Raw genomic sequence first — 144,179 nt, 5'->3', positions numbered from 1 at the left:
CAGATGAACGCTTGCCATGCTGCAGGTAAGAAGATGCTAACTATGCAGCTTTACCTTCTGTAAGTAATATGGCTTCAGGCCGGGTCATATCCCCGCTTCACAAAGGAAAAGACCAGACCACCCTGATCCCTCCAGAGACGATCGGTCCATATTTGTAATAATAAATTATTTTCTAAATGTAAGAGTTTTACTGGACTGGTTTATCTTCTCAGAATGGGATAATGTAGTAATTGAGTTTTGTAATTTTAATATAAAATGTTACATTTCAGTATACTATGCATATAGACCATTTACTAACAGACATTGTAACCTGAACAGGTAGTCAATTGACTGTCTAGACAACGTTTTATACCACCTATTAGTTGGTTTACTTTGTGCCACAATGTTATACTACATTTTGGCACAATCGTAGTATGCATTGATGTGTCTTATACCCTTCTCAGCTAAGCCATGTGAGACCAGAGATCAACAATTTCTGCAAAATATCTAGCAGTGCCATACATATATATATCTATCCTATCTATCCTATATCCTATTAATATTATAAAGGTGAAAGTTTGTGAGTTTGGATGTTTGTGGGTTTGTGTGTTTGGATGTTTGTTCCTCAATCACGCAAAACCCGCTCCACCGATTTGGCTGACATTTTCCACAAACATAGTTACTACACTGGATTGCGCAATAGGCTACTTTTCATCACAATAGTGCACATACGTTTTTCCCAGGACCCCCACAAAACCCAAACTCACATCACTATCTCTGCAATCTCACACACTTTGGACCATAGCAAGCCACAAAATTCATATTACCCTCTACAGCAGAGGTCAGCAACCCCTGGCACACGTGCCAAGAGTGACACTCCTGCCATATTTCACTGGCACGCCAGCAGCACAGGACCTGCAAGAGTTAAATGAAGTCCGAACGTCCCTTCAGTGCTCTGCTAGAGCTGAGGCATAAGGACACTCCCCTTCTCTCACTGCCCTCCAATGAGAGTGGTGCAGGAAACCCAGGGGGTGGAGCTTAATCACTCAGGTCTCTGCCTGCTATAGTGATAGCTCCTGCCGTCTGCATCCTGCAAAGGTTCCCCGAGGAGGAGAGGAAGCTGCTAGCAAAGTGAAAGTAAGAAACACACAGCTCCCTTCCTTTAGTTCCTATTCTGATTAATGTCAGGCATTTGGGGTTATTTGTCCACAGGAATAAAAAATTGAAGATCCAGCGTATCCGTAAAAAATCTTTTTCTTACTTTATTAAATGGTTCGTAGCCACATTAAAATTGGGTCACAGACATGGATGGTATAGGCAAGATGGAAACAGCATTAAGTCTGACTAAATGCTGTTTCCATCTTGCCTATACCATCCATGTCTGTGACCCAATTTTAATGTGGCTACGAACCATTTAATAAAGTAAGAAAAAGATTTTTTACGGATACGCTGGATCTTCAATTTTTTATTCCTGTGGACGTGTATGAATGCTTCTGACCGGAGGAGCGGAGAAGTCCGTGCGCATATTCCGTGTCTGGGACTACAGATAGATGGGTCAGTAATCCAATCTTATGAATTTTGGAATTTGATATCGATATATTATTCTAAGAACAAATATTGAGCGGGAGGCTGTGTATCTTCCTTTTTTTTCCCTCTCCCTGCATGCAAACTATTTGGGGTTATTAGTTTAGTGTTAGTAACTCCATGTGCCTCACATTAATAGGAATAAACCCCATCATGTCTGTCACATTAACCCCTGTGTGCCCCATATAAAGGTTACTAATATGTGAGACATATGGCGGTACTAATAAAAGACCTCAATAATGAAGATACTTAATTATTACCTCCAAGTCTCTCACATATCAGTAACTCTTACACAAGGGTTAATGTGAGGGACATGATGGGGTTAATTGCTATTAATAAGAGGCACATGGAGTTACTAAACTGTCATGCACATGGCCAGACTTTTTATCTACAATTGGTCCTGTACATTTCAATGGGCCCATACACATAGATCCTGTTTTTGTGGCTGTGTGTCCGGGACAAATTCAGCTGTAAAATATAGAGCAGGTCCTATATATGTCCTATACTTTTCCTACACCTGTCCGTATTTGCAGCCCTGTCAATTTATTTTTAATCTATAGGTCAGTGAATACCATATCCGTGCCATTTCTGTGCAGGAGGCCTGAGGCTGAAGCACCACGTTGCGTTAACACAGCGCTTTGGTTGCAAATTTTGCTGCGGTTTTATGAGCCAAAGTCACTGATGTACTGTTTCAACACACCACAAACACGTAACGGTCGATAATAATATCACCAATCTGCCTTACTGCCCACCTTAGAATTACCCGGCGTCCCTTCACATAAACTAGAACTCAAGATTGGCGTCCCTGTTCTACTCATGCGTGTAGAGGCTACGTGTCACACAACTAGGAACAAATATCATTGAAGCCACTATTCTTACAGGAGCAGCTACAGGTGACAGTGTGTTAACCCCACGCATTCCAATTATACCAAATCATTTCCCATTTCAATTCAAACGACTACAATTTCCCCTTAAGTTGGCTTTTACAATGACCATTAATAAATCCCAGGGACAAACGCTGAAAGTAGCAGGAATACATTTGGCCACACCAGGCTTCTCACATGGACAACTTTATGTGGCTTGCTCAAGAGTATCCTGTGCCCAAAACTTACATGTACTGGCGGAAAATAAAAAAATCATACAATGTTGTATATCCAAGTATATTCACTTGAAATACCTCTGTCCCAAAGACACTATGTACAGTTTATAACAACACTGTATAGCAGCTGAACTACAAATTACATCCAACACAAAAGTCTCGTGCTCTCAGAATTACAGCAAAAACAAGATACAAAGTTACATTTTATATCCCATACCTTATACACAATACGAAAACCTTACCCGCGCCTGTATGTACCCACTTCTACAATCACCGCAGACGAAGTCGAGGGTACTAGCTAGTATATATATAGTATAACAAATAGAAGTTACATTAGTGCAGGAGTTGCAGGACAAAACATATTTTTGGTGACACAAAGTGAGTCGCGGCTAAAATCTCTGTAACCCAGTCAAATTGTTCCTGTTGGTCAGGGGTAAATTCAGGGATGTTAAACATAACAAATTAATTTTTATGGGGCAACTCAACACCTACTGCCGGAAAACAAAGGACGGGGCAGGATGGATTTTAATATGCGTAAGGACTTTTGGGAAACAGTCAGCGAGTGGGCCGTAGTACCCAGGCTGAACTGGGTATAGGAGTCACTACATCAGAGTCTATTAAGATACAGTGACCTCCCAAACAGCCCGATAGCTACAGTAATGGATTAATAGCGCTATGTCACTTCATTACTGTAGTGATCGGACTGTTCGGGAGCCGACTACATTATATCTGACTGTGATGCACTGACTCCTATGTACATGGCAGAGTTTAGTCCCGGTCCTACCACCCACTCGCAGACTGTATGCTCATGAGATCAGTGTGCATGTATATGGTGGAATCCTGATAGATGTTACAGAACAAGTTCCTGTGTTCGTATTGCTAGCTGTACAGTCTATTTGCAGAAAGTGTACATCTACTGCTAAATAAGAAACCCTGGCCTGGGAAATCTGGATTTTAATCTCTCAAGATGGGAAAAACTCCTGTCCTTTGGACTTCATATGCAGCCTGTGCATGAACAACAAGTCAGATCATTATCATAATTTCCAGCAACAAATAGGAAGCCTTCTTCCAGGGGTGCAGGTGAGAGAATACCCATAGCAAAGACAATTGCAGACTAACCTGTGTTATCAATTCAACAACTGCTGGACATGCATCCAAGCTAGCTGTTGGCTAAAGATAACTATTTCCCCCAGTCTGCCTATACACAGTCATGCTTGGCTCAGTTGAGAGTTCATATTCATTTCATTAAGGCAAGGGAGACACTCATATACTTATTATTTTACCTAGGATAGGTCATAATATATAACATCAGTTGGAGGCTGACACTAGGCACTCGACCAATCATCTCATATGAGGAGTTGCCAGTGCTGGAACAATACAGTGGTCGAAACTGGGAGCAAATGGCTCGACCCACTGTTTAGTGGCTGTTCCTGTCTACTGGAGCTCAGTTCCCATTCAAATGAATAAGAGCTGATATGCATTAACTAGCATTGCCACTGCACAGTGGACAGAGCCGTTTAGTTTAAGCTGTCTCCAATGTATAGTTTCTGAGCTGAGGCTCTCCATATCAGTTGGGGCAAATGGCTCCATCCACTGTTTAGTGACAGTTCTTGCTAACTGTAAGCTAGCTTTGATTCAAGTGAATAGGACCTGATATTCAGTAACTAGCACTGCCACTGAACTGAGGATGGAGCCATTTGCTACCAGCTCTGTCCACTGTATAGTTCTTGCACTGGTGGCTTCCCATATCAGCTGATCAGTGGGGGCTTCAGATTTTGGACCCCCATCTATGTGATATTGGCAACCTATTCTAAGGATAGATCATTAATATGAAAATACCCAATTACTCCTTTAATTGTGTTATATACAATGGCTTTGCACAATATGGATATGAGCCCCATCATAAATGAAGGTCTATTTACAAGAATTTAAAGTATAATAGGGATTTTTGATGCTGCCAAGCCAGAACTTATAAATGTTACCATAGTACATGAAGTGAAACAAGCTTTAGGCTAAAGCCTCATGTTGCAGAAACACAGCTTTTTTGTTGCAGATTTTGTTGCATTTTTTTTAAGACAAAGCCAGCAAAAGGGAGAAGTATAAGAACTTCCTATATACTGTATTTCCCATCCCTTTTGTAGCCATTCTTGGCTTTGGCTCAAAAAACCGGAACAAAATCTGCAAGAAAAAAAGCTGCATTCCCACTACGTGGGGCCTTGGCCTCAGGCTTAGGCCCCATGGGCCGGAACCGCCGTGCTAAAGCGCTGCAGGAACTACCACAGTGTGAACGCATTACGGTTCTTCCCACAGCGCTTTGAACAGAAAGTTCACAGATTTTTGCTCCATGGACTTTCTGTTACAATTATATCTATGGGAAATTCACTGGCGTTTCCGTAGATATAATTGACATGCTGCGATTTTCAAAACCGCAACGGTTTTGGAAATTGCAGAGTGTCTGCGCTGTGATTTTTTCCACAAAGTGGGCATGGGATTCACATGAATCTCATCCACTTTGCAAGTACTGTACAACGCTGCGATTTCTCCCGTGTCATGTCTGCCGCGGCCAAATCGCGCAATTTCCATTTTGCTGCTGTTTTTGTTGCAGAGTTTGCTAGTTTTCAGAGCCAAAGCTAAGAGGGAAAGGGAAATGCATTATTTCTTTTTTTTACATAGTCTTAACCTTGATCTAAGCAAATTTTGATCTAAAATACCTATTAAAGGGGCTCTATCAGCAAAATCATGCAAGGCTATTCAGGCATCGGTAATGTTATATTAAACTACCCCCCCGTTTTAAAATAATAACCTAAAAAAGAATGTGCTCTACTTACGGATCGTGCACGCTGGGCGGGCATTCTGGGTGTGTCTTCATCTTCTTCCACGACTCTTCTTCCTCCGATGTCCTCCGGTCCCGTCTTCCTCCAGCGCTCGCGAATGGACAGTGATAGCCTGGGCGCATGCGCAGTAGCTGTAGTAGAAGCCGCATGCGCCCAGGCCGTTTTTTTATATCAGTGTCCGCGAGCGAGCGCCGGAGGAGGACAGGACCGGAGGACATCAGAGGAAGAAGAGGCGTGGAGGAAGATGAAGACACACCCTGAATGCCCGCCCAGCGTGTACGATCCGTAAGTAGAGCACATTCTTTTTTAGGTTATTATTTTAAAACGGGGGGTAGTTTAATATAACATTTACGGTGCCTGAATAGCCTTTTTAAAGTCTATTCACGCATATGTGGGGCTTTATCAGCATGATTTTGCTGATAGAGCCCCTTTAAAAACCTTTCTCAATGCTATTTTTACATCTGCATTTCGAAACTGTAAATGACTGGGTTTATTGTGGGAATGACCACTGTGTAGAAAACTGAGATTAGTTTATCATTCATTTGCAAATGTTCTGAAGGAGGTTTGAGATATGTCAACATCAGGGTGCTGTAGAATATAGAGACACAGAGCAGGTGAGATGTACAAGTGGAAAGGGCTTTACTTCTTCCTTTTGAGGAATTAATCCCTAAAATAGTTAGCAGAATATTTGTGTAGGAGTATATAATGGTGAACAGACAAATGACAGAAGTCAGTCCTCCAAATAGTAAGATGACCACCCAGTTTAGAAATGTATCAGAACATGTTAATTTGAAGAGCGGTGGAATATCACAGTAGAAATGGTCAATGACATTGGCTTTCCAATATTTTAATGAAAAGATAAAACTGATATGGATAAAAGAGTTCACAAATCCTGCAAAATAGGCACTGAGCACCAATAACCTACATACTGCATTAGACATAGTGCTTACGTACAGCAAAGGATGGCTTATCGCTACCAACCGATCATACGCCATGGCTGCTAATAAGTAACTCTCCGTGGTCACCGAACCACCGAATAGAAATAACTGTGTGGCACATCCACTGATGGATATGGATTTAATACTCCGCGTGAGGTTTGCCAGCATGTTTGGAGTTATAATAGAAGTATAGAAAAGATCAAGCATCGCCAATTGACTGATGAAAAAATACATTGAACTCCGTGTTTGCTGTATGAATACCGCAATTATTCATTTGGGTGCTGCAAATAGTAAAATATAATTTTTATAATGAGATTAGGAATAAAATAAGACATAACATGACCTTGACAGCTGACAATCTTCAAGAATACTCCACTTCAGCAATAATTCAAAGTAGATCAGCCTTAGGCTGCATGTACACAACCTTGTGCATGTGCCGGGTCAGTGGCAGACACATAACTTTGCTTCAAGGAGCTTGGGCTGCAAAACGGACTGGACATGAGTTTTGCTGTGGGCTTATGGTTCCGAAAATACAAGTGTGTATAGGGCCATTACAATGTAATGGGTCAGTGTGCTAGCCATGGAAAACCTGGCAATGCACACATTCATGTGCATGAAGCCTTACGCTGTATGTTGAAGACCTTATACCTTTCTTTTTGTCACCCATTTGGTTAAATATAAAATACATATAAATATTGTATAAATGTTTTTAATGTTTTTTTTGGTTAAGATCTGACTTTCAGATCCCTTGCCATTGATGATAAATAACCTTCATTGTCTATACAGTCAGAGTGAATGGGGCTGAGCTGCAGTACAAGGCACATCCCTAACCATATGTATTGGGCTAGAGCGCAACAGCTACTTCATTCTACTGACTGGAGTTGCATGCTGAGATCCTACTAATATTATAAATGTGAAAGTTTGGATGTTTGTGTGTATGTTAGTCAATCACGCAAAAATGGCTGAACGGATTTGAATGAAATTTGGCACATAGATTGTAACCTCGATTAAAATATAGGCTACGTTTTATTCCGGTAAATGACATGGCTTCACGACTGTTATGAATTTATGTTCAGATACTATATTACGCTAGGTTCACACCTGCGTTCACGGTCTCCGTTCTATGGTTCTGCATGCCAGAAGACGGAAACCATAGACCGGGTCCGGCCGTGAGCGTTTTAGGCTCTCCGCCGCGAAACCGGATTTTTTTTTATCCGGACACAGAGTACTGCATGTCTGACTCTGTGTCCGGATTATAAAACCCGGTTTCGCGGCGGAGAGCCTAAAACGCTCACCGCCGCTCACGGCCGGAAAGCTTTCTCACCCATTCAAATGAATGGGTGAGAAAGTCTCCTGCAGGTTTCCGTCTCCTGCCTCTGTTTTAGGCAGGAAACGGAAACCTCAAGTATGGAGTACCGGGCGCAGATGTGAACGAGCCCTTACACTGCTCCTGAAGCAGCCTTATCTCTGGTCCCAGGTCTGTTATCTATCTATGTAAATACACGCTAACCCTCACTGGATTCTGTACACACATTTAAATATTACAGTCCTATGAAAAAGTTTGGGCACCCCTATTAATCTTAATCATTTTTAGTTCTAAATATTTTGGTGTTTGCAACAGCCATTTGTTTGATATATCTAATAACTGATGGACACAGTAATATTTCAGGATTGAAATTAGGTTTATTGTACTAATAGAAAATGTGCAATATGCATTAAACCAAAATTTGACTGGTGCAAAAATTTTGGTACCCTTATCATTTTATTGATTTGAATACTCCTAAATACTTTTTACTGACTTACTGAAGCACAAAATTGGTTTTGTAACCTCACTGAGCTTTGAACTTCATAGCCAGGTGTATCCAATCATGAGAAAAGGTATTTAAGGTGGCCAATTGCAAGTTGTTGTCCTATTTGAATCTCCTCTGAAGAGTGGCATCATGGGCTACTCAAAACAACTCTCAAATGATCATTTGTGTAAAGTACAATAGACGTTACATTATATATAACTGGTATCTTTTTTTTTTTTTAGTTTTTACCTTTTTTCATTAGACGTATACTATTGACACATAATCACAAATCCATTTGTGAGGTGTGTGCAAGGTACAAGTCGCAGGATGACAATACAGACAGAATGTAAAGCAAAAAAGATTTAGGTCAGGGCCCCAAGTGGCAAAACCGGGGTAAAAAATGCTGCGTATTACACAGTCCAGTCATATTAATGTGACCACCGCCTACTTTTGACGTTACCGTCAAATAAATAATCGCAGAAGGCACGTGTCATCACCCATATGGGTGCACTCATCATTGTGGAAGGCACGATGCATCAACACAAGTATGCATATATCCTTGCGGACCATGTTCACCCCTACATGCAAATTGTTTTTCCTCAGGATGAAGGCATATACCAGCAGAAGAATGGAATGTGTCATAAAGCTCGCAGTGTACGTGCGTGGTTTGATGAGTACCAGGATGAGTTTACCATACTTCCTTGGCCAACAAATTCCCTGGACTTTAACCCGATTGAGAATCTGTGGGACCACCTCGATCAGGTTGTTCTCCAGACTTCCATCTACAGCGGTATAAGAGGGTTCCTACATGCCTCGCTCCACGATCCTAACCGTGAAAAGGGTACCTCAATCCTCTTCGTTACTGGGAGCACCCCTTTCTGGTACCATGACAAGGTACACAATTTGTGTTCTCTTCGAAGCAAGGAAGAGAAAGGAAGATATGGCCTGTGTCTTCCATTCCTGGTGTGGAGAGAAGATGCTAGTGAAAACGGAATAGAACACTAAAGGAACATACAATGGGCTATGTATGCATTTTAGTGGAAAACACCTAGGCTGTGCCCTGTGATGGACAGTAGGAGTGTGACAAATGCACACTAGACTCCAAGAGCAGAAAACACTCTGCCCACTAAGAGAATAAAGACATTTTGGACTATCTTCACCAAACTTCCATCTACAGGGGGACACAGATGCAACAGAAGGGATCGCTTTGCCTACCTGCAAACAATCCCACACTCCACAAGGTTGCACAGTCCGGCATGGAAGCGGTGTCAGAGGGTTCCTAAATGCCTCGCTCCACGATCCTAACCTTGAAATGGATGCCTCGATCCTCTTCGTTACTGGGAGCGCCTCTTTCTGGTACCATGACAAGGTACACAATTTATCTTCTCTTCGAAGCAATCTATTATTTGCCCACAGAATGAGCAAGGATATGGGACACAAAAGCAATACAAAACGACATCACAACGTACAGCAAACGTGTAAATATGCTGAACCATCAGGTTGAGTTAAAGATTTTCAACATGTTTGTAGCCCTTAAGGCTTCCACACATGCTGTTAAAAAAGCCAGCCTCCTCCATAATCCCCTCATAGCTGGACCTAACCATCTCCAGAATTGGTGGTTTACTCACACCAATTTTTGCCATCATCTAAGGAAAGTGATAGCAATACACCTGATGGCCCAGAAAGTCCGAAGGTTCGAAACGTTCAAAATAATATCCTGTTTTTCACAAACATCAATTTAAACTCTGTCACGAGAAAGGAAGATATGGCCTGTGTCTTCCATTCCCGGTGTGCAGAGAAGAGGCTAGTGAAAAAGGAATAAAACACTAAAGGAACATACAACGCGCTATGTATGCATTTTAGTGGAAAACACCTATGCTGTGCCCCGTGATGGACAGTAGGGGTGTGACAAATGCACACTAGACTCCAAGAGCAGAAAACACTCTGCCCACTAAGAGAATAAAGACATTTTGGACTGTCTTCACCAAACTTCCATCTACAGGGGGACACAGATGCAACAGAAGGGATCGCTTTGCCTACCTGCAAACAATCCCACACTCCACAAGGTTGGACAGTCTGGCATGGAAGCAGTGTCAGAGGGTTCCTAAATGCCTCGCTCCACGATCCTAACCTTGAAAAGGATGCCTCGATCCTCTTCGTTACTGGGAGCGCCTCTTTCTGGTACCATGACAAGGTACACAATTTATCTTCTCTTCGAAGCAATCTATTATTTGCCCACAGAATGAGCAAGGATATGGGACACAAAGGCAATACAAAACGACATCGCAAAGTACAACAAACGAGTAAATATTCTGAACCATCAGGTTGAGTTAAAGATTTTCAACAACATGTTTGTAGCCCTTAAGGCTTCTACACATGCTGTTAAAAAAGCCAGCCTCCTCCATAATCCCCTCATAGCTGGACCTAACCATCTCCAGAATTGGTGGTTTACTCACACCAATTTTTGCCATCATCTAAGGAAAGTGATAGCAATACACCTGATGGTCCAGAAAGTCCGAAGGTTCGAAACATTCAAAATAATATCCTGTTTTTCACAAACATCAATTTAAACTCTGTCACGAGAAAGGAAGATATGTCCTGTGTCTTCCATTCCCGGTGTGCAGAGAAGATGCTAGTGAAAAAGGAATAGAACAATAAAGGAACATACAACGGGCTATGTATGCATTTTAGTGGAAAACACCTATGCTGTGCCCTGTGATGGACAGTAGGAGTGTGACAAATGCACACTAGACTCCAAGAGCAGAAAAAACTCTGCCCACTAAGAGAATAAAGACATTTTGGACTGTCTTCACCAAACTTCCATCTACAGGGGGAGACAGATGCAACAGAAGGGATCGCTTTGACTACCTGCAAACAATCCCACACTCCACAAGGTTGGACAGTCCGGCATGGAAGCAGTGTCAGAGGGTTCCTAAATGCCTCGCTCCACGATCCTAACCTTGAAAAGGATGCCTCGATCCTCTTCGTTACTGGGAGCGCCTCTTTCTGGTACCATGACAAGGTACACAATTTATCTTCTCTTGGAAGCAATCTATTATTTGCCCTCAGAATGAGCAAGGATATGGGACACAAAAGCAATACAAAACGACATCACAACGTACAGCAAACGTGTAAATATTCTGAACCATCAGGTTGAGTTAAAGATTTTCAACATGTTTGTAGCCCTTAAGGCTTCCACACATGCTGTTAAAAAAGCCAGCCTCCTCCATAATCCCCTCATAGCTGGACCTAACCATCTCCAGAATTGGTGGTTTACTCACACCAATTTTTGCCATCATCTAAGGAAAGTGATAGCAATACACCTGATGGCCCAGAAAGTCCGAAGGTTCGAAACGTTCAAAATAATATCCTGTTTTTCACAAACATCAATTTAAACTCTGTCACGAGAAAGGAAGATATGGCCTGTGTCTTCCATTCCCGGTGTGCAGAGAAGATGCTAGTGAAAAAAGGAATAGAACACTAAAGGAACATACAACGCGCTATGTATGCATTTTAGTGGAAAACACCTATGCTGTGCCCTGTGATGGACAGTAGGGGTGTGACAAATGCACACTAGACTCCAAGAGCAGAAAACACTCTGCCCACTAAGAGAATAAAGACATTTTGGACTGTCTTCACCAAACTTCCATCTACAGGGCACACAGATGCAACAGAAGGGATTGCTTTGCCTACCTGCAAACAATCCCACACTCCACAAGGTTTCACAGTCCGGCATGGAAGCGGTGTCAGAGGGTTCCTAAATGCCTCACTCCACGATCCTAACCTTGAAAAGGAGGCCTCGATCCTCTTCGTTACTGGGAGCGCCTCTTTCTGGTACCATGACATGGTACACAATTTATCTTCTCTTCGAAGCAATCTATTATTTGCCCACAGAATGAGCAAGGATATGGGACACAAAGGCAATACAAAACGACATCGCAAAGTACAACAAACGAGTAAATATTCTGAACCATCAGGTTGAGTTAAAGATTTTCAACAACATGTTTGTAGCCCTTAAGGCTTCTACACATGCTGTTAAAAAAGCCAGCCTCCTCCATAATCCCCTCATAGCTGGACCTAACCATCTCCAGAATTGGTGGTTTACTCACACCAATTTTTGCCATCATCTAAGGAAAGTGATAGCAATACACCTGATGGTCCAGAAAGTCCGAAGGTTCGAAACATTCAAAATAATATCCTGTTTTTCACAAACATCAATTTAAACTCTGTCACGAGAAAGGAAGATATGTCCTGTGTCTTCCATTCCCGGTGTGCAGAGAAGATGCTAGTGAAAAAGGAATAGAACAATAAAGGAACATACAACGGGCTATGTATGCATTTTAGTGGAAAACACCTATGCTGTGCCCTGTGATGGACAGTAGGAGTGTGACAAATGCACACTAGACTCCAAGAGCAGAAAAAACTCTGCCCACTAAGAGAATAAAGACATTTTGGACTGTCTTCACCAAACTTCCATCTACAGGGGGAGACAGATGCAACAGAAGGGATCGCTTTGACTACCTGCAAACAATCCCACACTCCACAAGGTTGGACAGTCCGGCATGGAAGCAGTGTCAGAGGGTTCCTAAATGCCTCGCTCCACGATCCTAACCTTGAAAAGGATGCCTCGATCCTCTTCGTTACTGGGAGCGCCTCTTTCTGGTACCATGACAAGGTACACAATTTATCTTCTCTTGGAAGCAATCTATTATTTGCCCTCAGAATGAGCAAGGATATGGGACACAAAAGCAATACAAAACGACATCACAACGTACAGCAAACGTGTAAATATTCTGAACCATCAGGTTGAGTTAAAGATTTTCAACATGTTTGTAGCCCTTAAGGCTTCCACACATGCTGTTAAAAAAGCCAGCCTCCTCCATAATCCCCTCATAGCTGGACCTAACCATCTCCAGAATTGGTGGTTTACTCACACCAATTTTTGCCATCATCTAAGGAAAGTGATAGCAATACACCTGATGGCCCAGAAAGTCCGAAGGTTCGAAACGTTCAAAATAATATCCTGTTTTTCACAAACATCAATTTAAACTCTGTCACGAGAAAGGAAGATATGGCCTGTGTCTTCCATTCCCGGTGTGCAGAGAAGATGCTAGTGAAAAAGGAATAGAACACTAAAGGAACATACAACGCGCTATGTATGCATTTTAGTGGAAAACACCTATGCTGTGCCCTGTGATGGACAGTAGGGGTGTGACAAATGCACACTAGACTCCAAGAGCAGAAAACACTGTGCCCACTAAGGGAATAAAGACATTCCCCATACGTCCAACACAGCAGCACAACAGATGGGGTATTCCTGCCCCTGCGTGCAATCAGGACAGGTGGAACTTTTACTCAATCAAAGAACCTCCCCTATAAGAGGTCACCAGACCTCCCCCTCCTCGTGTTTTTTTCTGTCCTGCGGACAGGGACAGGTGGTGAGTAGGCCTGTGGCCTCCTCCGGGATCTGAAGAAGGTGGCTGTTAGCTCCTTCTTCTTTCCCTTTCTTTCCTTCTCTTTCTTTCCTTCTGAGAGAAAGATTTAGGTTTTGTCTTACCTGCTTTGCAGGATGTCTGATGGTTCAGCTGTGCACAGCTCATTCACTGCCCAATAAGGTAAGCTGAGTCCTAGCTTTCCTCTGTGTTTTCTGAAAACTAAAAGCACTGATACTTTTTGCTATGGGCACTCTATTATGTCGATTGTATGTCTATTGCAATGGCCTGTATGTACCTGTCTGTGTTACAGTCAGGCATGGAATTTTTGTGGGAGCCTTGCTTCCCTTCATGCTTAGTGCATAGTGTGAGCACTTATTTCTATTGCAATGGCCTGTCTGTGTTACAGTCAGGCATGGAATTTGTGTGGAGCCTTGCTTCCCTTCATGCTTAGTGCATAGTGTAGCACTTATGTCTATTGCAGTAGCCTGTATTTACCTGTCTGTGTTACAGTCTGGCATGGAATTTGTGTGGGAGCCTTGCTTCCCTTCATGCTTAGTGCATAGTGTGAGCACTCATTTCTATTGCAATGGCCTGTCTGTGTTACAGTCAGGCATGGAATTTGGGTGGAGCCTTTGCTCCCTTCATGCTTAGTGCATAGTGTGAGCACTTATGTCTATTACTGTGGCCTGTAGGTGCCTGGCTGTGTTACAGTTCACAGGCATGGAATTTGTGTGTCAGCTTCTGCTCCCTTTATGCTTAGTGCATAGTTGTGCATGTCTATTGCGATGCCCTGTGCGATTGTTATGGCTTTACCGCACCTATCTGGCCGGGTCTTCCCGCTGCCCTAAAGCGCAGCTAATGGGAACTGCAGCCTATGAGATGGCAGTGAGTTATCCAGCAACTCCCACAGCTCTGGTGAGGTAAGCTAAGGTGCACCAAGACTACTTTTGTGAGTGAACAAGTCCCTTTAAAAAAAAAAAAAAAGGGGGAGTTTTTTTTTCGTGTTGCTGTCTGTAAGGAAACAGACTTTTATGTTAAGTGCACCGGGTCTAGAGTTCTATACTGTTCGTACTCTACCCGAAGGCTAGATCTGCCTTCTCCATCTGTGCCATCTGCCTGTGGGCTGCCTGACTAACGCCTACTGTGTCGGCGTCACTACAAATTTGATCATTGGGGTCGTCCCCCAGGAGTCGATATGGCTGTCTCTAAATTATCGAGGCGCACGTTAGTGCCATCAGAAGATGGCTCAAATCTCCAGGAGGCGATATACAGGCGTGCAGAGGGTTCCCTGCACCGAATTTATACTGCAGCATCTGCGCAGGCCTCCGTGGGAGTTCAACAGGAGAAGTCGTTCAGTTCCTGCGAGGTAATAGATCTACTCTGTGTAGAGATATCTATACAGGTGTTCCCTGTGATGATCTTCTGGCGTTTCTATCCTCCACCTCCGTAGCAGTGGATTATTTGGCAGAAGCAGGTTTGTATCAAGTGAAGATTGCGGCGAAGGCTATCTCATTAGCCATGGCCGCAAAACACCCCCTGTGGATGAAGCCCTGGAGGGCAGATAGTACTTCCAAATACAACTTGTGCGCACTTCCGTTTGAGCCGGGCAGGCTCTTTTGGAAAGAGCTGGATACCATTATGGAGGTATAAATTGACACACCATCCGAGAGCCTGAGAAGGAGAAACTACCTTCTGACGTCTACTCCCCCCTCCCCTTGTATCCGCTTTGCCAGTGGAAGGTCGACTTTCCCACTTCTCGGCGGCATGGAGCCATCACATTCAGGACCCATGGGGCCTCCAGCTCGTGTATTCGAGCTACAAAATAAAGTTCACATCTCATCCACCCGACAAATTTGTGTAAACCCGCGTTTTGTGTTCAAAAGCAGATCCTTCTGGAGAACGCTGTTCAGGGATACCTGGACAAAGGCGCTCTAGAGCCAGTGCCTGGCAGAGCAATCGACCGGATTTTACTCTCCAGTGTTTTTGGGACCCAAAACATCGGGAGTCAGAGAATGGTGGTCGATTTAAGATTTCTCAACCAATACGTCCTCAAGACCCGTTTCCGGAAGGGAACTATCAGGTCAGTGACACCTTTTCTGCACCGAGGAGACAGGTTTGTCACCCTAGATTTAAGGGACGCATATTTACACGTCCCGATATTTCCGCCACACAGAAGGTTCTTGAGGATCGGGGTTGTGCTGAACGGTACTCTGTGTCATCTGCAGTTCACAGCTCTTCCGTTCGGAATATCCTCGCCCCCCCCACACCTTTACAAAGGTCGTGGCCCCAGTCGTTGCAGCTCTTCGGCTCCAAGGTATATTCATCATACCGTACCTAGACGATTGGCTGTTAAAGGCCCACTCAACAGAGGTTCTCGCGGCCCACCTAAGGATCACTATCGCCTTCCTAGAAGAGTTAGGCGGGCTGATCAATGGTCAAAACTCGGCAGTCGTCCCCACCACCAGAATCCAGTTCTTGGGTTCATTGTGGACTCTCAGAGGATGGAGATATCTCTCCCTCACAGTCAGAAGGAGTAGATTTGTCGGGCGTTGCAACATCTGGCGGATACGCGGGAGGTTCGGGTAAGAACCTCAATGAAGGTCCTAGGTTTAATGTCAGTAGCTGCAGATGCAGTTCCATGGGCACTAGAGCATATGCGTCCACTACAGAGCGAGATCCTCAAGGTTTGGAGCCGCAGCCCCTCAGGGCTGAAGAAGCCTATCCAGTTGTCCATCAGTACCCGTCGATCACTGCAATGGTGGTCCCTATTGAAGGACGGGATGTCCACGGTCCAGCCCGACTGGACCCTGTTGACAACGGATGCCTCCTTCCATGGCTGGGGAGCGCATCGGGGGGAGACCCTGGCACAAGGGACATGGAGCCGACTGGAGACTGCTCAGTCATCGAATTGGCGCGAGTCTGCGCAGTGTATTGAACCCTGCTATACTTCACCCAGGATCTACGCGGCAAGGCGGTCAGAGTCAGGACGGACAACGTCACGGTGGTCCTCTACCTGAACAAGCAGGGAGGGATGAGGTCCCCTCCCTCTTCAAGCTAACAGATCAGATTTTTTTCCTGGGCTGAGGAAAATCTAAGCCACCTCAGTGCGGTGCACATAAGGGGACATCTGAATGTGCTGGCAGACCAGCTCAGCAGGGGAGAAGCAGTGTCGGGCGAGTGGTCCCTCAACCAGGAGGTCTTTCGTCAGTTGACTCGGATGAGGGGTCTCCCCGAGGTGGATCTGATGGCCACCCAGTACAATGCCAAGGTGGAGAGGGTCTGTTCCCTCTACCAGGAGGACAACCCCTTGGCAGTAGATGCCCTATCAATACCTTGGAGGTTCAGGCTGGCATACATCTTCCCTCCACTTCCCATGGCTTCGAAGGTATTGGCCAAGATCAGTCAAGACCAGGTATGGGTGATTGCCATCATACCGTTCTGGCCAAAAAGGGCATGATTTACCCACCTCATACAGATGAGTCGAGGGAATTACTGGAGGCTTCCACTTCTTCACAACCTGGTAACCCGAAACAAGTGGCTATGCCAGGACCTGAAGAGGTTCAACCTGACAGCCTGGAGGTTGACCGCACCCTATACGGACATGGGGGATTGTCACAGGCCATGCGGACAACACTGGCCTGCTCAAGGGCAGATTCTATGAATAGAAGCTACATGAGGATTGGCAGAATTTACCAGCAATGGTGCACAGAGAATCAACGTGCAATACCAGTTATGGAGACGGTATTGGAGTTTTGGTAAAGCGGGCTGGAGAAAGCCCTCACCCCGGTGACATTAAAAGTGCATGTAGCTGCCCTTTCAGCCGTATTAGGGATAAGATTGTCTCAAGATTCGTTGGTAAGTTAATCCTTAAGAGGGGCCGGTGGCTCCGACCCGCAATCCAAGTCCTAATCCCCCAATGGGATTTAGCTATGGTACTGCAGGGGCTCTGTGGGCCCCCCTTTGAACCACTACAAGACATAGGACTAAAGTTCCTCTTCTGCAAAGTGGAATTCCTCTTAGCCGTCACATCAGCTAAGCGTACTGGAGAACTGCAGGCTTTAGCAGCCTCTGAGCCGTATTTACTATTCTTCCAGACAGGGTACAATTAAGATATCTCCCGGGATTTATTCCAAAAAGTCCCGTCGACCCAGAAAACCTTTCTGGTAAGTCTTTTCAGAAAATACAAGGGGTGTAGAGCCTTGAAGGCAACATTGGCGAGATGGATCAAGGAGGCCATCTCTCAAGCATTCAGTACTCAGGGCCTACTTCCGCCTGAGTTTTAAGGGCACATTCTAGTTGTGCAGTTGCCACGACATGTGGGGAGAGATATTCCATCTCCCTGGACCAGATTTGTGCGGCAGCGACCTGGAGTTCTCACTTAACTTTTGTGAGACATGATAGGTTGGACGATTTTAGCGCGGAGGCGGCTGCCTTCGGTCGCTCGGTATTGACATCAGTTTGTCAGGGAGTCCCACCCTAGGGGGGGATTTCTTGCTACCTCCCCATCTGTTGTGCTGCTGTGTTGGACGTATGGGGAATGGAGGATTATGTAGATAATCTGTTTTCCCATAGTCCAAACAGCAGCACAAAGCTCCCTCCCTGTATGTTTGGCTTGTTAATTTTCTGAAGGGTTTGGAAATCTCTACTTTAGAACTAACACGAGGAGGGGGAGGTCTGGTGACCTCTTATAGGGGAGATTCTTTGATTGAGTAAAAGTTCCACCTGTCCTGATTGCACGCAGGGGCAGGAATACCCCATCTGTTGTGCTGCTGTTTGGACTATGGGAAAACAGATTATCTACATAATCCTCCATTTTGGACTGTCTTCACCAAACTTCCATCTACAGGGGGACACAGATGCAACAGAAGGGATCGCTTTGCCTACCTGCAAACAATCCCACACTCCACAAGGTTGCACAGTCCGGCATGGAAGCAGTGTCAGAGGGTTCCTAAATGCCTCGCTCCACGATCCTAACCTTGAAAAGGATGCCTCGATCCTCTTCGTTACTGGGAGCGCCTCTTTCTGGTACCATGACAAGGTACACAATTTATCTTCTCTTCGAAGCAATCTATTATTTGCCCTCAGAATGAGCAAGGATATGGGACACAAAAGCAATACAAAACGACATCACAACGTACAGCAAACGTGTAAATATTCTGAACCATCAGGTTGAGTTAAAGATTTTCAACATGTTTGTAGCCCTTAAGGCTTCCACACATGCTGTTAAAAAAGCCAGCCTCCTCCATAATCCCCTCATAGCTGGACCTGACCATCTCCAGAATTGGTGGTTTACTCACACCAATTTTTGCCATCATCTAAGGAAAGTGATAGCAATACACCTGATGGCCCAGAAAGTCCGAAGGTTCGAAACGTTCAAAATAATATCCTGTTTTTCACAAACATCAATTTAAACTCTGTCACGAGAAAGGAAGATATGGCCTGTGTCTTCCATTCCCGGTGTGCAGAGAAGATGCTAGTGAAAAAGGAATAGAACACTAAAGGAACATACAACGGGCTTTGTATGCATTTTAGTGGAAAACACCTATGCTGTGCCCTGTGATGGACAGTAGGGGTGTGACAAATACACACTAGACTCCAAAAGCAGAAAACACTCTGCCCACTAAGAGAATAAAGACATTTTGGACTGTCTTCACCAAACTTCCATCTACAGGGGGAAACAGATGCAACAGAAGGGATTGCTTTGCCTACCTGCAAACAATCCCACACTCCACAAGGTTGGACAGTCCGGCATGGAAGCAGTGTCAGAGGGTTCCTAAATGCCTCGCTCCACGATCCTAACCTTGAAAAGGAGGCCTCGATCCTCTTCGTTACTGGGAGCGCCTCTTTCTGGTACCATGACAAGGTACACAATTTATTTTCTCTTCGAAGCAATCTATTATTTGCCCACAGAATGAGCAAGGATATGGGACACAAAAGCAATACAAAACGACATCGCAAAGTACAACAAACGAGTAAATATTCTGAACCATCAGGTTGAGTTAAAGATTTTCAACAACATGTTCATAGCCCTTAAGGCTTCCACACATGCTGTTAAAAAAGCCAGCCTCCTCCATAATCCCCTGATAGCTGGACCTAACCATCTCCAGAATTGGTGGTTTACTCACACCAATTTTTGCCATCATCTAAGGAAAGTGATAGCAATACACCTGATGGCCCAGAAAGTCCGAAGGTTCGAAACGTTCAAAATAATATCCTGTTTTTCACAAACATCAATTTAAACTCTGTCACGAGAAAGGAAGATATGGCCTGTGTCTTCCATTCCCGGTGTGCAGAGAAGATGCTAGTGAAAAAGGAATAGAACACTAAAGGAACATACAACGGGCTATGTATGCATTTTAGTGGAAAACACCTATGCTGTGCCCTGTGATGGACAGTAGGGGTGTGACAAATGCACACTAGACTCCAAGAGCAGAAAAAACTCTGCCCACTAAGAGAATAAAGACATTTTGGACTGTCTTCACCAAACTTCCATCTACAGGGGGACACAGATGCAACAGAAGGGATCGCTTTGCCTACCTGCAAACAATCCCACACTCCACAAGGTTGGACAGTCCGGCATGGAAGCGGTGTCAGAGGGTTCCTAAATGCCTCGCTCCACGATCCTAACCTTGAAATGGATGCCTTGATCCTCTTCGTTACTGGGAGCGCCTCTTTCTGGTACCATGACAAGGTACACAATTTATTTTCTCTTCGAAGCAATCTATTATTTGCCCACAGAATGAGCAAGGATATGGGACACAAAAGCAATACAAAACGACATCGCAAAGTACAACAAACGAGTAAATATTCTGAACCATCAGGTTGAGTTAAAGATTTTCAACAACATGTTCATAGCCCTTAAGGCTTCCACACATGCTGTTAAAAAAGCCAGCCTCCTCCATAATCCCCTGATAGCTGGACCTAACCATCTCCAGAATTGGTGGTTTACTCACACCAATTTTTGCCATCATCTAAGGAAAGTGATAGCAATACACCTGATGGCCCAGAAAGTCCGAAGGTTCGAAACGTTCAAAATAATATCCTGTTTTTCACAAACATCAATTTAAACTCTGTCACGAGAAAGGAAGATATGGCCTGTGTCTTCCATTCCCGGTGTGCAGAGAAGATGCTAGTGAAAAAGCAATAGAACACTAAAGGAACATACAACGGGCTATGTATGCATTTTAGTGGAAAACATCTATGCTGTGCCCTGTGATGGACAGTAGGGGTGTGACAAATACACACTAGACACCAAGAGCAGAAAACACTCTGCCCACTAAGAGAATAAAGACATTTTGGACTGTCTTCACCAAACTTCCATCTACAGGGGCACACAGATGCAACACAAGGGATCGCTTTGCCTACCTGCAAACAATCCCACACTCCACAAGGTTGCACAGTCCGGCATGGAAGCGGTTTCAGAGGGTTCCTAAATGCCTCGCTCCACGATCCTAACCTTGAAAAGGAGGCCTCGATCCTCTTCGTTACTGGGAGCGCCTCTTTCTGGTACCATGACAAGGTACACAATTTATCTTCTCTTCGAAGCAATCTATTATTTGCCCACAGAATGAGCAAGGATATGGGACACAAAAGCACAACAAAACGACATCGCAAAGTACAACAAACGAGTAAATATTCTGAACCATCAGGTTGAGTTAAAGATTTTCAACAACATGTTTGTAGCCCTTAAGGCTTCTACACATGCTGTTAAAAAAGCCAGCCTCCTCCATAATCCCCTCATAGCTGGACCTGACCATCTCCAGAATTGGTGGTTTACTCACACCAATTTTTGCCATCATCTAAGGAAAGTGATAGCAATACACCTGATGGCCCAGAAAGTCCCAAGGTTCGAAACGTTCAAAATAATATCCTGTTTTTCACAAACATCAATTTAAACTCTGTCACGAGAAAGGAAGATATGGCCTGTGTCTTCCATTCCCGGTGTGCAGAGAAGATGCTAGTGAAAAAGGAATAGAACACTAAAGGAACATACAACGGGCTTTGTATGCATTTTAGTGGAAAACACCTATGCTGTGCCCTGTGATGGACAGTAGGGGTGTGACAAATACACACTAGACTCCAAAAGCAGAAAACACTCTGCCCACTAAGAGAATAAAGACATTTTGGACTGTCTTCACCAAACTTCCATCTACAGGGGGAAACAGATGCAACAGAAGGGATTGCTTTGCCTACCTGCAAACAATCCCACACTCCACAAGGTTGGACAGTCCGGCATGGAAGCAGTGTCAGAGGGTTCCTAAATGCCTCGCTCCACGATCCTAACCTTGAAAAGGAGGCCTCGATCCTCTTCGTTACTGGGAGCGCCTCTTTCTGGTACCATGACAAGGTACACAATTTATTTTCTCTTCGAAGCAATCTATTATTTGCCCACAGAATGAGCAAGGATATGGGACACAAAAGCAATACAAAACGACATCGCAAAGTACAACAAACGAGTAAATATTCTGAACCATCAGGTTGAGTTAAAGATTTTCAACAACATGTTCATAGCCCTTAAGGCTTCCACACATGCTATTAAAAAAGCCAGCCTCCTCCATAATCCCCTGATAGCTGGACCTAACCATCTCCAGAATTGGTGGTTTACTCACACCAATTTTTGCCATCATCTAAGGAAAGTGATAGCAATACACCTGATGGCCCAGAAAGTCCGAAGGTTCGAAACGTTCAAAATAATATCCTGTTTTTCACAAACATCAATTTAAACTCTGTCACGAGAAAGGAAGATATGGCCTGTGTCTTCCATTCCCGGTGTGCAGAGAAGATGCTAGTGAAAAAGGAATAGAACACTAAAGGAACATACAACGGGCTATGTATGCATTTTAGTGGAAAACACCTATGCTGTGCCCTGTGATGGACAGTAGGGGTGTGACAAATGCACACTAGACTCCAAGAGCAGAAAAAACTCTGCCCACTAAGAGAATAAAGACATTTTGGACTGTCTTCACCAAACTTCCATCTACAGGGGGACACAGATGCAACAGAAGGGATCGCTTTGCCTACCTGCAAACAATCCCACACTCCACAAGGTTGGACAGTCCGGCATGGAAGCGGTGTCAGAGGGTTCCTAAATGCCTCGCTCCACGATCCTAACCTTGAAATGGATGCCTTGATCCTCTTCGTTACTGGGAGCGCCTCTTTCTGGTACCATGACAAGGTACACAATTTATTTTCTCTTCGAAGCAATCTATTATTTGCCCACAGAATGAGCAAGGATATGGGACACAAAAGCAATACAAAACGACATCGCAAAGTACAACAAACGAGTAAATATTCTGAACCATCAGGTTGAGTTAAAGATTTTCAACAACATGTTCATAGCCCTTAAGGCTTCCACACATGCTGTTAAAAAAGCCAGCCTCCTCCATAATCCCCTGATAGCTGGACCTAACCATCTCCAGAATTGGTGGTTTACTCACACCAATTTTTGCCATCATCTAAGGAAAGTGATAGCAATACACCTGATGGCCCAGAAAGTCCGAAGGTTCGAAACGTTCAAAATAATATCCTGTTTTTCACAAACATCAATTTAAACTCTGTCACGAGAAAGGAAGATATGGCCTGTGTCTTCCATTCCCGGTGTGCAGAGAAGATGCTAGTGAAAAAGCAATAGAACACTAAAGGAACATACAACGGGCTATGTATGCATTTTAGTGGAAAACATCTATGCTGTGCCCTGTGATGGACAGTAGGGGTGTGACAAATACACACTAGACACCAAGAGCAGAAAACACTCTGCCTACTAAGAGAATAAAGACATTTTGGACTGTCTTCACCAAACTTCCATCTACAGGGGCACACAGATGCAACACAAGGGATCGCTTTGCCTACCTGCAAACAATCCCACACTCCACAAGGTTGCACAGTCCGGCATGGAAGCGGTTTCAGAGGGTTCCTAAATGCCTCGCTCCACGATCCTAACCTTGAAAAGGAGGCCTCGATCCTCTTCGTTACTGGGAGCGCCTCTTTCTGGTACCATGACAAGGTACACAATTTATCTTCTCTTCGAAGCAATCTATTATTTGCCCACAGAATGAGCAAGGATATGGGACACAAAAGCACAACAAAACGACATCGCAAAGTACAACAAACGAGTAAATATTCTGAACCATCAGGTTGAGTTAAAGATTTTCAACAACATGTTTGTAGCCCTTAAGGCTTCTACACATGCTGTTAAAAAAGCCAGCCTCCTCCATAATCCCCTCATAGCTGGACCTGACCATCTCCAGAATTGGTGGTTTACTCACACCAATTTTTGCCATCATCTAAGGAAAGTGATAGCAATACACCTGATGGCCCAGAAAGTCCCAAGGTTCGAAACGTTCAAAATAATATCCTGTTTTTCACAAACATCAATTTAAACTCTGTCACGAGAAAGGAAGATATGGCCTGTGTCTTCCATTCCCGGTGTGCAGAGAAGATGCTAGTGAAAAAGGAATAGAACACTAAAGGAACATACAACGGGCTATGTATGCATTTTAGTGGAAAACACCTATGCTGTGCCCTGTGATGGACAGTAGGGGTGTGACAAATACACACTAGACTCCAAGAGCAGAAAAAACTCTGCCCACTAAGAGAATAAAGACATTTTGGACTGTCTTCACCAAACTTCCATCTACAGGGGGACACAGATGCAACAGAAGGGATCGCTTTGCCTACCTGCAAACAATCCCACACTCCACAAGGTTGGACAGTCCGGCATGGAAGCAGTGTCAGAGGGTTCCTAAATGCCTCGCTCCACGATCCTAACCTTTAAAAGGATGCCTCGATCCTCTTCGTTACTGGGAGCGCCTATTTCTGGTACCATGACAAGGTACACAATTTATCTTCTCTTCGAAGCAATCTATTATTTGCCCACAGAATGAGCAAGGATATGGGACACAAAAGCAATACAAAACGACATCGCAAAGTACAACAAACGAGTAAATATTCTGAACCATCAGGTTGAGTTAAAGATTTTCAACAACATGTTTGTAGCCCTTAAGGCTTCCACACATGCTGTTAAAAAAGCCAGCCTCCTCCATAATCCCCTCATAGCTGGACCTGCCCATCTCCAGAATTGGTGGTTTACTCACACCAATTTTTGCCATCATCTAAGGAAAGTGATAGCAATACACCTGATTGCCCAGAAAGTCCGAAGGTTCGAAACATTCAAAATAATATCCCGTTTTTCACAAACATCAATTTAAACTCTGTCACGAGAAAGGAAGATATGGCCTGTGTCTTCCATTCCCGGTGTGCAGAGAAGATGCTAGTGAAAAAGGAATAGAACATTAAAGGAACATACAACGGGCTATGTATGCATTTTAGTGGAAAACACCTATGCTGTGCCCTGTGATGGACAGTAGGGGTGTGACAAATGCACACTAGACACCAAGAGCAGAAAACACTCTGCCCACTAAGAGAATAAAGACATTTTGGACTGTCTGCACCAAACTTCCATCTACAGGGGGACACAGATGCAACAGAAGGGATCGCTTTGCCTACCTGCAAACAATCCCACACTCCACAAGGTTGGACAGTCCGGCATGGAAGCGGTGTCAGAGGGTTCCTAAATGCCTCGCTCCACGATCCTAACCTTGAAAAGGATGCCTTGATCCTCTTCGTTACTGGGAGCGCCTCTTTCTGGTACCATGACAAGGTACACAATTTATCTTCTCTTCGAAGCAATCTATTATTTGCCCACAGAATGAGCAAGGATATGGGACACAAAAGCAATACAAAACGACATCGCAAAGTACAACAAACGAGTAAATATTCTGAACCATCAGGTTGAGTTAAAGATTTTCAACAACATGTTTGTAGCCCTTAAGGCTTCCACACATGCTGTTAAAAAAGCCAGCCTCCTCCATAATCCCCTCATAGCTGGACCTAACCATCTCCAGAATTGGTGGTTTACTCACACCAATTTTTGCCATCATCTAAGGAAAGTGATAGTAATACACCTGATGGCCCAGAAAGTCCCAAGGTTCGAAACATTCAAAATAATATCCTGTTTTTCACAAACATCAATTTAAACTCTGTCACGAGAAAGGAAGATATGGCCTGTGTCTTCCATTCCCGGTGTGCAGAGAAGATGCTAGTGAAAAAGCAATAGAACACTAAAGGAACATACAACGCGCTATGTATGCATTTTAGTGGAAAACACCTATGCTGTGCCCCGTGATGGACAGTAGGGGTGTGACAAATACACACTAGACACCAAGAGCAGAAAACACTCTGCCTACTAAGAGAATAAAGACATTTTGGACTGTCTTCACCAAACTTCCATCTACAGGGGCACACAGATGCAACACAAGGGATCGCTTTGCCTACCTGCAAACAATCCCACACTCCACAAGGTTGCACAGTCCGGCATGGAAGCGGTTTCAGAGGGTTCCTAAATGCCTCGCTCCACGATCCTAACCTTGAAAAGGAGGCCTCGATCCTCTTCGTTACTGGGAGCGCCTCTTTCTGGTACCATGACAAGGTACACAATTTATCTTCTCTTCGAAGCAATCTATTATTTGCCCACAGAATGAGCAAGGATATGGGACACAAAAGCAATACAAAACGACATCGCAAAGTACAACAAACGAGTAAATATTCTGAACCATCAGGTTGAGTTAAAGATTTTCAACAACATGTTTGTAGCCCTTAAGGCTTCCACACATGCTGTTAAAAAAGCCAGCCTCCTCCATAATCCCCTCATAGCTGGACCTAACCATCTCCAGAATTGGTGGTTTACTCACACCAATTTTTGCCATCATCTAAGGAAAGTGATAGCAATACACCTGATGGCCCAGAAAGTCCGAAGGTTCGAAACGTTCAAAATAATATCCTGTTTTTCACAAACATCAATTTAAACTCTGTCACGAGAAAGGAAGATATGGCCTGTGTCTTCCATTCCCGGTGTGCAGAGAAGATGCTAGTGAAAAAGGAATAGAACACAAAAGGAACATACAACGGGCTATGTATGCATTTTAGTGGAAAACACCTATGCTGTGCCCTGTGATGGACAGTAGGGGTGTGACAAATACACACTAGACTCCAAGAGCAGAAAAAACTCTGCCCACTAAGAGAATAAAGACATTTTGGACTGTCTTCACCAAACTTCCATCTACAGGGGGACACAGATGCAACAGAAGGGATCGCTTTGCCTACCTGCAAACAATCCCACACTCCACAAGGTTGGACAGTCCGGCATGGAAGCAGTGTCAGAGGGTTCCTAAATGCCTCGCTCCACGATCCTAACCTTTAAAAGGAGGCCTTGATCCTCTTCGTTACTGGGAGCGCCTATTTCTGGTACCATGACAAGGTACACAATTTATCTTTTCTTCGAAGCAATCTATTATTTGCCCACAGAATGAGCAAGGATATGGGACACAAAAGCAATACAAAACGACATCGCAAAGTACAACAAACGAGTAAATATTCTGAACCATTAGGTTGAGTTAAAGATTTTCAACAACATGTTCGTAGCCCTTAAGGCCTCCACACATGCTGTTAAAAAAGCCAGCCTCCTCCATAATCCCCTCATAGCTGGACCTAACCATCTCCAGAATTGGTGGTTTACTCACACCAATTTTTGCCATCATCTAAGGAAAGTGATAGCAATACACCTGATGGCCCAGAAAGTCCGAAGGTTCGAAACATTCAAAATAATATCCTGTTTTTCACAAACATCAATTTAAACTCTGTCACGAGAAAGGAAGATATGGCCTGTGTCTTCCATTCCCGGTGTGCAGAGAAGATGCTAGTGAAAAAGCAATAGAACACTAAAGGAACATACAACAGGCTATGTATGCATTTTAGTGGAAAACACCTATGCTGTGCCCTGTGATGGACAGTAGGGGTGTGACAAATACACACTAGACACCAAGAGCAGAAAACACTCTGCCTACTAAGAGAATAAAGACATTTTGGACTGTCTTCACCAAACTTCCATCTACAGGGGCACACAGATGCAACACAAGGGATCGCTTTGCCTACCTGCAAACAATCCCACACTCCACAAGGTTGCACAGTCCGGCATGGAAGCGGTGTCAGAGGGTTCCTAAATGCCTCGCTCCACGATCCTAACCTTGAAAAGGATGCCTCGATCCTCTTCGTTACTGGGAGCGCCTCTTTCTGGTACCATGACAAGGTACACAATTTATCTTCTCTTCGAAGCAATCTATTATTTGCCCACAGAATGAGCAAGGATATGGGACACAAAAGCACAACAAAACGACATCGCAAAGTACAACAAACGAGTAAATATTCTGAACCATCAGGTTGAGTTAAAGATTTTCAACAACATGTTTGTAGCCCTTAAGGCTTCCACACATGCTGTTAAAAAAGCCAGCCTCCTCCATAATCCCCTCATAGCTGGACCTGACCATCTCCAGAATTGGTGGTTTACTCACACCAATTTTTGCCATCATCTAAGGAAAGTGATAGCAATACACCTGATGGCCCAGAAAGTCCGAAGGTTCGAAACGTTCAAAATAATATCCTGTTTTTCACAAACATCAATTTAAACTCTGTCACGAGAAAGGAAGATATGGCCTGTGTCTTCCATTCCCGGTGTGCAGAGAAGATGCTAGTGAAAAAGGAATAGAACACTAAAGGAACATACAACGGGCTATGTATGCATTTTAGTGGAAAACACCTATGCTGTGCCCCGTGATGGTCAGTAGGGGTGTGACAAATGCACACTAGACTCCAAGAGCAGAAAACACTCTGCCCACTAAGAGAATAAAGACATTTTGGACTGTCTTCACCAAACTTCCATCTACAGGGGGAAACAGATGCAACAGAAGGGATCGCTTTGCCTACCTGCAAACAATCCCACACTCCACAAGTTTGGACAGTCCGGCATGGAAGCAGTGTCAGAGGGTTCCTAAATGCCTCGCTCCACGATCCTAACCTTGAAAAGGATGCCTCGATCCTCTTCGTTACTGGGAGCGCCTCTTTCTGGTACCATGACAAGGTACACAATTTATCTTCTCTTCGAAGCAATCTATTATTTGCCCACAGAATGAGCAAGGATATGGGACACAAAAGCAATACAAAACGACATCGCAAAGTACAACAAACGAGTAAATATTCTGAACCATCAGGTTGAGTTAAAGATTTTCAACATGTTTGTAGCCCTTAAGGCTTCCACACATGCTGTTAACCGGTTAAGGACCAGGCCCAAAAGTATGTTAAAGACCAGGCCTCTTTTTTCAAAACTGACATGTGTCACTTTAAATGGCAATAACTTTGAGACGCTTTAACTTACACAAATGAATTTGAGATTGTTTTCTTGTAACACATTATACTTCATGTTAGTGGTAAACACTAATCAATATTTTTGCATTTATTTATAAAAAAAACTAGGAAATTTGATGGAAATTTGAAAAAAATTGCAATTTTCAAAATGTGAAATTATCTGCTTTTCAGGCAGATAGTCATACCATCCAAATACATGAATAAATATTATCTCCCATATCTCTGCTTTATATTGGCATCATATTTTGATTGTCTTTTAATTTATTTTGGACGTCACAAGGCTTACAAGTGTAACAGCAATTTTCCAGATTTACAAGAAAATTCTCCAAACCAATTTTTTAGGGACCACTTCAGTTCTGAAAGTAATTATAAAGGCCTGTATAATAGAAACCCCCATAAATTACCCCATTTTCAAAACTGCACCCCTCAAATTATTCAAAACAGCATTTGGGATGTTTGTTAACCCTTTAAGCATTTCATAAGAATAAAAATAATATGGCAGTAAAATTTAGACATTTCATTTTTTTTCACTAATACATTCATTTAGACCCAAAATTAACACATTCACAAAGGGTTAAAGGAGAAAATGCATCTGACAGTTTATTGTGCAATTTCTCCCGTGCACAGAAATACCCCACATGTGGGTGTAAACTGATTTTTGGGCACACGGCAGTGCATGGAAGGGAAGGAGCGACACTGGGTGTTTGAACAGCAGATTTTGCTGGAATAATTTTCAGCGCCATGCCTTATTTGCAGAGACCCTAGAGTACCAAAACAATGGAAACCCCCCCAAAAGTGACCCCATTTTAGAATCCACACCCCTCACAGAATTCATCAAGGGGTATAGTCAGCATTTAGACCCTACAGTTGTTTCACAGATTTTACTAACATTGGGATGTGTAAATGAAAAATTACTAAAATGTCACTTTATCTCCAAAGTTTTCATTTTCACAAGGGGTTAAAGGAGTAAAAGCCCCCCACAGTTTGTTAAACAATTTCTCCTGAACACGGCAATACCCCATATGTGGCTATAATCTGCTGTATGGGAACATGGCGGGGCTCAGAATGGAAGGAGCGCTATTTTGCTTTTGGATGGCAGATTTTGCTGGAATTATTTTTAGGTGCCATGTCGCATTAGCAGAGCCCCTAGAGAACCAATACAGTGGAAACCCCCTAAAAGTGACCCCATTTGGGAAACTACACCCCCCACAGAACATATTAAAGGGTAGAGTGAGCATTTTGACCCTACAGCTGTTTCACAGATTTTATTAACATTGGGCCATGAAAATGAAAAATTACTTTTTTTCCAACAAACTGTCAATTTAGCCCCAAATTTTTAATTTTCACAAGAGGATAAAGGAGAAAAAGCTCCCTAAAGTTCGTTACACAAATTCTCCTGAACACAGAAATGCCCCATATGTGGTCATAATCTGCTGTATGGGAACATGGCGGGGTTCAGAATGGAAAGAGGGCTATTTGGCTTTTGGAGGGCAGATTTTGCTGGAATATTTTTCAGGTCCCATGTTGCATTTGCAGAGCCCCTAAAGTACCAATACAGTGGAAACCCCCTATAAGTGACCCCATTTTGGAAACTACACCCCTCATAGAATTTGTCTAGGGGTAGAGTGAGTATTTTGGCCTCACAGGTGTTTCACAGATTTTATTAACATTGGGACGTGAAAATGAAAAATTACTTTTTTTCCCAATAAATCGTCCATTTAGCGCCATAGTTTTAATTTTGCAAATAGTTTAAGAATTAAAAGCCCCCCACAGTTTGTTACACAATTTCTTCTGAACACGGCAATACCCCATATGTGGCCATAATCTGCTGTATGGGTACATGGTGGGGCTCAGAATGGAAAGAGCGCTATTTGGATTTTGGAGGGCAGATGTTGCTGGAATAGTTTTCAGGGGCCATGTCGCATTTGCAGAGCCCCTAAAGTATCAATACAATGGAAACCCCTCAAAAGTGACCCCATTTTAGAAACTACACCTGTCAAGGAATGTATCAAGAGGTATTATCATTTTGAGCCTAAAATGCTTCCCAAAAATTTAATGTACAAAATGAAAATTGAAATTTTTAAAAATATGCCATTTCGGTGCCCAATACGTTGCACCCACTTTGTGTTGTCAGAGACCTGCACTCCTAAAACTATTAAGGGGCCATCCCGGGGGTCAAAAAATTATATATGTGGGTGTAAACTGCTGCTTGGGCACACAGCAGGGCTCAGAAGGGAAGGACCACTGTGCGTTTTAGCTTTTGGGGTACAGATTTAGAGGGACTTTCTGGGTGCCATGTTGTTTTTGCAGAGCCCTGGAGGTGCCAGTAAACTGGAATTCACCAAGAAGTGACCCCATTTTGTAGGGGCAATTTTAGGGTCTCTGCAAATGTGACATGGTGTCCAAAAACGAAGAATCTAAATCTGCACTCCAAAAGCACATATTGCTCCTTCACATCTGCGCCCTGCTGGGTACCCAAATAGCAGTGTATGCCCACATGTATGACACTGGTGTACCCCGGATAACGGACTTAATACCAATATGTGGGTAGAATCGGCTGTTTGGGCACAGCCGGGGACAGAAGGGAAGGAGCGCTATTTTGGTTTTTGGAGAACAGTTTGGTTTTTGGACGTCATGCCACTTTTGCAAAGCCCCTGAATTGCCAATAAAGTGGAATCCGCAGACATGTCACCCTATTTTGGACACTACCCCACTGATGGGATTTATCAAGTGGTGTAGCGAGAATTTTTAACCCTTGAGTGTTGCATTTATTTAGTTTCCAGAAATGAAATCGCAACTGATAGAGAAGTTAAAAATGAAAATTTTACAGATTTGCCATTTCAGCGTGCAACATGTTGTGCCCGACTTATGTCAGCAGAGACACTCCAAAAACTGTTAAACGGGTATCCCAGGCACAACAGCTTTTAGAGCGTTCATCTCTGATACAAGGTGGACACAACATATTACGCACTGAAAGGACGTATTCCTGGAAAAATGGTCATTTTCACCTCTCACAATCCGCTTCGTATTCATTTATGGATAATAAGTTATAGCAACACTTGGGGGTTAAAAATGCTCTCTGTACCCCTGGAGAAATCCTTCAGGGGTGTAGTTTCCAAAATAAGGTCTCATATCAGGGGATTCCACTTTACTAGCGTTTCAGCTCTACAAAAGTGTCATGGCATCCAAAAACCAAACCGTCTGTGCTCCAAAAACCAAATGACCCTTCTTCCCTTCTGTGTCCGGCTGTGCCCTAATATCAGTTTATACCCACATATGACATTACGTGCATTATCCGGGGTACACCAGTATCATACATGTGTCATACATGTGTCATAAACTGCAGTTTGGACGTACAGCAGGGCGCAGAAGGGAAGGAGCGCTATGCGGCTTTTGGAGTACAGATTCAGATGTTTGGTATCTGGACGCCATGTCATGTTTGTAGAGCCTGTAAGGTACCAGAAAAGTGGATTCCATGGGGTACCAGGAGTGACCCCATTTTGAAAACTGCACCCCTCAAAGAATTTATCAGGGGGTGTAGTGAGTATTAGTATCCCGGACGTGACTGCACAGCGGATGGCGAAGAGGGAATATATAAGCTCTGCGGAGGACATTGCAAACACCAAATTCCCTACTATGTCCCAGTAGCTCCTATGATTGGGGGAGTCACTCTGGGGGTCACTTCTGGTGTCTGTTCCCTCATAAGCTGTAAATCTGGGGTGTCCCCTGATATTCGCTTGCACAGCTTATATATTCCCTTCCTGACGCCGCCAGTTGTATTCTAATAATTTGGCGATTTTTGAGGGTTTTTGTCTTCACATTGTGAGATGCTATATTTTCTTTATTTTTCTGGTGACGTGGCCATATAAGGGCTTATTCTTTGCGGGATGAGATGCATTTCGTAATGACACCATTTTTGGGTGTCTACATCTTTATGAATACATTTTATTAACCCTTTTTTGCTGGATTTAAAAAAAAAAAATCAATCCTGGCATTGAGTTTTACTTTTTTAATTTTGCGCCATGCAGCGTACAGTATAAGTAACATGTTCCCTTTATTCTGCGGGTCGGTACGGTTACGGCGATACCTCATTTATATTATTTTTTTATGTGTTACTAGTTCTGCAGAGGAAAAACACATTTGGGGACATAAATCAATGTTTTTTGCATCGCATCTTCTAAGAGGCGTAACATTTTTATTTTTCGGTTGACAGTGTTGGTTGAGGGCTTATTTTTTGCGGGACAACCTGTGCTTTTTATTGGTACTGTTGTCGGATGCATATGACTTTTTGATCACTTTTTATAGCATATTTTGTATGGTGAGATGGCGAAAAATCATTACTTCTGGCGAGTTTTTTCCGTTTTTTTTCCCGACGTTCACCGTGTACATTAAATATTATTTCAGTTTTATTGTACAGGTTGTTACGGACGCGGCGATACCAAATATGCATTGCTTTTTTTAATTTTTAGTGCTTTTTTTTATATAATTCATTTTGTATAGAAAAAAGGGATTTTTGGACTTTAGAACTTTATTACTTTTTTCATACACTTTTTTTTTTTTTAAACTTTTTTTTTTACTTTTTCATGTGTCCCTTTAGGACACTTGAATCAGTTGATGCTTTGATGAAAGCATCAGCTGATTCAGCACAGTAGCAGACAGGACACGAGCAGGACATGAGCCTGCTCGTGTCCTGTAAGCTGCAGAGGAAGTGAGACACATCGCTCACTTCCTCCACCGCCTGGCAGGATCACCAGGTATGTGGGGGCTCCGGTAGTCTGGGGTCACTGGCCAGACCCCAGACTACCTTCTACTGACATCGGCACCCCCCGATCTCGCCGCGGGGGGTGCCGATCACTTTCAAATATCGGCGGATCCCTTTCGATCGCGCCGTGATGTTTGACGGCGCGATCGAAAGGGTTAACACGTCCAGTCGGACTCAGTTCCGACTAGACGTTATGGAGGAAGGGGTTAGGTGTTAGTAACACCTAACCCCTGTCCCCCCCGCACCCCTCCCCCCGCCAGAAAGGTACCTAAAGGCCGGACGTATTTCGGCAATAGTCCGGTCTTTAGGTACCAGCACATGAGGCCGTAAATTTACGTACGGCGGTCCTCATGTGGTTAAAAAAGCCAGCCTCCTCCATAATCCCCTCATAGCTGGACCTAACCATCTCCAGAATTGGTGGTTTACTCACACCAATTTTTGCCATCATCTAAGGAAAGTGATAGCAATACACCTGATGGCCCAGAAAGTCCCAAGGTTCGAAACGTTCAAAATAATATCCTGTTTTTCACAAACATCAATTTAAACTCTGTCACGAGAAAGGAAGATATGGCCTGTGTCTTCCATTCCCGGTGTGCAGAGAAGATGCTAGTGAAAAAGGAATAGAACACTAAAGGAACATACAACGGGCTATGTATACATTTTAGTGGAAAACACCTATGCTGTGCCCTGTGATGGTCAGTAGGAGTGTGATAAATGCACACTAGACTCTCCTCCATAATCCCCTCATAGCTGGACCAAGTCATCTCCAGAACTGGTGGATTATTCACACCAATTTTTTATATCTCCTAAGGAAAGTGATAGCAATACACCTGATGGTCCCTTGAATTCCCTGCAATGAGATTGTGGGATCCAAGGTATTTACATGGATGAGCAACATAAAATGTACAGAAACACAGACATTAATACAGGACCAATTGCCTGTATCTTTTTTCCATCTTTTTTATTGTAAGAAAAGGAAACAGTCAGCATGCAACATTTACTGTAAATCAGGAGATTTTCCCATTATGTATGTTTGGTTCAGAAACGCAACAACTAACCATTGAGCCGCAGTAGGGCTAGCCCTAGGATTCTTTGGGCCCGTAGGCAACAGAGCCTCAATTGACCCATCTTGGACAAACTGATGTGCACTGCATTAACAAGCAACCAAAATTAGATTTATTTTGCTGAGGCAGACCTACTGAAGTATAATGTAATACAATCCATTCTGTTGGGAATGTTTTATTTTATATCATATAAGTATAAGACGGTGCAGAGCATTGCAGCGTTCCACTCATGATTAGGCCTCAATGAATGGGTATAATCAGTGGGGAGAGTTAAGCCATGGCCTTCGAATCATCTGCAGAATCCATGGAAAAATGGAGAACGAAGCTTTTTTTTTTCCGCATCGTTCATCTTCAATTGTTTTCAATGGGAGGCAGAATGAGGGATTTGAAGGCAAAATCGTTGCAAAATCAGTACTAGATTACGACATGTGAACAGGCCTTTATACTGGTAGCAGTGAAGGTGCATAACAAGCAAAGACTGGGCCTCATATCAAACCTTTCACTTGGTTTCCCCCTACGGTGTCACTGAAGATGCCCGAAGATGGCAGGGAGTCACGCCAGAGCCCAGGAGAGGTAAGTAACATTGTTTTTTTTTCGTATGACACCTCCCCCAGACCTCCAATTATTATTGTCTGGGATGAGACTCTGGAAGAAACTCCACAGTATAATAATAGTAGTTCAGTCCACCAGGTGATCCTTGTGAGACGAATCTTGCTATGTTCGCCCAAAAAATACTCTTGCCACAGGCCCATGGTCTTACTTACTGAGTCCTGCTCCCGACCACAGCTGCCTTAGCGTCTACTTTAGCCCTCCCGGGAGCCCTGTGTTGCATATTACATCACTGCCATCAAAGTCCTGACGCTGTTCAGCGTCAGCAACATGATATGAGCCTGTAGGGGTCACCATAGGAAAAAGAACTGTGTGAAGGGGCCACTGTAGGACTTTATAATGTGTGGAGTGGCCTCTCTGGGACATTATATTTTATGCAGGGACCACAATAGGACATTATACTTTATGCAAGGACCACAGTGGAACATTATACTGTGTGCAGGAACTGCTGTGGGACATTTTGCTGTATGCAAGGGCCGCCATGGGACATTATACAGTGGGCAGGGGTTGCTATTAGACATTATACTGTGTGGAAGGGTCCCTATTGGACATTGTACTGTGTGCTGGGGGTTTTATGGAACATTATATTGTGTGAGGGGGCGCTATGGGACATTATACTACATGGAGGCCACTATCGGACATTATACTGTATGGGGGTGGTATGGAACATTAAACTTTGTGGAGATGCCACTGTGGGATGTTAAAGGGATCCTATAATTCAGAAGCAATTTTTTTGTCCCTAACACGTCGGAATAGCCTTAAGAAAGGCTATTTATTTTTTTTTTTTATTAAATGTAGATTGTGAGACCCATATAGAGATCACAATGTACAATTTTTTTCCCTATCAGTATGTCTGTTTGGAATATGGGATGGAGATCCATGCATACATGGGGAGAACATACAAACTCCTTGCAGATAGGTTTTTGCCCTTGGTGGGATTTGAACACCAGGACTCCAGCGCTGCAAGGCTGCAGTGCTAACCACTGAGCCACCGTGTGGCCCCAGAAAGGCTATTCGTCTCTTACCTTTAGATGTGTTCTCCGCTGCGCCATTACGTAGAAATCCCGTTTTTTGTCGGTATGCAAATGAGTTCTCTTGCAGCACTGGGGGCGGGCCCCAGCACTCAAACAGCACTGGAGGCGTCCCCAGTGCTGCCAGAGAACTCTCCAGTGCCACCTCCATCTTCTTCTGGAACATCATCTTCCTGTTTCTTATTCCGGTGCAGGCTTTGAAACTTGTAGGCCTCAGGCTTTGAGCAGAGCCTTCTGCGGATGCCCGCAGCCATAAGAAAAATGGCCGCTTACACAAGGGACAGAGTAGTATGCTTTTTTTTTTTCACTGTCCCCAGCTTATATAAACGTTAAAATGGTTGACCATTTTTGGCTGGACAACCCCTTTAATATCAGAAGGATATTGGCCTCCATCACCAACTCCCACCCACAATATAATGGCTTCATCAATCGTCACCATACAGTATGGGGAACCAGTGTATGCGGGGGAATAGTTAAAGGACCACTGTATGGAGGATGAGGCACGTGAGTTAGCCACTATATGGAGGGAATAGAGAAGAGGCTAATGTATCAGCCATACAGTGTCCCCCTTCACTATCCCCCCATATAGTGGCCAACTGTATGAGGGAACCAGTGTATGGGGGAAAATAATGAAGGGACCACAGTATGGAGGACAGGTGAATTGGCCACTTTATGGGGGGAATGGTGAACGGGCCACCGTATGGCTAATACAGTAGCCCCTTCACTGCTCCTTCATTTCAGCAGTAGGTCAGTACTTAAAAAAACTGAAGAGAACCTGGTGGCATCCCTTACCCCTCCCGCTCCTGCGTGCGGCCTCTCCTCTTCCTACGTCAGCCTGGGCCCTGTGTGCAGCACATTATGTCGTGATGAAGTAATGCGCAGCGTACAGGGCCCCCCCTGCACAGGAGCAGGGGAGAGGAAAGTGGATAGGGGCCTTACCGCACCTCCACTGCCTATTAAAAAAAGTAGGTCCAGTAAGGCCCTATAAAGGTACAGAGCCCATCGCGGGATTCACCAGTCCCCCGGCGGACCAGTCTGACCCTGGTGGAAGGTATAAAAGTGGTTCATAAACTGTGTGGGGGCCATAAATAAGGGGATCATATACTGGGGGGAGGGAAGGGGTCATATAATAAAGTGAGACATAAAAAGGGGTCAGATAATACACAATAATTAGCTGCCGATGAGGGTCACACAAAATGTCTTGGCGTGTCACCTGTACACACCTGGCCACGGCTCACAATCATTATTTACACTATGTTCAGCATTTCCATTGAGAATTTCAGGTTTTATTTTTATTGCATAAAATAACAGGACACAAGTTGCAATAATCTAAAGAAGCAAATAAAATCTGCTATGGTTTGTATTTTCTAACAATGTTTCTTTTCCATGGATGTGTATGACCAACATAAGTAGTGTCATGTTACTGTCAGGAGTGTCTGTCACTGGTGGGGGGAGGGGACCAGAAGGGGGAAACTGACAAAAACCCAATGGGGACAATTTTAAAAAACGTATCAATGAGGAAGTGTCTTTGTTGCCATAGCAAGTGATCATAGCACTTGTTATACTTCACATTTTACTGCTGAAACATGAAGCTTCCTTTGGTCAACAGCGTTCATAAATCTACTGGAGCAAAACTACAACTCTCCCCTATGCCCACTAGGTGGCGCTGCTGCCTATGAGTATTTTATACTGGCCGTGGACTGCTCCTATCTGCTCCTGCCCGCTCACCTTGTAGCTGTAGCTCCTCCTCTATTGGGAGGGACTTCTGGCTGTAGCTCCTCCTCCTGCTCTCCCTCCTTCAGCTATTCGGCTGCAGGGGGCGCTCCGCTTCTCCTCTGTGGCTTCTCACCTGTTGGAATTACTGGCACCCGCACTTTCCGTTGGCTCAGGGTATCACGTGTCTGGTCACGTGACCTCCGCAGCTCCTCCCCGCGCGGGGCTGACAGGACAGCAGTGTGCAGAGCTCAGCCGGCAGGGAGAGGAGCTGCTCTCTACTCCTGTCTGTGCTGTGTGTTGTGTCATATCCGCAGCTTGTCACCAATAGAACTGTCCTCTAGTCCTGACCTGGGCAGAGGGATTGTGAATGCAGATACAGGAGACTGCCTGCCCCAACACACCCATCATATAAGGTACTGGATGTGTATTAATGGCTGTGCATGTGGATAGCTTTACTAGCTGTGTGTATATATGTAATGTAGGTGTATATAGACATGTAACATGTAAGTATTGTGTATAATATGTGAGGTATGTACTGTGTATAATGACATGTGTGTTTATGTACATGTATACAGTATACACACACAGAAATATATACACACATACCTACCAACCAACTTTCCAAGGACAGAGAGAGGGACACAATGTGTGGTCTGCTATGCCTGCCACAGCAAATTTAGCTCCCCGCACTTCTATGTTGACTCCGCCCATTCTCACCCATTTTTTTGTACCCACGCACTGTATGATGCTCCTAGAGTCACCCTAACATTATATGAACAAGCAATGGATTAGGGAATACCAAAAATTAGTGAATACCTATTTATTAACCCTATGTTAAACTTGCTGCTCTACTATAGCTTCTCTTCCCCTGTTTTAGACCACCAACACCATACCTGTACTAATCACATCTGCATTGGTATTCCTTTCGGGGGAGTCTTCATGGGGACCCCCTGAACAGACTACCAAACGCATTTGCAAACGGTGTGCAGTGAAAGCATACGGACCTCATAGACTATAATGGAGTCCGTGTGCTTGCCGCCAGATCTCCACATGAGTCATGCGGAGAGGAAAGTAGATTGTGAAGTACTTTCCTCTCCGCATGTTACCTATGGAGATCTCGCAGTAAGCACACAGACCCCATTATAGTTAATGGGTTCTGTGTGTTTTTAATGCACAGCGCTTGCAAATGCGTTCAGTAGTCCATAAGATGGGGGTCCCCATGAAGACTCCCCGAAAGGATTACCAAACGCAGATGTGAACGAGGGGATAGAACTCTTCAAATACATTAGATTACTTAGGTTAATCAGCTTTATGTAATATTTATTGTATTTTAGCCATTTTAAGATGATACTCAAAGGTAAAACCTGAATGCTGTATCTATATTCATGTGGCTAGTGGACCTATACACTGTGCTATTAGTATATTTGTGCAGTGTAAGGTTTTATCAGTAAATCCCCTTATTGATGCTAAGTAACCTCAGGACTTTCTTTGTCATCTCCTATAAAGCGGTGAGGTCTTCAATGCCAGATTTTTATGAGAAAATGAAGAACAGATTACGCACAGAAGAACAGGGCGCAGACACTGTGTTGTGGCTGTCTGTCTCTCCTGCAGTAACAAAGCATACGAGTGGCCTCTTCTTCCAAGGTACGTCTTTTGTGTAGAACTGGGGGTTTGGTGGGTGCAGAGCCCAATGGAAAAAAGTTCAGAGCCAAAATTTCTTTTTTAATTTATGGTCACTATCAATTACTCCATAGTCTGTAGCTTTTATGTATCGATCTATGTGCAGATGGTTTATTGGGTTGTTGTTTTGTTATTGACCACACCCACTTTCATACTCACCGGTCCCCCGATGCTCCGGTGTCGTCCCAGTGTGTTCCGGTCCTTCTGATGAACGGGTCTCTCAGAATTCCACTGAAACTGTTGAGGCCAATCAACGAATGGCAGGCGATGTTACTACCTGTGACATCATGGGTCTCTTCCTGAGGCTGCTGATTGGCCAATTAGTGGCTTCAGCAGAACTCCAGAAGAGTCCCATTCAGCAGAAGGACCAGACTGCGCCAAATGAACACTGGAACATTGGAGACAGGCAAGTATGCATTTTTATTTCTTTCACTTCCCCCTGCTGCTTTAAAAGTTAAAGGATTTGTCCAATTTTGCATGGATAATCCCTTTAATGCGCACAAACTAAAAATAAATAAAAAGAGGTGAGCACGCCTTTCAGCACATTTACCATGTGGTTTAGGTCATTATGCACATCACCCATTGTGTTGCAGTTTAGCAGGAAAGGCGCATAGCTCAATGTGCACCAATATTTTTACACAAAGTATGTCAATTGTGTTTCTGCACTATTGTTACTGACTGTAAAGCTTATAACCATCTCAATATCTTTTCTTCTTCTAGATCGGAAACCTGTGTCTACACACCTCCCTCTGGCGAGTACACACTCCTCTGATGGAGATGAAGAGAAACTCCTTCAAACCTTACAGGAGATGTCTCAAAAATTTGCCACCGCTTCCTGTAAATTATAGCCCAGATGCCGGGTACAGCTGTATCTACTATAATTGGATAAATGGCTGTATTTAACCCCATGTGCTAGTCTCTCTAATAGAAGACCACATGTAGTATTAGTAGATAACAGCTATACAGAACACCACTGTACCTTCAGATTTACATAGAGCTAGCGCTTGTCAGCTACTCACTACCTCTGTATAGACAGGCAGATGAACGCTTGCCATGCTGCAGGTAAGAAGATGCTAACTATGCAGCTTTACCTTCTGTAAGTAATATGGCTTCAGGCCGGGTCATATCCCCGCTTCACAAAGGAAAAGACCAGACCACCTTGATCCCTCCAGAGACGATCGGTCCATATTTGTAATAATAAATTATTTTCTAAATGTAAGAGTTTTACTGGACTGGTTTATCTTCTCAGAATGGGATAATGTAGTAATTGAGTTTTGTAATTTTAATATAAAATGTTACATTTCAGTATACTATGCATATAGACCATTTACTAACAGACATTGTAACCTGAACAGGTAGTCAATTGACTGTCTAGACAACGTTTTATACCACCTATTAGTTGGTTTACTTTGTGCCACAATGTTATACTACATTTTGGCACAATCGTAGTATGCATTGATGTGTCTTATACCCTTCTCAGCTAAGCCATGTGAGACCAGAGGTCAACAATTTCTGCAAAATATCTAGTAGTGCTATACATACATACATATATATATATATATATATATATATATATATATATATATACATTAGTGCAGGAGTTGCAGGACAAAACATATTTTTGGTGACACAAAGTGAGTCGCGGCTAAAATCTCTGTAACCCAGTCAAATTGTTCCTGTTGGTCAGGGGTAAATTCAGGGATGTTAAACATAACAAATTAATTTTTATGGGGCAACTCAACACCTACTGCTGGAAAACAAAGGACGGGGCAGGATGGATTTTAATATGCAAAAGGACTTTTGGGAAACAGTCAGCGAGTGGGCCGTAGTACCCAGGCTGAACTGGGTATAGGAGTCACTACATCAGAGTCTATTAAGATACAGTGACCTCCCAAACAGCCCGATAGCTACAGTAATGGATTAATAGCGCTATGTCACTTCATTACTGTAGTGATCGGACTGTTCGGGAGCCGACTACATTATAACTGACTGTGATGCACTGACTCCTATGTACATTTGGTATAAGGAAAATGTTTGTTTTTGTACCATGTTAGCCAGTGGTTATGAAATATAAAAAACAAAAAACTTGCAAGTCTTCAGTAGGTGATACCTTTTTTAATGGCTAACTCATAATGATGACAGAATATGACGTTTCGAAGCTTCCTCTGAGCTCCTTCTTCAGATATATCTAAAAGCACTTTCTGCAGGCTGTATATATATATATATTGCAATTATTATATGGGTTGTTACAGCTACATATACAGTCCTATGAAAAAGTTTGGGCACCCCTATTAATCTTAATCATTTTTAGTTCTAAATATTTTGGTGTTTGCAACAGCCATTTCAGTTTGATATATCTAATAACTGATGGACACAGTAATATTTCAGGATTGAAATGAGGTTTATTGTACTAACAGAAAATGTGCACTATGCAATAAACCAAAATTTGACCAGTGCAAAAGTATGGGCACCTCAACAGAAAAGTGACATTAATATTTAGTAGATCTTCCTTTTGCAAAGATAACAGCCTCTAGTCGCTTCCTGTAGCTTTTAATCAATTCCTGGATCCTGGATGAAGGTATTTTGGACCATTCCTCTTTACAAAACAATTCAAGTTCCGTTAAGTTTGATGGTCGCCGAGCATGGACAGCCCGCTTCAAATCATCCCACAGATGTTCAATGATATTCAGGTCTGGGGACTGGGGTGGCCATTCCAGAACATTGTAATTGTTCCTCTGCATGAATGCCTGAGTCGATTGGAGCGGTGTTTTGGATTATTGTCTTGCTGAAATATCCATCTCCGGCGTAACTTCAACTTCGTCACTGATTCTTGAACATTATTCTCAAGAATCTGCTGATACTGAGTGGAATCCATGCGACCCTCAACTTTAACAAGATTCCCGATGCCGGCATTGGCCACACAGCCCCAAAGCATGATGGAACCTCCACCAAATTTTACAGTGGGTAGCAAGTGTTTTTCTTGGAATGCTGTTTTTTTGGACACCATGCATGACACCTTTTTGTATGACCAAACAACTCAATCTTTGTTTCATCAGTCCACAGGACCTTCTTCCAAAATGAAGCTGACTTGTCCAAATGTGCTTTTGCATACCTCAGGTGACTCTGTTTGTGGCGTGCTTGCAGAAACAGCTTCTTTCTCATCACTCTCCCATACAGCTTCTCCTTGTGCAAAGTGCGCTGTATTGTTGGCCGATGCACAGTGACACCATCTGCAGCAAGATGATGCTGCAGCTCTTTGGAGGTGGTCTGTGGATTGTCCTTGACTGTTCTCACCATTCTTCTTCTCTGCCTTTCTGATATTTTTCTTGGCCTGCCACTTCTGGGCTTAACAAGAACTGTCCCTGTGGTCTTCCATTTCCTTACTATGTTCCTCACAGTGAAAACTGACAGGTTAAATCTCTGAGACAACTTTTTGTATCCTTCCCCTGAACAACTATGTTGAACAATCTTTGTTTTCAAATCATTTGAGAGTTGTTTTAAGTAGCCCATGATGCCACTCTTCAGAGGAGATTCAAATAGGACAACAACTTGCAATTGGCCACCTTAAATACCTTTTCTCATGATTGGATAGATCTGGCTATGAAGTTCAAAGCTCAGTGAGGTTACAAAAACAATATTGTGCTTCAGTAAGTCAGTAAAAAGTAGTTAGGAGTATTCAAATCAATAAAATGATAATGGTGCCCATACTTTTGCACCGGTCAAATTTTGGTTTAATGCATGTTGCACATTTTCTGTTAGTACAATAAACCTCATTTCAATCCTGAAATATTACTGTGTCCATCAGTTATTAGATATATCAAACTGAAATGGCTGTTGCAAACACCAAAATATTTAGAACTAAAAATGATTAAGATTAATAGGGGTGCCCAAACTTTTTCATAGGACTGTATATCTGGATACAGGGATAGGATTTCAGGAGGGAGGGGGGAAGAGGCTTATTACTATATACATATAAAAACAAATAATCAATCCCCAGTTCCCAGAGTCTTTATCTTTATGGCTGTCTTAGTTCAAAGATTTGTATAAAAAGACATAAATCCACGTGATGTATTCAAACCACTATCCAGAGACTTGAATAGGGTTATGCACTTGTACTAATAAATCAGTCGCTGTTTTCTTGATTTAAAGTTCCCTCTTAAAATCTAAATTTTCATGTCACTGGTGATATTATGATCTTCCTGGCAGAAATGTTTTGGCACGGGAAGGTCTATCCTCTGTTGTTTAATTGTATGTCGATGGGAATTGATACTCATTCTGAGTTTCTGTCCGGTTGGAGACATCCACAGCGCCCTGCCCGTTTAAAGCTGACATAAAGCCATACCTACCAACTTTTGAAGAATCGAAAGAGGGACAAAATGTGCGGCGCGCGTAATTTAGGGCAAATTTAGCCACGCCCACTTTTGTGTTCACTCCGCCCATTCTCATTAATTTTTCATGTGCCTGCACACAGTATAATCCTCCTACAGTCACCCGTAAATTATATGTCCCCCCTCTATCTCTCCCCCAGTTTCATATACACCCTTCATCTGCCCCCAGTTTCATGTCCCCCCCTCCATCTCTGCCCCCAGTTTCATGTCCCCTCCATCTCTGTCCCCAGATTCATGTCCCCCATCTCTTCCCCCAGATTCATGTCCTCTCCATCTCTGCCCCCAGATTCATGTCCCCTCCATCTCTGCCCCCAGATTCATGTCCCCTCCATCTCTGCCCCCAGATTCATGTCCCCCCATCTCTGCCCCCGGATTCATGTCCCCCCATCTCTTCCCCCAGACTCATGCCCCCCATCTCTGCCCCCAGATTCATGTCCTCTCCATCTCTGCCCCCAGATTCATGTCCCTCCATCTCTGCCCCCAGATTCATGTACCCCATCTCTGCCCCCAGATTCATGTCCCCCCCATCTCTGCCCCCAGATTCATGTCCCCCATCTCTGCCCCCAGATTCATGTCCTCCATCTCTGCTCCCAGATTCATGTCCCCCATCTCTGCCCCCAGATTAATGTCCTCCCATCTCTGCCCCAGATTCATGACCCCCCATCTCTGCCCCCAGATTCATGTCCCCTCCATCTCTGCCCCCAGATTCATGTCCCCCCATCTCTGCCCCCAGATTCATGTCCCCCCATCTCTGCCCCCGGATTCATGTCCTCTCCATCTCTGCCCCCAGATTCATGTCCGTACATCTCTGCCCCCAGTGTCATTCCGTCCTCTCCTTCATCTGCCCCCAGTTTCACGTTCCACCTCCACATTACACTTACCTTCTCCTCGTTCCCCCGCTGCTCTCTGCGCGCCTCTGTCTCTCTCGCGCGTGCACAGTTGTAGATGCGATGTGACGTCATCACGATCGCGTCTACAAGCCAGTAGGCGGCGTACAGCGGTGAAGGTGCTGAACTGTGACAGCTCCTTGCTTCAGCCGCGTATGTGTTCAACTCAGATCTGTGTCCTCTGGACGCAGATCTGAGTTGAAATCGGGACATACCTCCTTCCAACCGGGACCGCGGGACACGTCATCAGAATCGTGAATGTCCCGCGGAAATCGGGACGATTGGGAGGTATGCTCACCTATGTTCAAAAACTTCTCATACCCTAATCTGGCGTCTTCAAGCACCGCAGGGTCACCCCATCGATAAGACCTTGCACATGGTATTGGAAGCACCGGAATATCCAGCTGCCGATGCAGCAAGCAGTTAGTGGGGACCGGGTGACCGCTGAGTTGCTCTATTACAGAGTGCTTATGCCCGCAGGGGGTACGACTAGTGTGGCGTACAAACTGAAGACCCCCTGCACCTGAAAGAAAATAAAACATATAAACGATGTAAGACAAAAAGACCTGAGTCAGGTCGTGACTGCCTTCTAAGACACTAAGTAGGTTAAAAACTTCCTTAGTGCACTCTCTGTGAGAAGGTATAGGCTGAGTAGGCCGAGCCGACAGCTTTCATTATCCTAGTGTCTGCCTCCTAGTGGCCAGGTCTATACCCAAGGTGTTGTGTCCCCCAGTGAAATATGCGAGAAAAATGCCTTATGTGAATTTGACCTTAAAGAACATCTGCCACTAAACAACATAAAACATGGCATTACCTACTACATGACCCATCATTCTTCTGCTCCCTGGTGTGAGGACTAATCTGATGTTTAATACTAGACCTAAGCAGGCTATGCTGATGGTTTTCTTACATGTCCAGTAGGGGGCAATAATCACCACTAATATAATCTGTGATTTTGTCAAATGCACTCAGAATTGACCCTCTAAATGGTAGATGACAAAATGGCCACTCTTGTATATTTATTAAACCTGTCCCCCGCCCATTGCTCTTAGACTACATCATTTAGGTACTTCCTCTACTTGCCAATATTGGACATGTACATGTGCAATAATGAATGGACATTTTTTCCTTCTAAAAGCTCCACCCCATGGACTTCTTTGGGAATGGCTGCACCCTTTAGTCTTGTTCCATTCCCAATCATAATATGGGTCACATTTTGTTTTGTTTTTTAGCCCCACTTTTTCTCCCTTCCTTTCCCCCTCCGAATATATAAAATAAAAAAAAGATTTTAAAACACTGACAGATTTTTTATTTTTTAGAAATTTGTGCTCATGCATCCAGATTTCCCTTACTTACTGTTCATCCATGATGGACTATCACACACGTACTTCAAACTCAAACCCCATGAAGGGAATCGTGGACCTCATGGAGCTGCATTTTCCACAAACTGCGTTTCCACATTTTCTGCAGCGCTAACCACTGAGCCATATTATAACACCAGTGCGGGGACAGGGGAGGTTACTTTAACCATCGGGAGATACTATTGCTACTTCTTTAGCGTTATGGCTGGCATGAAGGCGATGTCACTGTGTTAGTACTGATCGTCAGGTCTCTGCTGATGAATTAGGGTTACTGTTGTGTTATAGCTATTTTTTGTAGCTGATCTGAAATAATAATGAAATGATAGGAGCTGCCATAGTGTCCAAAAGATCACAATGGTGGGATCACAATTCTTTTATTGTGTAAACACCAGGGCTATGGAGTTGGGAAGATAAACCAAAAACTCCTACTCCTCTGTTTTCCCACAGTCCAACTCCTTAAGAAAAGGCAGACAGCCATGGTCAGACAGAAGCAATAAAGATCCTCTTATTCATTAAAAATCCAGAGAGTGAATTCCTATGAAAGTAAATATGTTAGGCTAGGTTCACACTAGCGCTCGCTCTATGTTCAGGGATTCCGTGCCCCATTCCGCTTGAAAAATGCGGAGAGAAGCAAGCAGGAGTTTTCCCTTACATGCATCTTCAAAACAGGCACTGACCTTACAATTGGGAGTAGTAAGAAAGACGGAGCCGCACGGTGCTTCATATGAGGACTTCTCTCTACTGCTCAAATTCTTTAAAAAAAATCAATTCTCATCTCTTCAAAACATTTGTGGGTGAAACACGCGTCGGGTGTTCCTGATACTGCAATTGTTGTCAGTATATTTGTGTACATTTGTATGTTACCTTTTTAGTGTAAATTAATAAAGTATTACTATATTTTATTATTCTATATGTGTGGTCGGATTGTTCTTTTTGGCTCTATATGGAATTCCCACACTAAAGTGTCAATATAATTATTGGTTGTATTCAGTTTATAAAGTAGCTCACATGCTGGAAAAGTGTGAGCACCCCTGCTATAGGTGAACAGCTTTTGGGCAGGTCTGCTAGATGTGGACCATACTGCATGGAGTTTGACTGGCTTGTAAAAAATCAGAATAGTGAGAACTGTTTGCGCTTAGAGGGAGTTAGGTATCATGTATTTGTTCTGTCTGAACCATGTAGGAAGGATTTACTGTCCTCATCCACTTGCATCTGTGCCATCTAACTAAAGCAAGTTGAAGTATCATTGTTGATTTTGGCATTTCTGGAGCGTGTTTTCAGCTAACCCACATAGGTCAGAGTGGTCTTGGCAATGTGCCTCTGGATTCTGAAAGAGGCAATATCACATCAGTTAGGACTAGAGATGAGTGAACAGTAAAATGTTGGAGGTTCGATATTCGTTTCGAGTAGCCCCTCAGTATTCGACTACTCGAATTGAATATCGAACCCTATTATAGTCTACGGGGGGAAAATGCTCGTTTCAGGGGTAGGCAACATTCGATCAAATTATACTTACCAAGTCCATGAGTGAGGGTCGGGCTGGATCCTCTGAGAAGTCTTCTCCGTGCAGCGTCCCTGTGGCGTCTTCCGGCTCTGAATTCACTCTGCCAGGCATCGGGCCTGGGCAGAGCCGACTGTGCATGTCCACACTACAAGCGGACATGCGCAGTCGGCTCTTCCCAGGCCCGATGCCTGGCAGAGTGAATGAAGAGCCGAAAGACGCCGCGGGGAAGCTGCACGGAGAAGACTTCTAATGGTAGGAGAAGAACCAGCGTTGATTGGCTGACTGTATAGCATTCGGCCAATCAATGCTGGTTCTGCATCGAACTTTTACATTCGAACAGCGAGTGGTACTTGATCGAGTACGAGTATTTTGAATACCATAGTATTCGATTGAATACGTACTCGAACGAGTACTACTCGCTTATCTCTAGTTAGGACCCCTTTAACCTACCTGCTGATTGCAACAAACAGGATTTATTCAAATGGCAAAGGCCATTTCAGTTTCCAAGGTTTCCTGTTCATCCATCAGTTTAACTGCAGGGAGAGCAATTAAACTGATATGTTTCCCAGCAGTTTCTTCTGTCTAGGTTAAGGCTATTCAGACACCGCTAAAGTTATAATAAACTACCCCCCTCGTTTTAAAATAAAACACTAAAACAGAATATGTTAATCTTATCTATCGCGCACGGTGAGTGGGCATTCAGGGTCCGACGTCATCTTCAGCCACGCCTCCTCTTCCAGCGATGTCCTCGGGTCCCGTCTTCCTCTGGCGCTTGTGAACTGCCATTGATATAAAATGGTGCGGGTGCATGCGCAGTAGCATGTTGCTACTACTACTACTATTACTGCTACTGCGCATGCACCCGCACCATTTTGTATCAATGGCATTTCGCAAGCGTCGGAGGAAGACGGGACCCGAGGACATCGCTGGAAGAGGAGGTGGGGCTGAAGATGACGTTGGACCCTGAATTCCCGCCCACCGTGCGCGATAGATAAGATTAACATATTCTTTTTTACAGTTTTATTTTAAAACGGGGGGGGGGTAGTTTAATATAACTTTAGCTGTGCCTGAATAGCCTTTTGAAAGGCTATTCACGCATAGGTGGGGCTTGATCAGCATAATTTTGCTGATAGAGCCCCTTTAATTCATAATAGGTGTCTTTAGGGGTCTGTCCGGTGCAGATCAGTTATAAATCCATGGATGAAAAAATCATGCAAACCCGACTAATTCATCTGGAGAGATCAGTTACAAAGGATGGACATCCGACAGACACCATGATAGCCAGTAGGGTCTCTCGGGCTCTATTTATGTTCACTATTTTTGTGGTCTGTTTGTCTGTTCTTCTGGCTCTCCGATCAACGAACAGAACAAACATCCGGCGTAGATGTGGAATAAGCGTAAAATGATTAAAGTAAAACGTGTCTGCTCGTATTGTCTACATCGAGTAACAGCATAAGTAAAACATGTAAGTAAATAATGAAAAAAAAAAAAAAGTAATAAAGTTGCACCATTTTCTTTTATATATAAAACATTATATCAATTACATGTTAGTAAACACATGAGTTCTTGTAACATTGCAAGCTAGCCACCTGATGATGTTAGAAAAGTCTCCTGTGAGCAGCGATTTGCTCCGGCCAATAAATGGGCTCTTCATGGTCTGGTGCTCAGAATTAAAGCTGGCCATAAAATGGTTAATACTGTGATGTCATGGAACAATTTAGTATAATTAAAAAAAAAAAACAAGTAAATTATACAACCATAATGCTTGGGAAATGTAAACATACAGTTTCGTCACATGCTCTATATGTAGATATTTCTTAAAGGTGTACATTTGTGGCTGGTTGCATTTGAAGGGATTGTTCTGGGCCCTGAACATTTTTCATACTTATGACTTATCCAATGGATAGGCCATCAGTATCTAATCTGTTGGGGTTCAACACCCAGTGCCCACACTATGCGATGCTCCGGCTTACTCTTAGTATCGGAAGCTATACAGGGGACAGTGCAGGAAGCAGATGGCACCGGCCACCATACAGTTGTGATGTTGGGATACCTCAGACATGATTGCCTAATATTGTTACCCATGACCCCATACACTGTAAATAGAACTCACTTATCCTACTGGAGTCGATGTAACTCTATGCCATTGTTGCAATGGAAGAAGTTTGAGGATTTTTTGAATAAATACATAATTTTTTCACTACAAACAAGGCTGCCTTCTATAGAAGCAAAACTATTTTATAAAGGCATTGGTTTGGCTAATATATATATAAATAAAAAAAAATCAAAAAGGGCAGTATATACTGGTAGAGAGATACTGTATATGTCATGGACACGTCTTAAAGGGGTTGGCCAGTTGTATTTAAATCATTCTCAATCATAAGCAAGAAGTCACACAGCAAGTAAATATTACCTGTAAGGGTTAACTTAAAGGGAACCTGCCACATTGAAAACACAGTGAAAACTGAAGGCAGCAAGAGGAGCTGAGCAAATTCACATGTAGTTTTATGGGAAATTTTCCAGTAAAACTTGCAGTTTATTCTCTGATATAAATTTCTTTCTGTGTTCCTAAGCCTTTCCTATATGATTGTATATACATATCCATCAATCATTGATAGGACCACCCACTCAAATGCAAAGTCCAGAATGTAAAGTTTATACAAAATTATATTGAATTGTTTTCTATAAATCTGTATAGTCAATCTGCGCCGCTCCTCCTGCTGTACAACATGCTTCTGGTAGATTAGACTATGTTGTCAGTGTGACAGGTCTGCTTTCAGTCTATGAGCATACCAGCGCATGCACCGTACTGTTACTGCACATGCTGGATTGTTTTGTTCTCAGGACCGAATCTGCCACCAGAGGTGTCTGGCCATAGCTTACTCCCCTCTCCACATTCACAATGCATGCACATTACACTGAGCCAAGGATGCATGTGTATGCTGCTATCAGGAGAGATAACTATTGTTAAAATGAGTGTTCAGCAGAGATCAACCTAAAACGCATGATTAGTTTTAAGGGGCCTTCACACTACCATTGATAGTGTCCGTTACTAGCATCCGTTACAAATTGTTAAAAATGGATACTAACAGATCCATTATAAATCTGTTAAAAAATCCCATTAATGTCAATCTGTCGTCCGTTAGTGCCCGTTTTCATCAAATCCATCACATGTCCATCGCAGTCAGAACAGACATCCAACTGTAGTGTGAATGCCCCCTTATCCATAGCACATACCAACAGCGTAAGTTAATGCATTCATGTGAAAGCAGTCAGGCGTAAAGGGATATAACATTTTTAGCAAATGCTTTGCCCAAATTACTATTAGGGTCCATTCCTAGGGTCCATGGAATTTCAGTGCTGAAAGAAAAGCCTCCCATTGACTTCAATGGGTTCATTTTCCTGCTATCATATTCTCCTAGAAGAAAAAGGAACCCATTGAAGTCAATGGGAGGCTTTTCTTCAGCACTGAAATTCCACACCAAATTCTCACCATTTTCCTTACAGACAAATTCAGACCTTGGTGAAGGTTCCTAATGACCTGAGACATGTCACTTACAGCATCGAATAACAAGTCCTCTTTGCTGATACTTGCTGGAGTTCTGTCCATTTCCTTTTACTATTACTGAAGGGTTTATGAGTTGGACCCTGGACATGGAAACCCTCTATTGTCGAAGAAACGGTGCTGATTTGGGCTTCATTTTTTTGGTGTTAGTGGGCAAGCACGCTATACTGCATACACAGTAACATACATCTGTGGCATAATGTGGCAGCATTATGTACAACGTACATACAACTCCTGACCAACCCCATCACGGTGAATATACTGCAGGAATCTAAATAAATACATAGAAGTAAAGATAAAAGAAAATGATTGAAATGCTCTGACATCCAAAGCAAGTAAAACAATGAAATAGAGGTTTGTGATTGTTGGTTAGAGTCCTAGGAACTCAGATCCGGAATATACATACAAAGAGATGAACGTGGCACTCCACATAATCACACATCAGCAACAATTATGGGTTAAGTCTGTGAAAGAAGTCCAGAATTATAGTCCCTCCATAGAGGGGATGTATCTGGCCCAATGGTTACACAGGGGACTCGTGTGTAACTAGGCCACCAGATAGATTGGGCTGTCATAGCCTTTACCACACTAGGCTACTGTCATATAAAAACATCAGGCAAGGGCAATAGAAGGAACAGATGGCCATAGTATGGATAAAGCGTATATACAGCCACAAAAGTGCTTTACAGATGAACGTCAGAGGGCTCCACCACTACCGTATGTGGTAAGGACGAAGTGCTGGCAACATGGTGGTGGTAAAGGGCTTGTTTCATCCCCTCTAGGGAATCTGAAAGACGTTTAGCTTGCTGGTGTTTTTGAGAGTCTGGCGCCTGTTACAAAACCATACCCTCACCACTTCACGGTCATAGTTCAATTCCTTCGCGATATCTGTGATCTCCTGACCAGTGGGTAGGGCATTCTTCTCAAAGTAAGTGTTTAGGGCCTCCACAGCTTGAGGAGTAAATGAAGTGCGCCTTTTCCGCTTCTTTGATGGCTCTCCACCTACAAATTCCATCAGATTTTGTTGTCCCTCCTGGTTCCTCATTTCTGCTTCATTTAACCATTTTTCCAAGACTGGTTTCAGCTTCTGAGCGCTCTTCGGTGTTATGTCAAGCTTTTCAAACCTGTTAAAGAAGAAGAAAAAAAAAAGAACTAAAAAAATCTAAGTTTAAGATAAATCAATTTTACGAAATATATCTGGCAATTGTCTATACAGCAATTGTGGAATATACTAGTATACTAGTATACTCTTTAAGATACAGCCAAATTTGGTAAAATATTTCATACTAGCTGGTACCCGCGACTTCGTCTGCGGTGATTGTAGAAGTGGGTATATACAGGTGCGGGTAAGGTTTTCGTACTGTGTATAAGGTATGGGATATGAAATGTAACTTTGTATCTTGTTTTTGCTGTAATTCAGAGAATACGTGAGACTTTTGTGTTGCAGTTACTTTGTATTAGAGCTGCTATATATACGGTGTTGTGAGAAACGTGACATAGTGACTTTGGGACAGAAGTATTTGAAGTCAACCCTTTCCCGCCGATGGCATTTTTTGATTTTCGTTTTTGACTCCCCTTCTTCTAAACCCCATAACTTTTTTATTTCTCCGCTCCCAGAGCCATATGAGGTCTTAATTTTTCCTGGGACAAATTTTTCTTCATGATGCCACCATTATTTATTCTATATAATGTACTGGGAAGCAGGGAAAAAATTCAGAATGGGGTGGATTTGAAGAAAAAATGCATTTCTGTGACCTTCTTACGGGCTTTGGTTTTACGGCGTTCACTGTGCAACCAAAATGACATGTCCCCTGTATTCTGTGTTTCGTTACGATTCCGGAGATACCAAATTTATATGGTTTTATTTAGATTTTGACCCCTTAAAAAAAATCCAAAACTGTGTTAAGAAATTATTTTTTGAAAAGTCGCCATATTCCGACAGCCGTAACTTTTTTATACGTGCGGGTACGGGGATGTATAGGGCGTCTTTTTTGCGGGACCGGGTGTACTTTGTAGTTCTACCATTTTCGGGAAATGTTATTGCTTTGATCACTTTTTATTCAAATTTTTATCAGAATCAGAACAGTGAAAAAATGGCTTTTTGGCACTTTTGACCATTTTTCCCGCTACATCGTTTACCGAACAGGAAAAATATTTGTATAACTTTGTAGAGCGGGCGATTTCGGACGTGGGGATACCTAACATGTATGTGTTTTACAGTTTTTAACTACTTTTATATGTGTTCTAGGGAAAGGGGGGTGATTTGAATTTTTAATCCTTTTTATTTTGTTTTTATATTTTTTTTTTTTACTTTTTTTAAACTTTTTTTTTTGCATTTATTAGACCACCTAGGGGTATTGACATGGGTGGGCGGTGTCACGGATTGTCAGATCGGTGGGGGTCGGCAAACATGGCAATATGAATTTTGTGGCTTGCTATGGTCCAAAGTGTGTGAGATTGCAGAGATGGTGGTGTGAGTTTGGGTTTTGTGGGGGTCCTGGCACAAACGTATGTGCGCTATTGTGACGAAAAGTAGCCTATTGTTTAATCGGGTGTATTAACTATGTTTGTGGAAAATTTCAGCCAAATCGGTGGAGCGGTTTTTCCGTGATTGAGGAACAAACATCCGAACATGCAAACATCCAAACACACAAACCCACAAACTTTCACATTTATAATATTAATAGGATGTGTACTACATACAGTAAGTGCCTGCACTGCCTCTAGTGGTAGGAGACACCCAGAACATTATAGTGCCTGCACTGCCTCTAGTGGTAGGTGACACCCAGAACATTATAGTGCCTGCACTGCCTCCTAGTGGTAGGTGACACCCAGAACATTATAGTGCCTGCACTGCCTCTAGTGGTAGGTGACACCCAGAACATTATGCTTTACACAAGTCAAGAGAAAATGGGTTTCAAGAGTGGATGTTCACTTTGAAAGTGGTTGTCCAGGAATTTCACAACACAGAGAGGAGGATGGGAAAGGTGAAACAAAAAAAAAAAAAAAAAATCATACTCTCCAGCCCCCGGTCATACTCCAGTATCTGCCGCTGCTGTGTGTTCCGTTTCGAGACTTGTGCCACATGTGCCAACTGAGTCCACAGATAAGGAACCAGAGATGTATGTGAGTGACGTCACCAGTTCCTTTTCTCTGGCCACTGAGAGACATGGGGCTTCCACAGGCAAAGACACAGCGTAAGCTGCACTAGACACTAGGGGTGCACATTTGCGCGCCCGGGGACCGGCATATGTATATATTATTCCTGTTTTTAACTAGTAATATTTCCATTGTAATTACAGTTAAAGCCGCAGTCTAGACAGCATATGATAGCTCTCATCTCAGCTTTCGTGTGATACCAGAATTTGTCTAGGTGGTATAATACCGGAGAGACATCCCCCTATGGCAAATACTACAACTCTAAATACTGCATTGAGAACAAGTGTACGTCACAGAGTCTCCAGGGCAATGTTTAGACTAGCGGGAACTTTCCTGTTTTCCATTAAATATATTATATTACAAAAATGTTCACCAAATACCATAAAGCACATCAGCATTTTTTTTACACTTTAAAAGGACAGAAAATATGAATTTCATTTACTTTTAAATATGTTATTGTAATTTACGCTCAAGAATTTTGTTTGGCCTCTGGCAGTCACTATAAATAAAAAATGGCTTCCTCCCTTTACAGAAACTTTAGATACCACATTTATCTTTAAGGCATGAAAGGGTTTGGGTCAATTGTATACAATTTCATCCATTAAGGTATGTCCACATGAGATAGATAAGCTGGAGATTTTCTGCCACTAAAATTCTCCTGGAAATCTGTAGTGATAAAAAGTACACTAAGTAATTTTTTCATGGACTTTGTTGCATAATTGTTACACATTTACCCATAATTTAAATTCACCCTATGTCTTTTAAAGGAAGAAATCCATAGTATAATACCACAATAAGTGGATTTACAATCTCTACTGCAGCTCAGTTTCTGGTGTAGATTCTGTAATGATTTTTTTAAGTAGAATGTGGAAGAGATTTGGTAAAAATCTGATACACTTTACTTCCACGCTCAGGACTGCTCATGTGAATTTCCAAAACCAAAATTCAGTGGTAGGTGGTGGCTTATAAACAGGGGCAAGGCATGTAATAAGGGGAGCATCCTTACATAATCATTCATTAATCTTGATTGAGGTAAAAATGTTCAGCTAATCGTGATTTTGGTTATAATCGCCCACCCATACTCTAAATACTGTGAATTTTACGGCTGTAATTCCATGACAGAAAATGACCAGCACATAAAGGATGATGGCTGAACATTACAGTTTACCAACCTAAAGGGTAATTGAATGGAGATAAATAATATACTATCACTGTGCCATACATGTTGGAAGTGCATTAATGAGATTATCCAGCCAATAAACTAAGGAATGATGTAAAATAATGAACTAAGTCGCACTCACCTCTACGATCCCTCGCCCATCTAACAGTCATTTCCAGTGTTGAAATGGAGCAGTAAATAGAGACCATAGAGGACCAAGGTGGTAGGGACTCATTGAAGTGTACAAAGCACAACAACAACATGACACGGCTACTCAATAATATAGTAATATCAACAGAACTAATAATTAAGCCTACAATAAAGAATCCCACCGACAAACAATGGATCTTTTGCGTGATTGCTTTTAATGTTTGAAGATTTGTACACGGCTTGGTGAAAACAAAATAAACGTTTTCGGCCGGGATGGCCTTCTTCAGACTCTACAAATGAGCAAAGTGTAAGACAAAACAAGAGTGAGTATTCCACCAAAGCATCTCATGTGTTAATATACAAAGAGATTACTTGACAATAAACCGACTATACCAAATATACAAAATGTACAAAATATACAAAATCATCACTTGAGTGTATATACTATAGAAAACCAGAAGGTCAAGTCGATATAACAGGAGATTTAACCCGTGACATACAGATAACATAGAATGTAGCTCGCCGTTTTTTTAAGCTGTTGAGGTCCTTGGTCATTCGTGAGGAGAGTATGAGCCAAAGAATTAGACCAAAGTTAGTGTCCCTTTTGGACTAGAAAGAGTGAAGTGATCTCTTGAATATCAAGGCATCCCTGTGGCAAGAAGAAAGGGATAGTCATTAAGTACAGATCTATTATAAGACATACCGTTTCAGGTTTAGTTGAAGGTATAGGAAATTGGGAAATGCCCAGATAAGAGGTATAGGCCTAGAAGAAAGATTTAGTAAAATGAAAATATGACCTGAAGTAGTATACGTATAGCGTGTTATCTAATGGATAAGATGCTCACCCTTCAAAGTAGTATTTCAAAGGGGAACACCAGGTAATGGCATAGGTAGAGTGTGGAGGTTCCAACCAGTCTATCAAAGGAACCTATGCGCTAATAGTTAGTGTAATCCAAACTAGTGGTATGTTTAATTTGACAAAGATAGTGTGGGATTACAGCTGAAGAATTTCAAAACGGGTTCATGCCCTGCTATAAGCGCCCCCGCAATATACGTGATACCGTAGTGAAGGCGGACCTTGGCTCTAACCTGAAAGTTCCCAGACAGACATTCCTGGACACGCCTAGAAGAGGCACCTTTCCATGTTTAGGTTGTTTGCAATGCTCAAACATTCTTAAGGGGGACAAAATTTATCACCCCCTATCTGGACGCGTTTTTCCATCACAGGGTTTCTTCACCTGTGAATCTACACATGTAGTATATCTGATTAAGTGCCCATGCGGTCTCGCATACGTTGGGGAGACCACCCAGCATGTGCGGGACCGCATACGACAGCATAAATCGAATATTCGATGCCGACTGCTACACTTGCCGATTCCGGCTCACTTTTATCAACCAGAATCACAACATTGCACAGCTAAGGTTCCAGGTACTCGAACAGGTTGAGGCACCAAGGAGGGGGGGAGATAGGGTTCGCCTCCTAAAACGTAGAGAAGCATTCTGGATATATACCCTCCAGACAATGGAACCCCTGGGGTTAAATAGAGAATATGACATTGCTGCTTTCCTGTGAATCTGGACCTGATGTACTAATATATGTTTCCTGTTTTCCAGAATCGCTGTTAGATACTTCAGTGACATCATCTAAGAGGTATCCTTGGTCAATTCTCTGGCAACACTGACTGTATGTTCTATCATCTTTTATCTTTTTTCTTATTTTCCACTACTGGTTTTGCTTTCCTCAGTCAATCTAGCTCTCCTGTCACATCCCATATTCCACAGCTTGACATACAGTGACCCATTAAGACATCTAGTTATAGTTGTAAGTGCAGGGCTGCTGTAATCCGAGCTCTGCCCCTGGAGCCAGTCTCTGCCCTGAGGCAGAGACGCGCTGTGACTCCGATGCTGTGTGCCTGGGTTACCATGGTCACGGGGAAACACCTTCCCACGTGACTGTCCAGCCGCACGGCCGCGCTCCCATAGACTAACATGGGACGTGCGCCTTGCCTCACGTCATGACGCACGGCGCGCATGCGCCGTGCCGACAGGGCGGGCCGGCTCAGCACGCGATAAAGCGCTGACCGCCCGCAGTGTCTACCACACCACCAATGATAGAGGACAGCTCGTATCGCCCACCAGAGGTAAGGAGCAACATGGGGCTTCTCCCCTATATGTCATTGGCCACTTTACTGGGCAGATGATCAGCTCTATATTTATATCCCTTAGGACACACTGCACCACCAATGCTAGCTCCTCCAGGGGGATACTGAGCCACGCTTCACAGGTAAAACCTTTCCCCACACCAGCCATAGATACAAATATATGTGTATATGTATACAACTACTGGTTGAGCCTGAACATTAGCTTTTTCTCTGGTTCCAGCGGACCTTGCATCCTACACTATACAGGCATCCTGACTAGTATACCACATCCGGTCTGATAAGGGTAAGCTGTAATCCCACACTATCTTTGTCAAATTAAACATACCACTAGTTTGGATTACACTAACTATTAGCGCATAGGTTCCTTTGATAGACTGGTTGGAACCTCCACACTCTACCTATGCCATTACCTGGTGTTCCCCTTTGAAATACTACTTTGAAGGGTGAGCATCTTATCCATTAGATAACACGCTATACGTATACTACTTCAGGTCATATTTTCATTTTACTAAATCTTTCTTCTAGGCCTATACCTCTTATCTGGGCATTTCCCAATTTCCTATACCTTCAACTAAACCTGAAACGGTATGTCTTATAATAGATCTGTACTTAATGACTATCCCTTTCTTCTTGCCACAGGGATGCCTTGATATTCAAGAGATCACTTCACTCTTTGTAGTCCAAAAGGGACACTAACTTTGGTCTAATTCTTTGGCTCATACTCTCCTCACGAATGACCAAGGACCTCAACAGCTTAAAAAAACGGCGAGCTACATTCTATGTTATCTGTATGTCACGGGTTAAATCTCCTGTTATATCGACTTGACCTTCTGGTTTTCTATAGTATATACACTCAAGTGATGATTTTGTATATTTTGTACATTTTGTATATTTGGTATAGTCGGTTTATTGTCAAGTCATCTCTTTGTATATTAACACATGAGATGCTTTGGTGGAATACTCACTCTTGTTTTGTCTTACACTTTGCTCATTTGTAGAGTCTGAAGAAGGCCATCCCGGCCGAAAACGCTTATTTTGTTTTCACCAAGCCGTGTACAAATCTTCAAACATTAAAAGCAATCACGCAAAAGATCCATTGTTTGTCAGTGGGATTCTTTATTGTATTACATACGGATTGGGACCCTATCCCACCATCCATCCAGCAACATCCATCACACCCTTCTATAATAATTAAGCCTGTCAGTACCCCCATTTAACGCGTATAGGTCTCTCCATATGAAATGACAAGAATTGCGGAAAAAAAGACTAGCGGTCGAAACGCACATCGGGTGTTCCACCCCGTGGACATTGGATACTTGGTCACACTACACCATCTCATTATGGGTGAGCAGTCAGTATTTACTTACCAGAATAGTTTATATACTCTCATTGCTTGAATATTAGTCTTTGCTCTGCTTGGGGTTTAATTGATATGTTTCGCTCTATATATACATTAGTAGTTATTAGGCACATGCCGTTATGCTTCGGTTTTAGCTACATGTACACCAATGAGTGATTATGTCAATATGATAATTAGATATTGGTATATATACATTTTTGAAAAGACATATACATATCCCTAAGTAGTAAAATTCCTTTTGGGCAATGATATATTTTACATCTATATAACTCTGCGTGACATTAACGCCACTTAGTGGCAAACTCTTGTAACTACATTGACTATTCAAACATCCTATTATTATTAATATTATAAATGTGAAAGTTTGTGAGTTTGGATGTTTGTGGGTTTGTGTGTTTGGATGTTTGTTCCTCAATCACGCAAAACCCGTTCGACCGATTTGGCTGAAAGTTTCCACAAACATAGTCACTACACTGGATAGCGCAATAGGCTACTTTTCGTCACAATAGCGCACATATGTTTGTGCCAGGACCCCCACAAAACCCAAACTCACACCACCATCTCTGCAATCTCACACAGTTTGGACCATAGCAAGCCACAAAATTCATATTGCCCTCTACAGCCTCGCCCCTAACCCCACACAATCACATATACATAGACTTTACCACTTTGCCCCTCACCTTAACGATACTCCAGGAGGCGCTCTATAACGCTCCGGAGCAGCCATGTTTGCCGACCCCCACCGCTCTGACAATCCGCGACACCGCCCACCCATGTCAATACCCCTAGGCGGTCTAATAAATGCAAAAACAAAAGTTTAAAAAAAAGTAAAAAAAAATATAAAAACAAATAAAAAGGATTAAAAATTCAAATCACCCCCCTTTCCCTAGAACACATATAAAAGTAGTTAAAAACTGTGAAACACATACATGTTAGGTATCCCTGTGTCCGAAATCGCCCGCTCTACAAAGCTATACAAATATTTTTCCTGTTCGGTAAACGCCGTAGCGGTAAAAATTGTCAAAAGTGCCAAACCGCCGTTTTTTCACTGTTTTGATTCTGATAAAAATTTGAATAAAAAGTGATCAAAGCAATAACATTTCCCGAAAATGGTAGAACTACAAAGTACACCCAGTTCCGCAAAAAAAGACGCCCTATACATCCCCGTACACGCACGTAAAAAAAAGTTACGGCTGTCGGAATATGACGACTTTTCAAAAAACAAATGTTTTAACACAGTTTTGGATTTTTTTAAGGGGTCAAAATGTAAATAAAACCAAATAAATTTGGTATCCCCGGAATCATAACGAAACACATAATACAGGGGACATGTCATTTTGGTTGCACAGTGAACGCCGTAAAACCAAAGCCCCTAAGAAAGTCGCAGAAATGCATTTTTTTGTCAAATCCACCCCATTCAGAATTTTTTCCCTGCTTCCCAGTACATTATATAGAATAAATAATGGCAGCATCAGGAAGAAAAATTTGTCCCAAAAAAAATTAAGACCTCATATGACTCTGGGAGCGGAGAAATAAAAAAGTTATGGGGTTTAGAAGGAGGGGAGTCAAAAATGAAAAACCAAAATCAAAAAATGCCATCGACGGGAAAGGGTTAACTTCAAATACCTCTGTCCCAAAGTCACTATGTAAAGTTTCTCACAACACCGTATATATAGCAGCTCTAATACAAAGTAACTGCAACACAAAAGTCTCACGTATTCTCTGAATTACAGCAAACACAAGATACAAAGTTACATTTCATATCCCATACCTTATACACACTACGAAAACCTTACCCGCGCCTGTATATACCCACTTCTACAATCACCGCAGACGAAGTCGCGGGTACCAGCTAGTATCTATTATTTGTTGATTTACAATACCTCAATTTTTTAGTTTGTTACCTTACAAGTACCAGTATCCACTGGTTGCTGGTTTGTTGGGATAAAACCCCCCTTTGTATTTTTGTCTTGTCAGTTTTTAATGATGTTTAATAAAAATTGGTTTTATTTTTCATACATTATTCTGAGTATTGTGTTTTTCTCCTTTTTTTCCGCAACTCATTGAAGTGTGTATGGCCTATTTTTATTACTTCACACTATCCCTAGCATTTTTTAGGAAAGGAATATGCAAATAAGTCCCCCATGGGGGAAAAGGTGAATTTGGTCTAACACTACCTTTTGGCCCCCTATAGATCAATGCCTGTTTTTTTTTTTAAACCTAAGAGCATGATGTGGGAATTAATGTATAGTGAGTTACCTTCCAAAAGTTCTCACCAGAGGAAATAATTATTTGCATATTCCTTTCCCAGAATATTTAGCAGGGCATGCACGGTCTGATAATTCCCTGTACACCTTCCCATTTTTCAAAACCTTTAGTTGGCTGGAAAACCCCTATAAGTCGAGTTGTAAATTATAAAATGACTACTGACAGGACAGAAATGTGACTTTCAGTAATCTCCAGCAGGCTGTTGGCTGACATTGTAGATGCCAAGTGGAATACAGACTATGTATTACTATGTCAAGTAGTCTACATCAGGAAAACTTACGGCATTTTTAATATCTTTGGCAGCCCTGTTCTATCTTCAGATTGCTCTTATTGTGACCATTATTAACACTTGTGTTCACAACTGTTTTGTTCACTTAGGGTAAGTTCACACGGGGTTTTTTGGTCAGGATTTTGAGGCCGTATCCATTGATATCAATGGCAGCCGGTCAGTTCTTTTTTCCGGGAGCCGTTTGTTCCAGCTCCCGGAAAAAGAAGCGAGATGCTCATTCTTCAGGCCGTTTCGCCTCATGATTTGGCCTGAAGACAACTCCCTCCTCCTGACTAGGCCCATTCATTGGGCATAATCCGGAGCGGAGTGTGCGAATGGATGCTGATGCAGTACACCGGCATTCGTTTTTGGGCCCGAACCTGAGGTGGCCTTCGCCTCAGGTTCCGGACCAAAAAACCTTGTGTGAACTTACCCTTAGTATTTCTGTCCTGTCATTGGAGCAGTATAAACACCTATTGAGTTCAATGGGTTTTATTTAACCCCATCAGTTGTCACCAGTCTGCATCAGTTCCCTCATTCACTTCAATCTAAAACTAATAAATCCATCCATTTCCATCAGTTTTCATTTTTTTGGAATGCAAAAAAGTCCGCAGACCTGCTATTTCTGAAGGAGCTGATGCAGACTGAAAACAATTGAGGTTTTTAAACACTCATTTTGATTCAACATGTTTTTAAAGGGATCGGTTTCTCAGTTTTTTTGTTCCTCTTATGGAGTACAAAGCAGATGTGAATCTTATTTTGAAGTCCCTTGATGTTTTATATAAAGTGCCACAAAGCCAGAGGAAAGCGTACATGTTACCATTAAAAACCGGAATATTACCAGTCCCACTACTGTAACATAACAATACTCAGCTTTATTATGTGCTGGGAATTGTAGACATAGACCAGTCTACGTGGGAGCAATTATACGTAATGCCATCTACATATCAGAAAGAAAATGAGCTAACAAATGAATATTGTGATAACCTAGTAACTGTTCAGACATTTGCTACCAGCGTGGCATTTCAACTCATAGGCTGAGAGGATTACAGTACTTGGGTACAAGTCACTTCGTGGTATTAAAGGAGTTCTAAACTAGCTTTCTAGTGCATGGAATAGTAGGCCTCAAAACAGCCATGTTACCCACAGCAACCAAAGGCCTAGCTTTCATTTTTAAAGGGCTTGTCAAAAACTTTCTATGTTTTACTTTAGGGGTGTAGAAGGCACAGGTAGACTAGTCAGAGACAAAAAACCTGTACAGAGGACATTTTCCTCCACAGGTTTGAGCTTAAAAATGACAAACACCCAAAGGACCAATTCTATAATTATATCCTATTAATATTATAAATGTGAAAGTTTGTGAGTTTGGATGTTTGTGGGTTTGTGTGTTTGGATGTTTGTTCCTCAATCACACACAACCCGCTCCACCGATTTGGCTGAAATTTTCCACAAACATAGTTACTACACAGGATTGCGCAATAGGCTACTGTTCGTCACAATAGCGCACATACGTTTTTCCCAGGACCCCCACAAAACCCAAACTCACATCACCATCTCTGCAATCTCACACACTTTGGACCATAGCAAGCCACAAAATTCATATTACCCTCTACAGCCTCGCCCCTAACCCCACACAATCACATTTACATATACTTTACCACTTTCACCCTCACGTTAACGTTTGCTGACCCCCATCGCTCTGACGATCCGCGACACCGCCCACCCAGCCACTCCACTCTGTTGCCAGGAGCATGCGCATCTTAGCCAACTACAGAACGTGTTTCCAGCACGCCACCATTTTGCGCCTCCACCGTCGGCCGCAGCACCCGAACTACTCTCTCCAGCCCGCCACACTCCCCAACAGCACTCTCACCTCACTGCTGTTTTGTCTTCACAATCCATCCACAACAGTGTGCAATGAGTGGCATACACAGACCATGAAGCGGCAAAATGTTTTTACATGGTCTGTGTATGCCACTCATTGCACACTGTTGCACAAGAGAAAGCACATTTAAACATTAGATCATCAGCATCCTGTGGATCTGACGAAGGGGTATATCCCCGAAACGCGTTATCCATCCGAACCAATAAAATTTCTACATTTGTTGTTGCATCCTAAGGTGTGCGCCATCAGGCCTCTTCTCTTAAATAGGCGTATAAGGCTGAGGCCCCACATTGCAGAAACGCAGCTTTTTGTGATGCAGATTTTGTTGTGTTTTTTTGACCCAAAGCCAAAAATGCTACAAAAGGAATGGGAAATATATAGGAAGCTCTTATGCATCTTCCTTTTGCTGAATCTACTCCTGGCTTTGGCTCAAAAAACCGCAACAAAATCTGCAAGAAAAAAAGCTGTATTTCCGCAACGTGAGGCCTCAACGTGGGGCCTGGTCTAAAGTAACTGCCAAGCTACATGGTGTATAAGATCAAATGCTCATTCTATAGAACCGTTCTGTAGTCAATGGGGTCCGGCGGGCTCCGTGTTTAACAGTTGTTTTAGCAATCCTCCTCTCCATTGATTGGGTTCACCAATGGACCCAAACAATGGAATGACAGCGCCAGCCTGAACCTAGTGTAACCATACCACGAGTTGCTTGACACAGTGTGACATAATCAACACTATGGAAAAGATCAAAACTAGTACAATCATATCACTGAATCTATACTGTATCATATATGAGAAACTTTACCAACTGACCCATCAATGTTACCTGCAGATGGCTGACTGACTGTATGCTGGTCCTTCTGTGGCTGTCAGTGCTTGTCCCACTTGAGTCTGTGTCAGACCAAGGGATAAACGGCGAATCTTGAAATCCTTGGCAAATTCACGAATTTCCTCCAAGTTTATTCCATCATCATCATAGGTTCCAGAGTGTGGCTCTAAACATACAAAATGATGTTATAGCTACAGTGCGGATGTAAAAACAGTGTTCACAGTAGTCAACCGGATCAGGGTTTTCTCCTATCCAAGGGGCTGGGGGGGATGAGAGTCAGTTAATAACATAACATATCTACAGACGCCTGTTTGCATCAGCCTTTACAGGAATTGATGCCTGCTGCTTTGAGCACAGATGTCAAACACATGACCTATTGACGCTAGGTTCACACCTGCGTTCAGGGTCTCCGTTCTATGGTTCTATGGCATGCAGAAGACGGAAACCATAGACCGGGTCCGGCCGTGTGCGGCGGTGAGCGTTTTATGCTCTCCGCCGCGAAACCAGATTTTTTAATCCGGACACAGAGTACTGCATGTCTGACTCTGTGTCCGGATTATAAAACCCGGTTTCGCGGCAGAGAGCGCAAAACGCTCACCGCCGCTCACGGCCGGACAGCTTTCTCACCCATTCAAATGAATGGGTGAGAGAGACTCCTGCAGGTTTCCGTCTCCTGCCTCTGTTTTAGGCAGGAAACGGAAACCTCAAGTACGGAGTGCCGGCGCAGATGTGAACGAGTTATGTGGCTCGTGGTGGAATGGCCGCATCTGCCACGAGGCAACCTGAAGCAATAGAATCAAGCAGTGCCTTATGGCATAAACCAGGGGTAGCAATCTTTTTATAATCGGCCTCTACCAACTGGATTATTGCAATGGGGAGCGACTAATAATTTACTCACCTATCCGCGTTTTGTCAAGGCTGGCCTCCGCCACCAACTCTATGTGGCGCTGAACATTATGTTACGAGAGGACAACCGAATATGCTGCAGAATATGTTGGTGCTATATAAATAAAGCTATTATTATTATTGTTAAGGGTTTCTGTAATTGATGGTTTGGATGAGTTATCAGCCGGTGTGAAAGGGCACTGATCACAGTTTGCAGATGATCATATGGGCGGAAGTGCTGTGACCATGTGATGAAAATGTACCGCACTAAGTGTTATGGCACAGCTGTCAGCACCTCACATGCACAGCACAGCACGGTAAGAAGCTAAATACGTAACGGTGTAATAAATAATAAAATAAGTAGAATGCACTTTGGTGGATAATGTGGTGTACTTACTTGATACAAGTTGGCCCACAGTTGGGGGCTCTGGACAGCTGACATGGACTTGAGTAGAAGTAGACGTGTTGGCTGGAGAAGGATTTGTGACCACCACTGATGGTTGTGTTATAGTAGGAGCAGGTTGGATTTGCTGAACAGGCTAGATTTGAAATAAAGAAGGAAAATGAGGTCCTGATCACTCAATAGTTTTTTATCTCTTCCATGTCTAATAACATTCTTTATACTGAGTTTATACAGTTTCTAATGAACTAAGGCCCTATTCACATCTGCATTCGGGAACCTATCCGCATAAAACAGCAGTTACCTAAGGAGACCCGCAGACCCCATAGACTATAATGAGGTCCATGTGGTTTCCGCACAAAACATGCGGAGAGAAAAGTGCTGCTTGCTGATTTTTCTCTCCACATATTTCATGCCAATAGGCAAACGTAATGGCCCGAATGCAGATGTGAACCAGGCCTTAGGGTTTAAAGGGGTTGTCCAGGATAAAATTCTATTTATTAATTAAGCCAGGGGAGGTGAAAAACAAAACAAAACAAACAACAAAAAAGCAACATTACCCACCGCTTGTGACCACTGAGGCCAATTAGTGACCTCAGGAAGGGAACCAGTGACATCAAAGACAGTGAGAAATTCCACAGCAAGAAGGCAGCCAAACTGCAGGATCGGACCGCCCTGGGAGGACACCGGAGCACCAGGAACAGGTGAGTATGTTTTGGGTTTTTTTCACCTCAGTCGGGCTAATTAGAAAATGATGTTTAGCTTGGACAACCTCTTTAATATATCACCATTTTAACCACTTTAGTACCGGGTGTGAAGAGGTAAACTATTTTGTGTTATGTTTCCATGTGATTTCTTCTTTGTAACCTTAGTGGTGGTACATAAGACCCCAGATCTGGTAATATCTCTGTGTGAATGTTCTATTACTGCTTCTTATTTCTTTCTTTCCTCATTAGGCTGGCCACCTAATGCTCTATTTTCCTACTATTTCTTGTCTTACCATCTGGGAACCATATACTAACACTAAGGAACTGTTCACATTAACATGGATTTATAAAGTGTTTTTGCATATTTACCTGCAGTAGTGGAGTTGCACTGGGTGTGTCCGCCCTGATCTTATAAGAGGCAAGTCTGCAGCAACTCCAGGGTTTTATAGGGAAAACTGCAGAGGATTATGGGAAATGTCTAAGGTATAAAATGATTCCAATTCCCAGAAAGCTGGGTATGGGTGTGTGTTGGTGAAGTTCACATGATGAATTGTTTGTGAGACTACAGCAGCCTGAGGTACAAGGTGTTTGTTGTATGCATTATGGAAATTTTCTGAAGAATTATTTTTTTTGTTAAAACTGGACTTCCTGAAATAAACTCCTTGGATTCTTTTCATCATTCAAGACCTGATTGTTTTTTTGAAAAATCCCATGCTTCACACCGGGCCAATATGTGGTCCAGGACCAGTACCAGTAATTTTTGCGTCTTTTATCGGGGACACATAGGGCTTTATTTTTATGTTGTTTTCATTTTCGAATGTGTTTTAATTTTTTTGTATCCAGGAAAATATAAACAAAATAGGAGGGAAATTGAGTCTGGTTTTCAATTTTATTTATTTATTTTTTTTATTTAACAACACAGAGTGCCACTGAAAAACTCTATAAAATAGTTTTTCCTCTCCGTTATTGTAATTTTTATTTTGTATGGCGTCGTCAGGGATGGGGCTATAACCTTTAATAACGGAGTTTTATTGGCGTATTATTTTATTTATTTATTTATCTTAATAATGTTATTTACATTTTTTAAAACTTTCTTTTATTAATTTTTTATTTTTTTTTCAGATTGTGTCCCCATAAGGTCATAAGAGAGCCTTGGAGACAAAATAGCGCCGCGTATACGGTACCGGCTCCCATTGAAAACAATGGGAGCGTATACGGCCCACAAAACCTCCCGCGGCGTCTACGTACCAAATCACGAGCCAGAATACTCCGTGTGAACCCGGCCTTATAGTCTATGGTGTCCGTGTGGTTTCTTAGCTAACCACTTTTTAATGCATATAAGTTTCCATTCGGGGGTATCCAAGCGGACTTCCGAATGGAATACAGAACACAAATGTGAACCAGGCCTCAGCTTTATATATAATATTACCTGATGCTCTGTCTTAGCTGGTACGTCTTGGGAGGGTTGTTTCCGTATAGCTGCTGGCTGGATGGCATTGCTAGCCAGAGTGGCTATTATCTGTCCTTGGGCGTTTAATAGCAGCTGGGGTGTTACGGCCTGCACAAGATTTGGAGCTGACACAGCAGCTGCCGCAGCACCCGCAGTGATCCCTGGTGTGTTCAACAACCATGGAAGAGCGCCAATAACCTGGTAGACAAATGAAAAAAATATTTTACATGTGACATTTAAAGAGGACCTTTCATGGGTTTGGGCACAGGCAGTTCCATGTACTGCTGGAAAGCCGACAGCGCGCTGAATGCAGCGCACTGCCAGATTTCCTGATCTGTGCCCTGGGTGAAGAGCTATCTTTACTGGTACCATAGCTCTTCACAGTCAGATGGGCGTTCATGGCAGTCAGTTAGGTACGTCCTTCTTCACAACAGCGCCTGAGTTCAGCGCGCTGTCGGCTTTCCAGCAGTATATAAAACTGCCTGTGCCCAAACCCATGAAAGGTCCTCTTTAATGTGTTTTTCACAGACAACGAAACATAGGTAAGTAGAGGCACCTGCCATAATGCCACAAACATTAAACATTTTACAAGTAATTTCACACAAAGTGAATCCGTAAAGTAAAGTACTTGCCTGGCCCTGAGCATTGGTTATAATCTGACTCGTAATGCCCTGTACTCCAGGAATAGCATTAGCAATAATAGGAGCAGCAGCCAAGGAATTCAGCAACTGGGTTTGACCTCCTAAGGACGCTGCACTAATCTGGAAAAGCGAAACATAATAGTAACAATAAGCAGAATAATAGAGTAAACAGCGATTCATATGTGATTAACATATCTCTCACCTTGGAAAGCGGACATAGTCTAAGACATATTAGGAAATTGAAGCTACAAAATTCTACAGAAAAAAAAGCAGTGTCTTTCACTGAGTTTTTTCTCCAGTTTTTTTCCTACCCTATTCAATATATAGGGAAACACTTGTGAATCTGCAGCTAAAATTAACATGCTGCTTTTCTGCAACGTGTGGATGAGATTAATGGAAACTCTCATTGCCTTGCTGGTACTGTGTTGCCAAATCAGTCAAAAACATGGCTTTGTTGCATTGTGGGGCCTTAGCCTTACAGAGGTTTTACTAGGAACAACACTTATCCCCTACCTACAGGACAGGAAATAAGGGTCTGACCACTGTGACCCTCAGCAATGAAGAGAAGAAGAGATTGTGCTCAGGTTCTCTGTATGAATGAAGCTTGCACAATTATGTTCCATTCATTTCTATTGAAATGTGTGGACTGTGGTCATACAGAGACAGTACTACTATTTACCCAGTCAACACCCATGACTGGGAGGGGTCACAGTGGATGGACCACCAGCAATCAGACACTGGTAAGTATTGTTCATGGGACAACCTTTTTAATGAGGTTATTGGCTTGTTGATTTGACTTATATATACATATCAAATACATTAATTCTGTCAATGCTCCTTTTTGCTATGTGTTCCCTCAAGGCTATATTAAAGGGGTTGTCCCATTGAAGACACTTATCTACAGGATAGGGAATAAGTTTTACATCACTAGGTGTCTGCCCACCGGAGCCCCCAGCAATTAGGAGATTGACCCCTCCATGTAAATAAAGTACCAGTGGATAGGGGATAAGTGTCTTTAATCGGACCACCCCTTTGAAGCCGGCTTTACACATGGAGCATATTATGTATGTAATATTCTATGCAGTTCTGGACACCAGTCCTAGCAAAGTTGGAACAGGCATTTCTGTAAAATTAAAATGACCGTAGTAGAAACCCATGCATACTTACAATAGCTGGATTGAAAGTGAAGCTTGCTGGCTGTACAGTAAGATGTGTTGGAGGTTCTGCTTTGGCTACATTACTGGACACCATGGCAGTCTGGGTCTGTAGAGTTGTTGGGACTTGCAGTGCAGCCTGTGGCTGGACAGCGGCCTGTAGCGCAGCTTGGGCCTGAACTGCTGGCTGCGCCTGGTAAACAGTCTGGATGGCGGAAGCTGCCTGAACAGGGGTTTGTAGGGCAGTATTCAAGACTGATGCTGCTGTAAAGTCATTTAAAATAAAAAAGAAAGAATGATATACCTTTTACCATAATGGAAAAAGACTTCAGCATTCCTAAAGTGCTTTTCCAGGCACAATCACCTGCCCAGGTGTGGAGAGATGCAACTGCAAACTTAAATGTTAAAAACACATGTATCCTGGACCAACATCAAAAAAATTCTACTAGGGAAGACATGGCATTGCCTAAAGCACCAATGTCTATATTATATTTTGCAGTTCAGACTAGAAAATGAAAGGGTCAGGGGACACTCGTCCACATCAGGGAGAGTGTGTGCCTACATAGGCAGTACGGAGACTTACAAGTCATTCCTGCTCCGCTAGGGATTATGGGTAAAAAATATGCAAATCTATTCTCCTGGATGGAATTAGGAGAACAGAGTGCACTCTGTACACCACCCTATAGAGGGCAGCATCCTTAACATAATGAACGACTCAGTTATAAAGTCTTTTAATCATGATGTGGATTTAATTGCCAAATCAGTATTTCTGTCCCAAAAGGAACAGATTCCCAGCTATGGGAATCCTAATTCCATCCAGGAGAATAGATTTGCATATTTTTTACCCATAATCCCTAGCGGAGCAGGAATGACTTGTAAGTCTCCGTACTGCCTATGTAGGCACACACTCTCCCTGATGTGGACTAGTGTCCCCTGACCCTGGTCTATAGTTTCTCACTCTGCCAAATCAGTATCCCTACGCTATGCTGAGGATGGCCCAATAGGCCGAAACAGCGCTGTCCATAGCTGGGAATCTGTTCCTTTTGGGACAGAAATACTGATTTGGCAATTAAATCCACATCATGATTAAAAGACTTTATAACTGAGTCGTTCATTATGTTAAGGATGCTGCCCTTTATAGGGTGGTGTACAGAGTGCACTCTGTTCTCCTAATTCCATCCAGGAGAATAGATTTGCATATTTTTTACCTATAGAAAATGAAAGGTGAATTTAAAGGGGCTCTATCATTGGGAAAAGTCATTTTTAACTGAGCACATACTTGCATAGCCTTTAGAAAGGCTATTCCACACCTACCTTTAGTATTTAAATTGCCTTGGTACTTTTTGAATGTCTGCTTTTATTCATATGCTAATTAGCCTTCTCCGTGCACCCCTGAAGCGTCTGTGTGCACTGTCTGCTCTATCTGTATGAGAGCCGAGAGGCTGCTGTGCTGATGACTCATCTCCCTGCTCTCATACACATAGAGCAGACAGTGCACACAAACGCTTCAGGGGTGCACGGAGAAGGCTAATTAGCATATGAATAAAAGCAAACTTATTCAAAAAGTACCAAGGCAATTTAAATACTAAAGGTAGGTGTGGAATAGCCTTTCTAAAGACTGTGGATTCCCTAAGACAAGTTTAAGAAACATATGAGGTCTAACACTTAAAGCAAACAGAATTATTTTATACAGTGTTATGAGACCACAATGAATTATGTGAAAATGTTAGGACAGGGTTGGAGGGGTTCCCTTAGAAGTGAATTCAGCCTGACCACAGCCAGGCTGAATGTAAGAATGCCTGTACAGGACAGGATGTATCTGCACTCCCATTCACTTCAATGGGAGCACTGGGGATTGATGACGTGTAGAATGGCTGTGGCCTCTTCATCACTTACCAGGAACAGTTCCATTCACTTTGTATCATATGTACTAGGAAATGCAGTTTACTGCAGCTTAGCCCCATACAAGTGAAGCTAAGCTATAGGCAGTACCAGATATGGCTGCTATGTGATGTATGGAGCTCTACTTGGAGACTACAGCGCTTCCCTGAGTGCAATGGACTCTTCAATCAGCTGATTGTTGGGGTGCCTGGAGTTGAGCCCACACTGATCTAATATCAATGACATGGCCTAAGTATAGGCCATCAATTGTAAATTCACATAAAAGACCTCTGATTTATCCAGTCAATATGAAAGGACATTTTCAAACCAAAATACACTATAGCTCAGCACAATTGGGAACATAATAAGCATTAAATAGATTGGAGCAATATTTCCCTGACCAGTGAGCAGGTCTTTCCTAGGTCTGGAACTTTGGTAATTATAAGATGAACTCTATGGGAGATTAGATCTTATTTAAAGAAATCTTATGTGTATTAATACCTTTTAGCTTAAAATTGACTTTAAAAAGGGTTATCCAGCTTTTCAGAAGTAATGGTCTCTCATTTAAGGGGTCTGACTTTAGGGACCCCTGTGGATCAGCTATTCTGTGCAGGTTCTGGGATTATTTACATGACAGATGTGGAGCTGCTCACTCACTGCACTGCTTACAGCCGTGGTTATAGGTAGTTCAACAGTGTCCCATAGACTTGCATGGGGCATCACTGCAGTACCCGAAACTACCTGGGAAATGGCTGATCTGTGGGGGGTCCTGACAGACAGATCACCGCTGATCTAGAAATTGATGGCCAACCTTAAGGAGAGGTAATTTATTTTGAAATGGTGTATATCCCCTTTACTAAAGAATCATTATTGTTGTTATTATTATAATACACATAATTATACCAACCTTTACAAAGACTTTTTAGGCTTTTACAAAATACAAACACTATAAGGCCAGGTTCACACGGAGTATTCTGGCTCGTCATTTGGTACATAGACGCCGCGGGAGGATTTGCGGGCCGTATACGCTCCCATTGTTTTCAATGGGAGCCGGTACCGTACACGCGGCGCTATTTTGCAGCCGTGATTCTGTGGCGGCCGCAAAATAGCGCCGCATGTACGGTACCGGCTCCCATTGAAAACAATGGGAGAGTATACGGCCCGCAAATCCTCCCGCGGCGTCTACGTACCAAATGACGAGCCAGAATACTCCATGTGAACCCGGCCTAAGGAACACTCGGTTTCACAGTCTTCTTACCTTGCAGATTTGCTAGAGGCAGTTTGAACACTCCACCAGCAGGAGGAGTAGTTGCTAATCCAGGAATAGTGGCAAGAGTTGCAGTGGGGAAGTTCCAGACAGCTAGACCCTGTTGGCCCGCCACTTGACCAGGAATAGTGATGGGGATAAGAACCGGTTGACTAACTGCCCCTGTGGGCATTACCCCTGTGACAAGTGTTGCTAAGTTTTCCTGAGTCAAGACCTTAAAAGAAAAAATTAGTTTTAATACACTGTATTAATAATCCTTGCTAAATCTGTCACTCATTGTCTACAGGAATGCATTTTATTAGAATTAAAATTCATTCCGTTAATAAAGAAACACAAATCATTTAAGGGGTTTTCCAGGCAAAAAATCATTTTTCAAAAAAGGTTTGTTGGTGTTATTAATGGGTTAATAAATGCCACCAAATACCTTTAGCAGTGTTTTGAGTGATTTCTGGAGTTCTCAGTGAGCTCCTGGTACCTTCTGCATTTGTTTACTTCCATAAGTTCCTGTGCTTTGTTTCCTCTCTCACTCACTGTCCCCCTCCCTTTCTAAACACTCCCCCTCCCTGTTTCCCTAGCTAACCCGCCGACTACACCCTCAGCAGCCATCTCTAGACTCCTTAGGGCTAGTTCACACAGGGCAAGAGGGTGCGGATTTCGGCGTGGAATCCACCTCAAAATACGCCCCTCACAATAGAGGTCTATTTAGACCGTTAGCGATCTTTTTTCCACTAGTGGTTTGTTCCCGCTTGCGGAAAAAAAAGAAGCGAGCTGCCCTTTCTTGATTTCCGCCGTGGCGCATCCACGTCAAGACAATCCCTCCTGACTAGGCCCATTCATTTGGGCTTATTCCGGAGCGGGAGTAAAAGCCGCAAAAGGTGCATTTTGGTCCTGAGTCTGACATGCTTCCCGCGTCAAAATCAGGACCAAAATGATTGTTATAGTTGTAATTAAGCACAATAGACTGCACAACAGGACACATCCCTTTCATGTCAAGAATGGATTTTCATGTTACACGTAATATAACACATTTATAGATTAGTTCAAGCTCAGACTGGCCCAAAGGGGAACATTTGAATTCCTGAATGGGCCCCAGATCCGGTGGGGCTAGTAGGCCCCTAGTCCCTACAAACAACTACATTCTAGCTGTCTCACTACAGACCTGACTAGAATAGAGTTGCTAGAGGTAGGTTCAGGATCTCAGTGTACTCTGTAGTTACTATAGGTAGGTCCTCCTGTAAATGCCAGAAGTACCCCGGGGATCCCTGCCCTCCATTAGATGCTTGCAGAGCCCAGATGACCCTGTATCCCTCAATGCCAGCAGTAACACTGGCCGCCGATTCTGGTCTATTGCGCATGCGGGGGAAGGCAGACATCTTCATGAGATCTGCAGGCATCCTGCACATGCACAATAGCCCACAATCGCTGAGGGCTATTGCGCTTGCCAGAGCTGACCAGTGTGCATGCGTCAGTCATGACAGGAGTCTCCAGCAGGATGGAAGGTAAGTATGATGGGAAGGGGTGTAGTGAGGGGAGGGAATGGGATGGGGAGAAGGATATAGTCTGTGACGCACTGTTTCCATAAGAAACGGAACATCACAGGATACTATGAAGATGTGCCTGGAGCAGTCATGTGACCACCCCAGCGATAATGGTAAATAGGCAGTTTTGATAATGAAAATAATTTATAAAGTCGTGGGGGGTGTTTAGTTTAATGTTAAAATGTTTTCTTATCCTGGACAACCCCTTTAAAGCATTTGGGGTCCTATCCCTGTAAAGCAGGAGCAGGTAAACATAGTATGAACAGAGCTTTAACTCGATCACCACAAAGCTTTGCATTGTCTGATGCGGGCTATTATTTTTGCATTTTTACATGATTCTGAAACTGAATTCCCAAGAGTTCTGGTACTGACCATTACAACCTTTGAATAATGTGGGATCCACATCTACTGAATGCTTATAGCATATCCTGTCAATATGGTAGAAATGCTGGAAATGAGAATATCATTTTAAATGCATATGCCAAGTTTCTATTACAACTTGATCAGAGTCTCCCTTTGGAGAGTGCCCATTGAAAATCACAGGACAAAAAAAAATGATGCAAGTCATCTGTCAGTTTCAAGTAAAAACAATGGACTCCCTACAGATCCCATTATAGGCAATGAGGTCCGCCACGCTCCGTATGGGTCCACTGTTTTAGTTACCTGCCTGTCTGTTGTTCTGGTCCTTTGATGGACCAGAGCAAAGGACACAATGATGGAGATGTGAACATAGCGTAATTGCAGTTCTTTCTTTCTGGGTGAAAATAGCAATATACAACTAATTTACTATTATTTTCATAATATGTTGTTAAAAGGAACACTCCAAGGAAATTGGTTAGACTGTGTTATGCCTACTGCATATACTACACTAGTCATGCTCCTCCCTCACAGGCCCTGCACTAGGTATAACATAGTAGGTACATGCTTTGATTGGAGGGGGTCTCTAATGTGTGGATACCATACAGCTATAACACTCAACAGGTCAAAGCCTCACCTGGGGGGCAGCCTGTACAGCAAAAGACGCAAGGGTCGCCTGAGGATGGTTTGCCGCATGAGTGAAAAGTGTTGGCAGAGAAGGAGGGACCAGTCCAGCTGAAGATTTCACTTCACAATCAAAGAAAACAAAGAAAAAAAAAATCAATCTGGTGAGAATCAGATGAGTCGTGCATAGAAAAATACATACAAACGAACTCCTGATCGGGAATAGACAACCTATGGTCTGGAAACTGTCAGAATAGTTGTGAAATGTAAATGAAAATGTGACTTTTATTAAATTCTGACAGTTCTAGTGAAACTCCAGTTACACCCACAACCTCTCTGCATTGTCCTAGGAAGTGCTCATGAAGCTAAGATATTGGCCTGGGTCTGTCTGTGACGTGGAGAGAACACTGTAGTTATTATAGAGTTCCTTCACTAACTCAATAGCTGTTCTGTCATGTTTAGCTCCTATAGCTTTAACCCTGCAGAGCAGCCATTTCTGTTAGTTTGGGATAAATCATTTTTCCTTCACATTGCAGGCAGATACTGGCTTAGTAAAACATGGCTTTGTAGCGTCAAGACTCAACAAACCTTTCACCATATCGTAGCTTCCAATATAGAGGTTCTAGCTCTTCGTGAGAGATCTAGATTATTAGGGTAAGTTCACACAGAGTTTTTTGGTCAGGATTTTGAGGCCGTATCCGCCTCAAAATCCTGACCAAAAAGACGGCTCCCATTGAAATCAATGGGAGCTGTTCAGGAACTTTTTCCAGGAGCCGGAAAAAAAAAGTGAGATGCTCATTCTTCAGGCCGAGTTGCCTCGCAATTCGGCCTGAAGACACTCTCTCCTCTGGACTAGGCCCATTCATCGGGCCTAATCCGGAGCGGAGTGTAGTGCACCGGCTTTCAGTCGCGGCTACCCGGCTTTTGGATCGGAACCTGAGGCGGCGTCTGCCTCAGGTTCTGATCCAGAAAACCCCTGTGTGAACTTAGCCTTAGACATGGCTCTACAATGTTCTCAAAGAGAGTTGGTAGACTTTGTAAAGGGGTGCGGTCGGATTGGAGTATGGAAGCATCGTGGTGAGAGCTTCAATCTTGCCTTAGTTGTGGACTGACACACTGTCCCAAATGTTGGTGAGATGATCTGCAGAGCCATCAGATAGGACACTCATTTATCCCTAGTCCCATAAATGTGATATGAGAGACACTAACAGCTCACTTATATACAGCAAGGGTTCCCCAGGAGTGATATTTATTTATTTATTTATTTATTTTCTGAATGAGTGAATTTACTTCTGCATATTTATAGAAATGTTATACAGTTGAGTCCAGAAGTAATTGGAAAAAACGCGGCATTGTACAGTGCAAGCAAAGGGGATGGGATTCATGCGAATCCCAAGCCCACTTTGCGGAAAAAAATGCACTGCGAACACGCTGCGATTTGCAAAGCCGTTGCGGCTTTGCAAACCGCAGCATGTCAATTATTTCTACGGAAACACCGGCGGCTTTCCCGTAGATATAATGTTAAGAGAAAAAAAAAAGAGGAAAAAGGAAAACTCTGAACTTTCTCTTAAAAGCGCTGCGGAAAGAACTGCAATGCGATCACGCAGCGTTCTTTATTGTGACCCATTCCCCTTCTTATGCGGGGACATAGATGCAGGCAGGGACTGTGCTTGCACAAGAACATAACCCAGCCATAATAAGAAGATCCCAGCTAAGTTTCTGCACAGTACCATAAACCATGGTGCCTGACCTGCATTAATAGTTGTATCCATTGGCAACCTATCTGGACAAAACCACTAAGATGGTTAGAGAAAATCTTTAAATCTCTGCAAAATTTGGAATTATTTATACCTGAAAAATGTTTAATTCTGTTTGAAGGCCAACATGTTATAGACCCTGACCTCACCTAACAACCTACACAGGCAAAAAATGGGCTATAAATACCCAAGCCAATCTTCTGACAAGTATCTAGTGTGTAGACTTTTATCTCTTCAATAAATAATGGATACTACTATTTCATCTAGAAAATCAAAAGTCACCATGTATTAGGAAAGGATGTACACCTTACCCCTGGGGATTCTCCCATGTTGGGGGAGACAAGGACTCCAGCTAGTTTGTATGAACTTTACAAGAACAGCAATTCTGGGCTCAGAGCTGCCATCTACTGGAAGGTGCTGACCTCTACATCATTGTCTGCACACAGTGTCATTTGGCTGCTAGGCATCTAAGGGTAAGTTCACACAGAATTTTTTGGTCAGGGTTTTGGCATTGTCAAAACCGGACCGGAAAACATGTGAGGAGTTTCCTGAGGCGTTTTTTGCCATTTGAAGCGTTCTTTGAGGCGTTTTTCGAGGAGGTTCCTGATCCGTTTCCTCTTGAGATGTGGTCATGAATGATATTTAAAAAAACCGCCTGGCATTTCCTGATCAGGTTTTTTTTCCCAAAAACGCTTCAGGTTCCGCTTCAGGTTTCTGACCAAAAAACATGAACAGGAAAAACCAGCTTCCATTGACTTGCATTGAAGCTGTGAGCCAGAAAACGCCCAGGCTTAAAAAAAGAATGAACATCTCACTTTTTTTTTTGCCACTAGCAGAAAAAAACGCTAGCGAAAAAGACTCTGAAGCGTTTTGTATACTTTGAATGGTGAGGTGTTTTTTGGTTCAGGGTTTGGAGGCGGATTTCTGCCAAAACCCCAACCAAAAAACTCTGTGTGAACTTAGCTTTACGCTAGGTTCACACTAGTGCCCGGAGTCTGTTCTCAGCTTTCCGTCTAATGCATGCAGAAGACGGAAAGCTGTCAGACCGGGTCCGGCCGTGAGCGCCAGTGAACGTTTTATGCTCTCCGCGGCGAAATCGTTTTTTTAAAATCAGACACAGAGTACTGCATGTCTGACTCTGTGTCCGTTTTAAAAAAAACGGTTTTGCGGCGGAGAGCATAAAACGCTCACTGGCGCTCACGGCCGGACATCTTTCAAACCCATTCAAATGAATGGGTATGAAAGAGTCCTGCAGGTTTCCGTCTCCTGCTCAGTTTTGTGCAGGAAATGGAAATCTGTATGAACGGAGACCGGGCGCAGGTGTGAACCCGCCCTAACACAAGTGGTCAGTTTTTTTCAATGGACACCCATTGACTAATCCGTCTAAAAAACTTGATTTTGATATCAGTTTTTGTACCAAACCATTTTTCTCTTAAAATTGTTTGCAAGCGGACAAATACCAGACGCATATGTGAACCCAACCTTATTGTTTGTATAATAAGTTGTACAGTTTTCCAATATACTTTCTGTATCAATTCCTCACAGTTTTATAACCGAGTTGCTAAGTTATGTCGACCACAGATCTACTATCTCCTTTGTTATGTGATAAAATAATGCATTCACAGGAAACAATAGATGACACTATGGTTTATCATATTATTCTTCATACTGTAAAAATGAAGGGATTATGTAAAATATGGCAGTAAGTTACACCTTTTAGGTAAAACTCCTGAGAGTCTACACTTCAATCACATCTTGATGGCTTGGTCTGTACTGGTTTACAGAGGGGAACGACAAATACTTCTAGACACAACTGTATATTACTGTAAAAGAGATGTTCTTAGTACAGATGGTTAACATCCACTTTGATCACTGGATCCATACCTACAGACTCTGCACTTGAATTCTCCGCTTGGCACAGCACTGACTCCCTTGCCGGATTATTAGTAACTGAAGGTTCGGTTACTGGGGGGTCCGAGGCTTTTGCAGACTCTTCAGGTTGATTTGGCGCATCCACACCAACTTCTAACACCCGAATGGTCTCATGACCAGACATCACAATCACCTGCAAGTCACAAAGATGCATGTGGACAGATTTACATACAGACATAACATAATGCAACCAACCCTAAATAATGAATAAATAATTCTCATACAACATGCAGGCAGCCGTCTTGACATTTCATATTTTATGAATTCATAAATAGTAAAAATATTGCTGCAGCGTAAGTTTGTATATATTGGTTAATTAAAGGGATTCTCCAGTTCTTTCATTTTGATGACCTATCCTCAGGATAGGTCATCGATACAAGATCAGTGGGGGTCCGACACCCAGGACCCTCACCGATCAGATGTTTGAAGGAGCTGCATTGCTTGTATCCATTCGCTTCTATGGAATGAGGCTACTATGAAACAAATGCAATAGAAAGAGTGAAGGGGTCACAGCACTCTCAAGAATGTCGTACCCCCACTGATCTCTTATTGATGACCTACACTGAAAAAAGGTCATCAATGAAAAAAACAAAAAACACTGGACTACCTTTTTAAACTTGAATTTCTAAAATTGAGGACTGAACAGATCCCTATCAGGGTTCAGCGATCGTGTTCGGAAAATATCGGATTCCGATCGGCGATCAAGAAAATTTCACGATCGCCATGGGAATTCCGAACACGATCTTTTTATGTGGGATCAAGATCGGTGATTTTTCCCACAATTCATTGCTTAGCCTTCACACGGAGTATATGATGTATATTCAGTGTGAAGGCTCCGCTGCAGTTCCATAGGAATGAATGGAAGCAGCCGACACACAGCCTTAACCCCCTGCGCGCCGGCTGCCTCCATTCATTCGAATGGAAGGCTAAACTAAATCTCTAGCAGCTACTTACCTCTAGAGATGGCTGCTCCAGTGCCCTCCTTCTTCTTGCCTCGCTGCCCCGCCTCCCAGGTTAGTGTTTAAAGCGCTTACGTCTCCCCTCCCAGTACCCGCCCACACTCTCCTAACCCGCCCACACTCTCCTAACCTGGCAGGGAGGGGGCAGCGAAGGAAGAAGAGCAGCGTGGAGCAGCAGCGAGGCAAAGAATGAAGGCACAGGGCACAGGAACAGCCATCTCTGGAGGTAAGTGGACACCAGGGGGTAGGATTGCTTTTAAAATCCAATCTCCGATTAATAAAAAAATCCCATTGACTTGCATTGGGATTGGAATTGGGATCGAGTTCGGGGTCGAATGAAAAATGATCGGAAATCGGATTTTAAAATCGATCCTGAAAAGTCAAGATCGGCTCAACCCTAATCCCTATTGAATGTATTATTTTGGCAGCCTGACTAAATGGCTTATGAGGTCCAGGGATGCCAGACTCCTCCATAGACATCAGAGCGTGTGCTAGATATTATTTAGGACCTGTTCTGTGCAGGGTTCTGTTATGGAGGCACTGCTGTGACTAGCTGTGTGGCAGCAAAAAGTGCAGCAAATTACCCAAGTAAATACGGCATTATACTGTACTGTATATTATACTGAAATATAACAGTTTTTTATTTTTAGTTGGACAGTGACAAATGGCTATTGTGTTTTCAACTGGTGATACCTCTGGAAATAATACAAATAGAACTGCAATCTTTGTGGCGTATAAAAGTGGAGAATCTCATCTCTCACAAGAAATAATGCCTGAGAAATCTGTATGATGTGAACTACTCCCCAGCCTGAGCTTGCCTGCCTTATACAATAGCCTGCACCCATACACCTAAAGAAAGTTCGCAGAGGTTTCCTTGGAGGAAAAAAAGAGCAACAAAAAAAGCTGCGTTTCCGCAATGTGGGGCCTTAGCCTAAAACAATATCCTTTGATGTTTTTCCTTGTTGCTTTACTATTACTATTGTACACTATTTTTACTTTAAAGAGGACCTTTCACCATCTGGGGCACATGCGGTTTTATATACCGCTGCTTTCATGTTCTGTGCCCCAGTCAAAGTAGCGCCTATAGCGCTGTACTGTGAGAGCGGTGAGGAACACCTCCCTCCCCTCTATGGGACGAGTACTATCAGGAGGGGAGGGAGGCTTCCTCCCCGCTCTCACAGTACAGCGCTAGAGGCGCTGCTGTGAGGAAGGGCGTTCCTGACTGACTGTCAGAAACACCCTTCTGGCGGTGAAGAGCTACGGTACTGGCACTGATAGCTCTTCACCAGGGGCACAGAACGTGAAAGCCAAACGTGTGCTCAATTCAGTGCACTGTCAGCTTTCTAGTGGTGTATTAAACCGCATGTGCCCCAGATGGTGAAAGGTCCTCTTTAACTCTTAAGAAACTCAGACATTTTTCATTTTTGTGGTTTTGTTTTGTACTCCTTACAATCGAAAAGCCATTATTTTTTAATTTTTCAGTTTAAATATTCATATGAGGGCTTGATGTTTGCATGACAAGTTGTACTTAAAAATTGTACCGTTTATTATTCTGTACAATGAACCGGGAAATTCAGAATGAGGTGAAATTGAGAAAAAAACGTAGTTGCCCGGTTTTCTTATGTCTTTTTCTTTTACAGTTTCCACTCTGCGGTAAAAATGCTATCTTAGCTTTATTCTGCAGGTCAGTACGATCATGGTGATACTAAATTTATATAGTTTTTCATGTTTTAATAACTTTACAAAAATTTAAAATTTTGAAAGAAAAAGAAAATTCTTTGAATCACCATATTCTGAACCCTGTAACTTTATTTTATACTAGCTTTTACCCGTGACTTCGTCTGCGGTGATTTGAGAATTGGGCGGACACAGACATGTGAAACTGTAAAAGTGCTTTAAAAAGTTTGGTGGGATAGCAAATGTGATGTGTTATATTGTGTATGTAGTGATACAGACAATGTGATGTGTTATATTGTGTATGTAGTGATACAGACAATGTGATGTGTTATATTGTGTATGTAGTGATACAGACAATGTGATGTGTTATATTGTGTATGTAGTGATACAGACAATGTGATGTGTTATATTGTGTATGAAGTGATACAGACAATGTGATCTGTTATATTGTGTATGTAGTAATACTGTCAGGATACGGAGTCGCCGCGGTCTCCTTGCTGCGCGGCGTCTCCCTGGGAGACGTGTTAGGAGTTCTATTGGGTATTGCTTAGGTCATTAAGGGTTAATCTTTTCCTTGCCTTCAGTCTCCATGCGTTAGCCATCAGGTGTGTTCTCTGCTGCTATTTAAACCCCACCCAGGCATGGATCCTTGCCAGCCATTCACTTTGTGTTTCCTGGTTCCCCTGCTCAGTCTGATTCCCTGTCTGTTTGTATTCCATATGTTTCTTGGTTTTTAGACCCGGCTTGTATTTTTGACTATCCCTTGTCTTTTGATTTGGTGCCTTTTATTATATCTCCTGGTTTGACCTCTTGCTCGTCTGACCTCGCCTTCTCTTCTGTTTCTTGCTAGGACTTGTGGTCCTCCCTGGTTCCATGCTGTTTAGTCTTTCGTTTTGCATTGCATTTACACTGTGCTTTCTGTTTAGGTGTGCCCCGTGACTCCAGTCCCTAGGACTTTCAGGGCCTCCTCTCCCCTTATCCTAGCCACCGGATAGAAGGTTAGGAGCCGTGGTAGGCGCACTTCAATTAGGAAGTGCATTGGTCTGCCTCATCTCAGATACTACAGCATAGTCATAGCCGCAGGGCCTGCGACCCATTTTGTCATTAGTTGCACAGTGTTGCTTTCCAGCTGTGTCACTTTGCACTGCCTGACCCTTACTCCAATCCTTACAAATACAGACAATGTGATGTTATATTGTGTATGTAGTAATACAGACAATGTGATCTGTTATATTGTGTATGTAGTAATACAAACAATGTGATCTGTTATATTGTGTATGTAGTGATACAGACAATGTAAATGTGAGTGAGTAGAGTGAGGGCTACTCCTGAGGTGACAGTAAGGAGTGTGCAGGCAGGTTGAGGCAGGAAATGCCAGGCAGTGTGTGTGAGTCTATAGCTGGGGCTAGGAATCCTGCTTTTGTGAGTCTCCTGCTAGGAAGCCATGTTGTTTAGTGGCACCAAAAGTAGCCTGTGACTCAATCCTAAGGGAAAACTATGTTTGTGGAAAATTGCACGCAAATCCGTCCAGGCGTTTAAGTGTGATTGAGGAACAAACATCCAAACTCACAAACATCCAAACACACAAACTTTCACACTTATAATATTAGTAGGATAGGATTTCAGAGTATGGAGCTGTGTAAGGTGTCGTTTTTTGTGGCACAATATGTAGTTGTTATTGATGCCACAATGGGGAATGTATGATGTTTTGATCACTTTTTATTCCATTTTTTAGTGAGGTAATTTGGCAAAAAAACAACAAATCAGCCATTTTGATTGTTTTTCCTGCTACGCCGTTTAAAATATGGGACAAATGTTTTTATATTTTAATAGTTTGGGAATTTTGGAACTTGAGGATGCCTAACGTGTTTATGTTTATTTATTTCTATGTGATCTAGGGAAAGGCGATGATTTAAACTTTTAGGTTTTTTTTTTTTTTTAAATAATTATAGACTTTTTAACTTAAAAAAAAAAATATATATATTTTTTTTTTTTAGCCCCTCCAGGGATCTTGAACTTGTAGGCAGACTTCAGTAGTTACATCACTATGGCAGGGATGGGAGCCTCCAGCTGCCATTGCAACAGGACGCCTCCTTAGATTGTGCCGTGGGGGGGGGGGGTTGGGGGAGCCGTCCCGTTACTGAATATGAAATAGAAATTGAAAATAACCACTCAGATGCCATAGTCGCATTTGGCCGCGGCATCAGAGTGGTTAAATGCCTGTGATGAGAATCATCTCTGATTATGGGCAATGCTGCCAAGTCCCTGCTGTATGAAACAGCACAGACCCGGCATCTACTGCGGCCGCTCTGTTTCAGAGAGGTTCCCATGTTTATTCATGGATGTAACTGTACCTCCTGGTGCGCCTAAGGGTTACAGACTAGACGAAATGATAGTACATGCAAAGCTGATTTTAAAGTATGGCAAACTGGGCAACTATTAGGAAGTGATAGGATCACAGAAGCAAGAAAACAACCATCTTATTATTAGACAGCAGTGACAGATGTTTAGCCCCTTACCACCACAGACAATTTTTTATTTTCGTTTGTTACTCTCCTTCTTTCAAAAGCCAGAACTTTTTTAATTTTCCATTCACAGAGCCAAATGACTGCTTATTTTTTGAGGGACAAACTGCAATTCATAATGGTAACATTTAATAATCCAAACAATGTACTTTTTCCAAACTGGAAAAAGAATTCTAAATGTTAAAAACTGTGTTTGCGCCAGTCTATTATGGGTTTTGTTTTTAAGCAGTTGACTGTGCAGCCAAGATTATACAGTCCTATGAAAAAGTTTTGGCACCCCTATTAATTTTAATCATTTTTAGTTCTAAATATTTTGGTGTTTGCAACAGCCATTTCAGTTTGATCTATCTAATAACTGATGGACACAGTAATATTTCAGGATTGAAATGAGGTTTATTGTACTAATAGAAAATGTGCAATATGCATTAAACCAAAATTTGACCGGTGCAAAAATGTTGGTACCCATATCATTTTATTGATTTGAGTTACTCCTAACTACTTTTTACTGACTTACTGAAGCACAAAATTGGTTTTGTAACCTCACTGAGCTTTGAACTTCATAGCCAGGTGTATCCAATCATGAGAAAAGGTATTTAAGGTGGCCAATTGCAAGTTGTTCTCCTATTTGAATCTCCTCTGAAGAGTGGCATCATGGGCTACTCAAAACAACTCTCAAATGATCTGAAAACAAAGATTGTTCAACACAGTTGTTCAGGGGAAGGATACAAAAAGTTGTCTCAGAGATTTAACCTGTCAGTTTCCACTGTGAGGAACATAGTAAGGAAATGGAAGACCACAGGGACAGTTCTTGTTAAGCCCAGAAGTGGCAGGCCAAGAAAAATATCAGAAAGGCAGAGAAGAAGAACGATGAGAAAAGTCAAGGACAATCCACAGACCACCTACAAAGAGCTGCAGCTTCATCTTGCTGCAGATGGTGTCACTGTGCATGGGTCAACAATACAGCACACTTTGCACAAGGAGAAGCTGTATGGGAGAGTGATGAGAAAGAAGCCGTTTCTGCAAGCACGCCACAAACAGAGTCGCCTGAGGTATGCAAAAGCACATTTGGACAAGGCAGCTTCATTTTGGAAGAAGGTCCTGTGGACTGATGAAACAAAGATTGAGTTGTTTGGTCATACAAAAAGGCGTTATGCATGGCGTCCAAAAAAAACAGCATTCCAAGAAAAACACTTGCTACCCACTGGGGCTGTGTGGCCAATGCCGGCACCAGGAATCTTGTTAAAGTTCAGGGTCACATGGATTCCACTCAGTATCAGCAGATTCTTGAGAATAATGTTCAAGAATCAGTGACGAAGTTGAAGTTACGCCGGGGATGGATATTTCAGTAAGACAATGATCCAAAACACCGCTCCAAATGACTCAGGCATTCATGCAGAGGAACAATTACAACGTTCTGGAATGGCCATCCCAGTCCCCAGACCTGAATATCATTGAACATCTGTGGGATGATTTGAAGCGGGCTGTCCATGCTCGGCAACCATCAAACTTAACTGAACTTGAATTGTTTTGTAAAGAGGAATGGTCCAAAATCCCTTCATCCAGGATGCAGGAACTGATTAAAAGCTACAGGAAGCGACTAGAGGAAAAAGGAGGATCTACTAAATATTAATGTCACTTTTCTGTTGAGGTGCCCATACTTTTGCACCGGTCAAATTTTGGTTTAATGCATATTGCACATTTTCTGTTAGTACAATAAACCTCATTTCACTCCTGAAATATTACTGTGTCCATCAGTTATTAGATATATCAAACTGAAATGGCTGCTGCAAACACCAAAATATTTAGAACTAAAAATGATTAAGATTAATAGGGGTGCCCAAACTTTTTCATAGGACTGTATGTTACTTGTATTCTGTGGTTTAGCACAATTACTGCAATACCAAATTTATATAAAATTGGTTGTTTTAACACCTTAAAAAAATTCCTCTTGGAATCAACATATTCTGACACCCATGACTTTTTAAAAAATATTATTTACTTATGCCCTGTTCACATCTGCGTTGGAATTCCGTCCAGGGGAGTCCGCATGAGGTGCTGTAAAAGCACACAGACCCCATAGACTATAATGGGGTCCATGTGCTTGCCGCCTGCTGTCCGCACTTTCCTGTCTGCATGATTCATGTGCGCAGTGCGTGGCAAGCACACAGACCCCATTATAGTCTATGCGGACTCCCCCGGACGGAATCCAAACGCAGATGTTAACGAAGGCTTAGGGGTTTCTGATCAGTAAAGGGCACCTTGGTCATGTTTGAGCAAGGCATTAGCATGGTTAATTCCCTGAATCAGTATTATACAGTGGAGACTGAGTGGCTACTCAGCTCCTGAGCTGCTGCCATATTTAAAGACTAGAGATGAGCGAACGCTCCCATAGCAATGAATGGAAGTGGCCAGCACGCGGGGGGTTAAGTGGCCGGCCGCCGGCAAAGTCTGTGTGCCAGGTGCTTCCATTCATTTCTATGGGAACGTGCTGTTCGGATCGGCTCGGCTAATCCGAACAGTGTTCGCTCATCTCTATTAAAGACCCAACATCTGCCATACTATTATGGCGAATGTCAAGAAAGGGTTAACGTGTAACTATACTTTCCAACAACTTTTGATTTTCTGGCAGCATTTGTGTCATTAATACATTTTGTAATATACTCTATTACCAAATGTTGGCTTCCTTCTGTGAAATCCTGGATTTATTCTTTATCTTGTTTCTCTGTTGTAACCTGTATCCTGCTTCTTACTGTGTACAGTGTACAATGTAATGCAGAGAAAATAAGGACGGGGGAGGGTCACTTCAAACAATTATATTTCAGGCATTATAAAATGTAGAATCTTGCTTTTGGTGTTGTATTAAGAAGGCGATAGATTCGTTCCAAAGTGAAATCCAGCAGGCTGCAGCTTCTTTAAAATCCACAAAATTTATTTGAAAATTCCCATTAAAAATACACAATGAAATCCGTGTGGCACATACTCCTTGGAAACAGAGGAAGTGTAGCTGACGCGTTTCGGATATTTAATCCTTATTCGTAGCTGTGTACTAATACTGAATAAGAAGGCGATATGCATCTTTTATATGACACTGCATTTCTAGCTATACTATTTCCAGAGATATCATCAGTCCAGACCTATCAGGGGCTGTTCCTAAAATTAACTATGATTTCAACTGATGATATCTTTGGAAATAATACAGGTAAAACTGCAAGCTTAGAGTCATATAAAAGATGAGAATGCCATTTAATATATAGCATTATAATCTAATAACTATTATAATAATCCACTCAACAAGCTGCAGACAGAATGTAGAACTGTACCCCAGCCAAATAATGATATTATTCATTATTATTACTGAAGTTATTAATGAAATCTGAATAACTGTGAATTCCCCAAACTCTAGAGCTCGCTACCACGACACTGTAGATTGTAAGCCCTCGATCCCATTGTTCTAGTTGGCCACTGTTACTTGTTTAGTGTACTTTGTGTTTTGTACATAAACCCTCAAATGTGCAGCCCCATGGAATTACCATAGTGGTGCCCTAAATAAATACCGTAACATTAAAATATTAATACCTGTTCATTGACTGTAAGTGGTGACTCATGTTTTTTAACAGTACTAGTATCCATGGTATTTGATGGTGCTCTCACGCCTCCTGCATGCTGAAAAACAAGACAATGTATGTATCAAAGTATGTAGATAAATTAATAGAGATGAGCGAACACTAAAATGTTCGAGGTTCGAAATTCGATTCGAACAGTCGCTCACTGTTCGAGTGTTCGAATGGGTTTCGAACCCCATTATAGTCTATGGGGAACATATACTCGTTAAGGGGGAAACCCAAATTCGTGTCTGGAGGGTCACCAAGTCCACTATGACACCAGAGGAAATGATACCAACACCCTGGAATGACACTGGGACAGCAGGGGAAGCATGTCTGGGGGCATAAAAGTCACTTTATTTCATGGAAATCCCTGTCAGTTTGCGATTTTCGCAAGCTAACTTTTCCCCATAGAAATGCATTGGCCAGTGCTGATTGGCCAGAGTACGGAACTCGACCAATCAGCGCTGGCTCTGCTGGAGGAGGCGGAGTCTAAGATCGCTCCACACCAGTCTCCATTCAGGTCCGACCTTAGACTCCGCCTCCTCCGGCAGAGCCAGCGCTGATTGGCCGAAGGCTGGCCAATGCATTCCTATGCGAATGCAGACTTAGCAGTGCTGAGTCAGTTTTGCTCAACTACACATCTGATGCACACTCGGCACTGCTACATCAGATGTAGCAATCTGATGTAGCAGAGCCGAGGGTGCACTAGAACCCCTGTGCAAACTCAGTTCACGCTAATAGAATGCATTGGCCAGCGCTGATTGGCCAATGCATTCTATTAGCCCGATGAAGTAGAGCTGAATGTGTGTGCTAAGCACACACATTCAGCACTGCTTCATCACGCCAATACAATGCATTAGCCAGTGCTGATTGGCCAGAGTACGGAATTCGGCCAATCAGCGCTGGCTCTGCTGGAGGAGGCGGAGTCTAAGATCGCTCCACACCAGTCTCCATTCAGGTCCGACCTTAGACTCCGCCTCCTCCAGCAGAGCCAGCGCTGATTGGCCGAATTCCGTACTCTGGCCAATCAGTGCTGGCCAATGCATTCTATTGGCGTGATGAAGCAGTGCTGAATGTGTGTGTTTAGCTCAACTACACCGGTGGAGTAGTTGAGCTAAGCACACAGATTCAGCTCTGCTTCAATCAGCGCTGGCCAATGCATTCTATTAGCTTGATGAAGCAGAGTGTGCACAAGGGTTCAAGCGCACCCTCGGCTCTGATGTAGCAGAGCCGAGGGTGCGCTTGAACCCTTGTGCACACTCTGCTTCATCAAGCTAATAGAATGCATTGGCCAGCGCTGATTGAAGCAGAGCTGAATCTGTGTGCTTAGCTCAACTACTCCACCGGTGTAGTTGAGCTAAACACACACATTCAGCACTGCTTCATCACGCCAATAGAATGCATTGGCCAGCACTGATTGGCCAGAGTACGGAATTCGGCCAATCAGCGCTGGCCAATGCATCCCTATGGGAAAAAGTTTACCTCACAAAAATCACAATTACACACCCGATAGAGCCCCAAAAAGTTATTTTTAATAATATCCCCCCCTAAATAAAGGTTATCTCTAGCTATCCCTGCCTGTACAGCTATCCCTGTCTCATAGTCACAAAGTTCACATTCTCATATGACCCGGATTTGAAATCCACTATTCGTCTAAAATGGAGGTCACCCAATTTCGGCAGCCAATGACTTTTTCCAATTTTTTTCAATGCCCCCGGTGTCGTAGTTCCTGTCCCACCTCCCCTGCGCTGTTATTGGTGCAAAAAAGGCGCCAGGGAAGGTGGGAGGGGAATCGAATTTTGGCGCACTTTACCACGCGGTGTTCGATTCGAACATGGCGAACACCCTGATATCCGATCGAACATGTGTTCGATAGAACACTGTTCGCTCATCTCTATAAATTAACTGATGTTAGGTTCACACTAGCGTTGGCCTATCCATTGTTCTGGTTTGTCGGAGGACAAGAACAACAGACAGGTGGACCACTGGAATATTGGCTATAATGGGGTCCGTCATTTTAATATTGAAACCTGGCAGAGGAAAAAGGTTACTGTGCACAGGACTTTTTCGATCATCGAGTTCAGGCGGACAGTGCGAACGAAGCTCCAGCACAGATGTGAAGCAAGCCTTAGAAAGGTAATTGTTCGTGGCAAGGGGCTCGTTTGCCATTTGCCACCCCCCAATTATCTGTGACCTGCAGGGAGTAAATTATAGTATACACTAGACTAAACTGCATACGCAACTGTATGAATTCTTAAAGAGAACTTGTCAGGCTGTTTGGGACCACTAAACTGCCAGCATGCTGTTAAACAATTGGGTTTAGGGTCCCAAACCTCTGTATCATACTGCGGTTAGACTGGGTTCACACTAACGTTCAATTCCATTATGAAGATATCCATTAAAAAACCAAAAAAACGGACACCTATCATAACAGACATTATCGGACATTAACTGATGTTAAAGTGTCTATTTTTTTTAACTGATCCATTTAATGGATCAATTAAAAAAAAAACAGACACACAAGCATCAGTTAGTGTCAGTTTTTTTATACTGTCAGTTGTTTTGTTTCTGCGTTCTGAGCATGTGCAGAAAAAAACAGACACAAAATAATGGACAGTAAATGATGGCTATCAGTTACTGCCCATTATAAGTCTGTTGCCCATAGACTCCAATGTTAGAAAAACAACAGACACTTGGCACCTGTTTTTTTCTAACGGACACAAAAGTCCAGTATGTAGGATTCTTTTGTCTGCTGGAAAAATCCCATTGAAATAATTGGAAATTTTAACGAATTTCTGATGGTTCAGCTAGTGTCCGTTGCTAACATCTTGTAACAGACAATAGCTACGGACACTGCTGATAGTCACGAACGGTCGTGTGAAAGGCCCCTTAGAAACCAAATCTTGCCCAGTGTCTACTGAGAGACACTGGGGCATGTGCAGTGAAGCACACCTACTAGGCGTGCATCCAAAGTGCAAAGCATGCACACTGTAGCCAGGTATATTTACTTCTGATTTACTACCCTGATCTACTAGGCATTGTCAGGGCTAGTTCACACATAGTTTTTTGGTTCGGATTTTGACGCGGGAAGCCTGCAGTGGCTAGGTGCGAATGTCACGGCTTCCGACAGTCGCGGCTTTGTGCTCCGTATTAGTCCCTACTGAATGGGCTTAGTCCGGAGGGATTGTCCTGACGCAGATTCTGCCACGGAATCCACTTCAAAATCCGGACGAAAAAACTACGTGTGAACTAGCCCTTAAGCTTTGATTCTTAAGGTCTCTGGCAGAGAGCAGCGGCGTGATACAGAGGTTTGGGACCCTAAAGCCACACAAATCTTAAACCATCACCGTAGCCGCTGATTCACCCGAGACCGCACATATCATACTTCAAAATAATTGACACAAAACAGGGAATACATTTTAATAATTTATTTTAATGTTAATTTGAAAATGTAAAGGGATAAAACCATAGTTTGAATAAAATGACTCTTATGTTTCACAGTTTACCCAGAGTAAAGGCTTTTTCAGGCCTACTCAGGAAAATGCTAAAATACTTGATTTTGAACCTTCTCCTACATCTTCACATAAGGTAACAGCGGGGGAGATTTCTCTGACAGGTAGAACAGCTTAGTCTGCTGTAATATTCTGCTAGATAAGGGAAAAAGACAGACACCTGACAGCCCTACATCAATTGGATCTGTTAAAAACGTCATTTCTGCCTTGAATCTTCTAAAGATGGAACCCATTACCCATGCCAGTGTGAACAGACCCTAAGACAGATCTCACAGAAACAAGATGATCTATTAATTGGTTATGTATTTTGAGAAATAATGGTAGAGAACATGACGGCTTACCTAGTGACTCTCAATGTTTGATGTAACGTGTGTATTTTCCTGTTGAGCCTCAGTTTCTGGAATATCCATTTCACCGTAAAGAATGGAATTTGACTACTGCAAATAAATTCAAATGAATAAAAAAAAAAGAATTAAATATTTATATATAAAAAACTACTTGTTCCATAATTTTAAATGAACTCTCCAGGCAAAAGTAATAAAATGGGGCAGAGTTATTAAATCGTCTATGTCAGAAAACTTCTGTAGAGCAAGGATATTGTGACGCACATTTTGCACAAGGCACTTTCTTGCACCAAATGTGCATCATAACCCCAATCCACACCTTGCTCCCCACATTGTGTGAATTTCGAACATCACTTCTTTACCAGCGAGCGCAGACCCAACACGAACCTCGGTTCTTGGCTTCCATTGTGTGAATATGAGCAGGGCAAGGATGTCATGGCCTGACGGATTCATTATCTCTTCCCAGTTTTCTGATGTGAGTTATAACGGAAAACTATTTTGAATCTCTAGTTCCCTGTGCCAGACGGGCCTTTCTTAATAAATCTTCCCCAATGTGCTATGTGTAGTGAGCAGCCTAAGATCACTTAAAGAGGAATTACCATTACGGAGATACGTGACAGATTACTAGTCTGACTGCTGGGTCCCTAGGAATCAAGAGAATGGAGGGAATCAAAAATTCCCCTCAAGCCTTCTTATGAATGGAGCACCAGTTCCCTTGTATGACCGGTGTTCAATTCACTCCTATTGGGCTGCAGGAGATTACAATCCCGGCAGCCCCATAGCAGTGAATGGAGTACTGGTCTAGCACACTGTTCACAAAGAGACTCTAGTCTCTGGATCCAGTGATCGATTTTGGGCACAATTATGTATTAAGTTCCTTAAGTGACATTTACTCAGAGTGAAATTGGTGGTGAATCTGTCTTGATAGACTGCAATTCACAAAGGTATATGTAACATACTAAGGGCTCGGTCACATCTGCGCCAGGGACTCTGTTCTGCAGGTTTCCATTTCTTGCACAAAACAGGGCAGGAGACGGAAACCTGCCGGCATCTTTTCAAACTAAGAGTCCGGCCGTGAGCGCCGGTGAGCGTTTTATGCTCTCTGCGGCGAAACCGTTTTTTTTTAACCGGACACAGAGTCGGGCATGCAGTACTCTGTGTCCAGTTTGAAAAAAAAACGGTTTCGCCGCGGAGAGCTCAAAGCACTCACCGGCACTCACGTCCGGACTCGGCATGACAGGTTTCCGTCTTCTGCCGGCAGAAGACAGAAACCTAATACGGAGTGCTGAACGCTGGTGTGAACCCAGCGTAAGGCCTCATTCACATCTGCGTTGCTATTCCGTCTGGGGGAGTCCACATAAGGACCACCTGAACGGAATACCGAACACAACTGCAAGCGGCGTGCCAGTGAAAGCACACGGATCCCCATAGACTATAATGGGGTCCGTGTGCTTGCCGCCAGATCTCTGCAGGGATCATGTGGACAGGAAAGTACTTCACAATCTACTTATCTGTCCGCATGATTTGTGCAGGCAGCACGCGGCAAGCATAAGGACCCCATTATAGTCTATGGGATCCGTGTGCTTTTACTGCACAGCACTTGCAGTTGTGGTTGGTACTCCGTTCGGGGGGGTCCCCAACGCAGATGTGAACGAGGCCTTACCTGTTATACGTCTACTCAGTCAATCCAGAGGTCCAGTTGATCATCTAGTTAGAGGGCTGTCAGCAGCCCAGTCAGGAAGAAGGTTAATGTAACTAATCTGAGTGATTGGCTCTCCATATGAACCTGCTCTGTACTCTTTTCTGTACCTTTTATTGTTTAATGCAACCTATTATGATGTCCTAGTGATATTGGACTGTTTATTTGTATCTGCTATTGTGGAACGTCTAGTTCTACTGCTAGATTCTCTCTCTGCTGTGTCTCTGAGTCTGATATTGGATTCTTCTTGGCTGTTACGACTTCTCTGTTACTTATTCTGGTGACTACTCTGCAGACACAACCTTAGAATTTGTAAATCCCTGTACAGAGGTGAAATCCTGCTATTCCTTATACTCTGATTACAAGAGTACCTTTAACCAGGTCTGACAAAATTATCTACCGTAAGTTCTATTAAAAAGAGAACATCTGACAGAAGTCTATAGAAAGGGAAGGGGGAGCAGTGAGCAGGAGATGAGTAAGGCCCCGTTCACATGGGGCACGGGATGGCGTATTTTGGTCCTGATTTTGACGCGGGAAGTCGCGCCAGAGTAGGACCAAAATGCGCATGCCGCGAATGTCTTGGCTTACGACAGTCACGGCTTCCCGCTCCGGAGTAGGCCCAAATGAATGGGCCCAGCCCAGATGGTGCTGCCGCGAGGCCTGAAGAAAGATAAGATAATCCTTTAATAGTCCCACAGTGGGGAAATTTCAGTATGTTACAGCAGGATAGTAATACAGATACAGGATAATACACAGTAATATATTACAGACGTAGACACACATATGCTGAGAAGAGAAGATATACTAGGAGTCCATAGCAGCTAAGGAACAGAAGTAGTAAGAAGGAAGACTTCATAATCATAATCATTAGTTCTCTGTGCGGAGTGATCTTCACTTGGTCTGATGTAGATTATACAGCCTGGTCGCGGTAGGAAGGAAGGACTTGTGATAGCTCCTTCTCACACTTGGGGTGAAGCAGACGGTCACTTACAGTGCTGCTAAGTGCCATCAAGGTCTCATACATGGGATGGGATTTGTTCTCCCGCATGGAGCTCACCACAGACAGTATCCTTCTGTCACCCACCACCTGTACTGGGTCCAGGGTGCTCTCCAGGACAGAGCTGGCCCTTCTGATCAGCCTGTCAAGTCTATTTCTGTCCCTGGTTGATATACTGCTCCTCCAGCAGGCCACACCGAAAAAGATGGCTGAAGCAACCACAGAGTTGAAAAAGGCCCTAAGAAGTGGCCCCTGGACTCTGAAGGCCCTCAGCCTCCTGAGCAGGTAGAGTCTGCTGTGACCCTTTCTGTGCAGCGCCTCCAGGTGGTCAGCCCAGTCCAGCTTATTATTGAGGAGCACGCCCAGGTACTTATAGGTCCTGACTATCTCAATACATGTCCCTTGGATCTCCAACAGGGTCGGAGCACTTCTCTGTTTACTATAGTCCACCACCATCTCCTTGGTTTTCCCAGCATTAATCCTGAGGTGGTTCTGCTACATCATTCAACAAAGTCCCGGTTTAAGTCTCTGTATTCCCTATCGTCACCATCAGTGATAAGGACTACTATTCCAGAGTCATCGGAGTACTTCTGTAAGTAACAGCTGGATGAGTTGTACCTAAAGTCAGCAGTGTACAGTGTGAAGAGGAATGGGGCAAGAACTGGACCTTGTGGTGCCCCCGTACTACAGATCACAGTGTCAGACACACAGTCCTGGGCTCTCACATACTGAGGGCGCTTTGTCAGGTAGTCTAGGATCCAGTTGGACAGGTGATGGTCCACTCCACCAAGGTTCAGCTTCTCCCTCAGTAGCCCTGGCTGAATGGTGTTGAACGCACTGGAAAAATCAAAGAACATTATTCTCACAGTGTCCCCGGGTTTCTTTAGGTGAGAGAGAGCTCTGTGAAGAAGGTGGATGATGGTGTCATCTACCCCAATGCCCAGTCGATAGGCAAACTGGAGGAAGTCCAGAGCGGGGCTCACTAGGGGGTGTAGGTGTGTCAGGACCAGTCGACCAGGGCAGCTCGCTTATCTTTTCCGCTAGCGGGAAGAAACTGCTAGCGGAAAAAAGAATGCAGTCTGCATAGACCCCTATTGTGAGGGGGCAGATTTTGAGGAGGATTCAGCGCCACCCCCTCTTGCGTGAACGAGCCCTAAGAGAGGAGAGGTTCAGACACAGAGGCAATTGGAGCTAAATGGAAAGTTTCTCCTACATCTAGAAAGTCCTCTATTCGTATCACTAGAGGTCAGTACTTCTCAATAATATTCTACTTCTGCATAAGTGGTAGAGACACTTACACTAGGTGCACATTAGTGTTCGGGTGTTAGTGTTCGGGTTTCAGTGGTTCGGGTCCACTTAAGAAAACAGGTATATGCAGAAACCTGTAGACACCATGAAATATAGTGGGGTCTGCTGGTTTTATAGTGAAACAGATGGAGGGAAAAGTTCTCCTTGCAGGACTTTTCTCTCCACCGATTTTAGTTGGATTCTGTGGCGGAGTCTCCTATGGAGACTCCAATGCAAGTGAATCCAGCCTTAGATGTGCAGATTCTCCTCTACATTCTGTGTGCAGTGTATGGAAAACATCACTGCACCCAGTCTCTCAGGTCTCCAATTTAGGGAGAACGGAGTATGCTAAAACATGCAAAATATAGGTAATATAATGGGAAGAAATTGTGTTACTCCTCATATACACATTTATTTATGCAAAGTTTCTTAATGGAAGAAATGGACTAAAGCACAAAAATAGGTTATCAAACTTTTTGGAAAAAAGAGAGCTATGGGGAGATTTCATTACAATGTACAGACATATGAATGGACAGAGACCTTTCTAATGATCTCTGTACACCTAGGCTGGTAACCATGACTAAGAGATATCCCACACTATACAACAAAATTATGTAGAGTAGATTTTTGGGATGCTACATTGATACTTGGATTTTTTATTTTATTTTTTTGCTTGACACATTTGCAGCTCAGAAGGATTTTCTTATCTAATAAGGGGTAATTGGCCTTTTTCTCATGTTTTGTTTTTTGTTTTGTTTTTTGCCTTCCACTGGACCAACATGGTTGGATCGTCATGATATGGACCTGGTTCTTAATTCAATCTCATCAGCTATGACATAAGTAATTTTGCCAGCAATGTACAATAAAATATGCAATATAAAATATACAAACAGACAAGGAAACACAATTACATGTAGGTCAATGCTGAACAGCAATTTGTAGACATTCAGAACCATAAACCCAATGGGACAGATTTATTAAAGAGGACCTTTCACCACTTGGGGCACATGCAGTTTTATATACCGCTAGACAGCCGCCTATCATGTTCCGTACCCTGCGTGAAAAACTATCAGTCCCGGTACCGTAGCTCTTCACCATCAGGAGGGCGTTCCTGACAATCAGTCAGGAACGTCCTTCTTCACAGCAGTGCCTATTGCGCTGTACTGTGCGAGCGGTGAGGAAGGCCTCGCTCCCCTCCTGATAGTGCTCGTCCATAGAGGAGTATGGGGGGGACTTATAAATGGGACAGTTTATACAAAACGGCAAACATTTAGACTTGAATGAACATTTAAAGGCTGACAAAAGTGGCACAGTGTACCGAGCTGTGCTCACTGGAAATACACAGCTCCAAGAACTGTCTAATGGCTGCCCCTGGTTACTCCAGCTCAATTCCCATTTAAGTGGATGGAAATGGAGGCGCAGCGCTGGCATGACCACAGCATTGCTAGTCACAGTCATCTGCATGGACTATGTTTAAGCACTTCAAAAAGGATTCTTAGTTCAATAGATGTGTGAATTGTAGCAAACCCAAAAATACAGATTACGTCTTGCACTGCATAGGCACCAATCTGAAACGCCAATTTTATAGTGAGAGATTTGCTCAGCTTCTATTTGTCAAGTTGCTGAAGCTGTTAATTCCATTAGTGCTGCCCTTGTGTTATTTTTACTTCATTGGCATCCTGAATCACCAGCTTGGATGACATTCAGATCCTAATTATTGCATGCATACATTTCACCTATTGTATATTTTAGCAGCACATGTACGACGTTACCTAGGGAACTGTTCTAAAGGATGTTACATTTCCCTGGTATATATTAGAGAAAAGGGTGTTTATCTTCTCGCATACTGGCAGTGCGCAAAACAGGAACATGCCATCTGTTAATGACTGCCCAAAAACATGTATAGAGGGACGGTATTTATTTCTATCATATGTGTTATGGTTACAAATGGAAGCTTTTCTTAATACTTCATCTAAACAGTTGCATTATAAAGCGAGAGTCCACTCAACTATAAAGAGCAATGGATATAAGCCTTAGGTGCGGTAACATTGTTCTCTTACCTAGAGAGACACTAATGCACACTGATCGCTAAAGCACAAAGCGTGAGGAGGCTTGTACTGCACTTGTGTGCACTTCTATCGCTCCATCCTTTAAGGTAAGGGTTAGTTCACATGTAAATAAAGTTTGGCTTATTTTGGCACCGGAAAAAAAAGCTTCCTAATTAGGAAGATTTTTTTGACCTTGCCAAGCTTTTTTTGGAGCTTTTTCTTTGTAAAAACAGCTTTAAAAAAGCCAGGCTGTTTTCCCCTCCTGTAAAGTGAATGGGCTGAAAAAACAGCTACCATTTTTTTCCGTGCGGTTTTTTGCAAAAAAAGCGCGTTGCTTATTTTTTCAAAAATCCGCGCGGAAAAAAATGCGCGGTTTTCGCTTCCCATTCACTTCTATTGCTTTCTTCAGGCGGAAAACGCCTGAAGAAAGGTCATGTCGCTTCTTTTTCTACTAGCAGAAAAAAAAAGCTAGCTGTTCACATAGGGGCTCCATTGTAAAGGGGCTGATTTTGAAGCAAAATCCGCTGTCAAAATCAGCCTCTTTGCCCCCCTGTGAACTAGCCCTAAGGTTGGAAGTGTGGTGGTGCAAAATTACAGAGATGCTTTAAATGCATATTCACATAGAATAAGGGTAAGATCACACAAAGAGTTTTTTGGTCAGGATTTTGAGGCCATATCCGCCTCAAAATCCTAACCAAAAAGATGGCTCCCATTGAAATCAATGGGAGCTGGTTTGTTCCGGCTCGCGGAAAAAAGAAGTGACATGCTCATTCTTCAGGCCGAGTCACCTCGCAATTCGGCCTGAAGACAACTCCCTCCTCCCGATTAGGCCCATTCATTGGGCCTAATCTGGAGCGGAGTGCACGACTGGATGCCGCTGCAGTTCTCTTCCTTGCGCTGAATTCAGCGCGCTGTCAGTGGTATATAATACCGTGGGTGCCAGAGGATGTGAAAGGTCCTCTTTGAGACCACTGTACAGTTTTTACAGTGATAAGTTTTGACATCCTTTCTTTAAAAGAAAAAAAAAAAGCACTGAAGCAAAGAAGCGTGAATTCAATAGATGTGGTCACTACTATGAATTCTCATTCTCTTCCTTGCAGAATATCGATATTAAATTAATAGCATGAGCATGGTTTATCACGCACACAGAACCAGAAGTGAGATGAAATCAAGCGCTTGTAGTATGCAGAGATGATTCCCAAGCCAAAACTTGAAGCACCATAATATTTTATTGCACGGCACTAAGAAACGCCTGCCAGGAAGACTTTTCCTTTAATTGGTCTCCTTGCATCACACAGGGCTGTGGTCTCCAAGGCGTTTATCTGCAAACTACAGGGATGTGCTGTTTTTTGCATAATAAAGATATGTGTATTTATAGACTAATTTAAGTGCAGACCAGTTTATTATTTTTCAGGATGAAGACATATACAGTATATTGCTGCAAGTGTAATGGGTTATCCAGGAGACTATAGTAAGGCCCAAAGGTGTTGACCCATCAGGACATTTCCTCTTAAGGCTCAGTACACATATGCGTTGCTTAGTTCACTCTTCTGTTCCATCGTAGGAAGAGAAAAACAGAGAAATAGTAAAGATGGATCCATCTAATGACAGAAAACAATGGATCCCAAGGAATCCAATTTTCAATAGCGTGGTCCATCTTGCATCCGTTAGGCTAAGGCCCCACATTGCGGAAACGCAGCTTTTTTGTTGTTGCAGATTTGTTGTTGCGGTTTTTTGAGCCAAAGTCAATAATGGATACAAAAGGAATGGGAAAGAAATAGGAAACTCTCATACTTCTCCCTTCTGCTCAATTGACTCCTGGCTTTGGCTCAAATAACTGCCGCAAAATCTGCAACATAAAAAGCTGTGCTTCCACAATGAGGGGCCTTAGCCTTGTGCCCCACGGGACGTAAATTCTGCGAGAAGAGGATGGAGGGCATCATTGGAGAGTCTGCAGGTAGCACAGGGGATGCCCCCAATACTGTTGAAGCGCCCCTACTGCTGTCTGGAGACTTTGCATATGGTGAAAATCATGAATATCACCGGAACGGCGGCGTGGAGAAGACATCTAAAGGTAAGGGAAGAATAGCCTTTCTTAAGGCTATTCCGACGTGGTAGGCCTGAAAAAAAGGATTCTAATGATAGGAATCCTTAAAGGGATTCTATCTATACCTCTAGCTTATGTAAATTCAAGGTGCTTTTTTTTTTTTACTAAATCCAGAAATCTAGCTGCACAGCTTTTAGGGGGTATTCATGTGTAGGAATTTTATAGAAAATCCACCTGAAATCTGCCTCCCATTCATTCCAATGGAAGGCAGTAGCAGATTTTAGTGGAAAAAATAAGCATCCTGCTTGTGGATAAAACTCGCTTGCGGCCCTGTCCAATAAAGGCAAAATACAGTAACACTCTACTCCAAATTCTGCTTCAAATTCATTTTCAGACAACTTAGTCTCATTTAGTAGAGCATGTTATTCTGGAACAAAATTTGATGCACTTTATTTAAAAATTTTAAACTTGTCTAAGGCTAAGGCCCCACGGGATGTTCCGAGCGGTGGGAACACATCACGGTTCTTCCCTCAGTGCTTTAAAGGGCCTCTATCAGCAAAATTATGCTGATAGAGCCCCACATATGCGTGAATAGCCTTTAAAAAGGCTATTCAGACACAGGTAAAATTATATTAAACTACCCCCCCGGTTTAAAATAAAACCCTGAAGCAGAATATGTTTAACTTACCAAACGTTCACGGGGAGCGGGCATTCAGGGTCCGACGTCATCTTCAGCCACGCCTCCTCTTCCAGCAATGTCCTCGGTTCCCGTCTAACTCACGAACTGACATTGATACAAAAAATGCTGCGCAGTAGCATGCTGCTTCTACTACTGCTACTGCGCCCGCACCTTTTTTTCATCAATGTCAGTTCGCGAGTTACACGGGAACCGAGGACATCGCTGGAAGAGGAGGTGTGGCTGAAGATGACGTCAGACCCTGAATGCCCACCCCCCGTGCATGTTCAGTAAAGGTAGGAGAAGAATAGCCTTTCTTAAGGCTACTCCGACGTATCAAGGAGAAAAAAAAAGTTTTTAATGGTAGAATCCCTTTAAACATTTCTGGACTACCCATTGGGTATATATGTCTGGATCTGGATAGTGGCTTCCTTCTCCTGCAAGGACGTACCAGAAATCGTGCAGCTGCTGAAAGGGGGAATCAGCTGCAACTATGGCTGGAGCTCCGGTAGAGAAGGCAAGGAAGGTTTACTACTGTCCCTGCCTTCTTAATCGCTGTGTACACAGCACTCAATGTGCGCTGTATACACAGCTATGGGGGCCACCATGATGCAGATACTCTCTGACCCAGAGTCTGTTAGAGCTACTGGGTCCTACAGGATCCAGATCAGCTCTATAGTTATGAGCAGGAGGCTGTATTCCTACTGCAACTGGGGCTAAATGTAAACGCCCCTTATTACAGGTTGTAGCCCAAACCCTGACGACACCATACAAAATAAAATTTATTTGAAAATGTTTTTAAGTAGTACTTTGTGCTATTAAATAAAAATTAATTAATTGTGAAAAACAGACACGTTTTCCCTACTCTTTTGTTTATATTTTCCCAAATATCAAAAAATTTAAACACATACAAAAATAAAAACATAAAAATAAATCCCTATGTGTCACCGAAAAAAAACCCCCACAGAAATTACCGTATATACTCGAGTATAAGCCGACCCGAATATAAGCCAAGGCTCCTAATTTTACCACAAAAAACTGGGAAAACTTATTGACTCGAGTATAAGCCTTGGGGGGGGGGGGGGGGGATGCAGCAGCTACTGGAAAATTTCAAAAATTAAAATGGTCGGAGTTTTTTGGTGCAGTAGATGCTGGGAAATGGGAGGGGGTGTTTTGGTTGTCTGTCTGCCCCTTCTCTGAGCTTGAGGACTGGGTTTTTTCCCCCCACTTGTAATTCAGCCTGGCTGACTATAGGATATCTGCAGTGCTCTTATTAACCCCTTTCCGACGGAACAGGAGCACTGCAGATCCCCTATATTCAGTAGACCGGGCACTGTCAGACACAGGGATACCTAATGTATATGTGTTTCACAGTCATTTTCTACTCTTGCATGTATTCTAGGGAAAGGAGGGATTTACAACTTTTATTTATTTATTTTTTAAAGCCTTTTTTTTTCCACTATCTTATGGGAGATTCCATATATTGATATTGCGGCTGGTCATGACCCCCCCCCTCCTAAAAAAAATAAAAAATTATTTTTATTTTTTTGACTCGAGTATAAGCCAAGGGGGGCTTTGGGGCTTTTTCAGCACAAAAACTGCGCTGAAAAATTCGGCTTATACTCGAGTATATACGGTAGTTGAATAACCCAAACTATAAAAATGTTATAACCCTCAACACCTCACATACATAAAACCTGAAAATATGTCTGGTCCTAAACCAAAAATTGGTCAAGTACTGAAGTGGGTAAAGAGAACTAAAATTTATATTTATAGAATTTTCATATCACAATCTATCTATCTATCTATCTATCTATCTATCTATCTATCTATCTATCTATCTATAGTTTTCACACTGACCAGCCACTGAGCTTCACAATAGGCTGACAGTTTCTGTCCTCTAAAGTTTACTCTCTGCAGTTGTCTCATGATCATCATAGACAGGATTACAATGAAAGATAATACCTCTATTATAAACCTACAGACACTAGGAGATTACTATAGGTCATGCTTTCACATTCTTACACAATGATCTATCGATAATGGACCGGACAAAGAGAGGATCACCGCGCTCAATCAATCGTCTTTTAAAATAAATTTCTCTTTATTTCGGAAAAGGCAAACACAACGCGTTTCGGGCTTATCGCCCTTTTTCAAGTGTATAGACTTGGGACTCACGTCGAGCTGGATGCTTTGACGTGAGTCCCAAGTCTATACACTTGAAAAAGGGCGATAAGCCCGAAACGCGTTGTGTTTGCCTTTTCCGAAATAAAGAGAAATTTATTTTAAAAGATGATTGATTGAGCGCGGTGATCCTCTCTTTGTCCGGTCCATTATCGATATTGCTGACACCTAGGGTGACGTGGATCCTGCTGGCTCATCACCAGGGGCAAAAAGACCTCCCCTCCATGAGTGGTCTTTAAGCCGAAACAAACAGTTGTGTATACAACTTTTCAAGGTGAGAAGCTCTCTTGTCATACTGATCACCTTATTTTACGGTACCTCACCATATGCAGCTCGGTGCTGTTCTCTGTTTACCTATACACAATGATCTATGCACAGGTCACACACCATGATAAAAACACTCCTATAGAAGTCAATGGTCAAGTTTCTGAAGTTTCATTTTATAGGCAAGTCTTGATCTCCTGCCATGCTTCCTCTCTGGCCGTCTGCACTAAAAAGGTAAATCTACACCAGTTTTTGGCATAATTTGTAGTACATTTGCCAGAGTGAGGGAGGTTACATCCCCTACAACTCTTTTAGAAATTAGAAAATAAGGCTGAGGCCTACGTTGGGGAGAAGCTGCTCTTTTTGTTACAGACTTTGCTGTGGTTTTTCTTAGGCTAGATTCACATCTGTGCCCAGTTTCTGCCTGGGGTCCACCTGTCTCAAAGGTAACTTTAAGTGGATTAGTTTTCTGTTCTTGGAGTCTACATGCGGACCCCCCAAACGGAAACCCAAACGCAGATGTGAACCTAGCCTTAGCCAAAGCCAGGAGTGGAAATATAAGAAGTGGAGTGGAGTGGAAGTATAAGAACTTCATTTGTTCATTTGCTCAGTGGTTAGCACTGCAGCCTTACAGCACTGGGGTCCTGGGTTCAAATCCTGCTAAGGACAATATCTTCAATGAGTTTGTATATTCTCCCCGTGTTTGCGTGGGTTTCCTCCCACACTCCAAAAGACATACTGATGGGGGGGGGGGGGGATGTTATTTCCCATTACTTTTTCAAGCCACTTTTGGTTTTGGCTCAAAAAAAAACGCAACTTTTGTGCAAGGTGTGGTATCAGCCTAAAAGTGGGTATAAATTTTATTTTATTTTTTAAAAAAAAAGCAATGCATGCCCGGTTTTATTTAATAAAAAGTGCAGGTGATCCTATTCTTTTACCCATAATCTATCGCCACCAAAATCACTTGTAAACCACTTACTATATGCTAATGTAGGGGCTGAACACATCTTTCTTGTGTCAAAGTGCAAATCTGTTTCAGCGAAGATTCAACTTTCAACCTCTATGCAAATTAACTATTCAGCACACCTAGGCATGGCCATGTCTATTGGAGCATCCATTTTCACCTGTGAAGGCACAGGGTGGTGACCTTTGGCAAAAAGGGGTGCTCTGGCAGGTATGGTCACACTCTAGTCGCACTGAATAGTTCATATAGGTACAGACTAAGACTAAGGCACCATTGGGCGGAAACAGCGCTAAAGCATTGTGGAAAGAACCGCGGCGTCAACGCATTTTGTGGTTCTTCCCGCAGCGCATTCAACAGAAAGTTCACAGAATTTTCCTCCGCGGACTTTCTGTTACAATTATATCTATAGGAAAGCCGCCGGCCTCCGTCTCAGGTTCCGGACCAAAAAACTCTGTGTGAACTTACCCTAAGGTTTGTCTGAAGCTGGTTGCGCCACCTGATCTATTGCCAGCCAGATTACCTTGCCCAAAACCCAATCTTCTGCTTGATCTATTGGCAGTCTAGATCTAAAAGTCTGTACGGTCAGAAACCTTCACCTTACTAACCATAGCCAATCTGCTCTCTCATTCTTTCCCCCAACCTTAATAACTTACTTTCCCCAGCAGAGGTCACAATAATATGCCTGTAAAGGTATTCTTACATATTGAAAAAAATCCTCTTGTATATTATTACGCTCCAGACTTTTCCTTGCATTTCGGCGCCTAAACACTGGCATGAAGCAGCCCGGACCATCAACATCTGAGTAGAGACCAGAGCTGCTGCAAGCCGGTGTTTATTCCATTACAGCATCTGTTAACCTGTTCCTCACCAATGGCAAAGAACAGGTTAACAAATGCTGTAATCTTCCCCATGCTGACATCCGCTCTACGCTTACAGCAAATGTTCGCACTGTAAATATGGCGCTACACAGCGAAGACCCCACGCATTTAGTGCAATTGAGGCTTCAGCTCTTCACTTAGCTATACGTTGCCGGTATGGAGACTGCAATACAGTTGTACTCTAGATCATAAATAAAAATTTACGCATTTCTATATCCAAAAATGCCTGAACTTTAAAAATATTTAAAAGTTTCCATTCAATGAACAATGTAGGGCTAGCAAAAAAAATAATAATAATAATAATAAGCAATTTTGCCTTCTAAAGAATTTTTGTAAGACGTGATCAAAATGTTGCACATCCCCCAAAATTGTATAAATAAATCTACATCTTATTTTGCAAAAATAGACGCCTTACACACAGAAACAGAAACTATTATTGTGGTTTTCAAAGTTTTCCATTTTTGTAACGGTATTCAAACATAAAACTATATAAGGGAGGTTCACATGGGCTGAGCTCTCTGTTGATTGAGAGCTCATCCACTAAAACAGTGGGTACCCAAGGACCCCATAGACTATAATGGGTTTCCGCAGAAAAGTCCTCCGTGCAAGACTTTTCTCTCCTCAAATTTTCGGTGGAGTTTCCCATGCAGATGTAAAGCTAGCCTTCATTTGGAAATGTTGTGATTATGCCAAGAATATCAGGAACATACCATGAACGCCGTAAAAATGAAACCCTAAATTTCCTATTTGTACATGAACACCATTAACATCCTCCTTTATTGTTTCCCTCCTTAGGGTCCGTTCACACGGAGTAAAGTCGCACTGATTCTGGCACGATAACTCGCGTAAGAATCAGCGGTGATAAAAAGACTCCCATTGACTTCAATGGGTTCCGTTTTCCACGCGGAACACACTGAAATCAATGGGTTAAAAAGGCTCCTGGAAAAAAGACCTGAGCGTCTCCCATTGATGTCAATGGGAGCCGTCTTTTTGGTCAGGGTTTGAGGCGAATACGGCCTCAAAACCCTGACCAAAAAACCCTGTGTGAACTTACCCTAAGGGTGCATTCACACGAAGGAAAATGGCGCTGAATTTGGTGTAGCATCTGCATCAGATTCAGTGCTGATAAATAAGCCTCTGACGCGGATTCCACACCAAATTCAGCGTCATTTTCCTCCGTGTGAATGCACACTTAGGGTCTATTCACACTGAGTTTTTTTTGGCAAGGATTTTGGCACTAAATCGGTGTCAGAATCCATGTGGAAAAAACGCCTCCCCATAGAGTTCTATGGGATCCGCTAGCTTTTTTTTCCACTAGCCGATTTTTTCTGCTAGCTGAAAAAAAGCTTCCTTCAGGTGGATTCCGCCTGCAAAAACCAACGCAGTCAATGGGAAGCGGAAAATCCACGTGGAATTGGCAAACAATGCGTGGAAAAAACGCTAGCGGTTTTTTTTTCAAGGTCCATACACTGTGCTAGAGGAAAAAAAACATTTCCTAATTCCTGAAGTGGATTTTTTCCTCAGCAAAAAACTCTGTGTGATTGGACCCTAACAAATCTTTTTTAGAGTGCATTTCACCACCAATGCCAGATGATTTAAGATTCTGGCACAGTTAGAATTTTTCTCTAGCCCCACCATTCCCAAACAATAAATGCTATTAATTGTGGTGCCTAATATGTTATTTAGGCCATCTACTGTCGGGTGGGTGTTGTCACACAGGAAAAGACGAGGGGTGAGATTGTGAGCAGTGACATGGTCCACCTCTGATTGGCGCTATCAATCACACCCCCTTTCCTGCTCCTGTCTGGCACTGCCCAACTGACAGTATAGTCTAAGTAGCATATCAGGCACCAAAACTAACTGCACTGATTGGTCAGGAACGGTGGAGGATAGTGAAAAAATTTCAACTGTGCTGGATTAAGTGTAGATGTGCTTAACAACAGATAATAAGAAATGGATTTGGCGAAAGTCCTCTTTAAAACCACACGTGTATAGAATTTTTAATGACAAAAGTATAAGACACCATAAAAATTGCAAAGTAATTTTTTATTATAAAAAAAAAGCATGGAAAACCTGTGCAAGACTAAGGCCCCACTGGCCGTAATCGCAGCGCTAAAGCAGAAAGTTGTCAGTTTTCCTCTGCGGACTTTCTGTTACAAGTATATCTATGGGAAAGCCGGCGGCATTTCTGTAGATAGAATTGACATGCTGCAATTTGCAAAGCCACAACGGCTTTGCAAATCGCAACGTGTCCCTGCTGCGTTTTTTTCCGTAAAGTGGGCATGGGATTCGCATGAATACCATCCCCTTTGCTTGCACTGTAAAATGCCGCGATTTTTCCCGCAGCGTCTCTGCTGCGGGCAAATCGCGACGTTTACGTCCCGTGGGGCTTTAGGGTTTTAAAGGGGTTATGCCATAAAAATAATTTGTCCTCTATATATTCTGTTGAGCTAGAGAACCAGTGGTGGTCACAAAACCCGCATCTGCTTGATTCACTTTAATAGGAGCGCCAGAAATAGCCAAAGTACAGGGCTCGGCTATCTTTGGCATTCCCATTGAAGAGAACAGAGTGGGGGACGTGCGTTCTGAATCCACTGCTACATTCACCATGTGGGTAAAACATCCCTGTTCTCAGGATCCAAGGAGTTAACAGTGGTCAGATCTCCACCATTAAACAGTTTTTCCCATCCATAAATAATTTTTGTGGTATGACCTCTTTAATAATTACAAAAGAAACGGAGTGCAAACTCCTTTATTATATCCTATAAAAGCTACACTCGATCCGAGCACAAACACAGGGAAATACAGAATGCCTGGATTATAATTACTTGAAATGAGGCTTGTAAACAGTATTTTAATATCATTTCACGCAATCATTCATCTATGTAGACACGAGCGACTATTAAAAATGTGCTAGGAGTTCAATGCGAACAAGTGGTAATTGCAGAACACAGGCATGCAGAGCGCCAATGCACATCAGCATTTCATAGAGCAGACTCCAAGTTGTCTGTCAAGCACGGTTAGTGTGAGACTTGTAAGTAGCATGCTAATGATAGCTCAGCCCTTCAGGAATACATAATCAGACCTCAGACAAGGCAGCAGAGGACTCCTCTCACCCCCCCCCAACCGCCCAGGAGCACATAATTTATAGCTCACTTTGCAGACCTCTCCCCGCATCCTCCACCACCACTCCCCCTCAGCATTAACTCCTGCCTCGCTGCAGAATACTCCACATATGAGCGGAGCTTCACTTACTGCATCTTTTAGAAAAAGCATCACTGCAGTTTTTATAAGCCAAAATCAGAAGCAGATGCAGCAAGGAGGAGAAATGGAAGTTCTTCCTATACGTTTCTCATTCCTATGGAAGCCTCTTCTGTCTTTGGCTTAAAAAAAACTGAATGAAAGACGGCAACAAAAACTATGCTGTTTTTCCAAAAATTATTGTGTGAAAAAAGCTGAGGGTGACCACTAGGATTTGTCCTGAAACCCTAAGTTCACACAGAGATTTTTGGTCAGGATTTTGAGGCCGTATCCACCTCAAAATCCTGACCAAAAAGACGGCTCCCATTGAAATCAATGGGAGCCTGAAGAAACGACATGGAAAAAAAAAAGAAGCGAGATGCTCATTCTTCAGGCCGTTTCACCTCGTGATTCGGCCTGAAGACACTCACTCCTCTGGACTAGGCCCATTCATTGGGCCTAATCTGCAACAGAGTGCGCGGCTGGATGCTGGTGCAGTGCACCGGCTTTCAGTCGCGGCTACCGAGTTTTTGGATCGGAACCTGAGGCGGCCTCCGCCTCAGGTTCCGATCCAAAAAACCCTGTGTGAATTCAGCCTTAGGCTAAAGAGAGACTTGTGGTATCTTGTGCCCAGGGTAAAAAGAGTCACAGAGGTCTTTTTCTTTATGTGCACTGCAACAGAAGACACTGGGGGGAACTTACTATCCTCTTTAAGCCATAGATGCTAATAATTGTGTCACATCTTTTTTTTGCACCAAAGATGCACCACTTTATGCACCCTGTTCAGCACTTTTTGACAAATTGGGCAGAGTGCAGTGAAGATTTCTCTGTCCAACATATTGACTAACCCAAGCTAGTTTTCTGTATTTAGTAAAACTACATCAGTTCCTGCACATCTTTCCATTCGGGCTCACTGAAACCAAATCCTGTTGGCAATTTAGGCGCATTTTGTGCCTGTCAGAGACTTCATTAAGCCTGGTGTACAAAATGTACAAGCAATATTACCATGGACATTATATGTTCCCCAATACCTTATGGATTACCTTGGGTATGCCTTATTTCTCCCCACGCTTCAATTGATATTAAGAGGGGTTCATAATACCGTACGTGGGTCCCTAAGGTCGGGAGACACGACGACAAGTCACAATGGTTTCAGGGACTGTTGAGGGAGTTAATACAGTTTCACTTATGCTACAGAATTTGATGGTACCATGTATATAAAGATACAACTAGTCATACATATTACGCTAGGTTCACATTGACTTGCTCTCCAATGTCTGTCCAGGGACTAAAACAATCACTAAAACAGCGGCTACACATCGAGCCTAGTGGGCCCCATTGACTATAATGGAGTCCATCTGGTGTCCATTGTTTTTAAACTTTATCTTCTGCCGAATTTCCCTAACATGATACGAATAGCCTTACATAATTGTCAGCTGGTCGTCTAATGTGAATGGTGGCTTCCCGAATCTCCAGCAATGGCAAATGTTGAGGCAGTAGGATCTAAACCAAACTTTTTTTTTCTTGTAGACCACTTTCAAAATTTTACTGCCTTTGGTGGACCCCTAGTACTACATTTCTACCATATTCCCAAAACTCGTCAAAAAATGTGAAGATTAGATCTAACGATGGAAATCTGCGTCGCGGCTGAGTTCCCTGGGAGTCCACCTGGACCACTTTGGGAATCACTGATCTAAACTGTCCCGATCCTTTTGTTCTTGGGGGGTTAAGTCACATCCAGACCTGTTAGGCACAAACTTCTTCCCCCTTCTATCCAGGGATATTGGGTCACTGAGTGTCCCTGTGTGGGATCGGTTCACACAGCTGTTGTAATGATCCTATGTTCACATCTGCATTGGCGTCTCCATCTGTAGACTACGTCGCAATGTACATTGAAAATCAGCAGGCGAAAAAAAGTGCTTCCATATCAAAGAGCGGACATCTGATGGATCCCATTATAGTCAGTGGGGTCCATGGGCTGATGGCGTCCACTATGTTAGTGATCTGTGTGTCCGTTGTTCTGGTCCGCCAGAGGCAGAGTGGCACAAATGTGAAATAGTGTAAGTTGTTCACATTAGCATTGTCTCTCCATTGTTCTGCTCCGTCAGATGACGAGGTGGATTGCTAAAATAACGGTAACACACAGAGTCCAACAGACCCCACCGACTACAACGGGGTCCGTCATAACTTACGGAGACGCAACGCAGATGTGAATGATGCCTTATAGAGCTGTGGTCACGGTTTCCAATGACTTATATTAACCTGTAGCCTAAAATACACCGAACAGTCAACGCACTGAACCCGCGCGTATTGCCCCAAGTGATCCATAGCATCCAATAACATCTGTAACGTGTAGCCATATTGCCTAGATATCTAACACACTTCCTTTTCACCTGTAAAGGAAAGAGTTAATATGACATTGTGACGAGCCCTCCACCCCATATATAGTCGCCTCATTACCACAGCGCACTGCTAAGGTGGGAGAGAAAATAGCGCCATAGCCATATGACTCCAGTATCCCTCCGCGCCGCGGCTGCCGGGCGCTTTTTTTTTTCTTTCCATTCCTCCTATCCCCCGCCCCCTCCCCTCATCACTTCTCCCCCGTGTCCTGCAGTCACAACACGACCCATGCAAAACGGCGGCCTGTGCTCCCCGCCCCCTCCCTTATCATAAATATATAAATTATGCTAATTAACAACATTGCATATTAATAAAAAAACAAGTAAAAAACCCGAATTTCGGCGCTCAGCCGCGTCTCTTCAGTGGTCACGAGCCGTCATGCCGGTGTTGAGGGGGGGAAAAGACAGTGACTCACCCGTATGGCGGCTCCGGGCGGCGGGATTAGGACTCGTCTGCTGCCTTTGTGGCGCTCTCACAGCTCCGGTGACCCGGGACGGCTCATTATAAATTCCCCTCACAAGCACTTGTAGCCGGGGCTCCGCACAATGGGGGCATTTGCATGAATAACGAGGGCTCGGTGCAGAGCAGGGACACCTCTTATTAATATTTAATCATCTGCCGTCCCGGTCCGGACACCCCGGCTGTGGCCGCCCATGCCGTGTAATGTTACACCACGAAATACACAAATCCGCCGTCTCCTCTTATAAAGTTGAATGCAGTTTTTACATGAACATTTTTTTGCAGCTGCGTCATGAACATAATATATGCAGGACGAGCGCTGCATACTGAGGCTGAATATGGAGTGAGGAGCTAGGGGGAGTGCTGCTCCTCTTAAAGCCACAGCACCCTATTCTCATGCTCAACCTGCCTGCCTGATAGCAACCCTTCCATGTACACCGCAGCCCCCCTAGAACTGATGTGCAGGGATGCAATGAGGCCACACAATGCTACCGTAAAGCACACAGACAAATTATTTTACTGCAATTTTTTTAAAATCATATTTTGCTCTTTGTACATATACCAGGCTTAAAGAGGACCTGTCACGTGGTTTTATATACTGCATATACCGCTGAATTCAGCGCACTGTCGGCTTTCCTGTTATGTGCCACAGCGGTGGAGATATCGGTGCAGTTACCGATATCGCATCACTATCAGAAGGGCGTTACTGACAGTCCAGCCGGGCCATGAGGAACGCCCCTCCTGACAGTACCCGTCCACAGCTCTGTACTGTCAGAAGGGGGCGTTCCTTACCCCCCCTCTTCCCCCAGCCATGGCGCTGAGCTGTGAGGAACGCTGCCTAGTACTAAGTACTATGGACAAGTACTGTGGGGAGGGGGTCGGTGTTCCTCACAGCTTAGCGTCATGGCTGTGCAGTAAGGAACACCCCCTCTGACAGTAGAGAGCTATGGACAGTACTGTCAGGAGAGGCGTTCCTCACAGCCCGGCTAGACTGTCAGGAAAGCCTTTCTGACAGTGAAGAGATATCGGTAACAGCACATAATTGACATATAACGGGAAAGCCAACAGTGTGCTGAATTCAGCAGTATATGCGGTATATAAAACCACATGTGCCCAAGGACATGACAGGTCTTCTTTAAAGGAGATGTTCAAGGAGTATTGATTTACTTACCTGATACTAATGGTGGACCAGGTGGTTTCAGCAACATCACACCTCCTGGGTCAAGGCAGAGCTTGACCCCCCATCCTTCCCTAATCTTACACTAGGTTCACACTAGCATTTGGGTTTCCGTCCTTCGGGTCCACTTGGGGTCCCGGAAAAAGGAAACCCTATCTACTTAAAATAGACTATTATGGGGTCTGCCAGGTTTCCACCCACAATCAGAGAGAAAAGAGACTGGAGAGAAAAGTCTTACATATAAGCAGAATGGAGGACAGAGACCCCAAATGGTCACACAATAGAGGCGTGACCGTAGACTTACAGGTAATTCATTACCTGTGCTATGAGCTCTGGCTGATTATAGTCACACACCCATGCAACAGTATACAAATCTGCACTAGTCAGAAACTGCCAGGGACAGTGGGACTAGACCCGGAATCTGGGACCGTCTTGAGGTTTGTCTTCATGATGTCCCATTACTGGGCAGCCGCATGTAATATATCAGTGACAGTGCCCATAGGACCAGAGCTGGGGACAGTCAAATTATTGCCCTATAACAAGGCTATGATAGGCGCACTCCTGCACCAACACCTAAAGCGATGCTGGGCTGTCATGGGACTCCTGAGTGAAGTCATTATCCACCCCTGCTTAGGTACATTTTCTATGCACAGGGACCCTCCATTCATAAAGCTAGGACTACTGCACCCTACGCTGAATGGCCTCATGTATCATCTGAAATACAGACCATGTTGCCATAGCAAGCAATCATAGCACAGCTACCATTTTGCTCCAGCAGCTCAGCAGATGAAAGCTGTACCCTGATTTCAGACCCCAGAGCATAATAATCGGAGACCCAGGGGAATAAAAACATAAAAAAACCACTGTTGCTTACCTGTCCCCCGGCTCCGACGCTGTCAGCCTTCTTCAATGACGTCAGACGTCACATGACCCGGGACGCAGGCTGGGTTCATGTGACATCAGAGACATCAGACAACTAGGCCTGAGGCCTGCCTGGATCGTGGAGAGGTAAGTAACAGTGTTTTTTATGTTTATTACCTCTCCCGGGCCTCCGATCATTATACTTGGGGGTCTGAAAAGACCTCCGAGTATAATAATAGTCTTTGTGGGGCCTGCGGTGTCACTTACCGATCCTGACCCAGCCAGGATCGATAAGTAAATAGGGCCTGTTACTGGCTGGAGTAACTTCATCCGGTAACGGCCTATTAAAAAAAAACAAAAAAAAAAGCAGCGGTAGTGGCTGTCACTGGGCCCCTAATGTCCCGGGCCCTGTGGCAGCTGCCTCTGCTGCTATGGTGGTAGTTAAGCCCCTGCTAGATCGCATGTGAGTCAATGCAGTTGGGGAAGAAAGGGGGCGAGGGCTTTTTAAAGTTCCCGTCATTGTCCTGTGAATTTGTTTGCAGAGTGTAGTGTGGAGTCCATTCAGTGGTTGTCATCTACTGTATAGTCTGCTGATGGGACTTCCAAGCATATTTAAAGATGCTTTCCCTTTAAGACAACCTCACTGCATGTGTCCTATTTATGGATTAGAATTATCTCTAACATATTATTTATCCTGGCAGAACATTTGGCAGAATTATGAGGTCGACTTTCCACAGGATCTGAAGGAGGATACAAAGCTGGTAGTGGACAGCTCCAGTCCACAGTCACATGTCCCAATAGGTCATGGGTGAAAACGATCAAGTTCCAGAAGAGCCTTTTGATGACATCACAAGCTTTAGTCCAAGATTTTCTGTCCTTCTATGATCCTCAGATTACTTTACATCTACTCTACAGCCTTTAAACAGCTACAAGAAGAGGAACATTTAAGACCTCTCAAGCAATGGCCACTTTCTGCAGTTAGGTGTACTCACAAAGCATTTGAGTTTCCTGCTGCATTATGACTAATGGCCAAGAAATTTTACTGGACTTTCTGCAGTAAGATGTACTCACTAACAAGTGAGTTATCTGTTGCATCAAGAGGCAAATTTCACACATGGTTCCTGTTTTCTAACTACCGCGATGACCACTTTTTGCAGTTAGATGTGCTCATAAAGTCCATGAGTTTCATGCTGTATCCTGAGACAGAATTCAAGTATGGTCTCTGTTCTCAAGTAATGGCCAAGACTTTACCGTAGATAGTCTTTGTCCTCTACCAATGGCCAAGACATTTTTCCAAAGTAAGATGTACTTACACACCAACTGAGTTATCTGCTGCATCAACCACAATGGCCACTTTCTGCAGTAGGATGTACAGTCCTATGAAAAAGTTTGGGCACCCCTATTAATCTTAATCTTTTTTAGTTCTAAATATTTTGGTGTTTGCAACTGCCATTTCAGTTTGATATATCTAATAACTGATGGACACAGTAATATTTCAGGATTGAAATGAGGTTTATTGTACTAACAGAAAATGTGCAATATGCATTAAACCAAAATTTGACCAGTGCAAAAATTTTGGTACCCTTATCATTTTATTGATTTTAATACTCCTAAATACTTTTTATTGACTTACTGAAGCACAAAATTGGTTTTCTAACCTCACTGAGCTTTGAACTTCATAGCCAGGTGTATCCAATCATTAGAAAAGGTATTTAAGGTGGTCAATTGCAAGTTGTTCTCCTATTTGAATCTCCTCTGAAGAGTGGCATCATGGGCTACTGAAAACAACTCTCAAATGATCTGAAAACAAAGATTGTTCAACATAGTTGTTCAGGGGAAGGATACAAAAAGTTGTCTCAGAGATTTAACCTGTCAGTTTCCACTGTGAGGAACATAGTAAGGAAATGGTAGACCACAGGGACAGTTCTTGTTAAGCCCAGAAGTGGCAGGCCAAGAAAGATATCAGAAAGGCAGAGAAGAAGAATGGTGAGAACAGTCAAGGACAATCCACAGACCACCTCCAAAGAGCTTCAGCATCATCTTGCTGCAGATGGTGTCACTGTGCATCGGTCAACAATACAGCGCACTTTGCACAAGGAGAAGCTGTATGGGAGAGTGATGAGAAAGAAGCCGTTTCTGCAAGCACGCCACAAACAGAGTCGCCCGAGGTATGCAAAAGCACATTTGGACAAGCCAGCTTGATTTTGGAAGAAGGTCCTGTGGACTGATGAAACAAAGATTGAGTTGTTTGGTTATACAAAAAGGCGTTATGCATGGCGTCCAAAAAAAAACAGCATTCCAAGAAAAACACTTGCTACCCACTGTAAAATTTGGTGGAGGTTCCATCATGCTTTGGGGCTGTGTGGCCAATGCAGGTACCGGGAATTATGTTAAAGTTGAGGGTCGCATGGATTCCACTCAGTATCAGCAGATTCTTGAGAATAATGTTCAAGAATCAGTGACGAAGTTGAAGTTACGCCGGGGATGGATATTTCAGCAAGACAATGTTCCAAAACACCGCTCCAAATCGACTCAGGCATTCATGCAGAGGAACAATTACAATGTTCTGGAATGGCCATCCCAGTCCCCAGACCTGAATATCATTGAACATCTGTGGGATGATTTGAAGCGGGCGGTCCATGCTCGGCCACCATCAAACTTAACTGAACTTGAATTGTTCTGTAAAGAGGAATGGTCCAAAATCCCTTCATCCAGGATCCAGGAACTGATTAAAAGCTACAGGAAGCGACTAGAGGCAAAAGGAGGATCTACTAAATATTAATGTCACTTTTCTGTTGAGGTGCCCATACTTTTGCACTGGTCAAATTTTGGTTTAATACATATTGCACATTTTCTGTACAATAAACCTCATTTCAATCCTGAAATATTACTTTGTCCATCAGTTATTAGATATATCAAACTGAAATGGCTGCTGCAAACACCAAAATATTTAGAACTAAAAATGATTAAGATTAATAGGGGTGCCCAAACTTTTTCATAGGACTGTAGCAGCCACTAATTGCTCTGTATTCCTGCTATTTTGTGAGGGGATACCCCTTGTAAAGCTGGATTGAACATATACAGCAGCCACTATTTCCTCTGTATCCCTGTTTTGGGGGGGACACCGTCCGTGGAAAGCTGGACTCCTCTCCCTGCAGTATATAGCTCTATATATAGAGCTGTTGTTTTTCTTCAGTTTTTCCCTGCCTACTAGAAGCTAATACCTATCTAGCCCTCAGCAGATCTCTCTCTCTCTCCTTATATCCCACCGCAAATGACATGACGATGGCACTGGCTATTCTTATAAATGGGAGGTGCCTCCGTTGTCATAGTTCCTGTCCCATCTCCTCTGCACAGTTATTGTTGCAAAAAACGCGCCATGGAAGGTGGGAGGGGATACGATTGGAAACGAATACCTCGAATGGCCTGATATTCGATCGAATACCTATTCGATCGAACGGTGTTGGTTCATCTCTATTAATAAAAGCTAATCAAAACATATGTATAAAATATGTACCCCAAAATGGTGGCAAATGAAAGTACAACTTGAGGGGCCACATGGTGGCTCAGTGGTTAGCACTGCAGCCTTGCAGCGCTGGAGTCCTGTTGTTCAAATCCCGCCAAGGGCAAAAAACCATCTGCAAGGAGTTTGTATGTTCTCCCCGTGTTTGCATGGATTTCCATCCCATATTCCAAAAAAAGACATAATGATAGGGAAAAATGTACATTGTGAGCTCTATCTGGGGCTCACAATCTACATGAAAAAAAAAAAAAAAGAAAGTACAACTTGTCACGCAAAGAATAAGCCCACATATAGCCACGTCGACAGAAAAATAAAAAAGTTATGAATTTTGGAAAGCAGGCAGGGAAAATATGAAAAAAGTCACCGAACATTAACATACAAACTACTATGCATCATTAAAGGGTTAAAGTCTCAATAGTTTTTTCCCTTGCTTTGTCCATTTGCAGAAGGTAAATCCACCAAGCTGTAGTCCAAAGGGCTCCCATCTTTTGTAATGTTTTCAAAGTCACCCATATCACATTCTACCCAGTAACAAGGCTTTTGGGGCCCTCCGAGATGACGGTGACCACTGGAGGACAGTCTTTTTGTTGGTGGCTTCTCACTGCTGCAGACTTTGGAGTCTCCTTCTTCTCCATCATTGTTAGCCTGAGGCGAACTATAGAAAGGAAAAATAAATAAATAAACCATGGTTGTATGATGTGACCCCTTAATTAGGACAAGCCCCCTATTGGCAGATCAAAAAATGTCCCTATGTGGACCCCAAATAGTATAACAATCCTTTTTTTTAGCTCCCTCCCACGATATACAAACCCCCTTTTTCTTTTGCCCACAACACAATACATGACCCCCTTTCTGGCACCCCATACGGTATATAACTCCCTTTTTCTGGCCCTCCACATGGTATATGATCCCCTTTTTTTTGCATTCCAATCAGTATATGACTCGTTTTTTATTTGCCCCACACACAGTATATGACCCTCTTTTTTAGCGCCACCACACAGTATATGGCACCCTTTTTCTCAGATACCACTCTGAACCATTCATTTCTATCAGCCCACGCACAGTACAGGTCCTATTCCTGTCCTGTTTTGAAGCCATACTTCTGTGGTTCCTATTCATTGAATAAATGGGGCTGCAGAAGTACAGCTAATGCACAGGTGGCACATACTGTAGATGACATCTATGTGCTTCCCAGACACCGGCCATGCTGTTCAATACAGACATCTACTATGGGCTTTACTCTGTGTACTTACCAACTGCTGCACTGGCCATTACTCGCAACTGTCCCAGATTCTGCGGGACAGTCCCGGATTCCGGGCCGTGTCCCGTGGTCCTGGTCAGCAGGAGGTATGTTCTGGATTCAACTCATCTGCGTCCAGAGAGGACGCAGATGAATTGCATACAGTGGTGCTTCACCACTGTGCCCCTGCACGCTCCAACTCCGGAAGCTGTAGTCTCAATGTGATGATATCACTCACATCGCGTCTGCAGCTCCTGGGAAAAGAGACTGCACACATGAAGCGAGAAGATGTATCACTAAAGTTTTGCAAACTCAAGACCAACATTAAACTGTGGGGCAGATGGAGTAGGGACAATATTCTGGAAAAATATCACCTTTTTTGTTGCTGTTTCCCCAAAGAGCTCATTTGCATATTGACAAAAAGGCAATATCCCCAACATGGTATTTCCAACATGGATCCTCACAATTTCCAGGGTTTGCTGGGGGTAATCCTCTGAAGATGAAGGGACTGGTTATATAGTGGTCTATTTGTCTGTCAAAGGAGCAGCTCCCCTTTTACATTGGAAAGATGACTTTGAGAGTTTATTCAGCGATTGATTGGAATATCATTTGGAAGCTGAACTGACTTGAGTCGTCTAAATAAGATGCCAGCAGGTGCGTTTTTTTCCTTCTGGTATATCCTAGAGTTGATTATATGGAGGGATGTCATTCATCTAGGTTATAGGACAGTATAATCGACCGTGATTGGTTGAGTATGCAGAACTTGGGTGGTCTGTCTGCCATACATTTATTGTGTAAGTATATTATATCATTCTCCTAATTTCATTATATTGTTATATTTTGCAATAAGAATTAAAAACAGAATAAGAATTTGCGCATTTTGCTTAGTAAAGCTCCCCCAGTGTCTCAAATTCTGTGAGAGAAAGGTGAGTTCAAGATTTTAAATCTTCTGAATAACACATTTACACAAAATTTCATCTTAGGGGAATTCACACGGAGGAAGTTGGCGCTGATTCTGGCACGATAACTCACGGCAGAATCAGCGCTGAAAAAAAGACTCCCATTAACTTCAGTGTCTTCCATTTTCCACGAGGAACCCATTGAAGTCAATGGGACAAAAAGCCTCCCATTGATTTCTATGGGTTCCGCGTGGAAAACGGATCCAATTGAAGTCAATGGGAGTCTTTTTTTCAGTGCTGATTCTGCCGCGAATTATCACGCCAGAATCAGCGCCAACTTCCTCCATGTGAATGCCCCCTTAGAAATGAATGTGGATGTGATATACAAGATAGGTCAGAGTTAGTGTAGAGCCTGTGCACGTTTTATTACAAAGGGGTTGTCTCCCGTGCTAATAGGGTCAGCCTCAGGTTAGATGGTGCCCCATGTGGAATTCATTTTTAAGGTCTTCTACCCATCATAAGAAAAAAGGTAAGGTAGTATACTCACACTAGAACTAAGCTCATGAAAAATACAATATAAAAAACAAAAAACTTGAGAGTCTTCAGTAGTTGATACTTATTTTAATGGCTAACTCATAATGATGACAGATTACAACGTTTCGAAGCTCTCGGCTTCTTTCTCAAGTAAATTTAAAAACAATTTCTGAAGGCTGCATATTTATGTACAAAAAGACACTGGGAATAGAATTTTAAGAGGGAGGGGGGAAGGGGGAAAGAAGGTTATTGGTAAATACAAGTAAACAATTCCACAGTTCCCAGGTTCTTATCAGTTCACAGAGTGTCTTTATGGCTGTCTCAGTTCAGTGATTTCTGTAGGATGCCATGAACCCATTTGACAGATTCATCCCTTCCTCCAATGTTTGAAGCAAAGTCATCAGTGTGTACTCATAAATCCGTCGCTCTTTCCTTGATTTAAATTTCCCTCTTAAAACCAAAATTTTCATGTCATTGGTGATATTATGATCTTCATTACAGAAATGTTTTGGCAGGGGAAGGTCCATTCTTTTCTAACACCTAGGTACATTTTATGGTCTGGTGCGTCTTCTGAAAAATATGGTAATTCAGGGAATGGGGTCTGGCAGGGGACTTTGTATGTGCCCTTGTATTATTTCTCCCTTACAACTTGACTGTACAGTTTGCACATAGCTAAGGTCAGCCATGCCTGTTAGGAATCCATTCTATGACTTGGAATAGAAAGTCACCCTGTAAGGGCATTTCTAGAAATTCATGTTCTACCCAGTAACCCAATCATATCGGCTTCCCGGTAAAATTGGGTGTTGGTTGGCAGTAAAGTGAGCTATACTCTCCATACTCAGCTAAGGACCTCAGCGGCTTCTTTAAATTGGGCCCCATCTCATTTCTTTTACTGTGGGGCTCCTATCAATCTTGCTCACAATGCTAAGAGGGCCCTAGTCTAGGGTAGGTAACGGACTAATACTAATAAAAATTGGAGGCAGGTAATATTTGAATACTGGTAGGCCCTAGGTTCCCCAGTCCGACACTGTCAGTATGTGAGCTGTCAGGGTCCGACATTGGGTCTCACATAGATCAGTTGTTGCAGAAGCCTCCGGGTTACAGAAGCTGCTAGTGGACATGAAGGGTGCGCAGCATCTGACTTTTTCAAGTAATAGGAGTGGTTCAGCAGCCCTGTCAACTGCAAGGTGGTGCTTCTGGGAAATTGTAGTCCTGACAGCTGCTGCAGCAGTTGATCTGTGCAGGGTCAGGTGTCAGACCAAAACAGACTATGAAAAGGTCATCAGTTTAAAAAAAGATTTGGGTCCTAGAAAACCCCTTTAAGTGGCCTGAATTGCAGATAACTTACATTCCAGCCATTGCAGTAGGAACTTTTTTGTCCCTACTGGTCCCTACTAGTGATGGCGTAAGCATAGCTGCCATGCCCATGTAATGCACTGTACATACAATTATATTTTATCGTAGATGTAACCCCTGAAAGGTTATCCGTTTCACGAAAGTGGCGTGGGAGGTCCAAAAACACCTGCGCTTCTTATCGTCACAATCCCAAACTTTGCCATATATGTGGTATAAACTTAATAATAAATCTCCCTCATTGTCTTTAATAAAGGTTATCATTATTATTTATTTACTACTACTACGTTTATGTATTTTCAATTGATTATATTAACCCCTTCCCTGCTGTACTTCAGTTATCTTAGGCGCGCCATTTGAAGTGAATGGAAGCGCCAACCACAACTGGTCCTGACCATATTAAGCCTGGCTGCGCTCAGGTTGAAAGAAAACATTCCTGCAGGCTCCTACTCCAACGCACAGCCCCATTAAGGCCTAAGATATAGTGATGATGTCACAAGTTGGGACATGGTGGGCAGTAACATCACAAAGGCGTGCCAGCCCTATAAATTTAAGGTGGGCATAGCTATCCACCATTGTGTGATTTTCCCACAACCATTACCATATCTAAATTTGTAGACAATTAAAAATGAAACATTTTAACAAATATAATAATTAAAAATATTTCATCATTTTAAAGATTTTTTCTAACCATCTCAGTAGTGACAGTTTTTGTCACATGAATGCAGGAACTTTCTATGGTTTTGGAACAGTCAGAAGTCCAACCATGATTTTTAATTGTGTACACATATAGATATGGCTATAACCATGGGACATATGTGGCATACCTAAGACACTGTGAAGAAGAACAGCATGAAATGGGTCTTCAGATTTTCTGGAATTGAGAGCGACAGTTGAGGAACTGTACATGTACATCTGAGACATTTATGGGGTCATCAGAGAATAAAGTGCTCATGGGGCATCGTTTGCTGTTAAAGGGATTGTCCAGTATAAACCGATCTTTCTTATCTAAGCTACCCCCTCCTAACCTACCTTCTAAATTACTTACTGTACCAAAAAACTATATTTACCTTGATCACTTGAGCAGTTATATCTTAAATACATATACTGCAGGTGTGTCACTACCGGGGTAGCAGTGGTAGCAGACAGCCGCTACCGCTGCATTTTTGGTTTTTTTTAACTCCAGTAACTCCAGCTGGTAACGGGCCCTATTTACTTACCGATCCTGGCAGGGGCCGGGATCGGTAAGTGACGCTGCGGGCCTGACAAACACTATTATTATACTCGGGGGTCTTTTCAGACCCCCAAGTATAATGATTGAAGGCCTGGGAGAGGCAAGGGAACATAAAAAACTATGTTACTTACCTCTCCGAGCAGGTTTCGGGCCTACTTCTGTGACGTCCCTTATGTCACATTACCGGGGCCTGCGTCTTTTTGCGTGCGAGGCAGGCCCCCGGGTTACATGATGTCTAGGATGTCATTGAAGATGGCTGCCTTCAGCAGGGAGTGCAGCAGATTTGGGGATAGGTAAGTAACAGTGGTTTTTATGTTGGTATTTCCCCCTGGATCCCCGATTATTATACAATGGGGTCTAAAAAGACTCCAGAGTATAATAATTGTTCAAGGGTGTCCACAATGGGGTATAATACTGTGTGCAGGGGCTGCTATGGGGTGTAATACTAGGTTATAGAGCCACTATGGGGTATAATAGTGAGTGTAGAAATGCGGGGGGGAGGGGCAGGGCAATGGGGGTGGGGGGCCATGTCAAAAGTTCGCCACAGGGCGCCGCCATTCTTAGTTGCACCACTGATATACTGCTATAAGGGAGGAGAATATTTTGACTAGGAGGCTCCATCATCTTTGACCTGCCCTTGTATCATTCTCAGGTTTTGTATTCATATGTTAAACAAAATATTCTAAACTACTGCAGAATCTGAGAACACTAAGGATTTGTTTCTATTCTTTAGCCATAGAGTCTGAACATACAAAATGGTTTGCTATTTTTAGTCAAGTCTATTTGAAAAACTTTTTTCTTTTTTTACAAAAGTACAAAAGTGCGCTTAGGTAAAAGTAAGGTAAACTCACATCTAATACATAGCAATTCGCTCATTCTATAACCGTAATGGCTTTAAAAGTGAGTCCTATCAAATCCTTGTCTCTGCTATTGCTGTGAAAACCTGTCCACAATAGTAAATAGCAGCCTGTATTTTAGCTATTGAGCAGCAGACGCAGGTTGTTGTAAGAAGGTCTATGTCTGCTGACAGGCAAGCTGCTGGAAACTTAAATTCCGTATTGTTTTCTGTTCTATTGTCGGATCACTCCCGCCGATATAGAAATCTATACGTGTAATTCCCTAACACATAAGGCTTAATTTAGAATCACAAAAGGTTGAAGGGAACAAACAATGGAAATAACCTAGATTTGGAATACAAAGTCTACTTGTGCTTTGGGCATTATTATGACTCACGGTTAAAAAAAAAGGTCATAGACTGTAAGATTGTTATTTATTCCCGGCATGTCTCTTGGTTAGCATTTTGTAGAGGAATCAGAAGGGCATTTGACAGTCTCCTGTGCCTATCTGGCACAATGATAGTAGCAATGACAACAGCCGTTGATCAAAAAGCTTTGCTATTCAGGCTGGAAAAATAGATGAAACAAAGATCTAGTTTCCGCTGCCGCAGAATGCGCTTTGTTTTTCAGTTCGGTAATAGATCTCAATTGTAAGTCTGGGCTTGATTTGAATACAATCATGTTATTAATAGCAATCTCAGAAATAACATTACCATAATGTAAATGAGAGAAGGGACAAATTCATTCTCTTTACACAAACTCTTTTTTCTTAAGGTTTGCTGTGGTTACATTTCGTCAAAGAATAAATGAATGTAGGAATAAAGGGGTATTTTACCTGTGCCTCCCGAAATGATGAATGTTCTCGTGCCACTTGTCAGGACACCTCATACCAAGTATAACACTAAAGAATGCAACTTATGTAACATAGGGGCAGATGTATTAAAGGCTCATGTGCAGGATCAAGCGTGCAGGCTAAGGGGGCTTCCCATGAACCGTTCCGATGATTATAGAGCAGGTCTAATATCATCTGAGTGCAAACTTAGTGAATTCAGCTGTAAAATCACCCCCTCCCCCCAGTCTGCATACTTGCTTGTGTGTATGATGCCTAAGGCTTGCGTTTCCTACATCAGTTTTAATAAAGTCCTCAACTGGTGCTATCAATGTCTGAATTATCAAGAGGCCCCATAACAAATCAGGCACACGCCGGGAAGTTATAATGGAAATCTATGCAAGTCACGAACTGGCGTAGATTTCCTGTATAACCTTCATTAATATTCATTAACATTTTATGGTGTAAGTTATAGTAAGTTATAATAAACATGTCAAGCCAAGGTGTCCCCGCCCTATGCCAAAGAGGCACCACATTATCACCTATCTAACCCCTCGTTCACATCAGCGTTTGGATTCCATCCGGGGAAATCTGCATGGGGGCCCCCGAATGGAATACAAACGCAATTGCAAGCGCTGTGCTGTAAAAATACACAGACCCTATAAACTATAATGGGATCCGTGTGCTTGCCGCACGCTGCCCACATTAATCATGCGGACAGGAAAGTAGATGGTGAACTACTTTCTTGTTCACAGGATCCCTGCAGGGATCTGACAGTAAGCACACGGACCCCATTATAGTCTATGGGGTCTGTGTGCTTTTACTGCACCAGAGCTTGCACTTGCGTTTGGTATTCCGTTCGTGGGGGAGTCCCCATGCGGACTCCCCCGGATGGAATCCAAACGCTGATGTGAACGAGGGGTGAGCCAGAAAACTGGCAAAAATGGGATAATAAATTTCCCTCATGGTATGTACCATTCTGCATTGGAGGTTTTGCTAGGTTTTTTTAAGGGCTTAAAAATGTAAAAAACCCCAAAAACTATGACATGTTAGCTGCACAGGGAATGCCATAAAAATGATGATCATAGGAAATTCACATCAAAAAAGCGCTGCGGGTATAACTGTGGCAGCAGTGCATCATGGTTTTTCCCGCAGTGCTTTTCACAGAAAGTCCACAGAGTTTTTTCTGTGGCGCCCCGGACTTTCACAGTTTTTCTCTAACTCCATCTCATTCTGCCAGAGACACCCTGGGTGCCTCAGAATGCTCACAGGCATAATAAGATTTAGATGATATGTTTCTGTGTATTTGCTGTCCAGTGTTCCTGAATCTCCTATATTATGGTCACTTGGGATTTTCTCAGGCTTGGTTCACATCTGCAAGCACCACTTTCCTCTCCGCATGAGTCATGCCGACAGTGTGCGGAAAACACACGGACCCCATTATAGTCTATAGAGTCCATGTGGTTTCTTGGTTAACCGCTTTTTAATGCGTTCGGTATTACAGTCCTGGGGTTCTCAAGCAGACTCCTCAAACGGAATACCTAACGCAGATGTGAACAAGGCCTTAGCTATATGTTTGCAATTGTATATTTACTCCTGGCAAAATGGCAGAACATTGTTATCAATGGATAAGTGAGGAGGACAAACTGCTACTTATTGTACATTCCCACAACCTGAGAGAAAAACATGTGTTTCAGACATAATTTGATTATTAGCATCAGAAAAATTCTTGGTTCCTGTATAGTGGCCGAGCACTGGTAATCTGAAACAAAAATCTGAAATAAAAGCAAAATCTGAAACAAAAAAGCAATAAAGAAAATACTAGTCAGCTATCTCCATGGACTCCAGCACTGCTACTGTCTCTCACTGGCCCTCCTGGTGTCCGTACACTTGCATAGGGTATGTGATTGGTGAAGCAAGTTAGTGGCCACAGTGGTCACATGCCATAGTATTGGCTATATGAAAGGAGCCATGATACCAGTAATACAGCACGTGGCCAATAACTAGTTGCAGTAAGGGTGCGTTCACACTTGTGCCCCTGTCAGCCTGCGATGTGAACAAACACTCTGGACACTTGCAGGCCAGGCAGAAGCAGCTCCGGGGGATGACGCGCTCCCCGCTCTTAGGGATGAAGGGAGCCGGGGTGCTGTTTGTTCACAGCATAGGCTGAGAGTCATCTCTGGACACTGGCAGGCGGGGCTGCCGCAGCCCCAGCCCCAGCCTGCCAGTGTCCAGAGATAACTCTCAGCCTGCGCTGTGAACAAGCAGACACCGGGGATCCCTGGGCGGCCACAGAACGCCGCTGTCTCCTGCTCTCATGCTCCGCCCATCCCCGCCCACATGCCCGAACCCTGCCCACACAACACACCACCCTGCCCAAGGCCCCGCCCACAAGAAGTGGGTAGTAGATCTTTTGCCTTGGCCAGTTTATAAAGTAGCTCACATGCTGAAAAAGTGTGAGCACCCCTGGTCTAGGCTGTCAGACCCTTGCAGACAGGGGTGAACCTGCCCCCGGAGGAGGGGGCGGAACGGAGCGTGAAGGGGGTGGGGCGAATCAAAGGGGGAGAGGCGTTCGCAGGCAGAGAGCAGGCAGGGAGAGGACCTGCTCTCTGCCTGAGCATGAGGGGAGGCTGCTGGAGCAGCGCTGCTTCAGCGGCCTCCCCAATCCACCGCTCGATGCTAAGCCAGTCCAGGACAGCTTGTCCTGGACTGGCTTAGGTAATCAAAAATGCCGCCCTCCCTGGGGCCCTGACATAGCGCCGCCTGAAGCGGTCGCTTCAGGTCGCCTCATGGGAGGTGCGGCGCTGCGTTGCAGATCTAAGGATAACCCCTTTAATAGCTGCAGAATTACAAACGTTATTTAGTATTAACACCAACAGAAAACTTACTACTCAACCATGAAAACCTTGAAGCTCTCAACACAACACAATATATGTTTACATCGGACAGCACTATGCCAAGTATCAGAGTGGTGTAGGCTGCAACTGCAATGACTCTGGAACAGTAAAAACGTGTTCTGTGGAGTGATGAATCATTCTTCTCTATCTAATAGATGAATGACAGGAGAACGTCACCTGCCTGACTGCATTCTTCCAACTGTAACATTTGGAGGAGGATGGTGTTGTGTGATGGGGGTCAGCCAGGGCCCCTTACTTCCGGTAAAGAAAGATCTTAATGCTTCAGTATAAAAAGACATTTTGGACAATTATATGCTTCCAACTTTGTGGAAACAGTTTGGGAGAAGGCACTTTTCTGTTCAAGCGTGACTGTGTCCCAGTGCTCAAATCAAGACATGGTTGGGTGAGTTTGATGCAAAGGAACTTCATGGGGTCTGCACAGAGCACTGACATCAATTGAATCGAACACCTTTGGGATAAACTAGAATGAAGATTTGAACCAGGCCTGATTTCACAAATGCTTTTCTCGATGAACAGGTAAATATTTTCAGACACTCCAGAACTTCTGTCCAAATAATATATGCTGGCTTGGACTGGAGTGCAGGTGAATCCCCTACTGGGCCCACTCAGTGTACAGTATCTCAACCATGCTATGCATCCGTATACTAAGTAGGTTATATGTAAGTGCAGAGTCAAATCAACGAGTATCCTTCCTCCCTGGGCCTCGTGTTTCCAATCGCACTGCAGGGGCCCCAATCCTCCAATCATCTTGCAGTGTCTTGCTGCTGCCTGAGGTCTGGTACATATCCCTGGCTTAAAGAGCTAAAAGGGCCCTAGTTCAAAGCAAGAGCCAGGCAGCAGGATATTGACAAGAACCGAGGACAAAACCAGAGACGAGGAGACAACACGGTGGCTCAGTGCTTAGCACTGCAGCCTTGGAGTCCTGGAGTTCGAGTCTTGCCCGGAGCAACATCTGCAAGGAGTTTGTATGTTCTCCCCGTGTTTTTGTGGATTTCTTCCCATTGTACAAAGACATACTAATAGGGGGTAAAAAAAAATTGTAAATTGTGATCGCTAAACAGGGCTCACAAACTACATTAAAAAAAAAAAAAACAGAGACGAGGGCTAGACACCAAGCTACTACTAAAAGGAAATTTATGTTGGTGACATTTTAGGAATTTGCAAACAAGTGTCAGTTAATATTTGTATGTAACTGTATAGGGGGCCCCCAGAATGAATTTCACTGGCACCCTAGTCTGACACTGAGTGCATGTATGCAGTGACGTATATGTACAAACAGGTTGTGCGACTTCAGGCCCACAGGTGTAAATTTTCAGTGATGTGTTTGCAATTATATGTAAACAGTGTGAAAAAAAGCAATTGTGCAAGTTCTCCCACTTAAATAGATGAGGTCGGCCTGTAATTGACATCATAGGTAGACCTCAACTATGAGAGACAAAATGAGAAAACTAATCCAGAAATCACATTGATTTGGAAAGAATTTATTAGCAAATTATGGTGGAAAATAAGTAATTGGTCACCTACAAACAAGCAAGATTTCTGGCTCTCACAGACCTGTAACTTCTTCTTTCAGAGGCTCCTCTTTCCTCCACTCATTACCTGCAGTAATGGCTCCTGTATGAACTTGTTATTATGAGTATAAAAGACCCCTGTCCACAACCTCAAACAGTCACACTCCAAACGCCACTATGGTGAAGACCAAAGAGCTGTCGAAGGACACCAAAAACAAAATTGTAGCCCTGTATGAGGCTGGGAAGACTGAATCTGCAATAGGCAAGCAGTTTGGTGCGGAGAAATCAACTGTAGGAGCAATAATTAGAAAATGGGAGACATACAAGACCACTGATAATCTCCCTCGATCTGGGGCTCCACGCAAGATCTCACCCCGTGGGGTCAAAACGATCACAAGAACAGTGAGCAAAAATCCCAGAACAACGCGGGGGGACCTAGTGAATGAACTGCAGAGAGCTGGGACCAATGTAACAAAGCCTACCATCAGTAACACACTACAACGCCAGGGACTCAGATCCTGCAGTGCTAGACGTGTCCCCCGCTATAGCCAGTACATGTCCGGGTCTGCCTGAAATTTACTAGAGAGCATTTGGATGATCCAGAAGAGTATTGGGAGAATGTCCTATGGTCTGATGAAACCAAACTAGAACTGTTTGGTAGAAACACAACTCGTCGTGTTTGGAGAAGAAAGAATGCTGAGTTGCATCCAAAGAACACCATACCTACTGTGAGGCATGGGGGTGGCAACGTCATGCTTTGGGGCTGTTTCTCTGCAAAGTGACCAGGATGACTTATCTGTGCACATGAAAGTATGAATGGGGCCATGTATCGTGAGATTTTGAGTGCAAACCTCCTTCCATCAGCAAGGGCATTGAAGATAAAACGTGTCTGGGTCTTTCAGCATGATAATGATCCAAAGCACACCGCCAGGGCAACGAAGGAGTGGCTTTGTAAGAAGCATTTCAAGGTCCTGGAGTGGCCTAGCCAGTCTCCAGATCTCAACCCTATAGAAAACCTTTGGAGGGAGTCGAAAGTCCGTGTTGCCCAGTGACAGCCCCAAAACATCACTGCTCTAGAGGAGATCTGCACGGAGGAATGGGCCAACATACCAACAACAGTGTGTGCCAACCTTGTGAAGACTTACAGAAAACGTTTGACCTCTGTCATTGCTGACAAAGGATATATAACAAAGTATTGAGATGAACTTTTATTGACCAAATACTTATATTCCTCCATAATTTGCAAATAAATTATTTCCAAGTCAATGTGATTTCTGGATTTGTTTTCTCATTTTGTCTCTCATAGTTGAGGTCTACCTATGATGCTAATTACAGGCCGACCTCATCTTTTAAAGTGGGAGAACTTGCACAATTGATGGCTGACGAAAAACTTTTTTTCCCCGCTGTACATCTGACATCACAAGGAGAGGCGCCTACTGCACGGCAGCATTGACACTTTAGGATCAGACCCGAGCATACTGATCTAGACTAGACTTCTGCTCATACATATAAATGGATTTGCTTGGTAGAGTTCTGACACAGATTTTATTTTTTGTCTTCAAAATAGAAAAATTTATAGGATAAGCCTTCTAGTTTATCATTGAGAGTAGTTTGCTTTTGTATAATGTAAAATACACATTAATTCATGCGTTTTATACATTCAGGTAATTAAAAGGTATTTTTATACGCCCATTCACATTTTTAATGTATTCCGCTAAAATATAGTTTATTATATTTTTCTGTTCACTGTACACATGCTAGGTAAAGAACATTGCATCCTTATACATTATACATGAGGACCTTCCAGGCATAATAGCCGGTGTGCATATTCATCAGTCTGGTATACATAATTCATGAGGGCTTCACATAAACTCTTAGCAATGCAGCTGTTGCCTGTATTTATACACAAGTTTTATTAGAATACATTTTAACCTTTATTTGTATTCATGTAATAACTAACAACCTATATATGAAAATCTATTTGTTTTATTTCTACCAATATACAAGATGACAATGTTTGTATAGATTTAATCTTATCAATGCTGATTATTATTATTAGCACAAAGTTATCTGAAAAGTAGATGACTGCTACCTGTCAGGCCTGGTTCACATCTGCGTTCGGGGAGTCCGCATGAAAGCACTGGCAAATGGTGAGCTTATGAAAGCACACGGACCCCATACACTATTATGGGATCTTTGTGCTTTCTGCGCGGTGTCCGCACGGAACATAAAGACAGAAAATTACTTCATGATCTACTTTCCTGTCTCCATGATTTGTGTGGACATTGTGTGGAAAGCACACACACCCCATTATAGTCTATGAGGTCCATGTGCTTTCATAAGCTCACTGCTTGCCAATACGTTCAGCATTCCATTCGAGGGTCCCCATGCGGACTCCCCTGGACGGAGTACCAAATGCAGATGTGAATTGGGCCTTATAGTCTGTTGGTTTATTACAGGGACTGTCCAGCTGGGGAACCCCACCACTCCAGCTCCAAAACTTTCCAAGTCCTTGCTGGTCTTTACTCCTAACCTCTATGTTAAGAGAAATCACAAAGTAGACATTTGCAAAGATAGGAGAAACGTCGGAACAGGAGAGGCTGGGGATAAATGAGGTGAATATCACTATGCCATTCTGACTTTGTTTTTTATCGTATTGCCAGTCTGACAATCCCTTTATATTAAAGGTAGATGTTGCTGCTGGCAAAGACCAGCGGTACTACTTAAAGGGAATGTCCGGGATAAATTGAGATTGCTAACCTACAGTGGGCTTGTAAAAGTATTCATACCCCTTGAACTTTTTCACATTTTGTCACTTTACAACCACAAACTTAAATGTATTTTCTTGAGATTCTAAGTGATAGATCAAGACAAAGTAGCAGATAATTCTGAAGTGTAATGATAATGACACATGGTTTTCAAAATTTCGCCCAGGCCTTTTTGAGTTCCCAAGCTCACCAGTCAATTCCTTTTTTTCTTAGAATGTAGCCGACTGTTGATTTTGCTACTCCAAGCATGTCTGCTATCTCTCTGATGGATATTTTCTTTTTTTTCAGCCTCAGGATGTTCTGCCTCACCTCAATTGAGAGTTCCTTTGACCGCATGTTGTCTGGTCACAGCAACAGCTTCCAAATGCAAAACCACACACCTGGAATCAACCCCAGACCTTTTAACTACTTCATTGATTACATGTTTACGAGGGAGACGCCTTCAGAGTTAATTGCAGCCCTTAGAGTCCATTGTCCAATTACTTTTGGTCCCTTGAAAAAGAGGAGGCTATGCATTACAGAGCTATGATTCCTAAACCCTTTCTCCGATTTGGATTTGGAAACTCTCATATTGCAGCTGGGAGTGTGCACTTTCAGCCCATATTATATATATAATTGTATTTCTGAACATGTTTTAGTAAACAGCTAAAATAACAAAACTTGTGTCACTGTCCAAATATTTCTGGCCCTAACTGTAGCTCCATCCATCTTCCCTTCAACTCTGACCAGCTTCCCTGTCATGTCGCCCTTGAACCACATAGGGAAAAGGGGCTAGGACTGCTGGGCCAAGTCTGGCTGCAAAGTTACCAGGGTAAAGTTGTTTTTCAAACCTAAGCCTGCCCCTGTTACCAAGAAATGTATCAAAATTGGTAGTTTATATACGTATATACTCGAGTATAAGCTGAATTTTTCAGCCCAGTTTTTGTGCTGAAAAAGTCCCCCTCGGCTTGAGTCACCAAAAAAAAAAAAAAAAATGTTTTTATTTTATTTATTTTTTTTTAGAAGGGGGGGTCTATGATCAGCCACAATATCAATGTATAGAATCTCCCATAAAATAGTGCAAAAAAAAAGAAGATTTAAAGAAAATTAAAAAATAAAAGTTGTAAATCACTCCTTTACCTAGAATACATACTAAGGTAGAAAATTACTGTGAAACACATGCACATTAGGTATCAGTGTGTCTGAAAGTGTCCGTTCTACTGAATATAGGGGATCTACAGTGCTCCTGTTCCATCGGGAAGGGGTTAATAGGAGCACTGCAGATACCCTGTATTCAGCCAGGCTGAATTCCAAGTGGGGGAAGAAAAAAGTCCTCAAGCTCAGGGAAGGGGCAGACAGACAACCAAAACACCCCCTCCCCTTCCCCAGCAACTACTGCACCCAAAAACTCCGACCATTTTAATTTTTGAAATTTTCCAGTAGCTGCTGCATCTCCCCCCTAGGCTTATACTCGAGTCAATAAGTTTTCCCAGTTTTTTGTGGTAAAATTAGGGGCCTCAGCTTATATTCGGGTCGGCTTATACTGGAGTATATACGGTATTTAGGGGCACGTGGCTAGGGCCTCATACCTTTAGTCTGGGAATAGGCTGAAAGTACTCCCGCCCACCCTGCCCCTACGGTTTTTTCTATGTGTTGTTTTTTTTTTGTGTGCCTTTTCCTTTTTCTGTTGTTTGTCTTCTTTTTTGCAGTTGTCACAGATAGCGGGTGTCTGATCCATGTCCCCGGAAGGAACACAAGTGGTCTACATGTCAGCTGTGGTCAACAGTTGCCATAACAATGAAGATCAAAGTCAACAGGGACATGGAGGAAATGCAGTATTGATTGTTCGGTCAAATTCGGTTAAATATTTATGTGAACCAACCCATAAAAATATAAAAATAAAAACCTGTAAGAAACTGATTTTTTTCCACAGTTACAACCCACTCATATGTTTTTTTCTGTCTTCATGGTGCATTGTATAGAATAATTAATGGTGCCATTAGAAAGTGCACATTGTTCCACAGAAAGCAAACCCTCATTTGGCTAGGTGAAAGGCTAGTGTTAAAAGTTATTGCTTTGGGAAATGGGCAGGAAAACACAAAAAGCATCTTGCTGTGGCAAGAAGGGGTTAAAATCATTTTTTTTCTGGAGACTTTGTGCCATAAAATGTTGGTTCAGTAAATTTTAAATATCTTCAAGTCTAAAAGTTTACTCCATTTTTGTCCCACTTCACTTCTGCACTGAGATTGCTGACAATTTTTGCAGCTTTTTGAAAAGTTACATTTAGGCTAAGGCCCCACGTTGTGGAAATGCAGCTTTTTCTGTTGCAGATTTTGTTGCAGTTTTTTGAGCCAAAATCAACAATGGCTACAAAAGGAATAGGAAATATATAGGAAGTCCTTATACTTCTACCCTCTGCTCAATCCATTCCTGACTTTGGCTCAAAAGACTACGGCAAATTTTGCAACAAAAAAGGCTGTGTTTCCACAAAGTGGGGCCTCAAAGATTTTTTTGTTGCACTTGTTGTGTTTTTGGAGCCAAAGCCAGAAATGGCTACAAAAGGAATGGGAATTACAAAGGAATCTTCTTATACTTCTCCCTTCTGCTCAATCCACTCCTGACAGGGTCGCCCAGAGAAGACTTTCTTGGGGGACACATTGCATCACAGCACCCTATATTTTAATTATAAAAGTTGGTTCTAATTTCATTCACTAATTTTAATATGAGTATGTTTTTACGTGTATGTTAATCTGGTTATAGTTTTTCCCCTTGAAGTACTTCTTAAAGCACTTTTCTCTCCGCATGATTTGTGCGGACACCGCACGGAAAACACACGGACCCCATTGTAGTCTATGGGGTCTGTGCGCTTTAACTGCACAGCGCTTGCATTTGCGCTTGTATTCCGTCCGGGGGGGGTCCTCATGCGGACTCCTTCCATATGGAACACATAAACTAGTGTGAACCGATCCTAATACTGTCTGTAAACCATGAACAGATAATTAATAATGCAGTACATACGCAAACTTTTAATGTAACTTAATACCAAGTATAAAACTTTACATTATGTTTAAATGTTATTTTTTGGTAAACTTTCAGGTTAGGAATAGAGTGCGATAAAACAAAACAGCGCAGGCAAATATCCTACTTATTTCACCATGCAGCAGTATATTGTCAGAAATTGGTAAAGGTGCCATCTAGTGGATCAAATGTATAAAACTGGAAACAAGATACAGACGTTCAAGATTTGCTCCAGGATGACCATTATAATTTGAATATATTGTAATTTGAGACTAAAACTCCTTTAAAAACTAGTGATTGGTTTTAATACCCCCAAAATGCCACAAAAATAAGCATCTAATACTGATAAAGCAGGTTCATACCTATGAACATCATAAAGAGCTGCTGGAACTGTATATCACATTTTTTACTGAGGACAGGCACTTCTTTATGGTCATGTGTATTTATGGGTCCCTGGGAAAGCGGCACAGACGGCAGATGGATACGTGTACCATCCGTGTCACGGTAAGTTCAGGCTACAAAGTGGATTTGTCCTGATTTTTGCCCCAGGGTCACTGCCCCATACAAAGACTCCTCATGGGCGTGTAGTATACTGACAAAGCACACGCTCATATGGATAGAGTCTTAGGGTAAGTTTACACAGGGTTTTTTGGACCGGAACCTGAGGCAGAGGCCACCTCAGGTTCCAGTCCAAAATACAGGTAGCTGCGACTGGATGCCAGTGCAGTGCATCGGCATACAGTCGCACACTCCACTCCGGATTAGGCCCAAATGATTGGGCCTAGTCGGGAGGGAGTGTCTTCAGGCAGATGCCGCGAGGCGACTACACCTGAAAGAATGAGCATCTCACTTCTTTTTCTGGGAGCCGGAACAAAATGGCTCCCAGAAAAAAGAACTGACCAGCTCCCACTGATTTCAATGGGAGCCGTCTTTTTGGTCAGGATTTTGAGGTGGATACGGCCTCAAAATCCTGACCAAAAAAACCTGTGTGAACTTACCCTAAATAAAAGGGGTTGGTTTCCCCCCATCAGCTTAAAGGGGTTTTCCTGGCCTAAATTAATTTTTCAAACAGGATAGGCCATAGTATAGGTTATCAGTATCTGGGCTGGACACCCAGATCCCGCACAGATCAGCTATTCTGGCAGACTGTAAGCTGTTGTAGCAGATGGGGAACACATGCAGTCTGCTCCTAACCTGGAGGCTGCTGGAACTGCTGATCTGTGCAGGGGCAGATGACAGACCCCCACAGATCACATACTGAGGACTTATCCTGTGTATAGGTGATCAGGAAGAAAAAAATTGATTTGGTACCAGAAACACCGTTGAATATTCTCTTTGACTGCTGCCAGCAATTACGGTTGAGTCATGTATATTTCTGTGTTCAAAGAAAAGCAATAAAAAGTATGGGTAAGGGATATTGTGGCTCTGTTGTAGTTTCACTCCACAGTAAAAGTGTAAAAAGTAGAGTATAAAAAGACGTTATTATTTTATCAGACAATGCGTCTCTGAGACAACAGCCTGCACGTATTCTTGACAAGCTTTCACTAGTGTTATGTCTAGGTTTGCATGTGACTCATGTAATCTTCTCATAAACATTTATACTTTCCAGGACATACTACCATGTATCTTTTCTCATCTTTTCCATTTTTTCTCATCTTTTCCATGTTAAAGGGGGTATGCTGCTATTAGTTTATAAAAAGACCCCCCTGTTTTTGTTAATTACCTTGTTAATTGATATGTAAATGACCTTGATTGTGCACAGTGGCTGCCTCCAAGCCCTCCTCCTCCTGCTTATTCACGGCAGTTACTACTGAAAGCATGTGTGTGCGCAGTAGCGCTCCATCCGGCGCGCTACTGCGCATCCTCCATCTCACAATGTTCTCTATGGGAGAATGGTGCTGGAGGGTGCGCAGTAGTGCGTCAAAGAGAGCACTACTGCGCCCGCACGTGCTTTCAATATGTATCAATAGAAACCGTTGTAAATAAGTATGAGGAGGAGGGTTTGGAGGCAGCGGTGGCCGTGCAGAAGCTATGACGCTAAGGGGTGCACCATCAAGCTTATTTACATATCAATTACCAAGGTAATTAACAAAAACAGGGGGGGGGGGGTCTTTTTACAAAATAATAGCAGCACTTCAATAGCCTTTTTAAAGGCAATTCAGGCATATCTGTAGCTCATAACCCATGAATCTGCTGATAGAGCCCCTTTAATGATCACGAGTGTAATTATAAGGCTATCGAGAACATACAGCAAAGGCAACAAAGGAGTGGCTCAAAAGAGGCACATGTAGGTTATGGAGTGGCCTAACCAGTCTCCAGACCTTAATCCTATAGAATTTATGGACGGAGCTGAAGCTCCGAGTTGCCAAGCGACAGCCTCAAAATCTTAGTGATTTAGAGATGATCTGCAAGAGAAGTGGACAAAAATTCCTCCTGACATGTGCGCAAACCTCATCATCAACTACAAAAAACGTCTGACTGCTATGTGCGCCAAGGGTTTTGCCACCAAGTATTGTCTTGTTTGCCAGAGGGATCAAATACTTATTTCTCTATGCAAAATGCAAATAAACATATAACATACAATTTAATTTTCTGGATTTTATTTTTGACTAGCAGGAGGACCCGGCTTTGCACGGGTATATTTCATTTTTTGTTTGTGTATTGGCCCCATAAGAATTGTTCAGTTTTGCACTGGTGTATTTTGTATATTGTTTGTATGTGTGTCCATAAGCTTCATGTGATCATGTGTATCTTATTACGGATATCAGTGAAAAACCTGCGATCGGTTGTTATGGAGACCTGGAGTAAATCTGTGTGTATGCGACCTTGTGTAACAGTGTCATCCACAGTGCCCTGCCCGTTTAAAGCTGACATAAAACAGTGAAGAAAAATGGTTTAGTTGCTATGGAAACCTGGAGTAAAACTCTAATATGTGGTACTCTGTGCAGAGCCGTGTATCTAATCCTCCGACGTGTGGTACTGTGTGCTGAGGCACGTATCCATTCGACTGGCATGTGGTACTGTGTGCAGTGGTGCATATCTAATCCTCTAGCGTGTGGTACTGTGTGCAGTGGTGCTTATCTAATCCTCTAGCCTGTGGTACTGTGTGCAGTGGTGCTTATCTAATCCTCTAGCCTGTGGTACTGTGTGCAGTGGCACATATCTAATCATCTGGCGTGTGGTACTGTATGCAGTGGCACTTATCTAATCCTCCCCTGTGTGGTATTGTGTGCAGTGGTACGTATCCAATCCTCCGGCATGTAGTATTGTGTGCAGTGGCACATATCTAATCCTCTAGCATGTGGAATTGTGTGCATACGCGTGTATCTAATCCTCTGGCTTGTGGTACTGTGTGCAGGCGTGCATATTTAATCCTCCATTGTGTGGTATTGTGTGCTGACTTGTGTATCTAATCCTACAGCGTGTGGTACTGTGTGCAGACGCGTGTATCTAATCCCCTGGTATTGTGTAAAGACGTGCGTATCTAATCCTCCAGCATGTGGAACTGTGTGCAGACGTGCGTATCTAATCCTGCAGCATGTGTAACTGTGTATAGACGCATCTATCTGATTCTCCGGTGTGTGGAACTGAGTGAAAACTTGCGTATCTAATCCTCCAGCGTGTGGTACTATGTGCGGTAGTGTGTATCTAATCCTCCGCTGTGTGATATTGTGTGCAGTGGCACGTATCTAATCCTCCATGGTGTGTTATTGTGTAAAGACGTGTGTATCTAATCCTACGGCGTGTGGAACTTTGTGCGGATGCGCATATCTAATCCTCTGGCGTGTGATACTGTGTGCTGACCTGTGTATCTAATCCTCTGGCGTGTGGTACTGTGTGCTGACCTGTGTATCTAATCCTCTGGCGTGTGGTACTGTGTGCAGACATGCATAGCTAATCCCTCGGGTTATGGAACTGTGTGCAGACATGCATATTTAATCCTCTGGTGTGTGGAACTGTGTGCAGATGCGTGTATCTAATCCTGTGGTGTGTGATAATGTGTGCAGACGCGTGTATCTAATCCTTTGCCATGTGATATTGTGTGCTGACCTGTGTATCTAATCCTCCAGCTTGTGGTACTTTGTGCAGACGTGCGTACCTAATCCTCTGGCATGTGGAACTGTGTGCAGACGCACATATCTAATCTTTTGGCGTGTGGTACTTTGTGCAGATGAGTGTATCTAATTCTCTGGCATGTGGAACTGTGTGCAGACGCGTGTATCTAATCCTCTGGCATGTGGAACTGTGTGCAGACACACATATGTAATCTTTTGGCGTGTGGTACTTTGTGCAGACAAGTGTATCTAATTCTCTGGTATGTGAAACCATGTGCAGACGCACGTATCTAATCCTCTGCCGTGTGATACTGTGTGCTGACCTGTGTATCTAATCCTCCAGCTTGTGGCACTTTGTGCAGACGTGCGTATCTAATCCTCTGGCATGTGGAACTGTGTGCAGACGCACATATCTAATCTTTTGGCGTTTGGTATTTTGTGCAGATGAGTGTATCTAATTCTCTGGCATGTGGAACTGTGTGCAGACGCGTGTATCTAATCCTCTGGCATGTGGAACTGTGTGCAGACGCACATATGTAATCTTTTGGCGTGTGGTACTTTGTGCAGACAAGTGTATCTAATTCTCTGGTATGTGAAACCATGTGCAGACGCACGTATCTAATCCTCTGCCGTGTGATACTGTGTGCTGACCTGTGTATCTAATCCTCCAGCTTGTGGCACTTTGTGCAGACGTGCGTATCTAATCCTCTGGCATGTGGAACTGTGTCAGACGCACATATCTAATCTTTTGGCATGTGGTACTTTGTGCAGACGAGTGTATCTAATTCTCTGGCATGTGGAACTGTGTGCAGACGCGCGTATCTAATCTTTTGGCGTGTGATGTGTATATCTCATTTTGGATATCAGTGTTGGATTGTACATGTGGAGTGGCCGTGTATATTGCAGTTGGAATATGAGTGAAAGACTTGCAGGTTTGTATTGGCTAATGGGGGTCAGGGTTTTGGGAAAGCTGTATCTCCGCAATGGTATGTCCAAGCGAGTTAGGGCCTTGTCTTAAACCTTACTGGACACCTGAAGTATCTGTGTGCCAAATTTGGTGAAGATCGGTCTAGTCATTTGGTCGTGCATAAAGAACAAACAAACAGACAGACAAAAACTAATTTTTATAATATAGAGCAGACCTGGGCAATGTATGGCCCACAGGCCACATCCGGCCCTCTGACTGCTTCTATCCGGCCTGCATAGCTAGTGGAAGTTTTTTCAAGGACCTGTAATGATGTCATCACAGCCTATCACCAGGATAGGCTATGACTCGTTAGTGAGCGGAGCCACACGGGACTGTGTGCTTTCTGCAAGCTGCCAGCAATGGAGGCTGCTGCATTATAAAGAGAGAAGAGACAGCATGTATGAGCAAGAGGGGAGAACTAGGGGCAGATGTAGGGGGGAAGTTAAACTGAATGCACATGGAGGCGGGACATTAAACTAGGGGGCAGATGGAGGGTGACATTAAACTGGGCAGCCGGAGGAGGATATTAAACCATGGGGGGTAGCTGGAGGGGGACAAGTCTGCCTCTAGTTGCCCCCAGTTTAATGTCCTTCTCCAGCTGCCCCAGTTTAATGTCCCCAATAGTTTCTGCTAATTTATACTGGGGCACCAGGAGAGGGACTTAATACTGTGGGACATTTGGAGGAAAACGTTATAATGTGGGGGTGTATAATGTACGGGTGACTGTAAGGATTATACTTTGTGGGGCATATGGAAAAATGATTGAGAATAGGCGGAGTCAGCGGAGAAGTGGGTGGAGCTAAATTTGCCGTGGCGCGCATGGCCCTCTAGAACTGTTACAATTTCTCATGTGGCCCACCCCTGATATAGAGAGATATTCTATCTCTCACTGTTAAAATGAACCTATCCTTAAAATTATAGACTGTTCATGTCTTTGTCAGGGGCAAACTTACAAAATCAGCAAAGGATCAAAATACTTATTGGGTGGGTGGAAATGGGAAAAAACTGCATTTGTTCCACTTTCTTCCCTTTATTTCTACAGTGTTCACAATGCAGCCAAAATGACATGTTAGGCCAGGTTCACATCTGCGTCCCGGCCTCCGTTATGCAGGTTTTCCTTTCCTGCCCGAAACTGGGCAGGAGACGGAAACCTGCAGTCAGTTTTCAAACCCATTCATTTTAATGGGTTTGGAAACTGTCTGGCCGTGAGCGCCAGTGAGCATTTTGTGCTCTCCGCGGTGAAACCGTTTTTTTTTTTTTTAACAGTCTCCTCCTGCATAGGTAATAGTACCCCCAGGTAATAGCTACCCCCCACATAAGTAACTATGTGGGGAGGACTATTACCTGTAGGAGAACTATTTGGGTTTGTGGAATTCTCTGCACACCGTCAATTTTGCAGGTATCTACTCCAGTTGTAGCAATATCTGTGATGTTACTTTTAGCAATGGTATAATTGCACTGTCAGAGCGGCCGACCTCACAGCTTAGCATCATTGCTATTTGGTGGCAAAGTTCCCCCTGACAGTACAAAACCATAGAAGTTTATTGTCAGGGTTTGTTCCTTGCTGCCCAGTGATAATGCTGAACTGTAAGGTCGGCCCCTCAGACCGTTCAGGGACATCTCTGAAACTGAGGCAGATACCAGCAAAACTGTGTTCAATTCAGTGCACTGTCAGCTTTTAGGCAGTATATAACAGCCCGAGGCCCGATGGCAGAGCCGACTGCGCATGTGTAGATGTTTGACCCTGTCGGGAATCACTCAGGTAGATGCTTGTAGCAGTGCAGGAAACAGGGACACAGACACTGGATTGCACACAGGTTTGGGCTTTACTCATTTGTAGCGCATACACTGCTTTTGCAAAGCCACAGGATAAACAAAATAAAACCCTTCTCGGCTGAGAAACGAACTTAAACGTAAGGAAACTTTTCCCTGACTATACAGGAGACTGGCTACCAGTCTCCCACCTTGGCAACAACAAAGGGTGGCACAGCACCTGCTTTGGAGGTCTGGTCTGGACAGTTCAGCTCTGTCAGTGTGGTGCACACTATTAGTCTTCACACTCAGACTGATATTAGGGCCTGATTAGTCAGCTGACCTCCCTGGTCTGGGTCTCACCACACACCCCTTAGGTGCCTGGCTGGAATATACTTGTCTTCCCAGACTACACCCTTCACTCACATAACCCCCCCCCCCCCCCCTTCCTCAGTTCTGACCCCTCGGGGCGAACTCCAGCCACCAAACAATAAGTTTGGGACAAGGCATTCGCATTGCCTTGCAGTTTCTCGGCTCTGTGCTCCACTGTGAATTTAAAGTTCTGTAGTGACAAGAACCACCTAGTCACCCTTGCATTCTTGTTCTTGGTCCTGCTCATCCCAGTGAGGGGTGAGTGGTCGGTCACTAGGCGGAACTGCCTCACCAGCAAGTAGTACCTCAGGGCCTCTAATGCCCATTTTATGGCCAGGCACTCCTTCTCCACTATGCTGTAGTTCTTTTCTTCTGGTGTGAGTTTCCTGCTCAGGTAGGTGACCAGATGTTCTTCTCCATTCACCTCCTGAGACAGGACAGCTCCCAGCCCTACATCTGATGCATCCGTCTGGACCACAAACTCCCTCCTAAAGTTGGGCGTAATGAGGACAGGTGATCCATACAGCACACTTTTTGGGGTTGGCAGTCAGGCCAGCTGCTCTCAACGAATCCACTACAGCTTGTACCTTGGCCAAATGACTCTCCCAGTCATTGCTGAAAATGATGATGTCATCCAGATACGCTGAGGCATATTTTCTATGAGGTTTCAACACTGCCCATTAACTGTTGGAATGTAGCTGGGGCCCCATGGAGCCCGAACGGCAACACGCCATAGTGAAAAAGTCCCACAGGGGTGATAAAGGCAGTCTTTTCTTTGGCGCTATCTGTCGGGGTACCTGCCAATATCCCTTAGTGAGATCAAGTGTGGAGAAGTACCGGGCCCCTCCCAGTTTCTCAATAAGTTCATCTACCCGAGGCATGGGGTAGGCGTCAAACTTAGACACCTTGTTTAGTTTCCTGTAGTCATTGCAGAAACGCAATGTCCCATCTGGTTTGGGAACTAGAACAATGGGACTGGCCCATTCACTTTTGGACTCCTCAATCACTCTCAATTTCCGCATTTTCTGCACCTCCCCTGAAATGGCTTATCGGAGAGCCTCGGGGACCCGGTACGGCCTCATCCATACTTTCACATGGGGCTCAGTAACAATATCATGTTTGATTAGAGATGTACGCCCGGGTTGCTCAGAGAACACATCTATATTCCTAGCTACAAATTCTTTGCACTCTTGTTGCTGGACTTTTGTGAGGGTCTCTGCTATTCCTACCTCTGTAGTTACAGAGTCCCAACCACAGCCTGTGGAGGTCTTGCAGGAGACAGTTTAGCTGGAGACCTTTCTATAACCAGACTCTCCTGGTTCCCTGTAAGCAGACTTCCTCTGTCTTTCCATGCCTTTAGCAGGTTTACATGATAAACCTGTTCAGGTTTTCTCCTACCCGGCTGACGAACCTTGTAGTTCACTTCCCCTATCTTTTCCATTACCTCATAGGGGCCCTGCCATTTGGTAAGAAACTTACTCTCCACTGTGGAAATGAGTACAAGTACTCAGTCACCGGGTTTAAAGGTCCTTACCCTCGCCAACCTATTATAAACACGGCTTTGAGCCTTTTGGGCCTCCTGCAGATGCTCTCTAACCATGGGCATGACTGCTGCTATCCTGTCCTGCATACCAGCAATATGTTCAGTAACACTTTTGTGGGGGTGGGTTCTTGCTCCCACGTCTCTTTGGCGATGTCCAAGAGACCCCTAGGATGTCTGCCGTAAACCAACTCTAAAGGGGAAAACCCAGTGGAAGCCTGCGGTTCCTCACGGATGGCAAACATCAAAAAGGGTAACAAAACATCCCAGTCTTTTCCATCCTTACTGACCACCTTTTTCAGCATATTTTTTAAGGTTTTGTTAAACCGTTCTACTAACCCGTCTGTCTGGGGATGGCTTCAGGATATCGGGTAGCATAGTCCATGACTATCAGAATATGCTGATGCCTCGAGCGGACTTAACTAAAGGACCTACCAAGTCCATGGCAATCCTTTCAAAGAGCACCTCAATAATGGGCAGAGGTACCAGGGTAGCTTCGAAAATGTGCCATGGGGGCATGCAACTAACACTCTGGACATGTTTCACAAAACACTTTAACCTTATGATATACCCCTGGCCAATAAAAACACTGCAATACGCGGTCCAGTGTTTTTGTGGCACCTAGGTGACCCCCTAGCACATGTTTATGTGCCAACTCCAGCACCGTTCGGCGATAAGGCTGGGGTACCAGTAATTGCTCTAAGGTCTCAACTCGCACCCTGTCAACTCGGTATAACAACTCCTGGTTGACAACCATGCCCCCCTGCAACCTCTATTATGCCCCACAGTCTATTGTGCCACTGTGGGGCATAATATAGGCTGCAGGGGCCGCTGTGGGATATACAGTACAGAACAAATGTTTGGACACACCTTCTCATTTAAAGAGTTTTCTGTATTTTAATGACTATGAAACTTGTAGATTCACACTAAAGGCATCAAAACTATGAATTAACACATGTGGAATTATATACTCAAGAGCTAATCATCTCTGGGAACTCCTTCAAGACTGTTGGAAGACCATTTCAGGTGTCTACCTCTTGAAGCTCATCAAGAGTGTGCAAAGCAGTATTCAAAGCAAAAGGTGGCTACTTTGAAGAACCTAGAATATAAGACATATTTTCAGTTGTTTCATACTTTTTTGTTAAGTATATAATTCCACATGTGTTACTTCATAGTTTTGATGCCTTCAGTGTGAGTCTACAATTTTCATAGAAAGTGTGTCCAGACTTTTGGTCTGTACTATATATATATATATATATATATATATATATATATACACTATGTGATCAAAAGTATCCAGACACCCCCAGAAACATACATTTTTCATATTAGGTGCATTGTGCTGCCCCCTACTGCCAGGTACTCCATATCAGCCCAAAACTAGAAAAATAGCTACAGCCCTCATCCAAAGTGACATACAATTCAAAAATAGGTAAAAAACCTTGTGCACTCACTCTGTCCGTTTGCTGGTTGCTGTGAATCGTGGAACCTCAAGACCGGTGCCAGGAAATCTCTCTCGGCTGAGATGAGGTCAAATGGAAGCAAATTTGAAGAAAATCCAGCACTGCAGTCAGGTATCCGTATAAAATAAAACTTAACTTTTATTGACTTGTAGTTGCTACATTAAAAAATCTGTGTGCAGCAATAGGAGTAGCAGAAGCCTACGCGTTTCGGGATAGACCCTTACTCATGGCATGAGTAAGGGTCTATCCCGAAACGCGTAGGCTTCTGCTACTC

The 144,179-nt window shown here is 43.2% G+C and overlaps 2 protein-coding genes and 1 long non-coding RNA gene across 5 annotated transcripts in view; 2 read left to right on the top strand and 1 right to left on the bottom strand.

Moving 5' to 3' along the window:
* DHRS12 (dehydrogenase/reductase 12) overlaps positions 1 to 143 on the top strand; it is a 16,584-nt gene extending 16,441 nt beyond the window's left edge. For both annotated transcript variants that reach the window (XM_075262926.1, XM_075262929.1), the window contains exon 10: positions 1 to 143. This exon is cut by the window's left edge and continues 336 nt beyond it. The gene's annotated coding sequence lies outside the window, so the exon portion shown is untranslated.
* Positions 144 to 38,326: 38,183 nt separating this feature from the next.
* On the top strand, positions 38,327 to 40,924 carry LOC142193911 (uncharacterized). The gene is made up of 3 exons (XR_012715004.1): positions 38,327 to 38,509; positions 39,603 to 39,740; positions 40,497 to 40,924. It is a non-coding gene; the product is annotated as an uncharacterized LOC142193911 (long non-coding RNA).
* Positions 40,925 to 49,425: 8,501 nt separating this feature from the next.
* Positions 49,426 to 111,419, bottom strand: POU6F1 (POU class 6 homeobox 1). 2 transcript variants are annotated; one of them, XM_075265887.1, is made up of 12 exons: positions 111,033 to 111,419; positions 91,931 to 92,026; positions 88,049 to 88,135; positions 79,264 to 79,444; positions 75,636 to 75,745; positions 73,095 to 73,317; positions 69,969 to 70,219; positions 68,793 to 68,921; positions 68,140 to 68,358; positions 66,001 to 66,142; positions 64,716 to 64,884; positions 49,426 to 52,605 (listed from the first exon to the last, which is right to left on the bottom strand). In XM_075265887.1, the coding sequence occupies exons 3-12, from the start codon at positions 88,100 to 88,102 to the stop codon at positions 52,260 to 52,262; spliced, it is 1,824 nt and encodes a 607-aa protein (XP_075121988.1). In that variant the 5' UTR covers positions 88,103 to 88,135; positions 91,931 to 92,026; positions 111,033 to 111,419; the 3' UTR covers positions 49,426 to 52,259. The 2 variants fall into 2 exon arrangements, with proteins under 2 accessions (XP_075121988.1, XP_075121990.1); XM_075265889.1 differs by having other exon boundaries at positions 69,969 to 70,216.
* Between the last annotated feature and the right edge of the window lie 32,760 nt (positions 111,420 to 144,179).

This window comes from Leptodactylus fuscus, chromosome 2, assembly GCF_031893055.1.
Source record: "Leptodactylus fuscus isolate aLepFus1 chromosome 2, aLepFus1.hap2, whole genome shotgun sequence".
In the NCBI taxonomy this organism is placed as follows: Eukaryota; Metazoa; Chordata; class Amphibia; order Anura; family Leptodactylidae; genus Leptodactylus; species Leptodactylus fuscus.
The sequence above is the reverse complement of the archived record's forward strand: the minus strand, read 5'-3'. Positions and strand labels throughout refer to the sequence as shown.

Bases quoted from the DNA above. Each gene is read 5' to 3' on its own strand.
- POU6F1 (XM_075265887.1), bottom strand. From the start codon at position 88,102: ATGGATACTAGTACTGTTAAAAAACATGAGTCACCACTTACAGTCAAT. The intron at 75,746-79,263 runs GTATGGATCCAG...TTGATTGTGAAG, and splicing joins TTCAAGTGCAGAGTCTGTAG to TGAAATCTTCAGCTGGACTG. The intron at 66,143-68,139 runs GTAATATTATAT...TTTCAAATCTAG, and splicing joins CAGCTAAGACAGAGCATCAG to CCTGTTCAGCAAATCCAACC.